The sequence below is a fragment of the Macrotis lagotis genome, chromosome 2 (assembly GCF_037893015.1).
Source record: "Macrotis lagotis isolate mMagLag1 chromosome 2, bilby.v1.9.chrom.fasta, whole genome shotgun sequence".
NCBI classification, from domain to species: Eukaryota; Metazoa; Chordata; class Mammalia; order Peramelemorphia; family Peramelidae; genus Macrotis; species Macrotis lagotis.
This window is the reverse complement of record NC_133659.1, coordinates 68,343,361-68,483,793: the sequence shown is the minus strand read 5'-3', so window position 1 is coordinate 68,483,793 and position 140,433 is coordinate 68,343,361. Positions and strand designations below refer to the sequence as shown.

Here is a 140,433-nt window from a genome sequence, read left to right as displayed (position 1 = left end):
CCAATGGAGAACAAAATCTATTTTTTGGAGTAAAGACATGGGAGAAAATTTTTTTTTAAATTATTAAAGAACTTTGCTTTCAAGAGTAATCAGGAGAATAAAAATGAGATCTCATCAACCAAATACCTGCAGTCAGATCAGAGACAAGAGCAAAAAGCCATTTGAGCTTCTATATTAAAGTTCTAATCTCTGGAGGCCAATTCAATCTGTAAGTTTCCAGGAAGCAGGGGCTTTGCAACTGAAATTTAGAGGGTGCTGTCAGCACTTGTCCTCCTCCAGCAGTAGAAAAAAACTAAAACTCCTAGTTAGCAGGAATAATTAAATAAAACAATAAGCTGCCAGATGGTATTTCTGCCTTCTCTCATGCCACTACCCAATGACCTCAACCCAAGTCAGCTCCTTTCCAGTCTAAACCTATCCCTAAAGTCAGTCCTACTGATAGTAACCATAGGAATTCAGGAGCCTCTTTCTTCCCTGTCCTGGAGTCTTGAGCAACAGGTCCAAGGTCTTCCCACTCCTTGATTACCCCCAGGGCCTATATTATGATATTTATCATGGGCACTATAATTGTTCATTATAACTAAGGGTGCCAGACTCCTCCTCAAGCCCACGCAATAATGTCTTCTACTTATCCAAATGGTCAAAAACCCTTCAAGACAAAAATAGAATTCATGAATCTATATGAGCTAAGGGATAGGACAACATTCCCAAACTGCTCTGACCATAACATACTTTCAAACTTGATATATGAGGAAGGAATTCATAAATAATGAATCAAGGAGACTATAGTTACAGAATATTCACAGAAAAAAAAAGGACAGGAAAAATTGCAGAAAGTGTATACAAATTGCCTTTGGCTGATGCAGTTGATTTGTTTTTATATTTTATATTTTTTAAAAAGGTCATGAGCCCAAACTTTAACCAGAGAAGACCTCTTTACCTTCCAGAGAATATCACAGTTCTATAGAACACTGGGGCAACACTTGGGTAGCTTTATCTTTGCACCTGAACTAAATGTAGAGGAACCTGAATATAAGAATGGTATCCAATAATTACCAGTTAATCTCTGTCTGGACCATTTTTCCATCCTTAAATTCCAGGTGAGTCTGAGCTCTCTTCCTAGAGAAGGGAATGAATAATGCAACATAACCAAGAGGAAGATTTGTAATTTAGTGCCATGTTATTAGAATTGCACACATAAACTAGTTCATAACATGAACAATGAAAAAGCACATTTTCACCACTAATCAGTCAAGCATTTATTCTATGTGCCAGATACTGGCTAAATTCTGGGTAAACATAAATACAAAAAGGCAAAATCAGTCTCTGACCTCAAGGAGTTCACATTCTAAAGGAGGGGGGAGAGACAACATGCAAATAATTATGTATATCCAAGATATAGACAATGGAAAACCCAAAACTAACTGACCAAGAGGTCTTGACCTAATGCAACTGAGTTTGCACAATTAAGTAATTGAATATTAACCCACACACCCCCTGTGATGATTGGGGTTCATTAGCATATCATGTGTCATATGATATGGGGGGATCATATTAGGGGCATGTCATGGAATGGGTGGACCTCTTAGATTGCAATTCAAACTCTGAGAGCCTATGGACATCCAAGAGGGAAGGGAAAGAGTTTATAAAGACTATAAATTACCTGATATTTCAAGGCCACCTCATGCCTCATGCCAGGTGAGGTAACTGTATCTTGCAAGGTTTATGAATAAAATCTACAATTTTCTATCATTCTAGCAGGTTTTTCTTTCATTCATTTATAAAAGTGACCTGGGATTTAAAGTCTGAGTGTCAGTTTTCCCATTCATAAAATGAGAATAATATTATTTTCTAGTTCACAGAGTTGCTATAAAAATCTAATCAGATAATGTTTGTAACACAATTTGTAAATTTTAAAATGCCATATAAATTTTAGCAACTTTCATTATTATTATTATTATTATTATTTAAATTAATAGGAGTATTAAAGTTCTAGGCTTTGTACCACACATAGATTTAGGCACCTCACTCAGTTAAGGGACTCAAAATTCACATAAAACCTTTTGGTAACCCCAAGTTGACTGTCTATCATCTACTCAATCCCTCTCCAAAATGAATGGTGAGAATGATGTCTCTTTAAAAGGCAATAAAATAAAATACCTGGATTTCTGAAGAAGAGAAATGTTCTGAAATTTTAAGATGACCAATGGGTAAAGATTACTTAATCCGACCTCTTGACTTTCTTCTAACCCCAGCTAAAATCTAACCAACTACGGGAAGCCTTCTCTAATCTCTCTTTTTATTCAAGTATCTTCTTTCCTCTATTGATTATCTCCAATTTATCTCATATATATGTCTTTTGAATACCTAGTTGTCTGCATGTTGACTTTTCCACTAGGATGAGAACTCTGACAGCAGAGACGATCTTTTACCTTTCCATATTTCTCCAGTGATCAGCGTAGTATCTGGCACAAAGTAGGTGCTTAATAAATGCATAGTTATTGTATATATTTTATATAATTGATTGACTTACTGATTCATGGAACTTATAATTCATTTTGAAAGACATGGTATTTACACCTGAAACAATGAGAATCAAACTTTGATATTTCACTATGCTCATGCTCCATCTATATTTCCTTCCATGACCTCGTCCTTGGACATCCATGCCTTCTCCTCCTTGGTGACTCTTGTCTATGTTTTCTCATACATCTTCCATAGGACACTTTCCTTCAGATCAACAATTCTTCACCTTTTTATGTTTCCATCATGAACCTATATGGCAGTCTGAGAAAGTCTGTTTTTCAGAATAATGTTTTTAAGAAAGGAAATGACATGTCATATAAGAAACCATTTATATTGAAATATAGGAGACAGGAAGACAATACTGAAATCGTCCAATTTGGTTGTGGGTCTAATAACAATAGTAATTTTGACAATGTTAAGTGTAAATGATATCTCAAGATGTCTGTAACAGTTGTAATAGGATGTGAAAATATCTGGGATTTCTATTGCTGGTCTGGGCAATAACACTATGGAATGTTTCCTATATTCATAAGTAAAGGAAATGATCATTTGAGTTAGAGTGTAGTGAAAATAAAGATGTATTTTTTGGTCAATCTAAAGTTCAAAGACCCCTGGAAATCAATCTACAGGTCCCGTCTGTGAATCCCAAGTTAACAAACTTCTGCTCTAGATCTTTAATATCTCATGGATCAGAGGGAATGAGAGGGAAAGGGGGAGAAGTTTGGGATGTTGGTCCTATTCGGTAATAAACATTAAGAGTCGAAAGGAAGTGGTCATCCTTGATGACATGTACTCCATTCAACACCCAAGTTGGGATAACTGTAGCTCTCTAACTCTCCAAGAGCTGGTTGCCCCTCTCTCCTTACCTCTGTCTCTTTGTGACTGGCAATGATTGACTCCTCAGTCTTGGTATTTGGATGGATTTATCCAGTCAAACTTCTAGGGCTATAGACCATACATGCCCTAGGAAGATGTTGTACTCTGACCCTTCTCCATAGTATTTCATTTGAGCATATTCACCCAAGTATGCCTAGTTTGTTTGGGGTTGTTTTCTATCATACTAGAAAAAATAAACACAAATGCATCAAAACATTCGGCACAGGCAATTCATTTCAAACCACAAAGCATTTCTTGACTAGGCAGCCACCCCATTTCATTAGGCAAGCCAGGACCCAAGACCAAGGACCCTATTCTTTCTCCCACTGGAAGCTAGCAGGCTACTATCCCAGTGTTGTTCTTCTAACAAAACCTCTCAACAGATCAATCCAATCAGTATGTCTCAGGAACCCAGGGCATCCCTGATTCTCTCTCTCTCTCTTCCTGGATTAATTAGTGTGACACCAAGTTCATTGAGTCATTCAGTCTTCTTCATCTTCGAGCCTCCTATTGTCTTCCCCACTGGAATGTAAACTCCTTGAGGGCAGGGACTAACTTTTTCCTTATATTTGTATTCCTTATGCTTAGCATATTACCTGGCTCTTAGGCAGTGCTTAATAAATCTCTCTCTCTCTGTCTCTCTCTGTCTCTCTGTATCTCTCTCTCTCTCTCTCTCTCTCTCTCTATCTCTCTCTCTATATATATATATATAGAGAGAGAGAGAGAAAGAGAGATAGATATATAGAGAGAGAGATAATTTTCTCTCACACTTCTGTCTGTCCATGTCTGTCTCTATCCTGTCTCTCTATCTCTCTTTGTCTTTGTCTTTCTCTATCCCTCTAATCTCTCTCCCCAGTTCCCCTGTCTCTGTCTCTTTTTTCTGATTCTTTTTCTTCTCTTCTTCTCTATCTCTCTGTGTCTGTCTGTATGTCTGTCTCTCTCTGTCACTCTTCTCTTCTTTGTCTCTGTACTTGTGTGTATTGTGTGTTGTGTCTTTGTGTCTCTCTGTGTCTCTCTCTCACTGTTTCTCTTCCTCTCTGTCTCTGCCTCTCTCTGCCTCTGTCTATCTCTGCCTGTATTTCTGTGTGTGTGTGTCTCTGCCTCTATCGCTATCTCTGAATCTATCTCTATCCTTCTGTCTCTCTAAATCTGTATCTATCTCTCTCTGACTCTGAATCTTTTCTATCTTTGTCTATCTCTGTCTCTGTCTGTCTCTCAGTCTGTCTCTCTCTGTCATTCTGACTTTGTCTCTGTCTCTATCTCTCTCTCTTCCCCACCCCTATCCCCCACCCATCAAGGGAGAAGGAGATTTTCTCAGACCAGGGCATAGATGACATTAACTAAGAAGGAAGAACGAATAGATGCCTCCAAACATATCAGTGAATCAATGCCTCTCTCTTCAGATTTAATTCTGCCATATTGTTTGGTAAATAGAGTCCTCACCTTGGAGTCAGAAAAATCCCATTTGAAATCCTGCCTTAGGAACTTACTAACTGTATGACTATGAGCAAGTCAAGTGACCTAGGTCTGCTTCAGTTTTCTCATCTATAAAAGAAGTATAAGACTAACACTCACCTCTCAACTAAGATAACAAATAGAACTGTTTAGAATACTTAATAAACAAAAGCTGTTATTTTTTAAACCTACCTTTTGTCATTTTTTATTGTCCTATCTCCAGTACCTTTGTAGATGTATCAAAGCCCAGTAGAATAACAAAGTAAAACACTTGGACCATCAATCTCTCATTTTTCATTCTCATCATATGACCTCCCTTCGTGGTCATACATGTTCTTGATGTTGTCTTTTATATTAATTCTTTTTGCAAGTCATTACTGGCACAAAAAAATACAATCCAATTAATAACTATGTACTAAATTAGAAGCCACTGATTATTTGTGCAAAAAAAAGTCCAGAGAAATCATTATAAGTATGCTTTTGGTGAAAAGTTCACAGGGGGAGAGGTTGGATCCTAAGGAAAGAATGGGTAAAATTTGGATTGATAAAAAAAGAATAAAAAATCACATTTAAGAAAGGGATGTTACTTTGGTCTGGAGTATCTTTGTATGATGTAAAATTTAAAGAATTGGTAAATCCAACTATTCCTGTGGCTCTTCTCTGTTGGATATTTGTGCTGCTTTGTATATGTAAATGTATAGAAAGATAGATAGATAGATAGATAGATAGATAGAGCTAGAAATAGAGAGATATATGTGTATATATATGTATAATTTGTGGGGGACATAATATATTTTTATTGCCACCTACATTGGTTGCTAATTCATTAGAATATATGTAAAGCAAAATAATTTATTCTGATATCAACAATGCTCAGTAGGAGGGTTGTGTGCAGGAAGGGGTTTGAAAAAGATTCATCAGAACCTGTGATCAGCATAAAAGCCATCAGAATACACAACAGTCACAAAAACCCACATATACTGACCAGAACCATGTTGGTTGTACATAATGCTAATATTTGGAGAAACAACAAAGGTACTAAAGGTCACTAACATCCATCATAACGTTTTAGGGCTGTGGGAGAGAGATATAATCAAGTATGGCAAAGGGCAAAGTATTATGTCTGAAAACAAAGACAGATAAAATAACCAACTACCAAATTTGACTTCATAAAACGAAAACCATGGCACTGACAGAGTAAAGAAATCACCCTAAAGCACTGGGGGGGGGGGGGCGGAGGAGAGAGGGAAGAAATAGAAAAAAAAACAAAGGAAACCTAGGTCAATAATTCCACAATCATTATTACTCTGGACAGAATTTGAACTTTGAGTCTTTCTGACTCCACGTCAGAAAGCTCTATAACACTTCACTATTTAGCTGCCTAGTAGACAGAGAAGCAATACATTGAAGATGCTGTAAATATATGCAAAAATGGTCAGCTACTATTCTCTATTTTCACTGATGAAGGAAGAAGACAGGGATTATTATGTACCTGTGATAAGTAGTGTGTGAATAGTTTCAAATATTATGCCATTATTCTCACAATCACTCTACATGGTAGGTACTATTATAATCATCATTTTATAGTTGAAGAAATTGAGACTGAAAGAGGTGAAATGACTTACCTAGAATCACATATGTGTCTGAGGTTGAGTCCAAACTCATTTCTTCCTGACTCCAGACCCAGCGCTCTATTCACTCTACCGCCCAACTTCCTCTATGCTGAAGAGGAAATAAATGAAAACAGGTTTAAATAAATGCATGAAAAATTTAGGTACAATTTAAATAATGTTCTTGGCATGAAAGATTAAGTTTATCTGTCAAACCAGGTTAGAGAAACTCCATCACTGGAAGTTTCTTACTAGAAAGAATATTAGAGAATTCTATATATTATGTATAAAAGTATAAATTCTATAGATATATATTATATATGTGTATATTATATACTATATATGTATTTATCAAATATATTTTTATATTTGCCATATTTACTATATATCATCTATTTTATATGTCAATATATATCTATATACTATGTGTATCATATATGTGTATACCTTATATATTCTATATATATTACATCTATATTCCAGAAGACAGGTTCTAGCCCCAACTACCATCTCAATCACTATTAGGGTTGCCTCAGTTTCCTCATCTGTTAAATGAGTAACATTGAACTAGATAATCTTGAAGGTCACTTGTTTCTAACAACCCATGAATTCTTAAAAAACAGGACTTTTTAACTGATTCTGCTACTTCTCTATGACTTTCCTTTCAAATAACTTCAGAGATTTTTAAAAAGGGGGGGGGGGAGAAGGGTTGGAAAGGATTTTTGAGTCTTCTATCTAATCCAGTATTCTCTTTTTAACATAAGAAAGCTGAAATCCAAAGGGATGGCATGATAGAATGGGGAACATAGAGTTTGGAGTCAGAAGGTCCAAGTTAGAAAACTAATGTTGCCACTTACTACCTGTATGACCATAGGTCAGTCAATGAACATCTCCGGGGCTCATTTTCTTCATTTGTTAAATGAGGGGTTTGGACTGGAGGATCTGTAAGGATGATCTCATTCAACTCTAAATCATCATCTTTTGATTCTCAGTGACTTGCTCAAGTCACAGTACTTTTTAATCTAAGGGCCAGGAATAAAAACTATATCTCACCAAGATCCTCTGCCCTTTTCCATCATCCAGGTCTTTACCAGTTAAATAGTTCTAGAATAAATTGGGTAAAGCTACAGCTGTAAATTGATGGTAGTTCTCTCACTGAGGAGGTAGAGGTTTTAGTCCCAGATCCGACATTAATTCCCTATGTGACTTTGGGCAAGTCCTTCTCTTCTCTTTGGGACTGTTTCCTTACCAGTAAAACAAAAGGGTTGAATTGATCGTTTCTAAGATGCTTTCTAGCTTGGACTCTCTAGGACTCAATGAGTTCTAATTCATTTCTATTATAACTGCCTCCTGCCCAAATGGATCCCAAGGTAAAACCAGTTGCCTAGAAGTTAGAAAAGATTAGATGGGGTCAATTTGTGGCATCTCACTCTGGCTCATCCTGTCCTCCAATGGCATTTTTCGTCCTGACAGCTTCAAGTTCGGCCACTGTGTCCTGTCTATAGGGAGTTTTCTGCCCTCCGGTTCTTTTGAGAAATCTGACAGGCCCAATAAAGGACCAGTGCTGATGGAAACGAGAGGTATCTGAATTCACAAGGCAACCCTGACGCTGTCTCTGCTGACACAATGGGGCCGGCAGTAATCACATTACACCCTCGTCTTTCATAATTACCCTCCTTCTCCAAGTGACAGAGCATCCCAGCAGTAGGAAAGAAACTATTTTTAAACTAATTCTGATTTGAAGAAATGAAAGGAGGGGAAAAGTGAGTGTCATTTTCCTGGGAATTGGCTCTAGTTTAGAAATCACCATGGGGCAGAAGCTGGGGGCAGAGGTTGACTAAAGACAAGAGTCATTTCATTGAACAATGTCTGCCTGTATTTCTGGAGACAGCCCCTCTCCATGCTACTTCTGCTCCCCTTACTTCCCTACAACTTTGATAATTCTGCTCAGTAATTTTTTTCTTCCCCACTTCACCCTTTCTCCTGAGCTCCTCCCGGTCCATGAACATCTCTTCCATCCCTCACTCAGATTCTAAAATCAATTCTTTGTCTAATATTATCCAATTATGCAGAGACCTTGGCATAGCAACTATTATGGGGGGAAATTGACTATTATTTGGGTAGCTGCCATCTCTTTATCTGTCTCTTCAGGCTTCTATTGTTTCTCTCACATTCTCTGTCTCTTTTTTTTTTACCCTCATCTTTTCAGTCTCCAATGTTTCTTTTGCAACCTCTGCATTTGCTCCCAGCAGTGTTTCTACTGCCCATAATTGCCTGTCCTTTTTGATGCTTCAAGTGTCCACATCAAGTTCTATCTTATTGATTGAATGATTCATTCATTAATTCATTCATTCAACAAATATCTATTTAATGTTCATAGCATACAAGGAAGTCTTCTAGATGTTCTAGGATGGGTAACACTCAGTCCCTGAACATAAAGTGCTTGGGGGAGAGGAGAAAGGTAAATACTAATGTAGCTTCTGAGGATCCCCTTCACATTTGAGAAACAAAAACAGCACTTTGTGATTCAGTATCCACTAAAAATCTTACCCCATGAGCCCCTACTGATGTAGTTTCATTAACTTGGCTAACTAGAGAACACTTTAGTTTGAAGTGAAAAGCATTTAATCAAACTGTATTAGTGATAAGAAACAGTTTTCTATACACACTGAAGTAAACCCTTCCACAAGTAGAATGTTCTACTAGAAAAAAAGAGAATAGAAACATGAAAGTTTTGTGACCAGAGAACATTCATATTGCACACACATAAGAGAAATATCTAAGGTCAAAGAACATGCACTAAAGGACATCCATGTGACTAAAGAATACAGTAAAAAAATTATTCTTAGGATGCTGTAGAGTCAACAAAATCTTCTATTATGCTACTCTTTGCTAAACTTCTCTGCTGGGCTACTGATGCTGTTGATTAGCAGCTGAAATGTGACTTCTTCACTGAGTTGCTGCTGCTCTTGGTTGCCACTAGTTATTCATCAGTTAATATAGGAAATTTTTCTAATTTTCTCTGGAAATTTTACTATATATAATTGTCATTTTGGTAAATTAATTATATTCTGCATTCCAACTCAATAGTCAAAGAAGTTATCTTCAGCTCTTTTGTTAAGCAAACCTTACTCAGCTGCACCCTGCTTCATGATGATGTTTATCCTTCATTTTGAAAGAAGACAATGACATCAGGGAGGTGATGCCATGAGAAGCACATGAATTGGATATGAGTGGGGGAGGGGAACTGTGCTAAGTCACCAGCCTCACTTTCTCCTCTAGAGTCATCTGGGTCCAGTAGCCAGATATGAATCACGATGAATGGAGATGGCCCTGGATGTGAGGTATTAAAGGTTAAGTGACTTGGCCAAGGTCACACAGCTAATTAGTGGCAAGTTTCTGAGGTTGGATTCAAACTCCTGTTCTCCTAACTCCAAGGTCAGTACTCTACCCAGTGTCACCTAACTAACCCTAGCATAGATAGCTAAAGAAACTTAATCATTTTAAGTCTGTCTTTTGAACACCTTTTCTCCCACAATTTGGGTTTCCTTAAGTCTAAGTTCTTATCTCAGTCAATCAGTAAACATAAAGTGAGCAACAACTATGTCTCAAGTACTCTGCTAAACACTGCAGGGTACCAAAAAAAAAAAAAAGATAAAACTCAGTCCCTGCTTTCAAAGAGCTCACAGTCTAATAAGGGAGACAATAAACCAGGAAATAAATCAATACAAACTTTATATAGTATACAATTAACAGAGAGAAGGCACTAGAATTAGGAGGGGTTAGTTTAAATTTAAAGGGAGCCAGGGAAGTGTGTAGATGGAGATAAGGAGGGAAAGTAGTCTCAGCATGGAGGCAATTATAGAAAATTATAGAGCTGAAAGATGGAGAGTATTATCTGGGTTTTATAATCCAAAATTTCTTCTAACTCCTACTATATTCCTGGACCACTAGCCTAGGTCCTTATTCAGTCATTCTCTAGAACTCACTTAGGAAAATTGCAAAGAGGCTGAGTAGATCTGATGTCGAGAGATTCCTTTCAACTCCTTTCTCCAACCCCTATGCCCGCCGCCCCCAAAACATACCCCACATTTCTATACAAATACTCAAGAACAAGACTAAAAGGTGATCTAATAAATCTGGTAGAGCTTCTGAACTGCAAGGGATCTCAGAGATCTTCTGCTATTAATAATCAGAATTATTATTATTACTATTGGTTTTGGAAGCTTAGCACATGAGAATTGCACAATTAGCCCAGAGCCAGGTCTGGAATCTGTAAGATTCATCTTTCTGAGTTCAAATCTGACTGAACCCCGGGACATTTAACCCTGTTTGTCTCAGTTTCCTTATCTACAAAATGAACTGGAGAAAGAAATGGCAAACCACACCAATATCTTTACAAAAAAAAAAAATTAAAATGTGATTACAAAGAATTGAATGTGATTTAAAACAACTGAATAACGGGGCGGGGGGAAGTACCCCATACAATGTCCAGTGTCTTGAAGTGCATATTTAATAAATGCTTGTTAAATTGAAGAAAAATGGAAAAAAATTAAAACTATGATGGTTTCTATAACATTTCCTCACCACCTTTGAAAAGTTTGTCATCAGAAAGGCATACCAAAGAAAAGGACACCACAAAGTCAGAGAAGGAAGATGCGGGGGGAAAAGAAATGGGGAATCAGTCTGAGCCCCATAAACTAGGGAGATCCTATGCTCCTTTTCCCATAGACCCTCTCTGTCTACCCAGAGCTGCCCATGCATCTCATTAACATTACATTAAGTCAGAATTAAAGAAGAATCTGTTATCCATCTCCTATAAATTACCTGGAGCTACCTCTCTGAGCCTGCTATGATAATTATATTGATAAGGAAGCAGAGATTGGAAGCAGTGAATCAATGGGAATGCACAGATTTCACCAGTATCAATCTATCGAATTACTGCAACTCTCTTATATTCTCATTTGTGAGGTCATTAGCCATCTGTCATACTCACAACTGTTAGTGTCCCATTGCTACTCTGTATATATTATCTCTCAATGCTACCTATTACTCAATTTTATATCTTCTCTCTCTCTCTACCTGTAGAATATGAGGTAGTTTATCTGTCCAGCTTAGTGCTAATTTCTATTGTTTCTATATTAACTTTTCTCTCTTTTTTCTTTCCCTCCATTCACCAACCACCACCCCTGCTCCCTCTATTATTTTATTTCTTTAGGTAACTTAATTCTCCTAACCCAGTCCCTGGATCAAAAATCCTTGAAAGAAAAGGATTTAGTAAGGGAACACCTGACTAATCCAGTGTCTCACAAAAAGTAGTTTCATTTGGTAGAGTAGCCATTCACAAATCTGAGATTCAGATTGACTTTGAAGACTTAAGTCTCCATACTGTTAATCATATCCTTTGTAATCAAGGCAGAAGAGATAAAGAGCAGATGGCTCCCTCCAAGGATGGGCTTATTAAAAACAAATACTCTTAATTTAGTTTCTGGCATCTGTTCACTCCTGTCCAGGGTGAAGACTGAAGCACCAACCAAAAATATATAGTGAACCTTGTGTTTGATGAGGGAGAGGGTTGAGTTACTTCATAAAAGTTCTAAGTAATTTTGATTTCTAAGTCACCCAGACCAGATTGAAAACTTCCTGAGAACAGGATCTATATCCTATATTTCATTTATTTAACCTTTATTAGTTCTCATAAAAGTTTAGCATAGCAAACAGTTGGTGCTCAATCAATGTTCTAAACTTACTGAATGACTGGATGTGGCAGGCATAATACTGAGATTTCATCTAACATTTCATCTAACATTTCATCTAATTGCAATGATGAGAAAAGATGAAAATAGACAATGATGGAAATCCCTCCATGGAAAAACATAAATTATCTGAGGACCTCTGAACTGGCCCAACAATTCTGAAAAGTCATTTAGAAGTATGTTTTTATAAAATGACTGAAATGCCCCTTACCCTTTGACCAAGAGATTCTACTCTTAGTCATATAGCTCCAAGGAATAAAGCCTTCATACATACCAAAACAACTATATCAATATTTTTTGTAGCAACAAAGAACTGGAAACAAAAAGTGAATGAAGAATGGCTAAACAGGTTGTGGTACATGAATATAATAACATATTGCTCTCCTTTGATGAATACAATGAATATAAAGATAAAGGGGAATATATATATATATATATATATATATATATATATATATGGATTGATACAAAGTGAAGCAAGCGGAACCCAGAAACAATATATGTAATAACTTTGATAATGTAAAAAGAAAGAACAAAGAGAACAAAACAAATAGAATTGAATGCCGTGAAATCACAATCACCAAGCTTGGCTTCAAAGACAAGATATAAGAAGGTACCTCAATAACTGCAGAAGTGGAAGAGCTCTAGAGTACTACAGAAATCAAACTTTTTTGACATCAAATCAATAAGTATTTATTAAGATCTCACTGGGTATCCCACTGGGGATACAAAGAAAGATAAAAAAAATCAGTTCCTGCTCTCAAGGACACATCTCTGAGCCCTTGCCTAAAAGTTTTTGAATCTTGATATACCCTCTGCCGCAGTTTGTGACTTAGTACTTTAAATCTTCTTTGACAAGAGCCAGAAAAACTATATATATGAAAAAGGCATAAAACATTATGGGAGTTTAGAAAAGGGAAAGATAGCTTCTTCTGGTAAAGGGTAGAATTAGGATTGTAAACTCAATATATGTCAAACAAAATGAGACATGGCAATAAAAAAAAGCAAGAAATGAATGAGATTTTATGTTATGCTAGTGTCAGCTGTATCTGGAATGAGGGAGGTGATTGTTCTACTGCATTCTGCCCTGATCAAACCACATGTGGACAACTGCATTCATTTTCTTGTACTGTATTCTAGGAAGTAGTATGACAAGCGGGAATATGTCCAGTGGTGGATCATCAGGATGGTGAAGAACTAGGCTCTATGAGGATTGATCAAAGAATTAAAAATATTTAGTTTGGGGGAGGGAGAAGGCTTAGGGGTAACAAAATTGCTGTCTCATTTCCATCACAACACTAGGAAGTAGGTAGGGCCCATGTTATTATCTTCATTTTTGAGATGGTGGTTTAATAAAACTAATTGACTTATTCGTGATTATATAGATAGCAAATAACAAAGCTGGAATTTGAATTCAGATGCTTTAATTCTAATTGTTTTAATTTATAATCATTACAGTGCATTGGAGGTAGTATGGAGTAAAGGATATATAGGCAGTCTCTGGGACAAGGAAATCTGGGTTCCAATCTTTTCTCACACATACTGGCTATCTGACTCTGGACAAGGCAAGGAATTTCAAAAGGATTTAGTTTAGGCAACTCTCAGGTCTCAGGACTCTTTGACACTAAAAAATTATCAAGGACCTCCTCCCTAAGCAACTTCTGTTTGTATGGATTATATCTATTGATTCTTACCAAAGTAGATGGAAATAAAACATTTTTGTATTATCATTATGAATGCAATCTAGACCTTGTCCCCTGAAAGAGGTCCCTGAATCACTCTAAGAACCCCTGCTCTAAAAATATGAACCAAAGGGAAAGTGCTGATGTTCATTAGTAGAAGGAATTTGCTCATTCCCTACAAAATGAAATCACAGGACCAGTCCCAACCTGATGTTAAATCCCAGCTACCTTATCTATTTTTTACCCTCTCAAGTACTTAATGCAATGACATCACATAGTAGTAGCTAATAAATGTTTTAATTGATTGAAATGAAGTGAACCAAAGATTAAAATCGGAGTGTATTTCTTTTAAAAAGTCAAAATCATATTTGGTTGGTAAATTAGTCCAGGAAAATCTAGCAATGAAAAAGAAAAGGCCTCCATGTTCTACAATTAGGAAAGTTGGTTTGAAGCATCCAATGACTGAAGGGCATCATAGAACCATGTTTTTCAAAAGGAGGTTAGCAGTCCCTCATTTCATAGAGGAAAATACTGTTAAATCTATAGACATAAAGTATCTACTTTATTATTTTCACTGAATCCCAGAATCCCAGAGGTGAAAGGGATCCTTTTTTTAATAAAGATTTTATTTATTTTGAGTTTTACAATGTTTCCCCTGATCTTACTTTCCTCCCCCCCACCCCACACAGAAGGCAATTTGTCAGTCTTTACATTGTTTCCATGGTATACATTGATCCAAATTGAATGTGATGAGAGAGAAATCATATCCTTAAGGAAGAAACATAAAGTATAAGAGATAGCAAGATCAGACAATAAAATATCAGTTTTTTCCCCCTAAATTAAAGGTAATAGTCCTTGGTCTTTGTTCAAACTCCACAGTTCTTTCTCTGGATAGAGATGGTATTCTCCATTGCAGACAGCCCCAAATTATCCCTGATTGTTGCACTGATGGAATGAGTGAGTCTATCAAGGTTGATCATCAACCCCATGTTGCTGTTAGGGTGTACAGTGTTTTTCTGGTTCTGCTCATCTCACTCAGCATCAGTTTATGCAAATCCCTCCAGGCTTCCCTGAATTCCCATCCCTTCTGGTTTCTAATAGAACAATAGTTTTTTATGACATACATATACCATAGTTTGCTAAGCCATTTCCCCAATTGAAGGATATTTACTTGATTTCCAATTCCTTGCCACCACAAACAGGACTGCTATGAATATTTTTGTACAAGTAATGTTTTTACTCTTTTTCATCATTTCTTCAGGGTATAGACCCAGTAATGGTATTGCTGGATCAAAGAGTATGCACATTTTTGATGCCCTTTGGGCATAATTCCAAATTTTTCTCCAGAAAGGTTGAATGAGTTCATAGCTCCACCAACAATGTAATAGTGTCCCAGATTTCCCACAACCCTTCCAATAATGATCATTATCCTTTCTGGTCATATTGGCCAGTCTGAGAGGTGTGAGGTGATATCTCAAAGAAGCTTTGATTTTCATTTCTCTAATAAGTGATGATTTAGAACAATTTTCATATGACTATGGATTGCTTTGATCTCCTCATCTGTAAATTGCCTATGCATATCCGTTGATCATTTGTCAATTGGGGAGTGGTTGTTTTTTTTAATTTGACTCAGTTCTCTGTATATTTTAGAAATGAGTCCTTTGTCAGAAACATTAGTTGTAAAGATTATTTCCCAATTTACTGCATTTCTTTTGATCTGGGTTACAGTAGTTTTGTCTGTACAAAAGCTTTTTCATTTAATGTAATCAAAATCATATAGTTTGTTTTTAGTGATGTTCTCCATCTCTTCCTTAGGCATAAACTGCTCCCCTTGGTGAAAGGGATCTTAAAGATCATTCTGGCTCAGATTCTACTTGAACAAGAATGCCTTCTTGTTATAATCTTCTGGTCAATGAATCATTTGAAAGACTTCATGAAGGGGTAGATAGAGCACTGGGCCTCGAATCAGGAGTACCTGAGTTCAAATTGGACCTCAGACACTTAATAATTGCCTAGCTGTGTGACCTTGAGCAAAATCACTTAACCCCATTGCCTAGCCAAAAAAAACAAACTAAAACACACTTCATGAAAGGGAGTATACACTACCTCTGATAGCTTCCATCTACATTTGAAGAACTCTTGTGTTAGGAAGGTTTTTTCTTATATTGAGACAAAATTTGTCCCTGAATTTTATTTCATTCTATCATCTCAACCTGGAGTTGCTGTGGCTACTCACAGATCCCATCCCACTGCCAATCAGAATAGAAACATTGACCTGGATATATGGAAGGAATGAATGCAATAAGCATTTATTAAGCCCTACTATGTTCCAGATAATTTAATCATTAGTGGTGCTCCAAAACCTACCTGAGTCAATCCATTCATCCTTAAGGAGCCTAGTTTCTTTCCCTCTTCCCCTCCCCCCCCCCATTAACTAAATTGGTTCCAGATTTAATGTGGATTCCAGCTCAACATTTTTTGGTTCGGAACTCCTAGATTGAAGTAATCTACCAGCCTTAGCTTTCCCAATAGATCAGACGACACGCATGTGCCACCATGCCCAGCTTCTCTCCAATTTTCTACCAATGCTCCTCTATTCTGTATTTTTCCCTTTTTTTAACTCTCTGGCTTAGGAATCAATTATCAGCTCTTATTTAGATGATTTCTCAGCCCTGAACTCTCTTCAGATATTTAGTTTCACATTTCCAATTGTCCATTGAACATCTAGAACTAGATTGCTCAGACATCTTAAATTTCTCACACATAAATCTGAACTCATTACCCTTACTTCTTTGAAACACTCTCATTTTTGTTGAGGGCCCCAACATCATTTCAGTCACTCCAGCTCATAACCTAGCTGTCATCCTTCACTTCTCATTCATACTCATGTCACATCTCCAGTCTTTTTCCAAGTCTTGTCATCTCCACCTTTACGATACCTTTCCTGTGCAAAAAGCAATCGAAAACCTCTTTGTGCTTTACCAGCTCCCACATCCTAGGGATCCAGCGGATCTGTCAAGGATCACATCCCTGCCTTCTCCCTCTCCAGCAATCATTTCTTAGAATTGATCTGCAAGCATTTAGCATTTAGGAAGCCATACTCAAGGATTAGACACTGTGCTAAGTTCAATAAAAATACAAAGAAAGACAAAAATAGGTCTCTCCTCTTAAGGAGCTTACTTTCTAATGGGGGAGAGAACATAGAAAAATGTATATATATTATATATATATATATACATATATATATATATATATATATATATGATATATACAATGTAAATGTAAGATAATCTCAAAGGGAAAATAACATGAATGGAGAACCAGGGAAGGGAAACCAGGAGATATCTCTTGCAAAACCGTGGGATTTGAATTGTGCTGAAGGAAAGCAGGAAAGCCAGGGGGTGGAAGTGAAAAGGGAGAACATTGCCATTATAGGGAGTGGACAACTAGAAGATAGAGGTGGGGATGGAGAACATTTCCAATATGGAGGTAAAGGGCAGCCAGGTTAAAAACCACAAAGTCAGAGAATGGATTAACATGTGCCAGGAACAAGAAATCCAGTTCATCTGGATATAGGGTAAATGAAGGGGAATAAAAGAACCCTGGAAAGGCTCCTGTAAATTTCAGGAAATCAAATGTCCTATTGCTATTCTATCATTATTCTGTTCCAACAGGGGCAGGATAGTGCTACCACACATTCCTCTGTTGACTCCCCCCACCCATAGTACCTTTTTGATTGAGGCCTTCCCATTGATCTCCAGGCTGATTTGGGAAACATTCCATGTAATTGATTGTGATAAGAGAAAACAAACAAGGCTGAGAAGCCAAGAAGGACTGGAAGCCAATAATCTCTCCAAGGCAGCACATTTCTTTGGGGAAAGAAACTTCCTAGTTTTTCCAGCAATGACAAGGGGAAAAGGACTTAGGGAGCTATAGATGTGTTCATGCAATAAGCAAAAGGAATAAGAAACAATGAGCAATATAATCTGGGCAGACAGATAACCAACTTGTTTACTTAGACCAATCTTAATCAGCATTAGAGTGAGTGTGGTCTTTATTGTGGGCTGAAATTTCAATCAAACTAGGAAAGACCCACTTCCTCCAGAATATAGCCTCCAGATACCTTCCAAAATGAAAGAAAGACACACTAATAGGCCTGTAGAGACAGAATAACAAATCTAAAGATAGATAATGGATAATAGATAACTAGATATAAGCTGATTGATTGCTATATAGATAGAAAAATAGACCCAGGAATAGATGATAAATTAATTAATTAATTAAAACTTACTATATGCCAAACACTATCCTCAGAATGGGAATAGAAATAAAAATAAGCAAGACAAGACATGCCCTCACTCAACTTCTACTCTAATGGAAGAAGACAACACAAAAGGGAACTGGAAAGAGAGTTCATGGCAGCATGATGTGGTCAAGACTAGCAAGTATTATGGAGTTCTAGTACCAGGTAGTAAAAAGCAAAAGCTCACCTCTCCTAACCCAGGGTAGTTTCAGAGGTTGACTCCCAGATTCCTCATTACTTCAGGGTGGAAGCTGTCTTTTGCTTCTTTTATTTCCCCAGCATTTACCAAGATGCAGACACAGAACAGGTGCTTAATACATCTTTATTGACTGATAGCTTAAATAGAGGTAACATGGTATGAAAATGATAAAAAAATGGCTTATACTAGTGAAAGTATACACTAAGGTAAATGAATGTTTGAATCTTTCTTGAATTATTGATAGCTAGCTATCATTTATATAGCACTTTATCGATTACAAAACGTTTTCTACATAACTTATTTTATACTAATAAAAATCCTAGAAGAGAGATGATTTGTATTTATTTTCCAGATGAGGAAACTGAGGCAGAAAGCTGATATTACTTGCCTAAGATCATATAACTAATAAATCTCTGAGGCCAGATTTAAACTCAGAACTTTCTGATTTCAGTTCCAGGGCATTATCCATTAACCCACTTGGCAGCCTCTATAAGAGTTTTGATAGGCTCTCCAAGAGAGTTGGAGTGATTATTTCATAGAATGAGGGAAATGGGAAAGTAAGGGATGCTAGGGCAACTAGGAGGCACAGTAGATTGAGTTCCTGGCCTGAAGAAATAAATCCAATTTCCTATACTTTCTTGCTGTGTGACCCTGGGAAAGTCATTTAACTTGTTTGCCTTAGTTTTCTAATCTGTAAAATGAGCTGGAGAAGGAAATGGCAAACTGATCCAATCTCTTTGCCAAGAAAACCTCAAATGAGGTCACAAAGAAGCAGACACAGCTTAAACAACAAACAACAAGGGATGCTTGGGTGTAAGAGAGGTATAGAAAGAGGTTATTTCACAAGTTGCTCTAGGGATGACCCTGATGAACATGATTAAGGCATTGGCATCTTTTTAATGATTTCTTAGTGTTACAAAGAGAGAGAGACCTGAGAATTCATTCCATTATAATGAGCATGATATTCTGCAATTCCCTTCAGAAATTGAGAGGAGTATAAAAGCAGGAGAGAATAATCCAAGGGGGATACTGCAGTAACTACTACCTTCTGACTTTCTATAATGACAGCAACCCTCAGGCTGAGGAAAAGCTTAAACTCTTTGAATCTAAAGTATAGGGAACAATCTCAGGGAGAATGAAATGAGGGTTAATAAAAGCATTATCAGGGCAGTTATCTAATTACTAATCATCTAATCTCTCCTTGCCTCAGTTCCATTGTCTCTGTATCTAGGGGGCTGGATTTGATGGTCTTTATGGCTTCTTATAGCTTTAATTCTGTGTTTCTGTGAGTATTAGGAGTAAGTGGAGGTAAAGAATATAGACAACTGCTCCCCTCCCCCCAACAGGATTGTTGCTGTTATTTGTCCTTTGTTCTCAAAGAAGACCAAAGCATCAGGGAGGTGATGCCATGACATGCTAGTGAGTTGGGGGGAAGCTGCACAGTCACTAGCCTCACTTTCTTCTCCAGAGTCATCTGGGTCCATAACCAGATATGGATGCAGTGGTTCTTAGCCTTCTTTCCCAGGTCACAGTTTGACTAGAGAGATGAGACAAAGAGACCAATAATGACCACTTCCAAGAAAGAAGGGAAAAAATTGTTTGGGAGGTAAGACCCCTAGTGTATCTCAGTGATTAAGGCAGATGAGAAAGAAAAGAAGCAAGAAGTCTCTTATGCATGATCTACCCTCCCCCCAAAAAAACCAACTCAATCTGGAAGGGAAAGACCTTCAGGATTTCTGGCCAAAACAGAAGCAATTGCTGTCTGATACAACTCTGAACCAATCAGAATCCAAACAATAACCAAATAGATTTACCCATTGTTGGCCAATCAAGAAGAGACAGAGTGACTTGTGGGCCTGTAAACCCCCACAAGATTAGAAAGATAATCTATGGCATGTCTATAGATTTTTGAGAACCTCAGGGAAAATGTCATCTTGTTCAGTCCTTTCCCATAATAGATGAGGAAACTGAGGCATAGGCATGCTCAATGGCTTGCCCAAGAACAACATAGGTAGTAAGGAGTAATATCAAAATATGCATCATTTAAGGCTTGGGTTTGAATCCCAAGTCTTCTAACATGCTATTGCACACTACTGACACAGGGATGCTAATGCCACTATTTAACAACCCTAGTTCCTCTGGATTATTTAGCTTAATACTCACACTATTGCTGTTCTAACTATAAGTTTTCTAGTATTCTCCTATTAAGTTGGCACTCCTGCCATCAAAGTTCTGGTAAATGAAAAACTGAATTTTTTTCCCCTTTGCCTCCTTATCACCTCCCCATGAGGACTTACCTTTGGTTCCACAATTGTTTTTTGGATTTTTTTCTGAGTATATGTGCTGCCAAAGAGAGTGGTTCCACAATTCTTTAGCCTTCAAATTCCCTGGCTCTATTTTCGGCATTGGTTTTCAAGAGCTCTCTCACTATTGTCAGGCAGGGTGACAGAACCAGACTATATAACTCTCATGGAGCCTATTTACATCATTGTGAATGTACTGTCTTCTCTGGTTCTTAATGACAAGTTAACTGACAAAGAATTTGATCCATTATTTCGTTCATTTATCTAAGACTTCTTGTAACAGTCCTCTGGGTAAGTAGCACAATGACCATATCCATGGAAAAATCAAAAGAAAATTCAGTTCACACTAATATAACCATGGATTAAATATAAGCATGATTATCTGGAATTGTATTATCCACCTCGTTGTTTATGCTAAAGGTAGCTTGAACTCAGCAGAACTGGCAAGAATCCTTTACTCACAAATTCCCTTGAAGTAACTGGGATTTGTTCTTTTTTAAAGTTTTATTGATGTGTTTTGCTTTTACATTACAGACATTTAAAGATTACTCACACTTCATGAGAGGTTTCTTGTAACACTGTAGAATAGTTAAGCAAAATTAATAACACAGTGATCTCATCTGAAAGTGCAACATTTAATATCCATGACACACACACCACCTATAAAAAATTAGCAGAAATCTATTTTCCAAAAGAATAATTTATACTCTCACATCAATATTATAAAAATGAACAATTATGAGAATTTTTAAATAAATTGACAAAGAATGAAGTGAGCAGGACCAGGAGAACAATTTATATAATGACACTGGAAAAACAAATAACTTTGAAAGCTGTAAGCTATGATCAATGTGATGACCATTCATGATTTCAGAGGACTGATGATGAAACATGGTATCCATTACAGAGAGGTGATGGATTTAGGGTACAAAATGAGACATAATATATTTTGTACACAATCATTGAGGGATTTTGTTTTGCTTCACTATGCATATTTGTTACAAGGAATATATTTGTTTGTTGGCTGTGTTTTTTTTTTCCAATGAGATGGGAGGGAGAGAAAATAGATTTCTGTTTATTTGTTTCTTAAATCAAATTTATGTTGAAGCAATATGGCTTTATGGATTCAGTGTTGGACTTAGATTCAGAGGCTATACTTCTTGAAGCTTACCATGGGTCCCTAAACTAGCCTTAACCTCTAGGTCCCCCAAGTAATTTCTGAGTTCTTTTCTAAGTCATAAATGGATTGCAATATTAATTGTGAATACTTCACTTTGCTACAGTAATCTGTAATCCCAAATCCTTTGTTTACTACTCTATAAAATATGCTGGGCATAGTCATGGCTACACCTTATGCTTATTTCAACACCTCATTGAGAACCAAAGGAAGTCACTGTATTGTCATTACAAAGCCCTTTCCCACAGGTACCAAAAAGGGTTTATGTCCTAGGTTGGAGCCACCTTCACACCATGAAACTGGACTCAAATACAGAATCCTTTGACCAAGTCCTTTGGAAAAAGCAAATGGTCACTTTAGGAGGTCACTTTTATGTTGCCTCTTGATGTCTAGCTGTTGGCCTTCTGGGCTATCTAGTAAGTATTTTCACTTTCTGACTTTGAAAATTCACAGGATTTTCTTTCTTTTTCTCCTTGGGTCTTTTCATCACTGCCTGGTATTGATGTGGTCAGGATTCACACCTCAGAGGCTTTCCTATTTGTTTTTTCTTCCAGATTCCTAACTTACTATGTAATCCTCTACAGGCTGGCTTTCAAGAAGTTCCCTCATATCCAGAAAAATGGGAGTTGATGGTGAAACAGTGGTGCTGAAGAACATGCTCCTTGGGGTTAACTTGATCCTACTGGGTTCTGTCCTCAAGCCCTCAGAGTGTCAGTTGGAGGTGACAACAGAAAGGGTCAAGAGACAGACAATGGAGGAAGAAGGGGCATTTGTCAACTACAGTGCATCCAGCAAAGAACACCCCATGGTCTTCAACCATGTATATAACATCAATGTGCCCCTGGACAGTCTCTGTTCCTCTGGCCTGGAGGCTTCAGCAGAGCAGGAAGTAAGTACAGAAGATGAGAGGATGACAGAATACATGGACCACACCTCAGACAGCGAGAGCCAGGTCACCTTCACCCATAGGATCAACCTTCCCAAACAGGCCTGCAAATGTTCCTCCTCTGCCCAGGTCATGCAAGAACTACTGAGTCGAATTGAAATGTTGGAAAGGGAAGTATCTATGCTTCGAGACCAATGCACCTCCAGCTGCTGCCAGGAAAATGCAGCCACAGGTAGTATCCGATGCCTGAGATCTCGGTGGGGAGCAAGAGGGTTCCATTAAGTCTGGAGAATGAATTAAGCACTAAGGAGGAAATCTTGCATTTCTTCATAGTGCCGGGGGAAATATGCTCTAGGTGTATCACATTCTGTTAATATATCTCTAAGATCTAAATGCAGCCCATCCCAGGGGATTCAGTTCAGGGAATTTCTCCATTGCTTAGTCCATTTGCAATACATTAACCTGATTTGGGGAGGATGAGTCAGGTAATGGTACATTGATTCAGCAGTTCAAGGTCTGTAGCAAGTAGGGTATTTGATGCCTGTCTTCATTCATCTTTGGTTTTCACATGCTGTTGGACTGATATCTAACCATGTTAACCTGGCAGACTAGAGAATTCAGGCACTGTGTTCATTCAATCTCAGGTTTTTCCCATCTGTAAAATGAGAGTCATCATGGGCTCACAGGAGATCTCCATTGAGAAGGGAATTGAAGTCCTCTCTCCTGTTCCAGCTCATTCCATCCTTTAAGACTCAGCTCAGGGGAAATACTCCATCCCCCCCACTAGTGCAGTCATTTTTCTGCCAGTGGAGCCTTCTTAGCTTTGACCCAAGAGACCTTCCCCTCTCTGATGATAAGTTCCTTTCCAAAGCTCACTTTCAGCTGTCCTCAAACAGAATGAATCTCTGCCCTGTCCAGGAGAAACTCCCTACTCTGGTAATAACAGGGAGAATTATTTTCTTATTTTGGTCCAAACTTTGATTGCTGATCAGATAACATAGAAGCTTTCTTGGGGATGAAAGTAGAAAGCAGAAAGGATAAAATTTTAATAGCATCTGAATGGCACACAAGTCCAGAGGGATTGTAGGCAAAGCTCTTCTTGAGATTCTATAGCTGGCTGGTGATTATTTTTTCAGTAGTGAAATATTTTGTGTTTTTTTATTGTTTTCCAACTCCCAAACTAAGAATCCAAATGAAGAATCAGAACTGTAGGAATGAATACATCCAATCCAAAATGTCTAATCCTATGCTTCTTAGTGATTCTTCATTCAACTCCTAATAAATAAAATCAGAAAAATTCAAAACTATTAAATACTAAATATGTACAAGAGGTATACTAAGGAAGGGTGGATAGGAGTTAGGATTGGAGTTAGGAAAAATGAGGTTTATGACTTGCCTCTGACAAGTTCTGTTGATATGATTGTCAATGAGATTTACCCACATAGATGGACAATCCCAGGTCATAAATTTCATTCTCACTACCCCCAAAATACTATTCACTATGCTAGGTGCTTGGAGTACAAAGACAGAAATGAAATACATCTTGTACTCAAGAAGTTCATAATCTGCTGGAAGAATACATGTACACATGTAAGCAAATACAATATCTTTGGAGGGGGGCAGAAAACATTAACAATTGGATGGATCTGCAAAGGTGCCAAGTTAGAGGCAATTCCTGAACTGAGGGATTCTAAAAGCCTTAAGAGAGAAGGAAGTAAATGAGGTATAAATGCTCACACAGAAAATTTAACCATCATTTCTCACAAGTGGGTTAAAGTTGACTCCAGCTAAAATTCCTCTAGCTCCAAATCTATAGCCTTCTAACTCTGGATCTTTATCATCATCATCCTCATTATCCCAGTTCACACTTATATGATTAAGTCAGTTCAGTTGGTTCTTCTCTTTCCTTATCAAAGAAGACCAAACTGGTACCACTGTGTTAGAGACAAATTACAGCATGCGCAACTGTAGCTCATCAGACCAATACAAGCTCAGAATGCTCTACCACAGGTCTGGCACAAATAGTCCATACGAACCCCTGAGATACTTGCTATAAACTTACATACCTCACATTTCCTTTGATCTGCTTTAATTCTACATTGCTTATAGAGCACAGCCCTCTCTGCTGAAGGGTATGCCATGCTGGGCAGTCCTGTGCCAGTTTCCCCCATGCATTAGATCAGGTACAAGTAAGGCTTATGAATCACTTCTTAAAGTGATATAGTCTGCCCAGTCAATATTTTCATCCACCAACTATATGATGATTAGCATAGGTACTGGGCTAAAAAAGAGCTGTATAGTGCAAGTATTACTGTCCTGATTTTCTAGTTTAGGACACTGAGTCTCAAAGAAGAAAAGGTCCTCATCCCCACAGGCAGAAAGTATTAGAGTGGAGAGATTGAAGTGCCCCCATCTCCCAACAAGCCAGGTCTTCTAGCTTCAAGTCCAATGGCTTTCCCATTCATCTGGCTGCTTCCTACAGTGAAAGGCATATGCCATCATAGCCAGCCATGAGTGCCATATGCAATGATAGCTATGCAAGGATGGAGAGACCAGAAGAGTAAAACATAGTCATGAGCATGGCTGCCATCACCTCCCAAAATAGAATGATAATTACCCTCATAGGGATTAATGCTTCCTGGTTATGGAGTGGGTAGAGGATCCTATCTCTGCCTCTCCTAGATAGCATTTCATTAGAGCAGTCACTATCTCCTTATAACCTGTTTCCTGATCATTCTAGGTCAACTGGATTACATCCCACACTGCAGTGGCCATGGAAATTTCAGCCTGGAGTCCTGTGGTTGCATCTGCAATGAAGGCTGGTTTGGAAAGAACTGTTCAGAGCCGTATTGCCCTATGGGCTGCTCCAGCAGGGGTGTCTGTGTAGAAGGCCAGTGTGTGTGTGACAGTGACTATAGTGGGGATGACTGCTCCGAGCTCCGGTGCCCAACAGACTGTAGCTCCCGAGGACTCTGTGTTGATGGCGAGTGTGTCTGTGAAGAGGCTTACACAGGAGAAGACTGCAGTGAGCTCAGATGTCCTGGAGACTGCTCAGGCAAGGGGAGATGCTCCAACGGCACTTGCTTCTGCCAGGAGGGCTATATGGGGGAAGACTGTGGCCAGCGCCAGTGCCTAAATGCCTGCAGTGGCCGAGGGCACTGCCACAATGGGCTCTGCTTCTGTGAAGAAGGGTACCAGGGGCCTGACTGCTCAGCAGGTAGGAAAGGGAGACTCAGAGAGGATAGGCTGGAATGGGAGAGAGGTCTGTAGGCTTCCTGAGGTGCCATTTTCAAAAATGATCTCTGTCTTTACTGGGGTGATGAAATGGGGGGGGGGTTCCCAGAAGAAGACATTCAAATCCAGTAAAAACTCACTCACTTTTCTTCTTCTTCTTCTTCTTCTTCTTCTTCTTCTTCTTCTTCTCCTCCTCCTCCTCCTCCTCCTCCTCCTCCTCCTCCTCCTCCTCCTCCTCCTCCTCCTCCTCCTCCTCCTCCTCCTCCTCCTCAAGGCAATTGGGGTTAAGTGGCTTTCCCAGAATCACATATTAAATGTCAAGTATTTGAAACCACAAACTCACATCCTCCTGTCTTCAGGATCAGTGCCACCTAGCTGCCTCTCTCACTTATTTTTTTTTTAGATTTTTCAAGGCAATGGGGTTAAGTGGATTGCCCAAGGCCACACAGCTAGGTAATTATTAAGTGCCTGAGGTCAGATTTGAACCCAGGTACTCCTGACTCCAAGGCCAGTGCTCTATCCACTGTGCCACCTAGCTGCCCCTCTCACTTATTTTCAATGGGAGAAAGTTGGTCACTATGTTGACAGGGCAGAGCAAACACTGAAAATGGTAGAAAGTAGAATAGGTTAAGAACAATGAAATAAAAGATCTCTGAAACCAGGGAACAAAGTCCATATTAGTAATAATGATAATATATGAAACCTTGTAATAACTATCCTTGGGAGACATTCAATGATTTATTTTTTAACAAGGCTCTTCCTGAATATGAGAGTTTTAAACTCTCTGTGTCTGAAACAGTGATCATGAGCATATATGGCATCATTAATTTATAAAATAATACCTTAATCTGTCAAGTTGAGGCGGGGTTGAAAAAAGCTGCCTTTACCACTGAATATAAGCAACTGCCCTTTAGTTTTAAAATCAAAGAGAATTGCTTAGAACAGTAGTCTCCAAAATTGGGCATCAAGTCCCTAGAGAGCCATGGTTTATCTCAGAAGGATATGTGACCTTCCAATTAGAGGAAGGGAATATGAGTTGCATCACACCCTCCCTTCAAGAACCAATCATGGGACTTGTCTCCAACACAACCACATATGCTCTTTGCCAAATACACCCCAAGACTCCTCTACTCCATTCCCTCCTACAGTTGTATAAACTCCCAGCTTTTTCCCTTTTTTATCCAAATGGCCCCTAAGATAGTTATAACTTAACACAGATCCTAGCAACTATACTTGCAATTAGAAATATTCTACTCTCTCTCCTACCTACATACTTACCAGGAAAAAAAAATAATATCATTCAGGGTTATTCAATCAAGAAAGTCTGGGGATTCCTGGCTTAGTCACTGAGAGTTTAAAGGATTTTGTAAAGGTCTTCCTGACTTCAAGTCCAACTCTGTTTTCCTCCATGCTGTCTCTTACTGTAAGTTTACATTAAGGAAAGAAAAAAAATATTTAGGAAAAAAAAAGTATGTTAAAGGTAGCCAGAACAGCTATTAGCAATTTGCTATTTGATACATAGTAGAAAAAGACAAAAGAAGAATCATGATTAATTTTTATCCAGATGTTGCTGTAATGAAGTGAGGGGACACCTAGTAGGGTATAAGTCTCCCATTGACCCGGAGAAGCCTGAGGTTGGGAGATATCTAGATATCTCTTAGATTCAGGAGTCCTGTGCTGTAGTGGATTAGAACTGGACTTCCCTACTGAATTCAATTTCAATATAGATAAAAGAGCCAAGTTGCCTAAGTAGAAGCTAAGTCAGAAATGGTGTAGGTCAAAGATCCCATGATTATCAGTAGTGAGATTGACCCATAAGTAGCATTTGTTCCATAATAAGAAGACCTAGCTTTAAAAAATAAAAACAACCCCTCCCTCACAATGTTAGGGCCTATTTATCATCAATAATCAGTAAGTTTGTGTGATAATAATCTCTGACTATTAATACTGTACCTCTCTAATTCTGACAAATTGCTGGTGACTTACTGGGGCTGATCTGATTGTTTCACAGTGGAAAAATTATCTTAATCATTTAGCCAGAGCTCAGCCTCCTCCTATAAAATCACTGATTACTGCTAACCCATTTTTTAAGCTTTCAAATTTAGATGAAACTACTGACCCCTGCCACCAAGTGCTCAGTCTGTAGTGACAGACTGAGATTGACTTTAGGAGATAGACTGAAACACTTGGCATTCTAATGTGGTGGGGGAAATGCCTGACTTGTGACCCAAAGCTATAACTAGCACAGAAGATAGTTCTTGGAACTTTGTCCCAGGACATTAATACCAGGGAAAAAGGGCCTTACTTCATCCCCCAAAAGGCATGCTTCTTTCCTATAACAAGCACCTCATGATAGGTCTTCCCTCTTCCTACATGCACAGAACGACCACCACTACCCTCCAAAGCCCCCAGGGTCTCATTCCTAGCCATGCCACTAGTAGATACCTTCCTTTCTAACCTCCAAAGAACTGGGCAACCCCTCTACCTGTAATTAGACTTCATTAATGCTTTGTCTCTGCCTAACCCCCTCCCCACCCTGAATTTTCTCTAGGCACAATCACGGCTTTGCCAATGATCCCTATTAACATAATGATAAGGGTTCTATTCCACATGTTATGAAAAGGGGATTTTCCATTCTTCATTCCTCAACATCACTTTATCCTATCCTATCACTATATGAAAAGGAAGCATCACAGAGAGGGGTGTCATTCCCTTTTTGCCTGCTCCATTCAGTAAATATCCTTCCCTGAAGGAGGGAAGTAAAAATAATAACCATCAATAGTATGTCCTTTAATAATGTTCCTTTTCTATCTCAGAGTTCAAATGAAGAGAGGATTTTGTGACTCTTAAAATATTATGTAAATGTGACTTAAAATTTTAAGGTTCTACCTCGGTTTATTAAGGGGTTTTACCTTCAAAGATTTCATTTATTTTCATGCCTTTGGTTGTTTTTCCTAATTCAATGAAATATTGATTTTAAAAGGATTCAAATAAACAAACAAATATTGTACCAGTGCTTTCATTAGAATGTTCACTAGAAAAGGAAATTCTAAAAAGGGCCTCATCAGTCTTGTCACTAAAACCACCAGGCTGCCAATGGAAGAGCAGAGGACCATAGAACAAAGCCATTTGGAGATCATGAATCCTTCTCCAATCAGAAAGCCCTATTGAAGCAAGGCCAGACTCAGCCTAGACTTTGTCTGAGTTCTAATGTCTCCAGCTATTGACAGCTTTTTGTTGGGACCTTGGGACTTGGTCAAAGACTTTATTCTCTATTCATTCAAGACTTCGACTAGCAAGAAAAGCTATACCCTTCTACAGTTATTCATTCCACTGTCCCCCTTGTAATTTAGGCATATTGCTTATCAGCATAAGAAATCAAATGGGAATTTAGGGGGGAGTTTTGCAGAAGGTGCAGATGACACATGAAGGCCAGCAGATGACACAGAACCTAAGACCAAATTTTTAACCCAAATTTTCAAATAAGATATGGTAAACATTCCACAAAAGAAAAAGCAAATTTTCAGACTTTTCTAATACAAAGGGAGGTTCAAAAATTTTTATGCAGATGCAATATGGAAGGAATAACTGTATATAAAATAATAGTTATGAGGAATGGCAACCCAAGTAATTTAATTACTCAATACCCTAAAATAAAATTGAAACTATTCACATCTCTCTTTTATCTTTGAACATCTAAAGGGGGTATAAGTTTAGATAAGGAGACCATCATCTGCCAGTGCAAATGATTTTAGGAATATGTGTGAATAGCCAAGCTCATGATGAATGTCTCATTTCACTGATATGGGCTAACAGACAGTTTCTCAATAGTTCATATAACCAAAATCAACAGGCATCTTAATGTATGACTTCTGCTTCACTAGGCACTGAGTCATGAAAAGAAAAAGCAAAAACAACCCTTACCCTCAAAGAGTTTCCATTCTAATGAAAGAGAATAGTACATAAATAGGTATAATCTCTGTTCATTCTAGATTAGAGTAAAGAAGCAAAGCTATCCCTTGTATAGAAAGAATGAGTCTGAGGAAAAGAAATTCAAATAATTTCATTACTCAGAATCCAAAAATAAAACTAAAAACATTCTCACCCCCTTCTACCTTAGGAAACTCAAAAGAGTCTGATGTTAGGTGAGAAGGCCCTCATTCTGCTGATGCAAACACAAAGGGGAAGGGAGGTGAAATCTTCTGATGTTAGGTGAGGAGGCCCTCATTCTGCTAATGCAAATGAAAAGTGGAAGAAGGTGAAATTTTCCAGAGAATGAAGGGGGGGGGGGGAATATCCACAGGGCCATTAGTTTAATTAAAACAATAACCCACCATTTCCATTTAGAAATTGCAATTCTTAATTCTGATCTTTTGAATACTGATTTTTCATCTTTGGCTTAATCTATGGGCTGCTGAAATTTGCAAGTCCACCCTAGTTAGATTCCTAATTCTTTTTTGTGTTTCTTTAATCATTTAGTGCCCAAAATGTTGAATAGAAAGGGATTCTGGTGTTAATTTCTCATTAGTATAGTACATGTATGCTTCAGGAGACATTAATCTTTAGACAGAAGTTGAGGGTGAGTGTGAGGGAGAAACCAGGACTAAAAATTAATAATCACAAAGCAAATGACCAATAATATCTCTTATTAATTTGAAATATGACCCTTTTAGGAATCTTGTGCTGCTGAAAAAGCAAGTAATTTGCCTACATCACACCCTCTGGTTGCCTGTAGGCATCACTTAAGCCTCCTCCATGATAAAATTAAAATAAAAAAAAAAACAAGGATAACTGGACCACAACTCAAAGTCCAGGAACCAAAGTAGATTATCAGTAGCTAGAGTGATCCAAGATCTAAATTTTCCAGATATAATCACCATCAATCAGTTTTAACCCAAGCTAGCACAACAACCTTGGGGAAGGGACTATGGACATGGGAACATAGAATGCAGAGAAGGCAGGAGCCTTGACCTCAGTCAGGTTACACTCTTCTTTATTCAAGGCAGACAAGCATAGATAGTAAATAAAAACACTATATGTCATGACAGATATGTGGAGACTAGAAGAATGAAGTTAGGTCTGGCATAGGGGAAGCAATTCCCTGACCTCCTCTTGTCTATGTATTGCCTCCTGGTAGTTGCCCCTCCTGAGGACCTGCGTGTAGCCGCGATCAGCGATAGGTCCGTTGAACTGGAATGGGACGGGTCGATGGCAGTGACAGAATATGTGATCTCTTACCAGCCAACAGTCCTGGGAGGCCTTCAGCTCCAGCAACGGGTGCCCGGGGATTGGAGTGCTATCACCATCAAGGAGCTGGAGCCAGGACTTACCTACAACATCAGTGTCTTTGCTGTCATTAGCGAAACCCTCAGCCTCCCTGCCATTGCCAAGGTGGCCACTCGTATGTATTGTATTATCTTCCTCTTCATTTTTCTTTGCAAAGGAATTTAATAATTATATGGATTCAAGAGTTCAATTCAGTTCATTTATGAAGATCCCATTCTGTTTAGGGGGCTTTGTTAGGCATAGATGATACCAAAGCACAAATAGAACCATTCCTGCCCACAAAGAACTTTTATATCATAATGAAGGAGGAATGTACAAAAGTTAGTAAATGTAAGGTAATCTGAAGACAGAAAGAGAACGCTGACAATTAGGATCAGAGGTGACACCTGAGCTGAGCCTTAAAGGCAATTGGCTATTCTAGGAACAGTGTGAATTACAGTCTTGGAGGAAATAACTAGTATAGAAACACACTGGTAGAAAATGGAATGTCAAATTTGAGGAACAGCAAATAGTCAAATATAGATGAGTATAGAGAACATAAAAAGGTATAATGTGAAATAGCCCTGGAAAGGTCATTTAGACCCAGATTATGGATGCTGGATTTAGAGTTTTGCACAGTTAAAAATCATAACTATGAATGTGAATGAAATGAACTCACCCACCAAATGGAAGCAGATAGCAGAATGAAATTGAAGAGGTTTTTACTTAATCCTAGGAGCAGTAGGAAGAGAAGATTTGATGGTAATGGTGAATGATGTAGCCAAGCTCCCCTAAACCTTAGAAAGATTATTCTGGCAGATGTGTAGAAGACAGATTGGAATGTTTGTGGTAAGAAGTATCATGGTCAAGCTTGAAGAAATAAGGGTAGAATGTTGGTACCATTCTTGTGGCAGACTATGATAAAGTAAAGAGATGATGTTGAGGAAACTAATGAACTAGAAAACCTAGAGTATTAGATGGGGGAAATCATTATGAATACCAATATCTCTGAGTGTGAAGACAGGAAGAGCAGAGAGGAAGACTGTACTCTTGAAAGGAGGCAGAATAATTTAGAGGCCAATCAAAGATAGCAACAACAATTTTGTATAGCACAATATAGATGGATGGAAGTAATCTCAAAAGAGCAGAGTTTGTTAAGTGAAGACAAGCAGAGAGACTGAAAGGGGAAGTAGGGATCAGAAAACATCTTGATTACTCCCTGATATTTGATTTGGATGGTGTAAGAAAAACTAACCAGCACTAGGGTTTGGATAAGGATTAAAAATATTTTTTCTCCTAATTCAAGGTGCATATTTTAAACCAGCCTCCTTCTGTGGGGAGGAATATCCAGAAGAGAAGCTTCATTAATGTAAAAGTACATAAGGAGGTTTCCAAAATCAGTCTGCTTAGATCATGGAATTCAAAAATTGAAAGCTGTTGGCAAACATTTTGTCTTTTATGCACCCAACAAATAGTCACTAAACATTTAATGTAAACAAAGACTATGCTAGATGATGATGCAGAATACCAGGGAGAAGGAAAAGATGTGGTCTTCATCCTCTTATAAATAACAGTCCAGTAGAGGATAAAAATGCCAATATGACATGCTAAATGATTGAGAGGAATGTGAAATGTTTGAGGAAGGAGGCAGGGGAAGTGGAAGAGACCATTCTGGGCATTGTGAATAACCTGAAGAAAGGTAAAAGCAAAAAAAAAATTCAGAGTATGTATGCTCAGAGAGCAGAAAGTCCATTTTACCCACTGTGTAATGGAGGGGAATAGTATGAAATAAGGCTGGAAAGGTCAAGTGTTTCTTGATTATAGAGAACATGAACACCTGTCAAAGAAGTTTGAACTTGAATCAGTAAGCAATAAGGAAGCTCTGAAGATTTTTTTAGCAGAGAAATAGATGTGTCCAGATTGCTGAGAAAATTATTTTAGAAGTAGCAAGAAAGATAAGTATTAGGAGAAAAGGAAAGATAGAGGTGGGGGGAGGCAATGAAAAAAGAAAGAGAGGGAGGGAAGGAGGAGCTTAATAAGCTTTTTAACAGTAAATTAGACAGGTGGTCATGACAACCTGTAAGAGAAAGAGGGGCCAGTGAATAGAGAACATAGGGTGTATGTGATAGATGTTACAGAAGTGGGAATGGATAACACTTAGTAATTGATTGGATATGTGAAGTGAGGGAAACAGAAGAATCAGAAGTAACCCAAGGTTTCAAACAAAGGCATGGTGGTGCCCATTAGAAAGAGAAGAAAACTAAAAGAGAAGCAATAAGACTGATTTCAGGCATGATAAATTTGAAATTCCCATGGGACAATCATATGAAGAGATTATGTTGGCAAGTGGAAATGTAGGTCTGGTGCTCAGGCTAAGAGGAAGAGATGGAGAGGTATCTAAACTGAATGTGTGGGAATGAGTGAAATTGCAAAAGAAGAGAGTGTAGAGAGTAAAAGTTAAGGACATATGTTTAAAGAACATTTCATCTTAAGGAATGAGAGAACAAGGATCTAATGAACTGGTTAAAGATATGGGAGGAAAAGTAGGAGAGTGTGGTGTGATGTCTCTGAAGCCAAGAGAGAAGAGAGTCCACTGGGAGGATGTTAGACAATGATGCTAGATATTGTAGAGAGGGCAAAAGGAGACAAGGGCCTCAAGAATCAGCCCCATCACTAACTACATAACCATGAAATTACTTTGTGCCTCTGAATCAACTTCTTCATCTGTAAAAGATGATCAATGGTGTCAAATTCAAATAGAAATGGGGCCAATAAATTGTACATAAGGATATCTCTGCAGGTCATATTTCAACTCAGAAAAGTAATTTCACATATTATATTTTTATTTATTTTGTTAAATATTTCCTAATTATATTTTAATCTGATTCAGACCACACTAAGGAATGTTGTGGGTCAGATATGGCCCATGATCTGAGTGTTTGACACCTAGTCTAGGTGACCTCCAATACACTTGCCCCTGTCTACCTCAATTTACCTAACTGTAAAATGGGAAGACTAACAGCACCTACCTTCCAGGCTTGGTGTGAAGAACAAAGAAGATAACATTTGTAAAGAGCTTAGCTTTGTACTTAGTAGATGCTTAATAAATGCTTATTTATAAGCACTTATTGATCTCCTACAATGGACCAGACATTATGCTAGTGCTAAGGATACTAAAAAAAAAAAAAGAAAGGGAACAGTCCTTGATTTCAAGAGTTTACTTTCAAGAAATATGAAATAGTTATAGGGAGAAAAGTCAAAGTAAATAGTTAAATATGGTATGTGTTACTATGTTTTATAAATGCATTAAGAGTTCAGAAATGGAGATCAAGTAGTGATGAAAAAATTTGTGGAGAAAATGGTATTTCTGAAAGAATTTGAAGGATATGAAAATTTTGGATAGGCAGAGGGGGAAGAGACTTTGAGGTCCAGAATCTCAGCATGTGAAGGGACCCCACAAATCAAGCCCACAGTTTAACCCATGCCTTTTCAAGATCACCTCTATAAAACTTTCCAAAGACTAATTATCCAAACTAAATTTGAGTCATCCCATTCCATTTTTGCATGGCTCTAATGGTTAGAAAGTGTTTCCTTATATCAAACTTTTATGTGCCTCTCATACATCTTCCACCCATTGCTCCTAATTCTGCTCTATGGGACCAAGTTGACTTGGAAATGTTGCCTGCTCCCCACTACCTTCAGGAAGGACTAAAATCTGAACTATCCAGACAAGAGAAAAAAAAATCAACCCAGAGTTCACAAACAGATTCAATAATTCATTAGGGTGACTAATAACCTTCAATGCTACAATAGAGGACGCCCCCAGATGGAGGCTGACTTTATGTGTACATCTGTCTATAATTATCTTTGTTTGTGTTTGACCTTTTACTAATTCCTCTGGTGCCCAAGAACCAGTTTAAAATCTCCTGCATGATAACATTACAAAGGTAGGTTACCATCTGCTGTTTTTCCCACCTTGCTCGTGGATGACTCACCATTCTGGGTACCCTGGCAGGACTCCCAAATGTTGTCCTTACAGATCTATAAGTGTATAAAGTGATGAAGTTTTCATCCTTTCCAGGGTTTGTTATGCCAACTCAGGGCATCCCCTTAAGCATGATCCCAGGTGACAGAGGCAAAAATTGTATAAATTCCACTGACAAGTCTTTAAAGGGTTAAGAATCAACTATGCTCCTTCTCAGGTGAGGCACAAGAGTAGGTACCCAAATGGAGAGAGGAAGATGCTGCCAGTTTTCCTAGGGGAAATATCCCAGGAGGAAACATCTAAAATGGGGGCAAGCACTCTGGAGAACACAGACAAGTAAGGGCTACCCTAGGTCAGGATGGGTAATTGGAATATCATTTTAAAGAATACATTGTCACATGGGTTAAGCCCAGAAAGAGGGAGGGAGCAATGAAGGAAAAAGCTACAGGGAAACTGAAGAAAGATTGAGGGATTCAAACGGGAAAGAGAATGTTAAAGGACAAAAAAAAAAAAAAACAACAGAAAAAAGAGGATTGAAAATAGGGAATCCATGAGATAGTGAAAGAACATGAAGAAGGAAAAGAACCCTGAACAAATTTGATTTTTGAAAATACTCTTAATTTAGTTTTAATGTTTATATTTTCCCCAACAGAAGCTGGTGCCACATAAAACACTAGAATATTCTCCTTTCTTCTTGTCTCATTCTTCTGAATAAAACAAAATACTCATTGGTAGTGCTAGAAAGCATGTGATTTCATAAAAAGAAATTACCCAGTCTTGTCTGGACTGTTAGCTTTACCTCTGTACCTTTAGACAACTCAACTCATATCTTAATGTTAATGTGTACCCTATGGGGACACACACATCCTATTCTGTGCCTCCTGAGAATATGAAGAGGCTCCTAAGAGGACTTTGGGAAAGCATTTGGAACTTCTTTGAGAAAAAGAACTATATAAAAACAGTTGAAAGAAGGGTTAAGTGTGACTTTTCTCCTAGAGTTAATTAAGTTATTTTATAGTAAAAAGTATAGGAAAATCATTTGTTAGAGTTCTATTCAATTATTCATATATTAATTAAGCTAATACCAAAGTCCATGAAGAGGAAGAGCTTTTAATTCAGTGTATGGATTCTCTGTCAGTATGATAACTTAAGATTTTCCTGTACATTCTGTGGAATGTATGGAGTGGAAGGAAGTATACCGAGAAGAGGTTGAAGTTAATGCTCTGTGACTGATCAGTGGGCTCATCAGGTTTACCCATGAAACCATCACTCACATTGCTGTATTCCAGATCTCTCCACCCCTCAAGGGCTACAGTTCAAGACTATCACAGAGACCACCGTGGAGGTGCAGTGGGAACCCTTCTCCTTCTCCTTCGATGGGTGGGAGATCAGCTTCATCCCAAAGGTAACAACCATTTGGTTAGATTGCTAGATACCCTTTTTCCTGACACTAACTCTTCATCTGAAATTGAGACAGTTGAATAGAGGTAGCTGCTACCTAAGGCAATAAAACCCAAAGAAGTTGAAAGTTAGAATAGCTAGCTAGTGGAAGAACCAAGAGTAATGTTTATGTTTCCTTCCTCCTGTTCCAGAGGCATTTCTATCATGTGAAGTTGTGCTTCTTTTGGCTGAATAAAATATGGTTCCAATGTTATATTTACATCGTCAAGATGGTATTGTGGAAGAAATATTGGACTTGGACCCAGAAGACTTGGGTTCTTATCCCAGTTCTGCTACTAAGTATTTGTGTGTCCATTTTCAAAAGTCATTTAACCTCTCTGAGCCTCAGTTTCCCTTTATGTAAAATGATAATTGTTTTACTGCCCACTAAGTAGTATATTTTTATTAAAGATTTTATTTATTTTGAGTTTTACAATTTTTCCCCTAATCTTACTTCCCTCCCCCCACCCCCCACAGAGAGCAATTTGTCTGTCTTTACATGTTTCCCAGTGGTACATTGATCCAAATTGAGTGTGATGAGAGAGAAATCATATCCTTAAAGAAGAAACATAAAGTATAAGAGATAGCAAGATCAGAAGATATCAGTTTTTTTCTAAATTAAAGGAAATAGTCCTTGGACTTTGTTCAAACTCCACAGTTCTTTATCTGGATACAGATGGTATTCTCCATTGCAGACAGCCCAAAATTGTCCCTGATTGTCGCACTGATGGAATGAGCAAGTCCATCAAGGTTGATCATCCCCCCATGTTGCTGTTAGGGTGTACAGTGTTTTTCTGGTTCTGCTCACCTCACTCAGCATCAGTTCATGTAAATCCTTCCAGGCTTCCCTGAATTCCTATTCCTCCTGGTTTCTAACAGAACAATAGTGTTCCATGACATACATATACCACAGTTTGCTAAGCCTTTCCCCAATTGAAGTACATTTACTTGATTTCCAATTCTTTGCCACCACAAACAGGGCTGCTATGAATATTTTTGTACAAGTGATGTTTTTACCTTTTTTCATCATCTCTTCAGGGTATAGACCCAGTACCCACTAAGTAGTATTACTGTGAGGAAAAAATTTTGTAGTCCTTAAAATGCTATATAAAGATAAATTGCTAGTAAATAGACCCCCACTGAGAAATGAAGGGGACAACAGTGAAATGTAAGAAGAACCTGTTTTGGGCTTTGGGGCACTAGATTTAAACTTGGTCCCTGATCAATAACATGACATTAATACATATGGTCAACCTAATTGAGAATAAAGGGAAGAAGACTGGAGATAGTCAAAAGAGTTGCTGCTCCTTTTCAAAGTTTCCAGGATTTAATAGATCTAATTATTAAAAAAAAAATTTTTACTTACGATAGTTCAGTTGGATTCCAGTGCCAATAACACTAAGGGACTCTTAGTGGGAAAGTATTAAACTTCCATGACATCATTCTCCAAAGGTTGCAGTTATAACCTTAATATCTCTAGATTCCTTCTTAATAACCCCTTAGAAGTTTATCATGAATTTATCTAAACTCTTCTTGAACCTTTTTATATTTTCTACCTGAACTATTTGGGGGTAATGAATTCCATAATTTTGCTACCCAGATAAAATATTTCTTTTAATAACCTCCAAGAGATGCCCTCTAGTTTTCAGTATTTGTTGACAAACCCTGAGATCCTAGAATTTCACATTTAGAAGTTACTGTAGTGGTCATCTAGGTTACTTATGCCCCCCAAATAATGTTGCGTACCCTATTGCCAACAAAAGATTACATAGTCTTTTCTTGAAGACTTCTAATGAGGGGGAACTTCCCCACCTGTGTTCAACCTATCTAGAGTTAAATTTAGATTAGGGTTATAGGCCTAACCTTTAGAGAATGATTACAGTTTTTGTAAATGTCAATCATATCCCCTTTCTCTTCTTCCTCTGTCCAAGCTTAGGGAGGATTTACAAAAAAAAAAATACTGTATGTCTTCCTCTGTTAGACTCAAAAGCTATTTCTAATGAATAATTGTACAAGTTTCCTGTTTTCACCTTTGAGTGCCTTTGAAACTCTTAGAATCATAGAATTTTAGAACTGGAAAGAACCCTAGAAACCATCTAGTACAGTAACCCCCTCATTTTTACAGACCTGAAAACTGAAGCCCAGAGAAGGTAAGGGACTGTCACACAACTAGTTAGTGACAGTGCCAAGACAAGAACCCAAATCTCCTGACTCCTAGTTCAATGTTCTTTCCACTGGGCCATACTGCCTCTCTCTAAGGTGGGTCAATGGCATGTCTACATCATGACCAATAATTAATTTATTATGAAACTTTGTTTTTTGAGAAATGAATTTTTAAATGAATGTATTAGTGTAATTGTAGTGATCAAAACTGACCCAAAAAGAGTAAAGAAAATGTACTTTTTCCCTTCTTGAAGAAGTAGAAGACTATGGATACACAATATTGACTATACTATTAGATGTGTTGGCTGATTTTGCCAAACTGCTTTTTCCCCCCCTCTTTTCTCTTTTATTTTTTGCTACAAGGAATAGCTTAATGTATGAAAGAGGGGAAGGGACATATAGGAAATGAAGAGAGTTTTGAAAACAAAAAATAATCAACTTTAAAAATTTAAGGAATAAAGAAGGGGGAAAAAAGCAATGGGCAATTTGCTGCATACCTTCCTATAGAAGGAAGTGAGAAAATTGTCTTTTGCAAAGAGAGGGAAATTATATCCCCACCCCCTGCAACTGCCACACAGAGACAAAATTCTGTGCCAGGTTCCTCCATGCCCAGCCCTAAACAAAAAAGGTGGGATCAAAGCAAAATCAAGTGGTTTTGAAGAATAAACTTTCTCTTGTTCACTTGGTAATCTTTTCATTTCCCCCTTGGAAGTCTTCAGTCATATAGGTTTTTTTAAAAGTAGCTGTACAAGTTGCATCAAAGGCCAAGATCTCCTACTATATCCAGACCAATACCAAAAGTCCTGTTTCCTATACTATTAGATAATTCTGGAAAGGAAGTGAGAAGTATTCCATTGTATATCATTCCCTTCACTTTAATCAATATAAGAATGCCATATCATCATTCACTTGATGTCATGGTCTTCGATAACAAATGACAACAGTCATCTGGAATGTTTTCTGTGTTTGGTTCTGGGGATGACTGGCTTGAAAAGAAGTCACGTGCATGAGGGGTGGCTAGGTGGCGTAGTGGATAAAACACCGGCCTTGGAGTCAGGAGTACCTGGGTTCAAATCCGGTCTCAGACATTTAATAATTACCTAGCTGTGTGGCCTTGGGCAAGCCACTTAACCCCATTTGCCTTGCAAAAAAACCTTAAAAAAAAAGAAGTCATGTGCATGGAAGGTGTTATAGATAGCTGCAATGGCAATGCAAGACTCAGTCTCTAGTTTTGCATAATCAAGTGTGTTGAGAGGGAAGTATGGAATGATGAGTGAGTGTATATATGCAGGCTGATTGAGTTGATGTAGAATGATGTGAGTGGGAGGAGCAAAAATAATGTAATGTTATTGCAAGACAATGAGATTGCTTTGGGAAGATATCTTGGGATTCTCAGAAAGTTGTGAATGAGTCTTGGTTCATATACCCTGAAGGATGGATTTTTTTCCCCTGAGTGAGCATTTATATAATTAACTTGTAAGTGGGTGTAAAGAATAAACCCTGGGGCTCAGTGAAGATTCACATTTTCCTCTGATACTGGGAACCCCGAGAACACATGCAGTTGTGGGTCTCACTGTCTTCCCATGTAACCATATCAGCAAGCAAGAAGCAATAAGGAAAGAGCCCTAACAGATATAATCTAAAAAAAATGAGGCTCTGGTTCCCAAGAACCTTCACCGTTAAAAGTGGCATAAGACACAGAAAAGTGGACAGGACACTTTGGGATGCACAACTATAGAAGGTTAATTTGTAATACTTCTGTTGCCATCAATATCAAAGTGGATGGACTGATAAATGGAGAAAAAGGGGAATAGGTAGGGTAATGTTTTCACTATAACTAGCAAAGGACATAGGAAAAGCCTACTGGACAAAGAGGAGAAAATCCAGTCCCATATATTCTTTTTTGCCTCCTCTGTCTTTTCTTCTACTCCCTTTCCCCTCTATCTTAATCTTTGTTCTTACCCTGCTCCCATTTTGTATTAACACATTGGAGTAAATCATGTCACTAAGCTCTAACTCATCCAGCTGAAGGGGAAACAAGACATTGACAGATTCACATCTGATTTAACTCTAAGAGAAAATCCAGATATAACAAAATAATAGTTCCTGCCTGTAAAAAAAATATGAATGTCTTTCTTATTTTGAAATATGTCTGTATGTTTGTGTAGATGTACAGACACACATACACACACACACACACACACACACACACACAGAGAGAGCAATCTCCTCTAAATAGTCAAGGACAAGCTCTTCATGATTAAGGATAGAATGCTTGATGGATACTAACCAACATTATCATTTTGACCATGGCAAGTTGATTCTGTATCACATCATGACTAATTTTCATTGACAAACTCAACTGACTCATGAAGAGGCAAAGAAATATTTTTAATTGGAAGTGCATTTATTAAAACTTCAACAAGTTATAGTCAGTTTATATCACACTTGAAACCTGATGGGAATGAGCACTGGTTCCAGCACTACAATTATCTACATGATTAGACTGGAGATCAGCAGACATTGATCTACCATATTCTGAACTCATACAAACCTTCTCTCCTAGTGATGCTTCTTTTTCTTTCCTCCTTGCATCTCCCAGAACAATGAAGGGGGAGTGATTGCCCAACTCCCCAGTGATGTCACATCCTTCAACCAGACAGGGCTAAAGCCAGGGGAGGAGTACATCGTTAATGTTGTAGCTCTCAAAGATCAAGCACGGAGCCCCCCAACATCAGCCAGCATCTCAACTCGTAAGTTACTCCTACCCTGCCCCCTCCCCTCTGAAAACATAGGAGATGACCCTAAGAATATCAATATAGACTATTCTGTTTATAACAGGAACCTGGTGCCTACCTAAAGGACTTAGGCAAAATTCTACAGAGACTAAGGAAAGTTGTAGGTTGGACATAAAGAGTACACAAGAGTTAAAGGCAGGAAGATCTGGGTTCAAACCCCTCTCTCAAACCCTCTCTACATGGTAATATAACTTTTAGAGTTGCATAGAACTCTGTAAAACTTGAGGAAGCAGGACAATTTGCCGCAATAGTTTCCTCATGGAAAGCTACCTCTTTGAGTGAAATCAAAGGTTCTGTCCAAAAACAACACAAAACTAAAGACAAATTCCTTCCTTGACTTCTTGACTAGACTCCATTTGTATCCTGCTCATCCCCAAAAACAGGAAACTTGAAGACTAGGAGATAAAATTTTTCTGGTTATCTTCTTAGTCATCAAAGAACTTACTCGCTCACACTTGTCCTCTCTATAAAAAGGAGGAAATGGGACTTGGAGTAAAATTAAGCAGGCACTTACTATCAGAACCAACTCAGTGGGAACTTAGTTGATGTTGGAAATGAAATTAAATTATTCTTTCACTGATATAGGTTCATCCCAACCCATTTGTTATATTGGCAGTTTGGTGAATTGCCCATTTAGCTACTTTAAATGACTCATCTTAGAGGGGGAAAAGTCACTTACCATGCATGTGGCATTCCCCAAAATTATCTAAGGGTTAAAAATATCCTCTGATGGTAACTATTTTGTCCCCATTTTATAAAGGAAACCAAGACACAGGTTAAATTCCCTGTCCAGTTAGAAGCAGAATATATATAATAAAATCCAACTTTTCTGCTTCCAACATTAGAGGCTCTGACCTTTTCAAACACTCTTGAAAAATTAGTTGTGCACATTCTTCAACCTTGCAAAGGTGAGCTCATCAAAGGAGTTTAAACTACTGAACCAGCTCCATTTTCCGATTTGATGCCTAGTTCTTCACCCTTAGAGAAAGAACTAACTGGGTCATAAAATGGCATTAGACCAATAGTATATGTAAGTGGGTAACCCTTACAATATAGTTCCAAATCAAAGAAATTTTAAGTCCTGAATCTGACATTCAGACTTAGCCCAGGGTTTTTCTAGCCTTAAAGGAATCTAGATAACATCCCAATACCCAAGAAACCTAATGTGTTCCATGGTCTAGACCCTAAAACCAGAAACATGATAAGATTGGAGCAATGTTGGTTTTGTCCAAAGGTTATTTGTAGTGTTTGTGCTGATTAGCAGTAATCAGTTTAAATAGGAAAACCTAAGTTAGTCATTATTCCTGATCCACAATCAGGTTACACCCCAAGTCAATTTATTTGTGGCTCCACTGTTCCAGCATTGGATTGAAGATGTTTTCCCATGAACTTTAGTGAATCAGGTTCTTTGTCTTAAGAACCCCATTAATTATCCCCTTCTAGTCTTGGATCCCAGCGTGTACTCTTTCTGCATGAGGTAACTAAATGGCTTATTATGGTTTTGCCTAAAGGCACACCTGACCTAGCTGAACCTTGTTTTACCACCAATGATTTAGGCCATGTATAGGTCACTTTTAGCTAATACTCCAGAGTCTTCATGTTTCAAAATCCATCTTTATGCTTGGCATTAAAATTGCTTTAGAAGCTGAAAGAAACTATAGACCAAATAACAACAACAAAAAGCATGTTAGATGTACAAAGAAATCCAAAAGACATTCCTTGCTCTCAAGGAGCATGTAGTCTGATGGAAAGAATTTTCTCTGGCTTCCTTCAAGGCTCAGCTAAAATCAAATCTTTCATAGGAAGATGTCCATAAGCTCTCTTAATTATAATGCTTTCCTATTTATCTTATATAGAGATATGATATAGATATAGATTAGATAGATAGATAGACAGACAGACAGATATGGTTTGTACCTAATTATTTGTTAGCTGTCTTCCTCCATGAGATTGTGAACCCAAGAGTAGATTATATTTTTTCTTTCTTTGCATCCATTTTCCATTGAGCCCTATAAATAATAGACCCTTAAATATTTACTGAGTGAGAAGATATATAATAGCTATGTACATTGAGTCTTATTGGCCCTTTCTTTAAAAGAATTTTAAGACCTTAGAGGATGGAGCCAGATCTTATCTTGGTCTTACTCCAAGACCACTTTTGTGCCAATTCTTTAACCAGCCTTGGTTTAGAAGTCCCCTAAGAATGCTTTTCAAATAACTATTTCTGCTCATTTTAAATTTGGCTAAGTTGAAAGTCACTGAAAGAAAGAGACAAGGAAAGGAAAAAAGAAAGAAAGAAAAAGAGAAAGAAAGAAAAGGAGAGAAGGAAGAAAAAAGGAAGAGGAAAAGGAAAAAAAGTGGGGAGAGAGAGAAGAAGGAAGGAAGGAAGGAAGGAAGGAAGGAAGGAAGGAAGGAAGGAAGGAAGGAAGGAAGGAAGGAAAGAAGGAAGGAAAGAAAGAAGGAAGGTAGGTAGGTAGTGGGGAAATGGAAACCATCCAGGTTTACTTTCTGAGAATTTAGTTGGAGACATGAGATCAAATCAGTTTATTTTTCCTGGGTTACAGTGTGACATCTCTGCAAAGAGATCAGGTCAAGTTCATGTAAGGATGGTCACCACAATGTCAGGATCTGAGGGGTACCTGAAGTGATAACTAACCCTCCACCAACCCAGTCTGATATCTTTTAAGAAATGTTTTGTTTCCCTTTACAACATTCTGACCTGTACCAAGCACCCCCTGCAAAGAAAGGAACCCTTTATCAACCATTCAGGTGGCCTTTTTTCAATATAAACCATTCTGTGAATGCAAATGACAAGTCCACCTGCTGAGAAAGCTCTCTGTGAAACATGATCCCATTCTAATAAGGTCAGCTGTTAAAATAAGATTTTGTGGTTTTAAGGGGTTGAAGGACAAAATTTTCATGTAATAATTTAGGTCTTAATGTCATCATTTTTCTTCCCAAGGATCTCTTGTTTACAGTCACTTAAAACTCATGTCACAGTCCATAGAGTATGAACTTGAAAGGCAGAGGATCTGGGTTGAAATCTTTTTTCCTATACTTGCTCCCCATGTGACCTAGACTCTGCTTTTTCATCTATCAAATTGAATGACCTCTGAAGTTCTTTCTGCATCTAAAGCTGTAATCCTTGTGAAATACATTGATGATTAGTAGAAATTTCCCACTCCCTTAACACACCCCCCCTTTCATAAGTGGAGGAAATGAGGCAAAAAAGGGCAAAATAACCCAAAGACATTCCCACAATTCTTCAAGGGTTGCAAAGGACTTTTACTAAGTACATGTGGGAAGAAATCCTAGATCCCTTGCTTCCAGGGCTAGAGAAGAATGTAATATTTTTTAAAACTCTACTATCAATGCCTAAATATGACCTACTTGGGGTCAAGGAATTCACTTCAGTAGGATACAGGATTTGCAGTCCTTCTGGAAAGGGTGTTTAGTAAATATTTAGTAGCTCACTGGGGTGGGGGGGGATGTATAGGTGATCTGCTTTTGAGTTTAATCTGCATTCTTAATATTTTCTTCATCATTTTCTTGAATCTAAACAATCAACAAAACAGTAAATCAAGTTCTGTTTTGTAGCATTTGCCAATTTTGGAGAATTAAATGCTCTCACTGAAAATTTAGCAATCTGTTCTCGTGGCTCTAACACACCCCTGTCTATAGGACACATTTCATTCTATAGTGAAGCTAAGTAAATCAGTCTACTTCTGAGTTAGCCTAGGGCAGGCCAAACAATAAATCTCAGGTTAATTAGAAAATGCTAGTCTCTCTTTACCTCTCTTCCTTTCCTATCCTGCCATCCGCTCTCCCCCAGCACCCACCCCTGCTAATCCAATTTGACCAGAGCAGGAAACCCTGGAACTGAATGACTGGTGCCAATCTAGAACCAATGGGTTATTCTAGGGTAAGTCTATATCAAGATGTAGTCTTGACCTGACCTGATCCAGACATCTACAGACATCTTGATACTGCCCTATATAGAAATGGTACCAAGGTCATGGAAAAGCCTATTATGTGGCTGGGGTGCCTTTCTGATCTAATAATATCCTCAAATAATTGAAAAATGGAGACAGTTCAGGCTTTGGAGAAGTAAAGTTACAGAATAGGAAATTCTTTCACTGGATACTATTTTCCAGTAGAGAATATTCATATCAGCAAATGCAAAGATCCATTATGGTCTCTTGCCTTCTTGTTTTTAGTCCTCATGTCTCCTGAGGGTCTCATATAGATGAACCAACAGGTCAGACCTAGTCTGAGCTGAAGTACCCCTGGGCAGTCAATCTAAAAATCATGGTTATATGGATTGGGCTGATTGCTTAATAAGTATTTCCTCCAGGCTACTGGAGATGATGAGAGCTAGGCAAAAGTTCACATAGATGTAGACATTTCATGGTCCTTTTTTCTTTACTGCTTTGATGGAGACAGAATTGGCTATCTAAGGTAAACAGATGCCCTTTCTTTCCTAATACCAGGATATCCAAAACAACTGTATGGAGAGATAGGTTTCAAAGTCAGAAAGACTTCAAAATCCTGCTCAAAATACTATCTTGTGATCCAAGTTATTTGACCTTTCTTAAAATACTTCCTCTATAAAATGAGGGGATTGGACAACTTCTAAGATTCCTTCCAATTCAAATTTTATGATGCTATGAATGCAAATATAACAATCTAATAGAAAGAAACTAAGTTTAGAGAAAGCTAAGTTCTCATGTCAGGTTAATCACTATCTCACTATAAGCTCTCAAGACCTAATCCTCTCTGTACCTCACTTTCCCCATAGGCAGAATAAGGGTGAAAAGAGATAACTGACTTGAAGGTGCTATACCAGTAATGTTCTTTTATCAAAATTGTATTCCCCATCCATTTTTATTCCATCATTTTGTTTCTCACCTAGTCATTGATGGACCCACACAGCTCTTAGTTCGAGATGTCTCAGACACTGTGGCCTTCGTGGAGTGGACCCCACCTCGAGCCAAAGTTGATTTCATTCTCCTGAAATATGGGCTACTCGATGGAGAGGGTGGGAGGACCACCTTCAGGCTACAGCCTCCTCTGAGTCAGTATTCTGTACAAGCCCTAAGACCTGGCTCCCACTATGAAGTCTCTGTCAGCGCCATTCGAGGGACCAATGAAAGTACTTCCACCACCACTCACTTCACAACAGGTATGGCAACAGGTGGGGAGAGAATTGAGGTAGAAAGGAAAAAAAAAGACTGCTTGGGGAGCCAGCTCACCTGAAAAAAAAATGAATTAGTAGGTCTTTCCTGAAGTACAGATGCAAGCTTGACATCAACAAGCAGAAAATTAGGAATAACAGATCAATAGATCCAGAGTTGGAAGGAACCTCAATGAATATCTAGACAAACCCCCTCATTGTCCAGGGAGATTAAATGATTTGCCAAATAAGACATGAATAGAAAGCATCATAGGCAGATATGAACCCAGATCTTTTGGCTACAAATTCAGTGTCAGTCAGTAAATGACTATTAAGAACCTACAGTATGACAGACACTGGATATGATGAGTGCTGGTGATTTAAAAAAAAAGGTCAAATACAGTCCTTTCCATCAAGGGTTTTACAATCCAATGGGAGAGATAACATGCACATAAATATGTACAAATGAGCTAATTGGAGGATGAAATAGGAAATAATAAAAGGAAGGAACTAGAATTTAAAGAGGTTGGTTGTCATCTTATGGATATCAGTTAAGACTTAAAGGAAGTCAAGGAAAGTAATACAGAGAGAAGTAAGAGTATTTTAGCTAAGTGATCTTCCTACTATTCTAAGATTGCAGAGCCTCCTATAAAGAAGAGGCAAGGTATAAGTAGCATAGCAGCAGCAGCAGCAGCAGCAGCAGCAGTAGTAGTAGTAGTAGTAGTAGTAGTAGTAGTAGTAGTAGTAGTAGTAGTAGAAGGAGGAGGAGGAGGAGGAGGAGTTGTAGTAGCAGCAGCAACAAAAGCAGTAGTGGTGGTAGTGGTAGTAGTGAGGGTGGTAGTAGTAGTAGGAGGAGTAGTAAGAGTAGTAGTAATAATAATAATGAGTTGAATTTTAATAGTGCTTTCAAGCTTCCAAAGTACTTTACAAATATTATCTCATTTGAACTTCACAGAAATGTTTCGAGGTACTCAACATCCCTGTATTATAGTCAAGGAAATTGAGACTCTCAGAGTTTAAGTGATTTCTCTAGGATCATACAGCTAAGGTGTCTGAGGCAGTATTTGAACCCAGCACTTCCTGACTCAAGCCAGCATATTGTCTACTATACCATGCTGCCCTTAGCAGAAAAAGCCTTGTACAATAGGAGTCAGGACACCTGGGTCCAACACTTGATCTGCCATTCTTTGAAAGGAGAGTGGATAGATTCTAGTGATTAAGGTTCTATTGGACTTGGAGTTCAAATCCTACCCCAGATACTTAATAGTTCTCTGATTTGAGGCAAGTCATTTAACCTTGATCTGCTTCAGGTTTGCATGGTACAGATGATCCTGAGTTCTAGAAGGCTGGACCAGCAGAAAATGAGCCTTATAAGCTCAAACAAGCAAGAGGGACTTCATTGCTATGAGTCATCAGAATAGGATTTCAGCATAGGTCATAGGACTGTAGGTTTTGAGCTAGAAGACACCATAGAGACCATTAAGTTTCATATAGATGACAAATCTATTTTGATAAACATGGGGAGGGGTTGAAGCAGATGACCTCAACATTCCCTTCCAGTCCTCCATCTATAATCCTATGAATACATCATGCAGACGACCTTTCCTCTCTGATTCTTGAGTATCAGCCTTGGCTCCCACCTGCCTTGCCCCACATGGGCAACCCAAGTCCTCATGATCATTTCTTTATTGCACAAAGGCATTTCTTGAAAGGCAGGGGTTTTTTTTTGTTTTTTTTGTTTTTTTGGTGTGCTGTTTTCAGATAAGGGGTTGGAGTAGCAATAAAGCCAGAGAGAACTCTCCACCAAGCAATCTCATATAAAGGAAGATTCTTGATGTTTAGCCCAAAAAGATGGGGATGGGATTGGCTGGTGGCCCAGACAAATTCCAATCAGGAGCAATTACATTCTGCTACCTGGAAACTCTTCCGGCAGCCTCCATTCAACACAGCAAGGGTTTCTGTTGCCAGTTAGACTGCCGACTGGCAGCTGGTAAGCATCTGCCACTCCATTCCCTCGGCAAGGCCATTCTCCCACTCCTGCAGGGGTCATGTGGAGAGAAAGGGCAGCACAGTGAGGAGAGAAGTCATTCTGTGGACAGACAGCATCACAAGGCTTCTGGTTAGTTAGCAGGAGCCAGTCATGTTAAGAGGAGGTAAGGGCCAAGAGCCCTCAGTCATTTCCTCATTCCATTTAAATTCAGATTAGTCAGAGTGCTTTCCCAGGTGATGCTTTGGATGCTGTAAGGACATCAACTTGTAGGCGGTTAAAGCAGAGGCATTGGGTTCTAGGAGTAACATTGGATCTACCAGGACTGTAAGAGCTATTGTTTAGAGGAAAGGAGACCCTTCTGTGTATTTGTGTGTGTGTGTGTGTGTGTGTGTGTGTGTGTGACAGAGAGACAGACAGAGACAGAGATACAGAGATAAATACAGAGACATGGGATAGGGTGGAGGAGAATCAGAGACAAAGAGACAAGAGACAGAGATAAGCAAATTGATAAGAAACTGAGGGAGAAAGATACAATGACAGACAAAAAGAGACAGAGAGTAAAAGAATGCCAGGGACAGGAACACACTAAAGGCAGCCAGTGGTAGAGTGGACAGAATACAACATAGAGCACCTCATAAACACCTGAGTTCAAATGCTACCTCAGACATTTACTCCCTATGATACTCTCAGCAAGTCATTTAATTTAAATGTTTCATTCATCAGTAAAATGTGGATTGTCATAGCAGCTAACTCATGGATTGGTTGGGTGGATCAAATAAGTAAATATGTGTAAAGCATCTTGCGAACCATAAAGGTGTTATGTAAATGTTCCTATTGCTTTTTACAATTTGTTTATTGTATCATTTTATCACTAAACCCATAATCACATCATCATCATCATCATTAATATTATTGGAATTCAACCTTTTCTGATGACAGCTGATGCCTCTAGACTGCAAATAATGACCATGATTTTTGCCCTTGGGCACTCATTTGGGATAGACTTCATTATTAAAAACAAGGCTTCTTTCTTATTCAGAATTTCCTAGAATAGCCTTCCTCCTATCCCCTCTAAAGAACCATACCAAATAATAATTCTTTTTAAAGAAAAAGAGTAAAAGAATTAGCAAAAACAATCATTCATTCAAAAAACCTCAAGTATGAATACTACACCCATGAACTTTCCTTCTCTGCAAAGAAATAAGGAGGAATTCTCTTCTCATTTCTCTTCTTTGGGGTCATGCTTGCTACTTTAATTTTTCAACATTCACTTTTTTATGGTTTTGAAGTAATATTTTCTATTGATAATGTACTTTTTTCTTTTTTCTTTTATTTTCCATTTATGTATAAAAACAATTTTAACTTTTTCCCTAATTTTCAGTTCCATATTCTCTTCCTCTCTCTCTGTCTCTCTCTGTCTCTCTGTCTCTCTCTGTCTCTCTCTGTCTCTCTCTCTCTCTCTCTTTTCTCCTACCCCCTCATTGAGAAGGCAAGGAATTTAATAAAGGTTATATGTGTGCAGTCATGAAAAACATTTCCCTTAGTTATATTGTGAAAGAAAAACACAAGCAAAAAAAATTAACTAAAAAGTATTCAATCTGCATTAAGATTCTATCATTTCTTTCTCTGGAAGTGGATAGCATTTTTCATCATAAACCTTCAGAACTGTCTTGGTTCTTTATATTGTTGAGAATAGTTAAGTCATTCATGATTGATCATTATACTATATTGCTATTATTGTATACAATGTTCTCCTGGTTCTGCTCACTTCACTTCCCATTACCTTCTATACATCTTTTCAGGTTTTTTTTTCTGAAACCATTTTGCTCATCATTTCTCATATCATAATTATATTTCATCACCATATTATATCACAACATGTTCAGTCATTCCACAATTGTTGGGCATCCCTTCAGTTTCCTAAATTTCCTATTCTTTGCTACTACAAAAAAAAGAGCTGCTATAAATATTTTGATTCTTTTCCTTTTTCTTTCATCTCTTTGGAACACAAACCTATTGCTAAGTGAAGAACTACTGTTTTATAGCCCTTTAGACATAGTTCCAAATTGTTCTGCAGAATGGTTGGATCAATTTACAACTCCACTTATTTACATTGTTGTAGTCATTATGGTTATTGTTGTCTTGGCTCTTGAGTACTTCACTTTGCATCAGTTCATTTTAGTCTTTCCATGCTTCTCTGTGTTCATCATATTTATCATCTCTTACAACATAGTAATATTCCATTACATTCACTGACAAAGCTTAGCTTTGCTGTTCTATCAGGTTATTTTTTTCAAGACTCCTCACTTTAAGAAACCAAACACAAGTCCTAGAGCTTCCTAAATTAGAGAAGGAACAATAATTAATATTTACATAACTCTTGAAGGTTTGCAAAGCATTGTTCACATATTATTTCATTTGAAATGAAAGGACCTTAAGAAATCAACTTTACCAGATGATCTCTTCATACCTTTATCTGCTCTACTACATCATAAAATAATTGATTTAAGATGGAAGGGGATCTTAGAGACAGGAGTGAGCTGGTAATTGTGAACCGCCAAAACCAGTTTGGTTTAACAATCAAAGAGTTCAGGGAGCTCCAAAATCACTCCACACATTTTAGCTTAATCTGCATTATAACCAGTTCCTTGATCTTTTTTTTACATGCCAGGCAACATAATAATGAATCAAGTCCTAATATATATGTTTGCCAGTTTCCATGCACACACTGAAAAGTTAACAGTTGGCTCGGAAAAGCAACTTAGAGTTGTTATCAGCTCACCTCTGCTTAAAAGCCATCTCCTCCATCACATTTAAAGATCAGTAAAATGAGTTCCAGAAAGATTCAAGAGGCTTGTTCTTAAGGAAGAAGTCCTGAAGTGAAAACTCAAACCCTTATCCATTGACCTCAGATCAGGCAGTCTCTTCACTGTTGGGAAAAAATGGCATCCCTTAGAAGCAATCAACAAACTTTTAACAAGTACATACCATATGCTAGGTACTGTGCTAAGCACAGAAACAAAATCCCTGTCCTCAAGAAGCTTACAAGACATCCATGGAAAGAAGTCCTTGTATAACCTCCCAAATCATTCTAAATGGATATTTTGGGTGAGTTCTTATTGTCAAGAGGTTTTATTATTTTTTATTCTTATATGGAACCAAAATCTGCCTCTCTAACTTCTCTACAAGATTTACCTATTAATTAATTAATTATGGGCCAAGCAAAACAAACCTAAACTCTCTTCTACATGGTAACTCTGCAAATATTGAAAGAAAGTTATCATGTTGCCTTTCTAATCTTTCTTGCAGATTAGTCACCACCACTCTCTTTATCGTGTAATACAGTCTATGGTTCTCTCCCCCTCTTGGTTTCCCTTTCCAGGTTAGTTCCAACCTGCCAACATCCTTCTGTAAAGGGATCCCCAAAATCACACGTAGAATTCCAGATGTGACCAAAAAGTCATAGTCCCATGAAAAAAAAGTGGTGTTAACTATGGTTGTTTTGCTGTTTTGCAGAAATTGATGCACCCAAGAATTTACGAGTGGGTTCCCGTTCAGCAACAAGCCTTGACCTTGAATGGGACAACAGTGAGGCTGAGGTGCAAGAATATAAGGTGGTATACAGCACTCTGGCGGGTGAGCAGTACCATGAACTGATGGCTCCTAAGAATTCCGGCCCTACCACCAGAGCCACCCTCAGCAGTGAGTAATGTTTTCCCTGCTTCTGAAACTCTTTAACCACTAAGGACATCACTAGGATCTGTACTTGTTATTAGTTCCCTGAAGATTCTTTAAAATGAGTTAGTTCTTCCTGTGTAAATCATACACTCAAGTCAACCCAGGGCTTTCATTGCCATAAAAGAATGAGTAAGAAGAATGCCAGAATTTATATTGAGCTTATTGCATAATTTGTCCATTTGATTGGGAACAAGTAGTACCTCAGTAAAGATGCATTCATTATCTAGAGACACTTTTTGTTGGGGAGTGGGGTTCCATCAATATGTTTCCTATACTATTTGGGCATTTTTGTGTCTGATGACAATCACTATTTACTCTCTTTTTACAGTATTTGTTGGGGAAGAAGTAATTGGTGTGGTGGATATGGAATGAAAACCTGAACAAGAGGGGTTATAAACAATGGAAAGTATATCCAGATGACTAGAGCATAGATTTAGAGCCAGAAGAAACCTCAAAGTGCTAGTCCAACTAGTCCATAAAGTCCAACCCTTTCATTTTACAAATGAGGAAATGGTGGTTCCTAGTTCCTCTTTTCACAGTAAGAAAGCAAGGACAGCTGAACTGTGGGGAAAGCAAGGCAGTAGCTATGTAGCTATACCCTTCAAAACAATCCCCATCTTTTAAAGGTAGCTATATAGCAGAGAGACCTGAATTCATATCTGACCTCAGACATTTATTAAATATGAGACTTGGGCAAATCACTTAATCTCTGTTGACTTCAGTTTCCTCAAATGTAAAATAGAAATAACAGTACCTCACCTCTCTTGCAAGACTGTTTTGAGGAAAAAGTACCTGGGGAAAAAGTAGGTACCATATAAGTGCTTATACCTTTTCCTTCTCCCACCCCTACCACTTCCCCCACCTACCCATTCTGAAGTTGCTTAAAGACCATAGAAAAAATTAAGATGAAATAGAAAATCTATATTGGGGTGTCTGACCTTCAATACAACTGTTGCTAAGTGACTACATTAAAAAGAAAGATAAGGAATCAGGGAAGAATATTGTATTGTGGCTCCATGTATCTTTTGCTCTTGGGTGGCTTTCCTCAGGCATCTCTGTGTTACTCTACAATGTATATACAACTAAAGGAAACTTCTGTGTTAGGATCTACTGCTAAGATTATAGGCATAAAAAACAGGACTCAGTAGTGAATTTGTGTTGCCAAATCCATGCCATGGTTTTTTCTGATAGTATCCACTATATGTGCTTTTTTGTGTATCTTGGACCTCTAAGGCAGTCTGGTGAAACCTATGGATCCCTTTTCAGGAGAATGTGTTTAAATGCATAAAATGTATTACGTAGAATTACAATGGAAACCAAATATTAGGGAAGATAAGGATGTAGGATTTTGTTTTGTTTCCCTTTCCAAGTTCATGAACACACTAAAGATGCCTTGGGAATCCTTGGATCCCAAATTAAGAAGTTCTACTCTAACTCATTCCTTATTCTTTCAGGAATATTTGCATCAGAGGCTGTGATAATTCTGACCAGCACTCTCCACTAAGTGCTTGTGTAGCTTAGTCTAGTGCTTACTCTGATAAAGGGAAAGATTGAATGCAAAAGAAAAAGGGGGCAGGAGAGGATGAGATGTATAGATAGTATCATGAATTTGGAAAGACTGAGAGATAGTAGAGAAATGAAGGAGCTTGTATAGTCTGATCCAAGAGATCAGGAAGAGTCAGACATTTCTGAATGACTGAACACCAATAACGTAATCTGACCAGTCTGTTCTGTATTTCCCAAAGATAAATACAGATCAATGAAGCCCTGACAAGGGACCTCTGCTCACCTGAAAAGGCACAGATAAGTACTGCTCTCTAGACCTTGGCCAAAAGAGTATATTCCAAGGGAGATAAACCAACTCACTCAACTAGACAATGGGAAGTAGGACCCCAGCCTTGCCATTGAAGAGTCCCCATGTCACACAAATCTACAAACACACCCCAATAGGAAAGTCTGCCAATGTTTTCTGTCCATAATAACCAGTCTACCTTAAGCTGAGGCAAGTGGTCAAAAATGCAGTTCACCAACATCAAGGAATTCCTGCCTCTATGGTGGACATAGGAAGGAACAGAAAGTGGAGTGAGAAAGGATAAGGGGAATAAGTTGATGGGAATTTGTCCCAACTCCTTAAATAAAACTACTTCTTTCTTTTTTCCCCTGTCTTTATATGCTTTCTCTGTGCCATCATCACCTAACAGCTACTCATCCATAAGTATGCTTGAACTGTTACTTGGGTTGGACCAGTTTATTAAGTTTTCTTCCTGCATCTCTAGGACTCTGTCTTTTGTCAACCAAGCATCATGAACAGATAAATGCAATGTGTGAGAGTGAAGATGAAAGGAGAATACCCACTTCATGGAATGTCCCATCTATAGCTTGTCACAAAATAGAAAAAAATTAAGCATTGTAGGTAGGAATGGGGGAAAGGGACTAATGAGGAATTAGAAAAAAATTAAACATTGTAGCTAGGAATGGGGAAAAGGACTAATGAGGAATTATGTACTTGTCTCATCTGCCTTGGATGCATTATTGAACTGGTATGAGAGAGTAGAAAAAGCACTCACTTTGGAGTCAGAGATCCCGGGTTTAAATACTGAAATTGCCTTTTACTCCCTATGTAAAATGGGCAACTAACTTAGCCTCTTTGATCCTTAGTTTATTAAACTATAAAAAAGAGGAAATTGGACTTGGTGAGCTCTAAGTGACCTTCCAAATAAAGATTTTCAATCAAAAGATAATCCTCTGTAGCAAATCTAGGTCTTCCTCATTCCAATGGTCTTCATCATGCTACTCTTCCTCAGTAGAGCTTCCATTTCCTGTTGGATTAAAAAAATATGGTATTTTTTTAAAAAGGAAGCATGAAATTCTCCAAAGAACACTGAACTGAGAGCCAGAAGACCTGAAACCTAGTTCCAGTTCTTCCATAAATGCATCCTTTGACCTTGGTCAAATCACATCTCTTCTGCAGACCTTGGATTCCATAATTATAAAATGAAGCATTTGTCTTTTGAGTTCTCTTCCAACTTTGTTATCCTATGACATCATATTGAATGGCAGAAAGCATGCAGTTGCATTGTTTCATGGGACAGACACTTTGAATGGCAGAAGGGAACTACAGGTTGCCAATAGACTTGCAGAGATTGATTTAGCTGGACTATATACCTTGGCGTCTTCCAAAAGCATTTGCTGTCTTGGTAGACAAGACAGCAGTGAGTGCATAAAATAAACAGGAATAGTATAATCAAAGCCATTTTCCTTTGAGTTGAAATCTCCCCATGACCTTGCCAAATGAGGTCAGTTAAAGTAAATATAATAAATGTTTTCCCCAGACAGACATACTCCTGAAGAAAAGAAAGAAGGCCAAAAGATATGCTGACCAAGCAAGTTAAAGGGGGTAAATTAAACACAGAGGGAACAGACTAGCTGCCTTAAGTGGCTTTTGTGGATAGTTGGAGACATTCAGAAAAAAGTAAGTTAAACAAGAGATTCTGAGAATTAGCGCTGGAGGAAATATGTTTTAAAAGCAATTCATTATTGCATTGGAGCCTCATGATGATTTGGCAATGAATGAGATTTCAAGGATTGACTTTGAGAAAAGGGATGTTTAAGTCCAATAATGAATGACATAAGAAAGTGGACAAACAATCCTCTAGTTATCAACTCCCAATTCTGAGAAGCAAAGTTCTTTGCAAACTTAAAACTATCATGAAATGAATTATTATTATTATTATTATTATTAATCTGCATATTCCTTTTAAAATCTACCTCCATGTGAAATACAGCAAATAACTGGTCTATTGACTGGTTTAGGAATGAAACAGCATAGTACATCAAAAAGATTACTGACTCTAAAGTCAAAAAACTAGCTTTGACTCTTTCTTCTGAGAGTCTCTGTGACCCTAGATAAGTCATCAGGTCTCAATTGCCTTATCAGCAAAATGTTGTTGTACTATATTTTTGAAGAGGACCAATGACAACATTGACTTACTCATAAAGTGGATTTAGTGAGGCAGAGTTGCACAAAGTTGTCTGCCTCACTCTGTCTTCCAGAGTCATCCAAGTCTATGGAGTTATACTGAATGGCCTCTTTCTTTTTTAATATTTTATTTTTTTCCAGTTATATGCAATAGTAGTTTCTACCAATCATTTTTGTAAGGTTTTGAATTTTTTAATTTTCCCTCACCCCCCACAGAAGGTAGTCTGATAATCTTTACATTGTTTCCATTCTATACATTGATCAAAATTCAATGTGTTGAGAGAGAAATCATATCCTTGAGGAGAAAATAAAATATTATAGATAACAAAATTATGTAGTACATAAGACACATTTTTAAAAAAAATTGAAGGTAATAGACTTTGGTCTATGTTTAAACTCCACAGTTCTTTCTCTGGATATAGATAGCATTCTCCATTTCAGGTACTCTAAAATTGTCCCTGATTATTGCACTGATGAAATGAGCAAGTCCATTAAGGTTGATCATTACACATTAGGGTGTACAATGTTCTTCTAGTTCTATTCATCTTGCTCAGCATCAGTTCATGCAAGTCTTTCCAAGCTTATCTGAAATCCCATCCCTCTTGGTTTCTAATAGAACAACAGTGTTCCATAAGGTACATATACCACAATTTGTTCAGCCATTCCCCAATTGATGAACATTCACTCGATTTCCAATTCTTTGTCACCACAAATAGGGCTACTATGAATATTTTTGTACAAGTGATGTTTTTACCCTTTTTCATGATCTCTTCAGAGTATAGACCCAGTAGAGGTATTGCTGGTTCAAAGGGTATGCACATTTTTATTACCCTTTTGGGCATAATTCCAAATTGCTCTCCAGAAAGGTTGGATGAGTTGACAGCTCCACCAACAATGTATTAATGTCCCAGATTTCCCACATCCCTTCCAACATTGAACACTGTCCTTTCTGATACCTCAGAGATGTCTAATTTGCATTTCTCTAATCAGTAATGATTTAGAGCAATTTTACTGAATGGCTTCTGAGGTCCCTTCCAGCTCTAAGCTATGAAACTATGAATAAAATAGTGGAAATAAAATAATAATATACATATATATATTTATGTGTATGTTGTTTATATACACACACACACACACACACACACACACACACACACACACATGCATACACATATATAGGTATATTTGTTTTATAAAATGCTTTCCTCCAAACCAATCTAGTAAGGTATGTAGTACTATTATTTCATATTTTAAAAGTGAACCTCTTTCATTGTCTATGTTTTGTGTCTGTCCAAGATATATATATATATATGTATGTATGTATGTCTAAATATACAAATATGTGTGTATATATATATGTCTACATACACATATATAAATATATATATATATATATATACACTGATGAATAATATCTATAGGATGTTCATCTGCACACAATGCAGCTTCTGAGATTGAGATGCAACAAAATATGGATCCATTGATTCTCTGCCACTTTGCAATTTGGACCTGGCAGCAGGAAGAAAACAGATTCCTTACCAGTCATCACTATACCATACATCCATGAACCACCGGTTACAGCAAAAAAGAAGTTTTCTGATAAACAAAAAGAGAAATTTTGAATATTTTGGATAATTTCACTTAACTTGGCAGAATACTTTCTGGGGTGTACACATAGATGATGAGGTTGCAACACATTATGCCAGAGCTATCTCGGTGTTTTGGAGGTTCTGAAGGAAAGTGTGTGAGAGAGAAGTAGTATGGGTGCCTAACAAACTGACAGTCTACTGGTCACATTGTTGTATGCCTGTGAAACCAGGATAGTATACCAGGAAACTGAATTGCTTCCATTTGAATTGTCTTAGGAAGAATCTGAAGATCACCTAGCAAGATAAGGTACTGGATACTGAGATCCTTTCTCCAACTACACTGATGGGTTAGCCATGTAATTTAAATGTCAAATATATGTTTGCCTAAAAGAGAATTTGTTCAAATTAAGAGACCACATGGAGATAAAAAGAAACAATACTAGGAAATACTCCAAGTCTCTCAAGAACTTTTGAATCTGTTATGACACACGGGAGACACTAGCACAGGACTGCCCAGCTTGTCATGCCTGCATCAAAGAAGATTTATGCTCTGTGAGCAAAGCAGAATCACAGTAGCTCAAAAGAAACATGAGATGTGCATATTTATAGACATACACTCCAAATGTTCACATGGATTATTTGGACTCAACTTGTGGTAGAACTTCCCAAGCTCATATTAGTCTGATCAGCCACAGTCAAATACTTTGTACTTTGACCCTAACATAAGGCTGTCATTTTGGTGTTCTTTGAGAACAAAGGACAACAATCGCCCAATATTCTGGACAATAGACATTCTTTACCCTCTTAAGTTATCTTGTTTGGATGGTTGGATCAAATTATTTTGAATAATAATGCATTTAACTTATAAGGTGGCCTCAGAATTGAATAAGAGGAAGAGAACACTGGCTTGCCTTTGAAAATAGCAAAGTTCTAATGACCTCTGAGCTTGTCCTTGAGCCAATGCAGCTTCTTATCTTTTTTAATACCAATATTCTTTTATCAATGCATCATTCTCTTAATGAACCCAAAACAAAAATCTGTCTTCTTCATGCCAATATTCTTTCTGGGATGTTATCAAGTATGGAATACTATAGTTTCCAAAGAAGTATAACTAAGGATCATCCAAATTTCTCACAATGGAGAAATTCATAGTGGATGTGAACAGGATACAATATATTAACAACATAGAATTATGCAGGGGAAGTTATGTAAAATATGTTATGCAAGAAATCTATGAGCTAAGAAAGATAGAATCATGTTATCAAGAGTATATAAAAAATAAAAATTGTTTGACATCCCTTACTCAAATAGTAGTCTCTCAATGTCAAAGACAAAGCCCTGATTCCAAGTTTAGCAATCTCTCCACTAGGCTACCAGCTGCCCCCAGAATATTGGGTGGGTCCCCTATAGAGAATTTGGGTAATTTAGGATGGACAGACATAAAGAGGTTTTGAAGGAAGACATACTTGGACAGATGAGGGCACCCATTCATCTGGTGGATTGGGGTCTTGTTTAAGATGGGGAAAAAGGTATTTTTCATACATGCTCTAAGGACCCTGGAATCTTTTCTTTGGTCTCAAAGATATGAATTGTCTCCTCACTCCAGCCCCATGAGAGTGCTAGCTCCTTGTGCTCACTTTGAGAAATGTCTTACATTTCTGTTTGGATTCTCATCTCTTAGCACCATACTTTGAACAAGGTAACCACTTAAATGCTTTTTCATTCATTTATTCATGGAGAGACTGAGCCTCAGAGAGGTTGAGTGATTTACCCATGATCACAGAGCTAGTAAAAACCTGAATGATCAAATCTTCCTGATCCTGGTCCAGCTACAAATTTCTACTCCCAACACAGTACATTTATAATGGAGGAGATTGTATTATCCCTACTGGGGAGGTGGGTTTGTTTTTGTTTTTGAGGCTTCTTGTAATTAGCTCTAGGAGTTCACTGTTGAGGAGTTTTATAAAGGCAAATAGCTTAAGTGATTTACAAAGGGATTAGAGCCTGGGTAGAAAGTTCTCAGCCAGTCTACTTACTAGGATAAGAATTACTGGGATTATCAATTCTCTTGCTGCTGAGCATGGAAGGGGGGTGGAGGGTGGAGGGAGGATGGAAAGGGCAGAGCTTAGAAAGAGAATGGGAGAACTGTAAGAAGTTTGCTCCTGGGATGGGTTTGTTTTTGAAGGGGTTATATTTCTCTCTGCAAAGAAAGAGGCCTTTCGCCCCCAAGGTAAGTGCTGATCCAGCTTTGGGAGCCTCTGGATTCCTTCAGAAGGAAATGTTAGCTCCCACTAAAGGTTATGAATGAAATCAATGGTGCAATCTCTGTGTTCTGATTATCTCTCACTAAACACCCTCATAGGAAAGGCCTGAACTATGATCCTTAATGTTCTGACCTTGACTTTGGTTTGTTGTTCATATACCCTTTGTTCTAACAGTCAGAAAGTCTTAAAGTTACATAGGCATCTTTACTTTCAATCCTCAGAAGAAGCTGAGTAGCCAAGGTCACTTTGCAGAGTCCTCTCCCTCCTGAATCCAGACCCTTTCTAAATGACAAATTCCTTCTGTCTCAAAATCTTTAAATCACTCTTGGTTGACCCATTCCCCATCTCTCCCCATACACCTGGTCTTCTGCAACATGAGGACCAAAGAGAGCATAAAGCCCCAATAGCTTCCCACTCATAGACTATGCCAAGACTCCAGAATTTGCTCCTGAATGGCAGTTTCCCTGAATGCAATATTTTTTTCTTTTCATGGGTGTTTTTTTTTAAATTTTTAAAAATAACTTTTTAGCTTTTTTAACTTTGGCACAAAAATGTGTCTAGCCATTATACATCCCTTTGTGACACAAAAGTGCTAGACATTCTTCAAATAGAACTTGGCAGCATTAATAGTTAACAGGACCTGGTCAATCTACCATTGCAGCCAGGCTACTTCTTAAGAAGTACAGCTAATTAACAGATACTGTCCCAAATCTCTAGGGAAGGAAGGAAGGAAGGAAGGAAGGAAGGAAGGAAGGAAGGAAGGAAGGAAGGAAGGAAGGAAGGAAGGAAGGAAGGGAGGGAGGGAGGGAGGGAGGGAGGGAGGAAGGAAGGAAGGAAGGAAGGAAGGAAGGAAGGAAGGAAGGAAGGAAGGAAGGAAGGAAAGGAGGGAGGAAGGGAGGAGGGGAGGAGGGATATAATGCCTGTCTTGGAATTTGATCAGGGTTCTAATTTCACTGATCTGAATTCTTGTACAATAGAAATAGTGGGCTACCTTTCATGGGGCATAATAATTAGCTATTGTAGTCATTGTCGTTGTTTCCCCCATAGGTAGGGATGAATTGCTCTGGCCTTGCCACACTTTGTCATCTAATTAGCTTTGAGACAATAGTTCACACTGTGAGCCTAGGATCCTTCATATTGAAAAATTAAGTGTCAATCAATAAATTGCTTTATTATTATTAATAATCAATATATCATTATCAACAAATAAGCATTTATTAAGCACCTACAATGTGCCAGAAACTGGCAAAAGAACTGAGGACACAAAAAGAGGCAAAAGATCCCTGTCTTCAAGGAGTTTAAATTCTAATGGAGGAAGTAATATACAAACAAATGTATATAAACAAGTTATACACAGGATAAATTGGAGTTAATTTATGAGGAAAGACATTGGAATTAGGAATTATTTTTATTGGGACTTAAAAAAAGTCAGGAAAGTCAGTAGCTGGAGGTGAGGAAAGAGTGTTTCAGGTTTAGGAGATAGCCAGAACCAAGAGATGGGGTGCCTTATATGTACAACAGTCAGGAGGCTGAGTGGGTGTCAGTAAGAAGACTGGAAGGTAGGATGGGGCATATTTATGAAGAGCTTTGAATGAAAAAAAAGGAAAGAAAAAGAAGAAAGAAAGAAAAAAAAACAAGAAAGCAAGAAAGAAAGAAAGAAAGAAAGGCATCTTGAGACTAGATCTTACCTAGATCCTGAGACTAGAAGAAACCAGTGGAACTTATAGGTTAGACAGATGAAGTGGTTGGACTTGTATTTTAGGGAAATCATTTTCACAATTGAATTAAGGAGGAACTGAAAGGGGAAAAGACTGGAGGCAGGCAGATGCATTGGCAGATGATTGTAATAATCTAGTGGTGAGGCAATGAGCTCCTGATCTAGAGGGCTGACCATCTCAGAGGAGAGAATGGGGAGTATCAGACAGATGTTGCAAAGAAGAAATCAACAGGACTGGCAACAACTTGAATGTGGAGAGTCAGAGAGAGTGAGGATTCCATGGCGACTCCTAGGTTGTGAGCCTGAAGGACTGGGAGGATGCTACTAACTTCAAAAGTAATGAGTAAGATGAGAGAGAAGAAGGTTTTGAGTTGTTTTGGGTAGAATGAGTTTAAGATGTCTATTGCTCATCCAGTTTAAGATGTCTAAAGGGCAGTTGGAATTGTAAGATTAGAAGTCACCAGAGAGATTGGGGCAGGAAACATAGATTTGAGAAATATCAGTAAAGATAAATCTGAAGAGATCACCAAGTGAAGTAATAGAGAAGAATTAAAGATGAAGGCCCAGGACATTCCTGAGAGCCATCTACAATTGGGAGGAGAAGCCAGCAAAGAAGACAGAGAAAGAGTGACCAGAAAGGCAAGAGGAAAACCAGGTAAGAGTGATGTCCTAAAAACCTAGGAAAAAGACAGTATCAAGGAGGAAATGGTGATTAACAGTGTCAAAGGTTACAGAAAGTTCAAGGAATATGAAGACTGAGTGGACTTCTCCTAAACCTGAGTGGTTAGCAGTCTTCCATCTACTAGGAAGGACTTAGGGAGAATGCGAAAGATCCAATCCCTGCCTTCAAGGACTTCAGAATTTACAATATTATTCCAAGTAAAATGTAACCTCTTTTGACATAAGGCTCTATTTTGTCTTTTTTTATCCTTGCCCATAAGTACTTATTGGATAGGGATAGATGATCTGAAAACATTGACTGAGCAGGTACAGAATGAGAGGTCATGAATAACTCACTCATAGTCCAATCTACAGTATCTCTATTTTAGAAAAGGCTCATGCAACCCAGTAAGAATTGCCAGCAAGTTTAACATCTAGGACACTGTACCTTCTCTACATACACTCAGCATTAAAAGATACTCCTGGGAAGGTTCTGCTAGCTCAGTTTCCCTTACCTTGGGAAGAGGAGCTTTATTCCAAGGTTCCTTAGCTTCCAGGGGAAGGCCATTAAATAGGAGTCATCTTTGGTCTTCCTCTCTGGGCCTACCCTGTTTGCCTCAGTTCCTCACCTGTAAAATAAGCTGGAGCAGGAAATGGCTCTAATTTCTTTGCCAAGAAAGTCCCAAATGGGATCATGAAGAGTCTGACACTACTGAAAATGACTGAACACACACACACACACACACACACACACACACACACACACAAACACACAAATACATTCTCAAAGTCTTTGTAGGAGATGGGTTCATTGGTAGATAGCTCAAGGTACAAAAGCAATAGACAGAGCTCCTCACAGAAAAGGAGGTTTTTCCATGAAGGAACCCAATTCTCTACAAGGAATCCAGCTGGCAAATCAAGTCAGACCAAGGCACTTAATGTTCCTTCACTTCACCCTGTCTGCACTCCTATGATGTGCCAGTTGCAAAAACACCAAACTGTCTATAACAGCCTCAACGCCCTGTGGGCTATTCAGGGGAGGGAAGGGGGAGCCTGAGGTCCCAAGCTGAGACCTCCTTTGGCCTTTTTCTGAATGAAGTAACACTGACCCCAAGTGGCCACTTGAATGAAGAACCTAGTGGACACTTGGAGAGGGTCTGTATTTTTGATGCATTGGAAAGAAGGTTGTCAGACTCCAAGGACAGTGAGAGATCATAAAAGAGATGGAAGAAACCATCAAATCCTTTACCCCATGAAGGGGAAAGACTTCAAAGAGGGGGACTGGAAGAAAGGGGCTAGGAAAGGACCAGGTAGGAATTTTTCAGCTTCTACTTGGCTTCTTCAACAAGCCACACTTGTTTACAATAAAGGATTGAAGACTGGATGTTCCAGTAGGACTGGGAATGATGAGACCTGTTTTTCATTAATTTCATTGGCAAGGAGAACATTCCATCTGAGAAAGGTCCTTAAAAAAAGATGGGTTTGTTGAGCCAGTCTCTTCCTTAAAATCTGCACAGAGTTGGCTCAATCGACTGCTTTTCTTGATGTTTGGACACTATCCACACCCAAAGAGCAGGGAGATGTCCTCAGAAGTCAGAATGTGCCAAGAAACTCAGAAGTTCATCGATGGGATGAATGGGAGCTAGAGATCCTTAGCCCATTAGAAAACAGCAGGCAGGGTCTTTAGTATAGGCAAAGTAGGTGGTCTTTGACATAGTATGATCATTATGACTCCAGGAATTGCCCTCTGTTTCCAAATATCTCTCACCCCTTGGTGTCACAGCATTTTAAATTCCATCAGTAATGACCAGTTGTTTTTTGACTAAGCCCTTTCTTACCCTAAAGCAGCCTTCTTTGAGAAGATAAACATTCTGGTAGAGGTAATATTGGTGCCTCTAGTTTAAACATTAATTAACCAGATCATTTTTCTGTGTGATACAAGGAGGGGATGGGGAGGACCAAGAGCAGCATGGCCTTTAGGAAGAATGAGAGCAAGATGCCTTGGAGTCCTGAAAACAATCCATGCTTAAGTCATAATTTTACCTAATGTTTTGTCTAGCTATAGGTCTTGGCTTGTTTCCAAAATTCATTCTCAGAAAAGTTCCAACCCCACATAAGTTTACTTTACACTTGAGTTTTCCACTAATCTTGCTAAATTAAGAGGGTTCCTGTGAGGTGAGAGAAATAGGGTTCATTTCTTGACAAGGCTCCCTGAACCCAAACAGTCTTTTAAACCTCTTTTCATTAACATGTTATGTCCATGCTTTTGCTGACCTTTAGCCAAGATCTGAACCTTGTCACTCCAATTGAAGAGAATTAGCAATGTAGAAACTATGTATTCTCAACCCAAGGAAATGGTAGTGATTCTAGTTCTACTATGGCCCTTTCTGCTTAAGTGGGAAATCATTAACAATTAGTCTAAACTGCTGACCCTTCTCTTTGCTAGTCACTGTTTCCTTTCTAGATCCTTCTATTTTGATCCTGTTGATTCAAAGGAAGTCATCCTGAGGGTAAAAAAATGGTCACTTTTCAACTCACCATTTGTCCCATTACCCCAAAGCACAATTGGTTATCTTCATGTAGCTAGCTATGATCACAGTCATGGAAAGCAATGGTCAGTCTGTTGAGTGAAAGAGTCCTTCATTCTCTGAATTTCTCTGATACTTATAGGCAGTTTCACATAATTTGGAACTTAGATGTTCTTCAATTTTATGTGTGTGTGTATGTATGTATGTATGTGTTATTCTATATAGATTATAAATTCCTTGAGGGCAGACATCATGTTTTATGTTGAAAATCTTGTCTTTAGGCAGGCATAGTGGCATACACCTGTAATTTTAGTTAGTGGAGATGTAAACCTCTTCTCCCTTTATAAAAGTAGCACTTTGTTTCTTGAGGAAATGCTCAGGAAACTCCGTACATCTGGAATTTTTCCTAAAATACTGGTGAAACATAACTGTACAATTATAGGTAAACAAAAATAAATGTTAAAACATTCTATAAAGTTATCCATTATTATCAGTTATCTATGTGGACATCTATTATTCCCTACAAGAATTAAGAGAAAGGAAGGAAAGGGAACATAGAAGGCAATCTATTGGTTCACTGGTACTTGAATCTGGGATGATCAATTTTATAACCAAGAAGGAATTCATACACTAGGCTGGATGATATCTGTAATACCATCCAATGCTAGAAGTCGTATAGTTTTATTACATGACCTTTGGGTTATTGGCTCCTTCCTTCATAAGGGTAAAGATATAGTAGTAGCCAGCTATGAAACTCTACCTTTGACCACAATAAGCTGGAGTCCAATCAATTCATCAAACAAAAATTGCTGAACATTAGTGGAGTCTGCCAGTTCCATCCCCTTGCTCCTCACTAGATCTGGCCATCAATCTCTGGCCTCTCTACTCAGTCTATTTCCCAACTGCATTTGTTTCCCATCACCTTCTCAGAAGGGCAGAAATTGGAGAGGGCAATAGTATGGTCTTTATTCAACTCAGAGACTTCTTGCTGAAGTAGATAGGGGACTACAAGTGGCTTCTTAAACCAATATAATCAATACTTTGTTGGCTAATTCCCACTCCCTCCAAGACTTGGGAAAGGTCCAGAGCTAGCACAGTGGGGAGGAGAGAGAGATGATGGGATTGGTTAAACACTTCCTATGTGACATTGTACAAAGTACTGGTTTTGAAAATACAGTCAAGACTAATTCCTGTCCTCGAGAAAGTTTCATTCTAACAGGAGAAGAAAATACATAAATGAGAAAATAAAAAAATTGGAGGAGGAAAATTGGGGAAATGTTGAGATGACAAGCAAGTGACATTGTGACAGATTGCTAGCAAGAAAACATTTATCAGTGTCTGGGATCCCAGGAGTGGAGGTCATGGCTGCTTGGGGGATGCAGAGATAGGAAGAAGGATAGGAATGATGATGAGGAAGTGACCCAACAAATCAAGCAGGGAAGGTTCTTAGAACCAGGCAATTGCAGAAGAGCAATTGGATCAAAGTGGCAGAACAATACACTCAGGTATACTTGGATGGAGAATACCTTCATGTGAACCCTTTTGGCCATGAAGGTAATACTATTATTGGCCTCCTGTAGGTTTATTCCAGGATGATGGTTTAGTCTGCTGTGTGTATCCAACTACAGAGTCTCTTTTGGGGGAGAGAGGGAGACAAAAATATGTTTCTTTTGCAATTTCAGTTGCATGGATTCATCCTGAGTCTTCCCATCCTCACCTGCATAATAAGATTGTCAGTCTGGCAATCACTGATGGCTAAATGGTCAATTTTTCCTTTTATTCAAGCTGAAGACATTTAAAAGTGAAATATTTTTACAATGCTTACTCTGGATTTAGCAGTTAATAAAGCAACATTTTTATTACATTGGATTCTCCTTTTAACAATAATGGGCCAAAGATGATGCCATATAACCTAATGGAGAGCAAAATGTATTTTGTGGAGCAAGGTAGTGGGAACAAAGGAATTTAAGAAATTACAGACCTTGAACAACTCTGCTTTCAAAAGTAATCAGTAAGACAAAAGTGAGGTCCCATCACTGAATTATGTACATAGAGTCCGATCAAAGATGAGCAGTTAAAAGGGTATTTGAGTTTCTAAATTCAGATTTAGTCCAGACCACGTGTGCTAAGGAGCACAGAATTGTGTATCTGGAAGGTTGGGGTTCACTATTTAGCAAGATGAATGATCTATATTAATCATCTGTTAGTGTCTAGACCTTCAATTTTTCCATCTGTAAAGTTTAGATGGGGTATGAATAGATCCATCTCACCCTCCAATGGCTTCTATCCCCACTGGAGTCTAGAGTAAATGGTAGCCTTCAAAGTTGTTAGAACTCCAAAGTCCTTGGCTTTATACCAAATCCAGTTTGGTACAACACTTGACACAGAAGATCTCTTAATTTGGATTAAGAAGTATTATATCTGGGGCGGCTAGGTGGTGTAGTGGATAAAGCACTGGCCTTGGAGTCAGGAGTACCTGGGTTCAAATCTGATCTCAGACACTTAATAATTACCTAGCTGTGTGGCCTTGGGCAAGCCACTTAGCCCCATTTGCCCTGCAAAAACAAACCTAAAAAAAAAAAGAAGTATTATATCAATTATCTAATTGTTTTTAACGTCTTAGTGATTCATTTGTTTCAAGCCCTTCCCACACAACCCAGTGTGAGCTTTGAGGGAAAAGGGTACCTTTGAATTTAAGAAATTACCTAGAACTTTCAGAAAAAAACCCATATTTTCTCCCCTTGCATGTGGAATACTGAATATAATATCAGTTTTTTAAAAATATATATTGATTAGTTTTGTGGGACTTTTTTCTTCATCCTTTTGATCCTTTTTTAAGGTATACTTCTTAGAAATGCAGAGTAAGAGAAAAGAATTCATTGGGATATACAGGTGATATTAAAACAAAATATGTCCATTAACCTCAATTTTAAGAGGTTTTAAGAGGTGTATTATATGCAATTCTCAACCTAAATTCATAAATCTAGAATTTGAGAGGATCTTTACAGTCATATAATCCAATCCCCTCATTTTTGCAGAGAAGAAATTGATAATTAATTTGCCCAATGCTACATAGGTGGTAGTGGCAAGACTGAAATTCATACTAAGATTCAACATTCTTGCCTCTATATCATGCTGCCCTTGCATATGAATGGTCCCCAGGAATTGCTGATTCAGCTAGGGGACCATGTGACTACTGACACCCTTTTTTCTTCCATTTTCCCACCCCACTGGTTTTTCTCTTTTTTCCTTTCTCCCCTTCATTCTTTTTTTTGTTTTTGTTTTTTGCAAGGCAATGGGGTTAAATGACTTGCCCAAGGTCACATAGCTAGATAATTATTAATTGTCTGAGGTCAAATTTGTACTCAGTTCTTACTGACACCAGGGCCAGTGTTCTATCCCCTGCACCACCTAGCGGCCCCTTCCCTTCACTCTTAACAGAATATTTCCCATTCTAACCTTTAGAGCTAATTCCATAAAATAGTAACTATAAATTTTAGAACTCAAAAAGTATCTGAGAGATCCTCTGTTTCAACAACTTCATAGTGTAGATGAGGAAACTGAAGCCTGGATTCAATGAGTCAGTTATTAAGTAAGCATTTCTTAAGTAACCACTAAGATCAAGCACTGGGAGAAACAAAGAAGGCAAAAGATCTGAATTCAAATTCAGCTTCAGACACTTGGTACTTTCTAGCTGTGTGATTTTGGACAAGTCATTTAATCCATTGCCTTGCAACAAAAGCAATAAAATAAAATAAAAAATAAATGATAGAAGAGCATTTAGGAATAATATACAATCTGTCAAGGAACTGTATTAAATGCTAAAGATGCAAATAGAAAGACTCCCTGCTCTCAGGGACCTTATCTTATAATTGGAGGAGATAAAATAAAAGAAAATTTAGTCAATGGGAAAACAGAAATACTTGGAAATCTTCAGGGTACAGATGGATAATAATGTCCAGGCATCCTTAGGCTACATAAGGAGACCAAATGAGAGGGACTAAGCACTGAGCAGGTGATAAGGTTCAGTATCCCTCCATCCCATTGGAGGGAAGAGAATACCTTCTCATTCAAGTTGTGTTCACAGTCAAGCATCCTGCACCCAGTGGGGGATGCATCCCTAGTGGTACCAAGTCTCCAACCTTCCAGTCTTCCTAGATGTATTCTGAGATGGTCCAGGGCCAGCAGTGTGTGAAAGGGGAAGGGAAGGTGAGAAGGGTACCCCTGGTGATTCTGGAGTCTAAGTCCCTCATCTCTATTATTACCTTTATGATCTTGAATAGATTCATTAACTTCCCTATTCCTCAGTTCTCTCATTTATTAAATGTGGGGATTTGACTAAATAACCACGGAGATCCCTTTCATTTGGATAAAAGGATGGTCTAGAAGACTGGCAGGTGATAGAATCTATTCCCCAAACAAGAAATTGTCTGAGTCATCTTTAAGAAAGGGAGCAGGGGTGGCTAGGTTGCACAGTGGATAGAGCACTGGCCCTGGAGTCAGGAGTACCTGGGTTCAAATCTGATCTCAGACACTTAATAATTACCTAGCTGTGTGGCCTCGGGCAAGCCACTTAACCCCACTGCCTTGCAAAAATAATAAAAAATTTTAAAAAATAATAAAAAAGAAAGGGAGCAGTCATTCATAGGCTGCTTTTTGATGGACTGAGATGGGACTAAAGGAGATTGGGGTAAAGATATAAATAGACCACCAGGGAGTCCAATGGGATCTTACAAAAGAGTGTTCTTTGGGGACTGATCTGTGGGGAGTCCTAGGATGTGCAAGGGATGCACATTTTCTTTTTCAGCAGAATTGTGTTTTATCTGCTGGCAAAGAGCAACAATTCACTAGTAGCACAGGCAGAAAGCCACCAAAAAATCAAAAGAAACCAGCAAGCACAAACCTATAACCTATGCCTACGTTCCCATCCCCTAGACAGAAAGCCCAGAAAGAGAGCATTCTAAATTCTTCTCGGCAGTTTTCTAAGAGAAGATGATTCTGTTGTAAATTATTGAACATTTCATTTAAGCTTCATAAATAAGAAAACTCAGATGAAAATGTTATATGTAAGATCAGTTTGGTAACATATAATTCCTTTCTCCCTTGCTCTCTTTGTCACCCTTCATCTCTGTCTCACAATTCCTTCTTTATTATAGGCAATTGAAGGTCTCAATCTGTTGCCTGAGAGAACTAGTTTATGTCTCAAAGGTAATCTAATTTCTGCAGCCAAGGGGCTTGCCTAGCATATAGACAGGAGACAATTAGACTCCATGTGTGCATCTTAGGGTGCTAGACTTACTAGTTGCAAAACAATTATAAAAAAGGGAACAGTCCAAGCCCAGAGACATGTACTTCACTGAGACCCAGACACTATAAATCATGGGTTTGAGCAGGAACTCAATGATTCAGGCTTCAATGAGCCAAAACCATGGGGAGGATTGGCATATGTGCCATATATACACCAGTGCATTTGATACGCATCTTCAGATGGTAATTTTCCAATGGGTGCTTGACACCCCTGCATACAAATGAATGTCCATAATGAAGGCAATATGGTACTGAAAGAAGCACTGAACTGAAAGATCCAGATCCTAAGCCCAACTTCATTCTTTATTAGTTGTGAGTTTGTTTGTGTGTGTGTGTGTGTGTGTGTTTGAGAGAGAGAGAGAGAGAGAGAGAGAGAGAAATCTATACTTGAAAGAGTATGTATCTGTATGTGTCTGTGTGTATGTGTGTGAGAGAGAGAAAGAGAAATCTATACTTGAAAGAGTATGTATCTGTATGTGTTTGTGTGTGTGTTTGTGTGTGTGTGTGAAAGAGAGCGAAAGAGAGAGAGAGAGAGAGAGAGAGAGAGAGAGAGAGAGAGAGAGATTTTGAGTAGGTCATTTGATCTCTCTATGTCTCAATTTCCTTCTCTACTAAATGGCTATAAGAACTATCCTCCCTACCTACTTTACTAATGGCATCCTACCAAACAAGAGATTACCTTGTAATGATTATTACATATGTTTCAAGGAAATAGTTCTCCTGGAAGATGCCCTGTTGTCAGTTCACACCAAAAGTCTCAGACTGAACTGTCTTACTCAACATTCAAGGGAGTTTGCTTTCAAGACTCATCTTAGATCCCTTACCTAGACTCCTTTATCCACTCCATTTCTTCAGACTATTCACAGACCAAGCAAGGGATTCCTTGTTTGATCCTATTCCATGTACTACTGAAGAGTTGGAGGACACTAGGAAGAAATTGTGCCCCCCTCAAAAAAAGAATTGCTGATTATAACAAATCATAGATAAGTTAGAAGTTCTTCACTTTTTCCTGTAGGTGACTAATACTACTGCAGAGGTCCCTAGGTAATAGCTAATATCCTTCCTGAGTACATTTCAAAAATAAGATGATTGTAACAAGAAGAGGAATTCAAGATGGAGAAAGGAAAAAAATAACTCCTGCATAGATAGTCATGTGCAAAAACAGACCTATTTGTTTCAATCCAGTTCAGTAAAGATTCATTAATGTGTGTCTGACATGATACAAGTCCTTTGGGATAAAAAAAAGGAAAAATGAAGCAGTCCCTGTCCTCAGAAAGGGGTAAAGTGGACTATGAAAATAATTAAATGAATATCTATATGTAGACCAAATACTTTCAAAAGGGGAAAATGTTAACAAACTTCAACAATCAGGAAAGGGTGCATGTAGGAGCTTCATCCCTCTTTGAAGGAAGGAATCCAGTGATTTTGTGACACAGAATGAAAAAAGAATGCATTCCAGACATGGGGCACCACTTTAATAAAGGCAAAAAGACAAGATATAGAATATCATGTAAAGAGAACAGTTATCAGACTGTATGTCTAGAAAAGAGAATGCATGAAGGTGAGTGATTTGAAATAAAATGGGAATTATAGGCAGGAATCAGATTGCCAAGGGTCTTGAATGATGGACTATTAGAAATAGGTAACCATTGAAGAGCTTTGACTAGAAAGTGACATGTTCACACCAATATTCTAGGACTAAACATTTGCCAGCTTCTTGGAAGATGGATTACAAAGAAGAAAGATGGAAAACTGATTAGAAGGACATTGTAATAGTCCTGGGGAAAGATGATGAGGTCCAAGCTAGGACAGAAATTGTATGAGTGCAAAGAAGAGAATAGAGATTATGTAGGGAGGACTGACAAGATTTGCCAACTGAAAAATTAGGAAATATTAGAAGAGAAAGAGGAGTTAAGAATGACTAAAAGGTGATGACTGGAAGAGCAAAGGATAATGGCAGTCTAGCTATAGAGCAGGGAGGACCTTGCAATCTACTGAGGCTAATCCCCTCATTTTATGGATGGGGAACATGATGCCCAGGGAGGCATCACTTTGGGCTAGGTGACTTGCCCAGCAACATAGGCAGCATTCATCAGAAGTGGTATTTCAACTGAGGTCCGTAGACTCAAGGCAATATTCTTTCCCTGCACTGTGATTGATGGTATTATCAATAAATATGGGAATAGCTAGAGAGTTGCTCTTGGGGGAAATATATTGAATCCTACATTTGAGACATGTTGACTTTGAGATGCCTCCAGAATTTTCAGGTAAAAATAAGCAGCAGGAAATTGTGAATACAAAACTGGAATTCAGGAGAGATGAGGATTGGCTATATGATAACTGAACCCACGGTTGTTGATGAGATCACCAAATGAGAAAGTATAGGTAGAAAAGATGGGAAGATACCTAAGATAACCAACCTTTTATGGGCACTTCTCAAGAAATGTAACTTTCCCTTCCTGTGTCTGGTGATAGATCTCGTGCCAGGAACTGAATATGGTGTTGGGATATCAGCAATCATGGGCAGTCAACAGAGTGTGCCAGCCACCATGAACGCCAGGACTGGTAAGTCAGGAGAGTCACAAAAGTATTGCCACAAAAGAATCAATTTGTATAGATTGATAGATGAGTTCTATTGCCAGTTCATAAAACCATAAGCCCAATCCAATAATTTGCTGCCTGAATCCAGAGACATGTGAAGGATTGTCTTATAAAAGAGTCAATCAGAAAGCAATGCCCCCAAATGTCCATTTCCACTCAGGGCTGGGTGTGGGGAGGGGCATTGTGAAAAAAAGGAATAACCCAAGGGAGGATTTGAACGTGTTGATCATATGAAATGATGTTGTGGTCTATCAGCCAGGGTGAAGTCCCAACTCTGTTCCTCAAAGATCTGGTCAATGTTTACCAGGTTCTAAAGGAGTCATTCGATCCAACAAGATTTTGTAAAACCCCATTTATGTGCCAAACATTATACTAGTGCTTCAAAGGTAAAAAGGAGATAGCCCCTGCCCTCAAGGAATCTGCATTTCTAAGGGAGAAAAGCAGAAGTCACAAACAAAAATGAAAGAAAAAGTGAAGATATTTCAAATAAGTTTGAATGTGCAGGGAAACCAGTGTTGGATTGGAGTTATCCTTGTCCCATCATGCAAAGCTTCAGTTTAGTGAGTCTGATGGTGAGCTGACAGATTCCTGAATTCCTATCAATGGAACAGTTCTGGAATCATCACTGAGGTTCAGGTCAACATCAAGACAATCTGAAAGAATTACATAATCTAAACTACAGAATGAAATTCTATACCATCCTACATCTAGAGACTTCATTCAGAGACCAGCCTAATCCAGGGCCACCCAGGGACTCGAGTTTATACAATTAGGTTAGGGATAAGGCTCCTAGATTAGCCTCTGGCCCCTTTTGGGGGCTATTAAAGCCCTGGTGGATCCAGAACACATTGAGATGTCCCAGGGAAGCTCCGGCCCAGGACAACTGAGCCTGCATCAGTCCAGTCCTATATCCCTATGATCTGCCTAGACTTCAAGCCAATAGAACTGAAATTGGGGGGCCTGATGGGGAGACTGGAGTGAATTCACCCAAATAGTCACTTTTCTATTTGATATTAGCACGGCTTTTATATTGGGCCACTTTCTCAGAGACAGAGACAGATAGGAAGAGGAAGACAGAAAGAAAATGAATGGGAACAGGGGGAATTTATCACATTCTAAAAAAGACTGAGAATCTGTAAGCAGCCTCCTCCCAGGAGTGGATATATTCCAGGGGTGTCTGAGCTAATAATACCTTTCAGTTGATTGTCCATCTGTTTGCAAGCAGCTGGCCATCTTTCAAAATGCAAGGTGCTAACAAAGTGTGAGATCATTGTCAGCAGTGACAGGCTAATCCTTGTGGCTGGCAGCCCTATCTGATTACGTTGAGCCCCCAGGGACACCTAGCCTAAATTCAGGCCCTGCTCGGAGTTGGGCTGTGCTCCTTAGGGCTACTTTTCCATGAGCTGCATCTCCTGAATATGATGAAGATCTTACCTTTTTCCCATAGATCTGGACAGTCCCCGTGACCTCATGGTGACAGCCTCCTCAGAGACCTCTATCTCCCTCATCTGGACCAAGGCCAGTGGTCCAATTGACCACTACAGAATCACCTTCACACCTGCATCTGGAATGTCCTCAGAGATCACTGTGCCCAAAGACAGAACCTCATACACACTTACAGACTTGGAGCCTGGAACTGAATACATCATATCAGTTACTGCAGAGAGGGGCAGGCAACAGAGCTTGGAATCCACTGTGGATGCCTTCACAGGTACTGGGATGGCAGAAACATCTAACTCAATTCAGGTTTGACTTCTAATGATTCAGGACTGAGCCCATGAAAATCACTAGTCTTAGGGTTGGGAGAGGTAGTGAGATCTCCAGCCCCTGCCTACACACTGCTACCATCCCAGAGAACTGGAATCTCTCTTGATTTTAGAAATTCTATCATGCTTTCCCAGTTGAAATAGACTGAATCTACATATTAATACTTGTTTCACAATAAGAAAGGGAAGGAAAGACCAATAGGAAAATAAAAAGGGAGGAGAGAAAGATGAAGGAAAAGGAGAAAAAGAGGAGAGAGAAACAGAGACCAAGTCAAAATCAGAGACAGAGACAAACAGAGAGAGAGAGAGAGAGAGAGAGAGAGAGAGAGAGAGAGAGTCAGATGGAGAGAAAGAGAGACAGAGAGATGAGAGACAGAGGGAGAAACCAAGAGAGAGGAATCAGAGACAGAGAGGGAGAGACAAGAGAGAGACAAGGAGAGACAGAGACAGAAATAGAGACAGAGGGAGTTAGAGAAAGAACAGAAAGACAAAAATAGAGATAGAAAGAGAAAGAGAAAAACAGAGACAGACAGAAAGAGATATAGACAGAGGGAGTCAGAGAGACAGAGAAAAAAGACAGGGAGAGTAAGAGGCGATAGAGACAGACAGAGAGAGAGAGACAGAGAGACAGAGAGGCAGAGACAGAGACGGGGGGGAGGGAGGGAGGGAGGAGAGAGAAAGGGAAAAAAACCAAGCCTTTTGGAGGTAGTTTCCATGAAAGACATAAAAGAGATGAAGGAAAAAGAAGGTAAGGGAGAAGGGGAAGAGAAGAGGAAAGGAAGAAATAGGAAAGGGGGGGAAAAGAGAGGAGAAAATGAGAAAGGGGGGGGGGAGGCACAAGGAGGAAAGAGGAAAAGTAGAGAATACCAGAACACATGGCAAGAAGAGAAAAGCATCAAGAAAAGTTCATATTAAGTATCATCCCCAAGAGGCTAGCTAGTACTGTTTCACTCCTTTCCAGTAGATTTTCATGTCATCTCAAGTACTCAAGTCTTCTCTCCTATACTGCCCTGGCTAAAGCAAGAAGATACACAGAAAGGGAGCCTTGGCCCAGTCTTCTCCCAATCCCATCTGGGCACCTTCCTTGACTAAATATACCTTTCCCTAGAACAGTATTGGAAATAGCCAATGCTAAATACTATCATTTGCAGAGGAGTAAAATCAGATTCCTGGAATCACTCCTGGCTGTGAACCTATGCCCATTCCTCTATGGGAAAAAGCAGTTTTGAGGAGTATGTGTGGGGGCTGATAAACTCTTAGTCCCTATCTATAAGGCTTTTCTAGAATTCCAGAACACTTCAGTCCGTAGGCAGTAGGCTGAAGAATAATCTGCTGTGTTGCTGGTGCATTAGTCATCAATTTTCCTTTTGGTTTATAGGTTTCCGTCCCATCACCCATCTGCACTTCTCTCATGTCACTTCCTCCAGTGTAAACATCACCTGGAGTGACCCATCCCCTCCAGCTGACAGGCTCATCCTGAACTACAATCCCCGAGATAAGGAAGAAGAGGCTTTGGAAGTCTCATTGGATTCTACCAAAAGACATGCCATTCTGATGGGTCTACAACCAGCCACTGAGTATATTGTGAACCTGGTGGCTGTTCATGGGATAGTGACCTCTGAGCCTATTGTGGGTTCCATCACCACAGGTAAAATCAAATGAAAAAAGGGGAAGGAGAAGAGTAGAAGTAAGCCAAAAGTCAAAAACAAGGATAAATTTAGAGAAGTGAATTTGCTCTGGGCTTATGCTTTGAAATCTCTCTATGGTCACTAGTCAATTTGTTCATACCAAACCAAAGATGGCAATGAAAGAGCTACAACTATCAATCAAACAAACATTTATTAGAGCTAAACTAGATGTTAAGGATGCAGTCAAAAACATGTCCCTACCCTAAAGGAATTTACATTCTACTAAACATTGGCAGAGTATAAGATTTTGTAGAAGTAAGAAAAGACTGCTCATTTAACTCCCAATTCAAAGATTTCTATTCTGTGAATGTTAAAGGTTCTATAATCTAGTCATATTTTGTTGAAGTTGACCTTCCAACAACTTCCCTTTTGTTCCCTTGACCACTATCCTAAACCAACCTAACTTCATACAATTTGGCTGCCTCCCATTCAATACACTCCCCTGTCAGGTTACTTACTACCTAGGTACCCTTGACCAAATTATTGAGCATCTCCAGGACTCAGTTTCCTCATCTGTAACAAAAGGGGGCTAGAAGATCTCCAAATCCCCTTTAGACTCTAGCTTCTATGATTCCATGATCTAGTATATAGCTTTCCTCATATCTTCAAAGTCTTAGGTAAGGCTTACCTTAAGTGATCCTTTAGACCAGGGGGTGGGAACATCCAGCCTATGGACCATTAAGATCTGGGAAATGATTTGGTCTGGTGCTGTCAAGGCAATGCAAGTGGGATTCAAAATTCAATAAATCTTGGAGCTTTTTAGGGGAAAATTTAATTAAATGTTTGACAAATATAGCAGGATAATTTTCAAGTTTTGGTCCATCACAGACAAAAGGTTCCCTACCCCTGCTTTTGACCAATGTCTGCCTATGATGGCAGAAATGGCATTCTTGCCATTGAATCCTTGTCTATGTTACTGTTCAAATGTTTTCCCCTGTTAGAATGTGAACTCCTTGAAAACAGGAAGTGTTTTGCTTCTATTTCCACTTAGTATAGTTCTTTGAACGGTGTAAGCACTTAAATGGTTTTTTTAATTAATTCATTCATTCATACCACAAACATTATACTGGACAGGAAAGAAAAGGGACTTGGTTTTGTTGTTATTGTTGCTTTTCCAATTCTGTGCCTTTTTCTCCCTCTCACTCTGATCCTGCAGGGATTGATCCTCCTAAAGATATAGTAATAAGCAATGTTACCAAGGACTCTGTGACTGTCTCCTGGAGCCCACCCATTGCATCTTTTGACTACTATCGAGTATCCTATAGACCCACACAAGGTAAGTTTGTGGTGATTAATTTATTTAGCTAATAAAAATTAATGTATGGCACAGGGAAAAGAAGATTCAACGTGTCTCTGCTATTTACTTCATATGTGACCTCGGGTCAAGTCACTAAACTCTCTTGAGTCTCAGCTTCCTCATCTGCAAAATAAAAAGTTTGCACTAGATGACCTCTGATGACTTTCTCAGTTCTAATTCTATGAACTATGAACTTAAATGGTCTTTGGAGCTGAGGAAGCATCTTTATAAAAGAGTAATTACAAACCAGAAGGCAAAAGACCCAGCCCTGCCTGGTTTTTTTCCCTTTTCCATAGTAATTTTCTGATGTTCCATTATATTAAATAGTTTGATGATTTAATTCAATGCAATTCAAGTAGAAAAAACAGTGGGATCCTATTAAGATCTTGCCTACTTCCCACTCCACTTATAGAACAAAATGCAATGTAGTTCATTAAAAATCTGGGGGGGAAATTAGTTGTTAACCAGCAGTTCTAATCCCTATTGTGTGACACTGAGGAGTGGTTTGTCCTGCTAAGAGTAAATAGTATGAACCAGAATTAAAACTTTAGATAGGAGGCTGGACTAGGTGATTTCATCTGCCTCATCTTTATAATTTATCATTTATAATTCCATGGTGGGCAGTTTAGAGGTGATAAAAGACTTCAAAAATCCATTTCAAAAGTTCCCTAGTTCTTTGGGTTTATGGTTCCTCATATAGATATAAGATTCTATAATTCAGTAAAAGTTAATTTGCTTTAGCAAAAATGGAGGCGTCTAGAACTAGAACTCCAAGGGATGTCTTAAGGAATATCAGAGGTGCCTTTATACTAGAATAATTGGCATGGTTCCCATCTAGCCTCTGCCACATTGGACAAGTTGTAAATCAAAGGAAGCTGGCATCAGGATCTGCACATTCATTATAATCAGCTCTTGCCAAAATCTGATTTATGAAGAGATACAGTGAATAATCATACCCATGATGGGGGAAAAGGAGAGTTTGGCAAAAGATCCCCTCCCACAAAATGCCAGGATAATCTTTGCAGCCATACCTTTAGAAGCTGACCTGGTACATAGAGGGAAATGAGAAGATGCCTTGAAAGTTGCCATCTTATAGACAAACCCTGCGTCCTCATTTTTTCCCAAATTGAGTTGAAGGAACCTCGAAGCTCACTAAATCCTTGATTCTTAACTTCCTTGCATACAAGCAATCGTTTGGATTTCCATTCATGCTGTACGTTAAGCTTCCTGAAACATGGAAGGCATGGCTAAAATTTAACAGTGAGTTTTTCTTCACAGTGGGGAGACTAGATAGCTCAGTGGTACCCAACACAGTCAACGAATTCACAGTCACCAACCTGTATCCGGCTACAGAATATGAAATCAGCCTGAACAGTGTCCGAGGTCGGGAGGAGAGCGAACGCATCTGCACTCTTGTGCATACGGGTAAGATGTCTCTCAGCCCAGGAATGGATTTTCCCTCCCAATGATGTTCCACATGCAGCAATAGAATGGAATGAAAAGAATGTTTGGCCAGGATAAAGGAGAACTGGGCTCTAGTGCTAGCTTCACCATGAAACTTGGGAAGAGTGATTCAACTTGTCTACAATCTCAGTTTCCTCAACTGTAAAATGGGCAAATAGTATATACCATGCATAGCTTTTGTAAAGATTAAAGAAGTTCACACATAGTAAAGCAGTTTAGAAACTATAAAGTATTCTAGAAATGTGGGTTTGAGAATCCTCAGTAATAGAAAGTAGGAGAAGCAAGTAGTGAAGTTCTTTTTCCCAAAATAGAATCCTGGATCAGCTATGAATGACTCTATTTTTGAGGAGGCAGGAGAGGGCTGGAACCAGCTTGTAGTTTATTAAATTTTCAGTGTGAGCATTTATACCTCAGAAATAAGCAGATGCTGCAAATCATATCTTGTTTTATTATTTTGTTAATTATTTTGACTTAAGAAAATGATGGAGAAGATGTTAATAATGCTGATTGAACTTAAAAATGTGTCATAAAGGAGCAGCTAGGGGACAAAGTGGACAGAGCCCTGTCCCTGGAGTCAGGAGGACCTGAGTTCAAATCCGACCTCAGACATGTGATGCTATCTAATTGTGTGACCTTGAGCAAGTCTCTTAACCCTGCCAAAAAAAAAAGACTGTCAAGCTTTTTTAAAGATCCAGTTAAACACTCAACTTACCTCCCTTCAGAGGTCACTAGGAGATTCATAATTTCTTAAAAACTGAGTTCTCTGTAAAATTGCAGTACTGTCTCTGTAAAGTTGCAGTACCAGTTACTCACTACCTAGGGGGTCCTGGAATTAATTTTTAAATAAGTTTTTTTGATGATATAAATAGGATTGGACCTGGAGTCAAGAACATCTGGATTTCAATCTGGTCTCAATCAATTACTGTGTGGCCCTGACAAATTCACTTCACCTCTCTAGGTCTCATTTTCTCCTTTATAAAATGAGAGGCCTGGATATGGTGTCTTCTAAGATCCCTTGTAAGTCTATGATCCTCTATCTTTTGCCTTCATGTTGAAATCTTTTCCCTAGGTTGTCTCCTCCTTTGTGACAAAGGAAAGCAATTCAGCAAAGCAGCCTATACAGAAAGTCTGTTTGATGTTGTCTATAATATTCTGTCGCAGTAAACCAACCCCCCATCTCTGCCCCAAGGCAAGAGATCTATTTCATTATCTCTTCTCCAGCACCTTCACTGATTTTCCCATTACTCAGAGTTAAAAGTGTCAAAAATTTCAGGGGGCATATACACCCAGCCTTAGCTTCTGATGTGGAAAGTGCTCTCTCACAAAGCGTGAAGCATATGGAACCTTTCTAAGCTTCACTGAGGGAAGGAAGTTGCTGTATAAACACTGAATCATCCCCAGACAGGTGAGAATCCGTCCTATTTTTACAGTACTACAGAGAAGGAAATTCCAGTCTCCAATGGCAACTCACTCCAGTATTAACCATCTGTGTTGGGAAAGCCCCCAATAAACTGTGACCTACATCCCTCAAAGGGTACTTGTGTTTGTTCTTGTCCACGTATGGTATGGTGGAAAGAGCATGAGACTCAGAGCTGGGAGAGATCTTGGTTCAAATCCTGTCTCTGGTGTCTATCAGTTGTGGTCTAGTCATTTTATGGGTCTCAGTATCCTATTCAATAATAGAAGGAGGTTGGATCAAATAACCTTTGAGGTCCATTTCAACTCTCTTATTTGCAGAATAAATATGCGGCTAAGTCTCCGTTAGTGCAAATAACCTCATTTGAGTCAATTTAATGCCGCATGTTTCTTTTGTGCTAGAACCAATGAATATAATTATAACTTCAAATAGTACTAATTTGAATACATGAACTACTTCAGAAGATTTATTGTTTGCCCTAATTATTTGTCTGACTGGGTCTTGTGGGGATCAATGTATGCAAAATGCTTTGCAACCCTTAAAGAATTCCATAAATATTGTCGTTGATATTATTATTATTATTATTATGGTTATGGTTATTTTTCATGGAAGGAGAAAGCAATGAGTATTTTTTTAAAATTACTGCTTAATGAGTAAGTCTACAATTTCCTCTTCAGCCTTAGTCTACTTCACTACCCCTCCCATTACCCCAGCAAGCACTTCCTAATTCACAGAGAACTCAATCATCCTAGCCCTGATTAGGACAATATTATCCAATGGAAATAACATTAGAGATAGAAATTCTGAGCTTGAGTCCTAATCATATGACTACTATTCCTACTACTGCTAATAATTATATCTTGCATTTATATATGTTAAGATTTATAAAACACTTTTATATATTTTCCTCATTTGAGGTAAATCCTATTATTATCTGCATTTTACATACAGGGAAACTGAGACTCACAGATAGGAAGACACTTACTAGTCACACAGCTAGTCCAAGGGAGGTTCTGGACACATGCCTTTCTCATGCCTGATCCAACTACTCTATCTACTAACTACATCACTAGCTGAGTTCCCTTCACATTAATGCTAACATTGTACAGCACTTTAAACATTTAATTTTCATTTTAATATAAAAATTAATAAATAACATTACATTTAATAAATTATTAATTAGTTAGATAGATTACATTTAAACATGAAACATTTGCAAAGCACTTTATATGTTACCTCTTCTGGTCCTTGTAACAACCCTAAGATATAACTATTATTATTATTATTACCCTTAGTTTACAGATAGAGAAGCTGATGCTCATAATAATTAAGTAACTTGCCCAGAGTCATACAACTAGTAAGAATCTGAAGGAGTATTTAAATTTAGATCTTCCAGGGTCCAGGGTCCAGTTTCCTAACTTCCTATTTGTACCCAAGTTAACTTGGACAGGTTAGTCACACTAAATCTCTATTTCCTACTTTAACCAAATTAGCATAATTCTGACACTACTGACCTCACAGGTTGAGGATCAAATTAGATGTTCATAAAATACTTTGTAATATTTATACAGTATAGCTCTCTGTAAGTACCTTTCATAGCATTTTATAATATGATGTGCTATATATATTTATATATCATGTACCTTACATTATTGATTATCTCATATTCTTACATACTGTGCATCCCATATTATGTTTAGTGTGGAGTCTTGCTATAAGCAATCCAAGACACACTTAATATTAAGCAGATGGTATAGAGGAACTAGACCATTAGAGGACTTGAGTTTAAATTCTGCCATTGATACTTTACCTCTGTGACTCTGGACAAGTGACTGAACCTCCTTCAGCTTTTGCCCCATCATCTGTAATTGAGAAAGCTGGGCTAGCTGGTCTCCAGCTCTATGGCCCTATGTGCAGAAATCTGTTCTGAAGAACTGTAGGAACAGCCTAAGGCAATCAGTCCAGTCTAGATTATCTTTCTTCCCACCTTCACTGTAGTCACAGGGAATGGGAAAGGCATGGCCCTCCATCAATAGTTAACTTCAATATTAGGGAATTTCCTTACACCCACCGACCATCACCACCACCAAGCCAGAGACAGTGCTCTTCAAGATGAATGAAAATGATCAGCTGCCTAAACTTCTCATTGCTACTTCTCACATTGTCAACAGTCTAGGAAAAACATCTGGAAGTCAATGAAAAGATTTTTATAGGAATACTGAAGTCTTCTCCCCAAAGGAATTTCTAACCCTCCCCTTAGACTGGACCCCCTTCCTGTTAGAAACCTATCTGTACTTTCAGGTAATTCCACTTCTCATATCCAACTCATTTGCCACTAGATTTTGATGACTCTGGAAGGGAGAGTGAGGCCGATGACTTTGTGTAACTCTGCCCTACTTAAATCGAACTTTCACTCAAGTCAATATGTCTCCCCATAATGTCATTAATCCTTTTCAAAAATTGAGGCAGAACTACAATAATACAAGACCTGCTAAATTAGACACCAAGACCTGCTAAAAAAGACTGAGCTTAAAAAAAGCCAAGGTCTTCCACTTCATTCCAGGCCATCTTTAGTCATTCTGATTGAAATCTTGCCACTGAACCCAAATGACTCCAGAGGAGAAAGAGGCTGGTGACTTTGCCCAGCCCTGGGTCACTTAAATCTGACTCAATTACAGGTCATGGCATCACCTCCTTTATATCATCGTCCTCTTCAAGCAGGAAGGACTAGCAATAACAGTTCCTTGTTGTGTCTTTAAACCAAAAGGCAAAGAGAGCACAGATTTAGAGCTGACAGAGACTGTGGAGATGATTGAGTCTAAGAATCGGTACCCAATGAGCCATGTAAAGCTGCTTCAACCTGCCTGAGAATCTTAGAAATCTAGGCCCTCTGCCAACAGGAAAAATTTTGAAAATTCCTAGCACCAAAAGCAAAGGGGCGGGGGGGAATCTCTGGTCAGTCAAAAGCTTATTGTCTATTTGTATACTTTTTAAAGTTTAAATACTTCCAATGTTCATTGGCTCTCATCAAAGAAAGTAAATTGGCCAATGATTCATACCACAATTCCTCCTCACTCTCATCTTCCATGGTTCTGGCCTGTAGCCTCCCATGAATCCTCAGTAGACTCTACCTAACACTGTAGAATTTCTTTGAGACTAGAGATTCTTAACTTTTGAGGGGTCAGGGACATCTTTGGCAGTCTGGTGAGATCTATGGACCTCTTGCCAAAATATTTTTTAATAATTGAAGGAAATTCAAAATTTAGAGGTTAGTGAAAATCATTAATAATCAAGAATAATAATAATAATAATAATAATAGATTGAATGAAATTGAACTGTAAATTTTCCCATTCCTGTTCATGAAACATCCTGAAATCTATCCATAGATCTTTAATTCATGGAACCCATGTTAAGAATACCTGCTCTTGGTCTTTTATAATTCTGTTGGCATCACTGCATCCCTCAGATGGGCATTCCCATCTGTTTAAACCATCAAGGCATATCTAAATGGAACTATCCTCATCATCATCACTGACACTACCACCATTATTGTGGCTATTAATTATGAAGAACAGGTGCCCCTAAAGCAGATGCTCAATGATAACCAATCAGAAATGGCCATTAACACTGACTCCCTTCACTATGGTTCAGGTATTCCTAATCTGGAAGCTCATAATTTTCTTTTTTGGTGCATAAGGTCTATGGTTTTTAAATTTGTTGACAATGGGTCCCTCTCCAGGATATTTATCACTTTTTGTCTCCAGAAGGTAACTTGAGTATTTACATAGATTAGTATGCATATAGTGAGACACATATCTCTAAAATCTTAGTTAGGGGTACTCAGTTTTTGTTTAATGAGAAAATTATCTCTACCAATGCAAAATTTCTTAGGATAATACCCAGTTAATGTGTCAGAGTCAGGTACCTGAACTCAGGTATTCCAGGATACAAGGCCTGTTCTCTATCCATCACACCAATCTGGTCAAATGCAAATATAAACTGGGTGGGGGTGCCACTAAACCTTACATAAAGATGCCTGAGAGGTTATATATTAACTTATTATACCACAAATGGATATAACCTATATTTGATTGTATTTTTAGACTTATTTTGTTGAATATTTCCCACTTACATTTTAATCTGCACTGTATATTCTGCACAGAATCCTTGGTGGATATAGCTTGGAATGTTTTACAACTCTGGTGTTATCCCATACTATTTCTAACTCTATCTAGCTTGACTGTAATTACCACTCTTAATCTCACCTGGGTGTCATTTAAAGTAACCAGTGATACAACGTTCATGTATACAAATCTCTTAAAATTTCCTGAGTTCTTGGGCAATCTGAAATTCTAGTTGTATCTAGGGTATGAGACTCTCAAGTAGAGAATAGAGAAAGATCAATCATAGATGTTGGTGCCAAAAAAAGTATGGGTTGTTTGAAATTAATTTAATTCAACAGACAGTTAGTTATAAAGTACCTACAGTGCAGTGCACTAGAAACTGGAGTTGCAAAAATGGAATAGGAACAGGTCTCTGCTTTTAAGGAATTGACAATCCGGTAGGAGAAAGTAGACAAAAGCACAAATGACTATAATAGTTAGAATATAAATAAGGAAGCATAACGAAAAACTTCTTGACAATTGGATCTGTCCAAAATCAGAGAGAGCTTTTTCAGTAGCTAATAATAATGGTAACAGCTGCTAGAGAGATAGTGTGGGTAAGAAGGAAAGGCTTGCATTAGGAGTTAGAGGATTCATGTGCCATTCCCAGTTCAGACACTTGCTACCTGTGTGACCTTAGGCAAATCATGATCTAAGCCTCGTTATCCTCATCTGGAAAAATCTGATGGTAGTTTAGGTCCCTTTCAGTTTTATAATCTATGATATTATTGTGTTATTAATTTGCAAAGTGTTTTCCTGTATGTATACAGACTATAAAAACATAGAAAGAATTATAGAGGGGAGAAACAGAAATGAGAGAGAGAGAGAGAGAGAGAGAGAGAGAGAGAGAATCTTATTTGAAGAAGTGATTTCCCCATCATCACAGGTCTTCTAGCAGAGATTGGATTGTCATTTGTCAAAAATGCTGATATAGGTTAGACTGGGGATGACCTTAGAGCTCTCTTCAAATTCTGGTATTCTGAGAAATGTACAGGAGAGCTCCAAAGAGAAGAGTTTGAGATATGAAGAAGAGATGATTTCTAGCTTTAGGGGGTGAGAGGAAGGGAGAAGAGAGAGGAGAATGATGGGTAAAGAAAGATTTCATGAAAGAAATGACACTTGAGCTGAGCTTTGAAAGAAGTAAAGAAGTTGAAAAAAGCAGAGATGGAGGATGCCTGGAGGCATGCGTGCATAGCATGTTATATTCAGGTGAGTGGATGAGAACAACTTATTACAATGGTCATAAAGACGGCTGAAGTGGTACTGTGGAGTACTTAGAGTTTGGTCAGTCAACTCTGCATCCCAGGTCCTCCCAGCTCTCCTGCCTTTACTCTTGCCACTAGATTTTGATGACTCTGGAAGGAAGAGTGAGGCTGATGACTTTGTGCAACTCTGCCCTACTTAAATCCAATTTTCACTCAAGTCAGTGTTTCCCCGTGATGTCAATAATCCTTTTCAAAAAAGAAGGCAGAACTACAATAGAATGATATATAAAGGCAAGGTGATACAAGGCACTTCTTACTTAACCTCTGTTGAGAACAGGGCTTCCCCCTCTAAGGATTAGTTGAGAATTAGAAGTATACCTTGAGGTGAGCAAACTTCATCAACCCAATAAGAGAAATATTGACTTCTCCCAAGTTCTCTTCCATGTCTAGGGAACAAATATCCAGCAGCAGGGAGGACCTTTTGAGCACACAAAACAGGTAATGACCTTTGCAGTGAAATCAGAATGGTGCTGGGAAAGTCTTCTTGACCTGCAATAATTTCTGGCCCCAGGTACCATTCAGGCTGTGGGCACTTCTGCCCTGAAAGGTTCATTCCTTTGGATTGGAAGCATGACTTTCACCAGACATTACTTTTTTAAACCCATTAAAATGCAAATAGACCAGGACCAGTAAATTGAATCACTAACACCTTTAATATGAGTGAGTTGATCTGATTGCTCTTCTTCCTAACAAGATAAAACTTAGTCTAACCATTTCACAAGTACCTCTTTTATCTTTACAAGAATTATAAACGCTAGGAAGGTGAGTTGCCTTGCATTCCTTTGGTATTCCCCCTTCAGTATTTAAAACCACTCTATGTGTTCATATATTGAACAGCTGGCTTAATAAATGCTGGCTGATTGGTTCAAGTAATAAACCAGAAAAGTAATAAATAAAGGATCTAAGAGGAGAGGGTGTGACAGAAGGAGAGAACCAGGAGGTTTCAGTTGAAAGAGCATCGGATTCAGGGTCAAGAAACTTGGGTATTCTAACTCAAATGAGCTATATGACTTGGAGTGAGTCATTATCTCTCCAAACAGTCCTATTTGTAAAATGGGATAGACAGTGGTCCATATTGTTTTTATAGTCTCTTCCAAGTCTAACATCCTTTGACTCTGGGTACTAGAGAGGTCAGAGGATGAGAAAGAAAAGCTTTCCCTGATTTATGATTGAACCTAGGACTATGGAATTAGGACAATGATTCAAATTATAGTATTGCCATTTTCTTAAATGTGTAGCCTCAGCAAGATACTTGAAGTGTCTCTGTATGTCTCTTCATCTGTAAAACAAAGGGGTTGAACTAGGTGATCTCTACTATCCCTTCCAACCCCAAATCTGTGATCTGGGGATAATAGAATCCTGCCAGGTAAAGGTCCAATGTTCTTCACCCTCCCCTCTCCACCTTGCCCCTTACCCCCTCATCTGACACTCCCTCTTCCCTTATAGCCATGGACAATCCTGTAGATCTGATTGCCACCAACATCACCCCAACAGAAGCCCTGCTACAGTGGAAAGCACCTGTCGGGGAAGTGGAGAACTATGTCCTTGTACTAACACACTTTACAGGTAGGTTCCTCCAAACTTGGGTGAGTGGGCAGGATGTGTAGGCACTGGAATTGAGTTAGGGGAATGGGGAAGGATGTAGGATAACTCTACTGCTCAGAGATGAAGCCAGAAGGTGGTGATGATAAATCTGAGAACAAGAGGAGGAAGAAACCTTTCTCTACTCCCCCCAAACATGGAAAAACATATTAAAAGGCATCCAAAGGCATAAAGGCAGTGACTGATCAGTCTGTCACCAAGCAGTTACTAAGCCAGAACCAGAGACTATGTTTATAAAGAAAGACAAAAAAAAATGGTCCCTACTCTTAAAGAGCTCATATTCTGATGGGGTGACAGCATGCAAATAACAATGTATATAAAAGATATATTCAGTGTAAATTGAAAGTGATCTCAGGAGCAAGGTCTGGGAAAGACCACAGATAACACTGAACCCAAAGTCAAAGGACCTGCATTCAAATCTTCCCTTTGTCACTTACTACCTGTGTGTGTGTGTGACCTGCGGCAAGTCTTTGAACCACCATGGTGCACATTTTCCTTATCTATAGTGAAGGGTTTAGACTAGAGGATCTTTAATGCCCCTTCTAGCAACATTGCTTTGGTTTCAAGAGGGACCTTTCCTAGGGATTCCTTACTCAGTTCATATCCATATGCATCAAATTTCAGTTGCTGGGGAAACAATCCTAGTGGATGGAATCAATGAAGACTACCACCTTGTGGACCTGCTTCCCAATACTCACTACACAATCACCATGTATGCCACCAATGGTCCTCTCACCAGCAGCACCATCAACACTAACTTTACCACCCGTAAGTACCCAATCACTGACCTAATGTTCCAAAGGGTGTTTTTCTGTGTTAAAGATGATATGTTCCAGGCGGCTAGGTGGCACAGTGGATAAAGCACTGGCCCTGGAGTCAGGAGTACCTGGGTTCAAATCTGGTCCCAGACAATAAATTACCTAGCTGTGTGGCCTTGGGCAAGCCACCTAACCCCATTTGCCTTGCAAAAACATAAAAAAAAAGATGATATGTTCCGATATGTTAGACTAAAAGCTTTCAGACCATGCATCTTAGGGTAGTATTATGAAGGGGAAAAAAAATCAAAGGCAGGTGGGTGGAATCATGGATACAGCCATGAATGGGAAGTCAGGAAAGACTGAGTTCAAATCCAACATTTACAAGGTGTGAGGTTGAATAAATGAATGAAAAAAAAAGATTATTAAATGCTTACTACTATATATACAAAGCTTTGTGCTGAATACTAGGAATAAAAATAGAAAGAGCAAGGCATTTCCTGCTTTCAAGGGACTTACATTCTGGGACATTTTTTAGCTTCAAGTTAGATAGAATAAACTCATGGTTTATAGGGAACAGTAGCAAAGCAGAAGGTAAAGAAATGCCTCTTTACCTTCATTTTCAGTAATAAAATCTTTTCATTTTCTTATATTAGACCATTTGATAGTGACAAGGACTTAGGTAGAAAAAATTTACTTTACTTTGTTGTGTTATGGATTGTTGTTGTACAACCTTCGTTTTTAAAAAGAGGACCTGAGCCAGCTAGGTGGCATGGTAGATAGAGCACTGGTCCTGGAGTCGAGACAACCTGAGGTCAAATCTAGCCTCAGACACTTAATAATTATCTAGCTGTGTGACCTTGGGCAAGTCACTTAACCCCAATGCCTTGCAAAAAAAAAAGGACCAGTGACATCATAGTGTGTTGACTTGCCCCCAATTGGATTTTTTAAAAAGAAAGATTTTATTTATTTTGTATTTTACAATTTTCCCCCATTCTTGCTTCCCTCCCCCCCCCCACCCCTCACAGAAGGCATTCTGTTAGTGTTTACATTGGTTCCATGTTATATATTGATCTCAGTTGAATGTGATGACAGAGAAATCATATCCTTAAGGAGAAAAATAAAGTATGAGATAGTAAAATTACATAATAATATAACACTTTTTTTTCTAATTTGACAGTAATAGTCTTTGGTCTTTGTTCAAAGTTCATAATTCTTTCCCTGGATACAGATGGTATTCTCCATTGCAGATAGCTCAAAATTGTTCCTGGTTGTTGCACTGAAGGGATGAGCAAGTCCATCAGGGTTGATCATCACCCCCACCCCAATTGGATTTTAAGTGAGGCAGAGCTGCACAGTGATCAGCCTCACTCTCTCAATTGTAGATAGCTGTGGCTGCCATACCTGGAGTAGTAACTGTCAGACTGCATTTAATCAGTTATCCCTGGGCAAGTCTCAACCTCAGTTTCATTATCTGCAAAATGAGAATAATAATGATAGCACTCACCTCACAGGGTTTTGTGAAGATTAGAATGGGATAATGTACAAAACTCACATCTGAAAGCACTGTACAAAGCAGGGCAGGAATTCATTTTTCCTACCAAGGATATTTATAATATCATTCACAGGCTATATTTGGTCAAACATTTAATTAATTCACCCCTACAAAGCACTAGATTTATTGAATTTCGAGTCCCACCTGAGGTTGCCTTGATTACACCAGGTCAATATGGTCTGCAGACTGGAAGTTTCCTGTCCCTGCTTTAGATGTGTGATGGCAGAGATGACATTCATGCAGCTGAACTCTTGTCCATAGTCCTGTTCAAATGTTTTTTTCTCCTGTTAGAATGTGTGCTTCCTGAGAATAGGGATTGTCCTACTTCTTTGAAATGAATTGATGTGGGGACAAAGGAAGAGCCTTTATTTAGAATGCAAATATTGAGGTAAACATTCAGAGGTCTTGGACATCTTGGTTCTAAGATTTTTTTAAAAAAAAAAAAGAATTTTGTAAAGATTTGAGGGCTGGGCATAATTGGTTTTGTTCATTCATCCATCCACTGACTGTTTCTTAGACATCTATGATGTAAGTTCCTTGGATCTGGTTACCCTATGACTTGTTTTTATGCAGGATTGTGCTAGCAATTAAGAGAGATCTGACGGTAATTAAGACACAAATCTGGCTCTAACTGAGCTAACAGTTTTCATTTTTGTCTTCCCAAAGCTTAACAAAGTTCCTCTCACACAGTGGGTACCAAATAAATATTAGCTGAGTTGAATAGAATCTAGCAATGAGGCTCTATCACACAAATAGCACATCCCATACAATCCATGTCATAAATATAGAGAAGTGACAATAAGAAGTGGCTTCAAGCCCCCTAAAAGAGCCAAAGCATTGACTGAGTGTCACTTGGTAAAGACAGTGTTCCAGTTTCAAGCCTCTGATGTGTTCCTTGGCTTTTGATTTAGTACAAGTCTCAGAGACTAGAGGCACTAGGGTCAGATGCTAGGGGACTTTCTCTAACAGAGGGGGATGATGAGGCACTGAAGGATAGAAACTAGTCCAATAATCTACTGGGTTACAACAAAGTGACTGCAAATTGCCACTTACATACCTGTGTGAGTCATGGGGGCAGTGAAAGTGAGCTTCGGTTCTCAGCAAACCAGAAGAAAATCTATCTTAGGCTGTTTCCTGCCATGACAGGGCTTCTACATCTAGATGTGATAGAAAGGATCAGGCTGGGAAGCCAGAAGAATTTGATGGCTGTCAGAGGCCTGGAAGTAAGTAGGGTGGACAGTGTGAGCGTACCACAAAATCTTGGGTAGGCATCAGGTCAGGGATCAGAAGGTCTGCACCAGCAAAGAAGGCCAAGCAGGTCTCAGGAGTCCTTACGTGGGCCTTGGCAGCACTAACCCAATGGTTCTCTATAGTGCCACCTCCTCTTCAGAATCCATGCCCACCAATTTGGTTTCCTCACCAACTTGACCCATTGGAGCATCCTGTGGTCTTTATCAGAAAATAACTAGAACCATGCTCTGCCCCCACCCCGAGAAAGAATCTTTTATCTGGGGCCCCACTAACTGTTCTCAATAACCAATACAGGTTGGCCCCTTTCGTTACTGGGTTCTACAGCACTGCAAAAATTCCACAGTTGGTCTCCCTGCCTTTATTCTCCCCACTCCAATCCATCCTCCCCACATCTACCAAAGTAAATTTTCCTTAATCATAAGCCCAAACTTAAAACTACCTTACTCAGTAAAGTCCAATGATTTCCTCTTGCCTCTAGGCTTTTCATTCTGTCCAAGATCAAATAAAGTCTCTTCTATTTGGTATTTAAAAGTTTTCACATCACATCCAGGACCATCTCCCGTCATTTTGTTTCATATCTGGCCATTGGACTCAGATGACTTTAGAAGAGAAAATGAGACTGGTGACTTTGCACAGCACCCCCTCACACAAATCCAATTCATGGGCATGTCATGACATCTCCTCCCTGATTTCATGGTCTTCTTCTAGAACAAAGGACAAACAATGATAAAAATTTTTCATTATCTTCCTCTAAGCTACCTTTCCAGCCTCAGCATACATGACTAGAGAAGTAAATAGAATGAGAATTCTAGCCAGGAAGACCTGAGTACTAGATTAGTGTCAGATGCTTACTAGCTGTATAGCCCTGGGAAAGTCATTTAACTTCCTTGGTCTCAGTTTTCTCCAATGTAAAGAATAAAGATGGTCTCTACGGTACCATCCACCTCTAAATCTATGATCTTGTGAACTCTTTGATCCAACCAGACTTTGCTTTTTAGCTGCTTCTTGGGCATTCCATCTCCAATTTTTGTTCTGTCTGTCCCCAAGACCTAGAAAAGATTCCCTCTTTATCACCAGCTTTTAAAACCCCTTGTTTCTTTCAAGAACCATATTTTCCAATTCATCTGCCCATGATTAGTATTTTTCCTCCCTAAACTACATAGTATTTTGGGGGTGTATTTTACATATATACTTAACATCTCCATTAGAATTTAAGCTTCCTGAAAACAAAACTGCTTAAATTTTGTAAGTCATTGTAGCCACAATCCCTAGCCTTGTGCCTAGAAATGCAGATTGATTGGTTGATTGAAGTGGACAAATCAAAACCCAGGAAAAGTGAGAAGAGGATCCAAGTAAAACCAAGAACTTGGGTACCCAAAAACTAACAGGGCAACTGTCTTTCCCTGCATCAAACAGAAGAATCCAAGTGAAAAAATGACATAAACTATACAGCTCTTTAGTAATGCAAAGTATTATTATAATGATCATGGAGAGGGTGGGCGAGACACAAAGACCAAGGTACAAAGAGATTTTGTAATGATGATGAAGGACAGGAAACAACAAAATCAATGTCAACAAGCATTTATTAAGAGCTTACTTTGTGCTAAGCACTGAAAATACAAATGCAAGAAACACAATACCTGGCCTCAAGGAGCTTACATTCTTTTTCATTTTTTTGGAGGGGGGTTACATTTAAGTTCCAAGCTGTCTCCCTTCCTCCATCCCAACCCCAAGCTAGAGAATGCTAACATTTGTTTCACACATACACAAACACAAATACATACACATATAAACACATACACACACACACATGCACTCACACAGGCATGTAAAACTATACAATCTAGAATTCATTATAGAAGTTCTTTGACTAGGGGTTATAGTATTTTCATTCATAAGTTCTTTGTAGCTGATTTAAATATTCTAATGGAGGAACAGAACACAAAAGAGAGATGATGGTAGAAGGTATGGGGGGGTAGAAATACCTGCATAGTACTATGTGAAAGTCCAGAAAACAGGAAGAAGAGCCAGAAAAGGACTGAAGATATGACTGGCCTAGGGACTTTCCTTAAAATGAAAGACCTTGACATGAATGTGCTGAAGCCCACATACACTGGCTTGGGAGAATTGATTGTATTTTCAATATGAGACTTTATACCTTCAAAATCCCCATACATTGCAAATTAAAGCTTGATTTTTGTTTTGTTAATTATTTTGACTTAAGAAAGTGATGGAGAATATGCCACTACTGCACATAAAACTCAGAAGTGTATCATGTGTGTTTTTTAAGAGTTATTTGTTAAGCATTTACCAGTAAACCATTACATTTATCTAATGTCTTAGATAGACACCCTCTCTCCCCATTAAAGAACAGGGTCAGAGAATGAGCAGAATTCAGCCTATAAGTATAAGCCAAGTAGACAAATGGACATGATGAAGTCATGTGACCTAGTTGTTCCTAAGGAGTCTCTCTCTCTCTCTCTCTCTCTCTCTCTCTCTCTCTCTCTCTCTCTCTCTCTCTCTCTCTCTCTAGTTCTGGATCCCCCCACAAACCTGACTGCCAGTGAGGTCACCAGACAAAGTGCCCTGATTTCCTGGCAGCCTCCCATGGCAGACATTGAGAACTACATCTTGACCTATAAATCCAGTGATGGAAGCCGAAAGGTGAGTTGTAGATAAAAGGAAAGGTTAAGTCCAAATATGCCAATCACTTGAGAATGAAGGGTCAAGGAGAAAACATCTACCAGAGGGAAAGGGCTAGGCATCTGACCATTTTTCACCAATATGCTCTACCCAAGGTGAGCTACATGACACATACAAAAAAGTTATGGGATTTAGAGCTTTAAAGAGCCTCAGGGATCCTCTAGTCAAACCCCTTTATCTTACATACAGGAAGGCTCCTGAGTTTTCTTATTATTGTCAAAAAGTCTATGTCTACACAGCACACAACAAAGAGGAGATTTGTCAAACTTGAGGTAAATATCTTCTATATAGATAGTTCTACATAATTCAGATCCTCAAATAGAAAACTAGAGAATGGGTAGAGCCATCCCAAAGAGTCTAAGGGATTCAGAAACTGTTTAACCTGGGTAGAAATGTAACATATCTGAATCCACCACCCCAAGACAGAGTAGAACTACATTCCCTTATCTTTTATGACACCAACTTCCTCATATCTCTTTGAACCATGATTTCTTTTTCCCCTTTTTTTGTTGTTGTCCTGCATAGGAGCTGATTGTGGATGCAGAAGACACTTGGATCCGCCTAGAGGGACTATCAGAGAATTCTGACTACACAGTGCTCTTGCAGTCAGCCCAGGATACTGTTCACAGTGTGATCACCTCTGCTAGCTTCACCACAGGTGAGTAAGTGATTGGGACTTTCACAATTCACTCTCACACATAATTCCCCTAATAGTAACATGGTCCCTCATCATCTCAGGTGAACCCTGGCCCTCAGTGGGGCCCCTAAAGGAAACCAAGCTGCTTTTTTTCCTAGCAAGGAACTTAACTCTTCCACTTTTGCATTCCCTTCTTCAAGAGCCCTTTTCTACAAACATACTCACTTTAAAGACATTGTAAGCTGCAAAAGACTTCCTCTGTGGCCACTAACTTCAAGGAAGAAGACCAAGTTCAAAGTTGATATCCTTTTCCAATTTAACTTCAAAGGACTTTTCTAACAAATACCATCCTTTGCACCTTGGTCCGCCATCCTTGCCTTCATGGATTTTTCATCCTCTCTTCTCTCCATCTCAAGGGGCAGTCAAAGTTGAAACATTTCCCATCAGTTAATGGATGAGTTAGTGAATGAATAATAATAATGAGCTAACATTTACTTAGTTTTATAATTTACAAAGTTCCTTCCACACACTATCTCACTTTATCTTTACAATAATCCTGTTAGGTGCAATTATTATTCCCATGTTTAGATGAGGAAACTGAGACAAACAGAAGTTAAGTAACTTGTATAGGGTAATACAACTAGTAAGTAACTGAGACAGGATTTGAATTCAGGGTTTCCTGTCCATCTCATCATCTAAGTTCCTTGCAAATAACATAATAAAATTTCATATACATATATATATAATATGTATACATATAAATCATATCATATACAATAAAAACAAATTTATTAAGCATTTACTATAGTGAGTATGTTGTTGAGTTCCAGAGATAGAAATACAAAAAGTAAGATATCCTTTACCTTCAAACAAGGGAATACAACTCAGAGCTTGGGGATAGATAGCCTGAGACAAACCTTTTTTGTCTAGGAAACCATGGGGATGGTGAGGTAGGCCATAGTTGATGCCAGTGTCTACCAGCTCCAGAGCTGATTGTTAACTTTTCAGTGTAAGCATTTACTCTTTGAAAATCAACAAATGATATATATTATGGGCTTATTTGTTGGTTTCTTGTTAAGAAAACAAAAGAGAAAATGTTAAGAAATGTTAAGAAAGCAGATTATATGCAAAAGTATGTAGTACATACTTCTTTTTTGGAGAATCGCATACCCTTGGCCACAGGACAACTGACTGACATATTCTTTCCAGAAATGGTAGTGTTGATTTGCTTATTTTATTCAGAGTTAGAAATGGAAAATAGGGGAAGGAGAAGAAAAGGAAGCATCCCACAGAAACATAGCTTGAAGATGGCCAGAGAACAGCAGAATTCTGGAAATTTGGTTGATTTCTAAAAGAAGGTCCTGTCCTGATCTCCAGGACATAGATTATCATGACAATGTCCAGTTCTTAGTACTGTCCCAGTTACATAGGATTTGTGTGTGTGCATGTGCACATGCATTTCAGAGGACAGCTAAGATAAATAGCTCTAGTATTTAGATTCTTATGTGCCTATGTGTATGTGCCTGTATTAACACCATCCTTCTTGTTGAGGTAGACTCTGGCCTTAAGTTGCCTTCTTCATCTTATTGGAGAAAGTTGATTAAAAACCTGCACAAACACATCTGTTTTATCATATTTGACCTAGAGCAAGAATTAGGTCATGAAGTAGAGGTTGGACACCAGAGCAGTATCCTCACCAAATCAGCATTAAGTGCCCTGACCCTCTTAAGGTGCTGAAGTCAAGGATAAGCCTTCAAATCCTTTCAAATAGCTTTTAAAATCTTGAAAATAGATATCCTGCCTAGGCTCTGGGTTCAAGATCTTCCCTGCCTTGTTTCACTACAAGCATCCTTTGAAGTGCTCATTCCAAGAGACTTTTGGAGATTTCCAACTAGAGACCCAGATTATAAAGAGTAAATTGGAAGAGATACTCGAGGCAGAGCAACCATTTAGTTGTTAAAAAGCAAAAATGAAAAGCAGTAAGTTCCTGAATCAAGGTAGAGATGTGCAAAGGAAAAAAGGGGTGGAGAAACCAGAGTTGTCATGGAGGTAAGATCAGTTAGCTGCATTTAACCACTGATTAAAGTGATGTAAGAAGGAAGAGTCAAAAATGGCGTTAGCATGGTTCTAGTCATTCACATGCCTCCCACTCTTAGTTCTTTTCTTTATCTTCTCTTTCCTTGAAAATTGTTGTTGTTCAATCATTTTTTAATCATGTTTGACTCTTTGTGATGCCATTTGAGATTTTCTTGTCAAAGATACCAAAGTAGTTTGCCATTTCCTTCTTCAGCTCACTTTACAAATGAGTAAACTGAGGCAGAGGTGTGACTTGCCCACAGTAAACTGCTAAGTGCCTGAGTCTATATTTAAATTCAGGAAGGTAAATCTTCCAGAGCCCAATGAAATCTAGCACTCTATTCCCTGTGCCATCTAGCTGCTTAAGACAATTGTAACAACTAATTGATCTGCCTGCCCCATTCGCCCTCCAAACAGCTACCAAAGTAGTTTTCCTACACTGAGTCTCATCATGTTATTATCTCTAGGATCAGATATTCTCTTTCCTTTTTTATTCTTCTTTTCCCTTTTCTTTGTATTTAGAATCCTTCATAATCTAACTCCAATCTCCCTTTCTAGTCGGGTTCCTGATCACTTCGCTGCATATACTCTGTGACCTTCTTCCATTGCACTCCATCTCCATGGTTCTCCCCACCCCCCATGCCTGGAACTCCCCTCCCATCTCATCCTCTTAGAGTCCATAGTGTTTTTCAAGTTTCAACTCAAGCAACAGTTTTTACATGAAGCCTTCCTTGATCCTCATGGATTCTAGTTCTTCTCAGCTCCCTCCTCCCTCCATCAAAATAACTTGTAATCAATTTTTGTATATATTCAGGGTAAACTTCTTGTGACTTCCTTATTAGAATGATGACTCCTTGAGATCAGGGACTTTGATCTCTAAGGATTAACAAAGTACCTCATTTATAGTATAGAAGGTGCCTAATAAATGCTTATTAATTAATTGATTGATTTAGGGGGGCTTAGAAAGGCTTAGAAGTCTCTTCTAGTTCTGAGATTTTGAAATTCTGTGACTTGAATTTTTTAATGAAGTGAATCATGACTTAAAGAGAATTATTTCCCTTAAAAATAAAAAAGACATAGATGGCAAGTACATGAAAGAAACTCTCTATTTGCATATTTATTAGACACAAACTTATAATTTCATCCCGAAAATGCACAAATTTCATTGCTAGCTCTATGCAGTATGAGCCTTTAATTCACGTCTTGGTAATGCTAAAGCTAGTTGTCGTGAGCATTATGATAATATCACAGTATGTTTCTGTCTTTTGTGACATCTTGCATCTAGAGAGAGTTTGCAACCTGCCAACTGAAAAAAAAAAGCCAGGAACCACTTAGCTGCTCCTTCTAAGATTGAAGCCTAGGCCCTTACCAGTTGGAAATACACTAATATCTGAAGTAGGGCTAAAGCCAGGATGGGGTGATTAAGATTTTTTCCCCATAAATGTTGAAATTTAGAGAGTGCTGATAATCTTTATAGTCTTTCAGGAGGAAAGGGGAAAAAATGAACTTAATAATCATTCAAAGCAGGTTCCCTCCTTTAGATATAAACTCCTTCCCAACCCAACCCTATGATGTCCCTTCCCTACCTTAACAGTTGCATCTTAGTGTCTTGGGGTCATCACACCCCCACCATCACTCAACAGAGTGAACATTTTCTGCTGCTTGCCCTCTGTTCCCCTCCCCCCAAAAAAATTGATACTGTAAGTGATGGTCATTTACACCATAGTATGAATGAGTTTCAGCTATTTTTTCTGAGATCTTGCTTTGATAGAGGTCAGAGAAGGAGAATATAGAATCACTGAATCCCTGAGGCAAAGCTGGGGAAAACATCAAGACAGGAGAAGGATAGAAAAGAGCAAAATCTGCGAAGTTATCACCTTCTTTCACCACCTTGCCTAGGGCTAGCATTGGACACGTGGTGACCTCAGAACTATGGGTCTGGGTGGTAAAGAAGGTCAGAGATTTTTGAGAGATAGATAATGGAGCTGATTTTAATGGACATCGCCTGCACATCCTAATGCCTTCTAAAACACTGACAAAGAAAAAGGATGTCTTCTAAAAAGAAGTCTAAAATTGGACCCCAAGAGGGAGAAGGAACCAACATCCAGCAGGTACTACACCCATTCCTAACACACACAAAAAAATAAGACAATTGTTTTAAGCACTCTTTGTAGCTAGTTTAAGAAATCTGGGGGGGGGGCGGATTTCCCCAAAAAGAAAAAGGGAAAAAAAATTACAAAAAAACTTCGTTTGATCGAGAAGTCTTCCTTTTTTGTGTTCCTGCCATACAATGTACAACTATTTCATTCCTTCCATCATGTTAATAGCTGCCTGTCCTGATGTCTCTGGTGTTTGCACAAGACTCAGGGGGGAATTATATACAAGTTGTATAGAAGAGGAAAAAAATATAGATACATTATTTATAATTTACTGTCGCCTGAAATTTCATCCAAGGTCTACTTGTCTTTAAAAGACATGAATATAAATGAGGAAACAAATATTCCCCACAGAGCAACAGAGCTTGGTGAAATGATCATCTTCAAGGCAGTTCCTTTTGTCTGATTTAATGCTATAAGAAGCAAACAAGGCTTTCACTAAAACCTGTCTTTGGAGACTCTGGAGATAATAAAAAATGGGTTATCATGACCTTGGGGTTAAATGAAGACATGTGGTAATTGATGTGTCCATAGATGGACTAGTGTCTCTCTAGCCACCTTCACATAAGGGGCTCTTCTGGTCCTTGGTCTACTGGTGCTTGCAGTAATATCCCAGATGCTCCAACGTAATGCCCAGGAGGCCCCCTTTAGCAATGGATTCTGTTTTTTATAGCTGTGAACAATTAGGAAAGTGGGAAGCTCTGGGTCCTAGGTGGAAAATATCTTGAAAATTCATGTTGCTAGCAGAAATATTCTAGTTAGAAAAAAGTGGTTGTGGAGAATGACCCCTCAGGGTAGATGATCATTCATCTCTGTTCGTAGGGAAAGAAAAGACGAATTTTTTGGTTGAAAAAGCAAAGGGAAGAGAAGCATAATAGGAGTTGAGTGGGTGAGGGGTGATCTCTGCCCTAATGTTCATCAAGATAAAGCATTTTTCCCCTCAGCACACTCAGAGGAGAGGAAGACCTCTCCCACCCTGTTCTCTGTCTGAACCAGGGTCCTCAACTATAAAATTGGAATCATCATATTTGGTTTAAGAAGCAAATGAGAGGGGAAGCCTCTCAGAGGATAGAGCACTGGCCCTGATGAGGACCTGAGTTCAAGTCCAGCCTCAAACACTTAATAATTGTGTACCTATGTGGCCTTGAGCAAGTCATTTAACCCCATTGCCTTAAATAAAATAAAATAATAAAATAAAATAGAGAAGAAAATGAGATAACAGTACCTAGCACTGTAATTCCTCTTTCCTCTTACCTATGACCAGATCAATGTGCTTCACATTTTCCCTTGCTTCCTCTTTTGCTCTCTTCTTAAGATCTCAGGAAGCTCCAAGGACATTAGAACAGAGGATAGAGCACTGGATCTGGAATCTAGAGGTTCTGAGTTCAATTCCTGCCTCAGACATTTATTAGCTATGTGATCCCTAGACAAGGTGCCTAATGTCTGATTGCCCCAGTTTCTTCAACTATAAAATGAAGATCATAATAGCATATTCTTTTCAGGGTTGTAAGAATCAAATGAGATATTCTTTGAAAAGCACTTTGCGAACCTAGCACCTTATAAATATTATTATTAACTACATCATTAATTAGTAAGCACTATTAAAGTATTAGTAGTGAACTTTTATTATAATAAGTGTGCAATTTAGTAGTAAAGCATTAGGTACTATCTAAATTCTATGATTATTAATTACAGTATTAATTAAATGACATTGGTAAGTGCTATATAAATGCTTACTGAAGTTATTAATCACATTACTTATAGACTACAGTATATTATCAAACACTATAAATGTTAGTTATCATTATTATTAATTACATTACTTCTGTAATCTGAGTTAAAATGATAGAAATGTAGCTAACAGTTATAGATCACTTTAAATTTATAAAACGTTTTTCAAATAAGATCCCATCTGATCTTTACAAACAACTCTGTGAATAGGAACCTATTATTATATCTATTTTAAAGATGAGAAAATTGACTGGAAAGTTAAATGATTTGCCAGGGTAATAACGTTAGAAAGACCTGAGGCAGTATTTGAATCTAGGTGTTCCTGACAATAGATCCACGGTGTCTTGAGTGAGATTAATCAGTTAATGAGGGCAATCATCACCTCTACCTTTATTAATGGATATGATTATTAATTTGCCTAATCTCATAAGTGGAATAAAGGGCTATTTACTCCCTCCTTTGTTCTCTGCTCTGATTCACTGCTATCTTCTGGATGTTCTACACAAATCCATTTCTGAGCAGTTCTTCCAGTGAATGCACCAATACTATCAATAATTCAGCCACCTTGTGAATGTTTCCCAAGCCAGGAGACAACTAGAGGTTGTTTCTGACTTAACTCCTATACTAATTATATTTTGAGCTGAAATATTTCCTTTCCAAAAGTTTTCCTAGCTAAAACTTTGACTGCATCAAAAGGGGGAAACTCCTTTTAATTTTCCAATGAATCTGATAGCTTTCCTTTTATGCATAATTATTAGGATTGACTGTAGATCTTGAGAGTGGATTCCAGTATGCAATAGTCACAATTATACTGGTCCTGCAGACAGAAGACTTGTGTTTCAGGGTATTTTCTAGTGGGAGCTGCTGCTTCTGTCCACATTATTTCCTTCATAAATTGAAATTCCTGAAAGCAAAGCACAACATAAAAGGGGAAAAAAAGGATAATAGGACAAGATCCGTAAAAGCAATAACAGAGAAGCTGATTAGAAGAGAGAGCTCAAAATTTATACTTCAGAAACTTTAATTCCATGAAGAACACTAAGAAGGAATAAGCGAGGATATAGACCATGAATTGAACTTTAAAATTTCAGGATAAACAAGAAAGAAAGAGAATTAACGAAGAGAATAAAGCAAAGAAATTCTTAGGAAAAGGAACAAGGGAAAAAAAATTTAAAAAAGAAGTCGAAGAGGAGGGAAGAAGGGGAAATTTTGAACTGATCACTTAGAAGAAAAAAAGAAGGGCAAAAGAGGGAATAAGAAATAGATAACTAAATTAAAGAACAAGAAAACAACAATTTAAGTAAAACCACAGAACTGTGGAAAGTATTAAAAATCTAGTCTAGGATAAATCCATGGTGCTATGTGGCACCACAGTATACAGAGCTCTGGGATCTGGAATCAGGAAAAACCTGAGTTCAAATCCATTCTCGGATGCTTCCTAGCAATATGGCCTTGGGTAAATTACTTAATCTTTGTTTGCCTCAGTTTTCTCATCTGTAAAACAGGATAACAAGTGAACCTATTTCCCAGGGTTATCATGAGGATCAAATGAGATGTTTGTAAAGTAACATAGTCTCTGGTAAGTGTTATAAAAATCTTAGTTATCATCATTATCTTTATTATTGTCATTAGTATTACTATATGGAATTTAAAGGGACGTAAAACAAAAAGTTATTCTTTAAAAAAGACTAAAAATGATAAAATTATAGTCAACATGCATAAAAAGAAGACATTGAAAAATCAAACAAATGGGGGGAAATGGTTGATGAAATCATAGCAATTGCAGAAGAAATGAGAGGAATCCTCAAAACCTATTATCCATAATCATATGCCAACATAATTGAGAATTCAAAAGAAATACAAATTTATCTAAAAATTATAAAATGCCAAATTAACCAGATGCCAAATAGAGATATTAAATAATCCAGAATTTAAAAATTAAATTGAATCAGCTTTAGAGACTACCAAAAGAAAATCCAGATCCAGATCAATTTATAAGTGAATTTGATCTAATTTTTAAAGAACAATTAATTCCTATACTATACAAATTGCTTCCAAAAATTAAGATAGAAACTTTTCTAACAAACTCCTTTATTAGATAAATATAGTTGTGATACCTAAATCAGTAAGAATGCACTTTGTCAAAGGCCTTTTCTGCATATATTGATACAATTAAATGACATTATATGTTTTTGGCTTTAATAAAATGTTAATTATTTTCTTATTGTTTAACTATCCTTGTATTCTTTCTAGTATAAATTCAATTTGATAATAGTTAATTATCCTTCTATAACTTGCTATTTCTTTTTGCCAGGATTTTGTTTGATTATTTTTGAATTGATATTCATTAATAGTATTGATTTAAAGTTCCTTTCCTATTTGCAGATGATATGACTTACATTAAAATTCTAAGGGAATCAGGGAACTGAGATAATTTAACAATTTCAACACTGTTGCATACCACAAAACGTAGCTATAAAAAAGACCTCTTCTTTGTTTCTGTCTCTCATATGTCCTAACTATGTAACAATGGGCAAGTAACTTAATTTCTCTGAGTCTCAGTTTCTTCATCCATAAAAATGGGGATAGTATTATTGTACCACCTACTTTTTAGACTAATAAAGAAACCATTTTATATACCTTGAGGTACTATATAAATGGAAATTCTTATCATTCAGTTAATTGACAAAGTATCCCTTTCTATCCATGTCGACAAGTTGAAGATGTGTGGACTAAATTACCTAAAATGATTTGGAGCTAGTTAAATGATCATACTCAAGAGATCATTGATGAAGCAATGTTGACTTAGAGAGAAGTCTTAAGGGGTAATAAATAGCCTAGAGATCAATTCTTGGTCCTATATTGTTCAACATTTTCATCAATGACTTGAACAAAGTCATAAAAGACATAGCTATCATATTTGCGGATAACATGAAACTGGGAAAAATAGTTGTATTGAATAACAGAGGCAGGATTTAAATAGATCTCAAAAGGCTAGAATTATGGGTCAAATTTAATAAAATAAAATCTAAAGGAATGCTGGCATAGATAGAGTACTAGGACTGGAGTCAGGAAAATCTGAGTTCAAATCTGGTCATAGACACGTACTAGTTGTATGATCCAAGGCAAGTCACTTCACCCTGTTTGCCTTGGTTTTCTCATCTGTAAAATGAGCTAAGAAGGAAATGTAAAACCATTTCAGTATTTTTGCTAAGAAAATCCCAGATGAGTTCACAAAGAGTCAAACAAAAGACTAAACAGCAACAAATATATAGAGATATATAAATACAGATATAGATTATCTTATATACTGGAATTCAAAAAATCAACTTCACAAGCAAAAACATGAGAGACTTATGATGAGGCAACATAATTACAAAAAGAATCTGGGGGTTTAGTGGAATACAACTTAATGCAAGCCATAGTATGATGTAATAGTCAAAGAAAACTAGCATTCAGAGTAAAGAAAGTGATAATTCTACTTCACTCTGATCACACCATACCTGAATTCTATGTTTATTTTTTCCCAAACCACATTTTAGGAATGACGCTAATAAACTGCAATTTGTCCAAAGGAGGGTATCAGAAATGATGAGAGTCTCAAGATCACATTATATGGGGGAAGAAGGAATTGATAATTTTTACTCTGAAAAAGGGAAGGCTATTTTTGTAAAGAAGGGTCATGTGGAAGTTAGATTAATCCTGTTCTGTTTGGTCTGAGAGAAATAGAGTAAAAACAATAGGTGAAGATTTTCAGACTTGTAATCAGACAAAACATTCTAACTTCTAGAACTGCTTCAAAAGGTAATGGTTTTCCCTCTCTAGAGGTCTTCCTACTGATCTAATGACTACTTGTCAGGATACTTTTGAGAGATTCTTCCTGTAGATGTTTGATGTGATGACCTTTGGCTCAAATTCTGAGATTCTACGATTCAGCATTATTATAAACTATATTGATTGGAATTAATCATTTTACAAGGGAAAAACAGCCTTCTGGTTATATTTAAACTCTTTAATCCTCATGATGAAAAAAATTCAAGTTATGATCACAACTTGAAACATTTTCATCATGAGGATCAGTGCCATCAGTTACTCATGAGAGTCCACACTCCTACTCTCTAATTTCTTCCTCTCCCTGAAGCTATATTTGTTAGTTATTCCAAACAATAGAGAGCTAAGACTCTAGGAAAGATTTATTGACATAATTAGTTGGTCTCACTGAAAAACAATTGGCAGTTCTGATCCTTTTTAAATAATGTGTAACTTGACCTGAAGGTTTCAAAAATAATTTTAATAAATTTTAGCAATATCCTTTGTGAAGAATTTTTATTAAAAAACTGTTTTTATTTGATTATTTTAAAATATTTGAATAGAAAACCAGTGTGGTCTCTTTTAAAAATCAAGTTGTAAAATGGAGAAACTATTCACCCAGGGTGAAGAAACTCTGAATTAATGATAAAGAGTGCAATGAATGGGTAATTATGTGCTATCATTTTGTGAAAGATCATTAAAAATATATGTCAGAAAAGTAACAGATTTAACACCTGGGATGGCATTGGCAGAAAGATATTCAGATATTCAGACCTAATGGTGATCATATATTAACAGGGAGTTGTGGGACTGATAGAGTGCTCCACTTGGAGCCTGGAATCCTGCCTCTAACACTTATTAACTTAGCTGTTTAGCCACTGGCAAGTCAAATAACCTCTCTCAACCTCAGTTTCCTCATGTGTAAAATGGCAGTAATAATAGCATCTACCTTACAGGGTTGTTGGCAAGATCAAATGAGAAAATAAATGAAAAGCGCTTTGTAAACTGTAAAGTTCTAAATAAATATTAGCTATTATAATTGAGAGGCAATGTGGCATAGTAGCTAAAGAGCTTAGCCTGAAAACAAAGTAGAAAGAGGTTCAAGTTCCACCTTCACATTTAATGGCTGTGTGACCCTGTTGCTCAATTTCTAAATGTTCTAGGAAACTGTTGAAGACTGCAAATTCAAGGGTTGGTGTTGATTGATAAAAGTTCTCAAGACCAGAGTTCAATCACCCATCTGCCAACTGGCAAGACTCCCTAGTGCAGCCTGAACTAGATTACTATATAGTTGGGAAATATTTAACAAAATTACTAGAAATGCAACAGAACATAGATAATGTTTATTTATGGTTTCCTAAATCATTCAGCAAGAATTCTCATGTACCTTTTAGTGCTCTCCTTCCCCTATTTGACTTGGACATTACTTCCCTAAACCAAGGAAATCAAACTTCCTAAGCCCTTTGATTATCTTCTTTGAATAGTAACCTAGCATTGATGAGAACAAGAACCTGTGATAGTGCCCTGGGGTAGCCTGAAGATAAGATTAAAATGACAACCTTTTCCCCAAGGATAAGTGAAAGTGAATTCTGACATGAATGAAGACTGGAATTTCTAATTTGCAATTAGGAGTTGACATTTCTTTTAATCTTTGCTTTCATATGGAAATTAAGTTGTTTATAAGAAGAAATAATTTTTTATGCTTTCTTAATTTAAAAATTGTATTTCTCAACGAAAATCTCAAGAGAATGAATGGATCATCAGTTATATTCAATACTCTCAGTTCACCTTATTCAGCCAGGCCTAAACTATTCTCAGTATCTACCCCCCATTTAATGCAGTTGTTCCAAGTGCCAACATATCCCAAAATGGGATTAAGATTAGCCTTGTATCATTGAGCCAATTTTAGTAACAAAAACATCACAGTTATCAAGCATTTATTTATAGCTTATTTATAGCTAAATAGATTTTACTAAACAACAACAATTTTGCAGAATCACAGAATGTGAAAATGGGTGGATAACTCAGCAGACACCGACACTTACCCATTCCCTCCAACTCCAACTCCCTTCTCCAGCACACCCAAGAAGTGTTTATCTAGCCTTTGCCCAGAAATTTCCAAGGAGGAGGAACCCACTGTGGGAACTCATAACACGAATTAATTCTAATGATTGGAAAGCACTTCTGATATCAAATCTAAATTTGTTCCTACAGCTTCTATCCATGACTCCTATTTCTATGCTCTAGGACAGACAGAACAAATCTAAAACTTCTTAAGCTTGATAGTCCTTCAAACTCTTGAAAATAGCCATCATGTTTCCCACATACCCTGTCTTCTCCTCACTAAAGCCTCTTTTGCTGTAAACTCAATGAACCTACTTACCCTTCTTCTAATCTTTAATATTAATATTACTACTGAAATCAATTAAAAATCTATCAGGAATATTAGGATAACCCATTGAGGTTGTTGCAGGGTCTGCCTTCTGTGATATAAATAAGACTGTCCTTTTTGTGACTTATCCATATCTATTCTTTATTGGGTTACTTATTATATACAGTAACCTTTTTTAATTTGAACTTCAGCATACCTAAAGTGTGCTGATTTTGCTATCACATAAAATTCTGTGATGAACCTATTTTTGATATCTATTAATGATCCTTAGATCCTTTTTGATATCTATAAATGATCCTTAGAATGTTGACATCTCTTTCAATAAGATATTTGTTATTTGTATTATTGCAATAGCTCTATTTGTTAAGCTATTCAAAGACACAGAACCCCATTGTCTCCCCAAATATTTTATTTTTTTAATTAAATTTAATTAAATGTCCTAATTTGATGTAGAAAACTTTTAATATATATTTAAATTGAACTCCAAATTTTTCCCTCCTTCCTACCCTGCCTCATCCCTTGAGAAGGCAAGCAATTTTATATAGATTATACATGTAAAGTTATGCAAAACACATTCCCATATTAGCTATGTTACAAAAGAAAATACAGATGAGAAAAGTGAGGAAGGAGGAAGGAAGGGAGGAAGGAAGGAAGGAAGGAAGGAAGGAAGGAAGGAAGGAAGGAAGGAAGGAAGGAAGGAAGGAAGGAAGGAAGGAAAAAATAAAAATAGTATGTTTTGATCTTCATTTGAACTCTATCAGTTCTTTTTCTGAATATGAGTAGCAGTTTTCATCTTGATACTTTTGAAATTGTCCTGAAACTTTGAAAAGATCAGAATAACTAAGTCAACCATAATTCATTGCATGATATTACTGTTTTACTGTGTATAGTGATCTCCTGGTTCTACTCACTTCACTTTGCATTAGTCATAGAAGTTTTTCCCAAAACCATCCTGACCCTCATTTCTTAGAGCACAATAGTATTTCATAATAATCACATACCACAACATTTTTAGGCTATTCATGAATTGATAGGCATACTCTCAATTTCTAATTCTTTGCTAGGGGCAGCTAAGTGGGGCAGTGGATAGTGCACTGGCCTTGGAATCAGGAGGATGGAAGTTCAAATCCAGTCTGAGATACCTTCACTAACTAGCTATGTGACCTTGGGCAAGTCACTTAACCCTCATTGCCTCGAATCCAGGGCCATCTCCAGTCATCTTGATTTATATCTGGCCACTGGACCCAGATGACTAGAGGAGAAAGTGAGACTGGTAACTTGGCACAGTACTCCCTCACTCAAATCCAATTCATGTTGCTGTCATGGTATCACCTCTCTGATATCATGATCTTCTTTGAGAATGAATCATCAATTCTTTGCCACCACAAAAAAGCTACTATAAATATTTTTTGCACATATTGATCTTTCCCCCTTTTTCTTTGTTCTCTTTGGGCACCCTAGTAGTGGTGGTATTGATGAGTCAAAGAAGGTGCACAATTTTATAGCCCTTTGGTCATAGTTTTAAATTGTTTTCCAAAATGGCTGCATCCATTCACAATTCAACCAACAGAGCATTAGGATCCCAATTTTTCCACATCCCCTGCAACATTTGGCATTTTCCTTTTCTGTTATAACAGACAAACTGATAGAAGTGAGGTGAAGCCTCTGAGTTGTTTGAATCTGCATTTCTCATATCAATAGTGATTTAGAGCATTTTTCATATGACTATTGATAGCTTTGAGTTCTTCTTCTGAAAACTGCCTGTAGAACCACATTCTTTTAGCCAAGTCAAGCTATTTATTAGCAAAGAATTAGCATTGCAGTTATCTCTTAAACTAAATTATGGCACAAACTTCCAAATATTATATGCATAAAACAGCTAAATTTCGTGTTGCTCAAATAAGAGTCTTTCTTTATAACCTAGTGCTGTACATAACTTATGGCCTTTGCTTCTAAATCTTTCAGTGTCCCTCTAGTTAGATACAAGCTGCCTGCTAAGCATTATATTGTGCCCTGAAGCTAAACTCTTTAGCTCCAATTTTAACTAATTAGCAATTGTTCTCTAAATTGGGCTGTTTCCACCCAATCTGGGAGATGAGTAGTAAATTACTTCCTCTCCTTCTTTCAATTCTCTTAAAATAAAACTAAACAGTAAAATAGTCATTTGACTGTTTGGTCCACTGAAGAAACTTTTTGAACCAGAATTCCACCTCGAGGGCTTAGTAACTGGCTTGAGCTACATCTGGTTCTTTAATTACATGCATGTAGAAATTCATCTCAGTTCAGCATCTATTTGTTAATCACCAATGTTCAAGGTACTGTCCTATAAGGGATTGGGATACAGGTATAAAACAGTCTCTCACAGAGATTGCCCTCTATTGTATAACTATGTCTTCCAGAGCCATAAAGTAATTTATAATATTTAAGTCAATTTATTTATTTATTTACCACCTAAAAAGTGCTATACATTGGGATTACAAAGTAAAGTGAAAACAGTCCCTGTCCTCAAGGAGTTTGCAATCTAGGTTTATAATCTAATCTTTAAAGTTTTATAAACTTTCACACACATGTAAATTGGGGCTCAAATTATTATGGTGATGGTGAATGAGAAATGATCTCTTGTGTGTGTGTGTGAATGTGTGTGTTTTAACACATACTTTATGTAGTATGAACATCTGAATTACTAGATTTATAGAGGAATAGAGTTCAGACTTGGAACTGAAATGATCTCTGCTGCCAGCTGTACCCAAAATATTAAACTTTTACTAGGGGTTGAGGGTGGGGGGGTCTGACACACCACCTGCACCTTCTCTCCTTAATCATTGCACTATTTGTCAGCTTCATGCTTGTTGCTGCCATACTTGCTCCACATCTACTTCCTGTTCCATAGGAATGAGAAGATGACATGGGATAGGACTAGATGATAATCTGATTAATTCATGGTACTGGTATCATATGGAAGCTTCTCAGAAGCAATCCTCTGATTTCCAAACCAATTATGCATTCTAGGTAACAAGGACCTTTTGAAGGAAATAAATAATTATTTTATATCTCCATTTTAACTTGCGTAGAATAAATTCCCTAAGAATTTCATGGCTGTCAGTGTAGTATATTAGAGATGCCAGTGTTCTCTAACTTAACAGCTAAATCCTGGAGGATTTATTCAATTGTCTGAGACGAATAAATTGGTGACTGGTCCAGGGTCACACAGCTAATAAGTGTGAAATGAGGATTTGAATCCAGTTTTCCTGATCCCAAGCTGAGAATATCACCCACTATTCTGTTGTTGATTTAAGTAAGGTTGATGTGTAGCAGTAAGACCCTCCCCTTTCATTTAATAGAAGTTTGGTTTTGAAAGAGTAATAAAAGAACATTTCTAAAAGGAGAGTGACAAATTTGTATATGAAAAACAATTTTAATCTACTTATAAAGAAACAGCTTAGACTTACGGGTCATTAGAAAGACAAGATAGAGAACTATACAAGGGCAGAGAAATTACTGAGACTTCAGGACATTGTGACCTCTCAGCTCATTTGCATGTGACTGTTTTTAGAGTTTGGTTCTAAGTTACAAAATAGTAAATCAAATAACAGTACAACATGGGAAGATTTAAAAATAACTCAATTTCATACCTAATAGAAAGGTGATTTTCATGAATTTTATTTAAAAAAGGAAAAGATGAGTCACTGACCGCATGGAGGCTCTGTTTTAAAGACATTAGAGAAAATGAAGAAACCATCAGGAGAGCCAAGGAAAAAGAAAGGCTTCAATATCTGTTCTCCCAGACTACTGAGTGGAAGAGAGAGAAATGGTTTTTTTAATAGATTAGCCAGGAAAAGTGGTTTCTAGAAAGCTCATTGGAAGACAGCTGAACTTGGAATAGATGATACTTCTGAGAAATGTCTACTTGTTCTCTCTTGCCCTATTTGGTACAAGAAGGGGAGACAAAGAAAAAGAGACAGTCTTTGAATCCATTTTGTTTCAAGAAGAAGTTTAGAGCTGATTGAACAAAACAAGAGAACTGTTAAGTGGAAAGGTAGTTGGACTTTTCTTTACTGTCCAGAAAGTCAGTTGTGTAATTTTACTCTGAACTTTGATTTTCTGTAAGAGGATGAGAGATAATCAAACAATGCAGAATTCTGTTGAGTGAGGAGCTGACTGAGCCTGTCTGCTTTACTCAGAGAGTTGACTTGGGGAATCTTGCATTTCTCTGACTTAAGGGAACTCCTTGTCACTATTTGTCAGCTGCTTAACAGGTTCTCAGAGCCCTGTTTAAAGACAGCTGTGAGTTAAAAGAGTGTTTTACTATTTTATCACCTCAAAAGAAAAAGGAGACTTTGCCCAGCAGGCAAGTAATGAAGACTAGGAGGGAAGCAACTAGTAGAGCACTGGCTTTGAGTGGTGCAGATTATTGCTAAAGGAGCCAAGGACATCAAATAAATAAATAAATTGTGAGATGTGCTTGACATAAGTCATTCTCCACTCGTGTACTCCCATTATGTTCCCACTCTTCTCTACAGGAGAAGAGTGTGACCCAAGTTTGTGTGTAGATTGCTGTTTCTATTATTCCTGTATTTTCATTATATCGAGTAATTGTGATGATTCTTCTTGCCTTTGCCTCATTGTTAAGTAAATGTTTCACTTTTAAAATCTAAAGCTGTCATGGTAACTGATTTTATGTAAATATAAATTCTAAATGGACATTGGTTTATGCTCAGGAGCGATAATGGCAAACAGTAAGAGTATATCCACACGTACAAACATATACACAATAAGATTACTCCCTAGTACCCTACGTAAATTTGAGTCATCATTATACATGATAATGGTCCTTCTCTAGGAAATCCAGATCTGCCCATTTGAAGGCAGGTTGGGTAAACAAATCAACCTAGAGCAAAAGAAAGGAACTGCATTATAGCCAGATTATACTTCTATATGAATTAAATAAATTAATAAATTATAAATGAGACAGGCTTAAAAAATCTCTGGAGGCAATGTGGTACAGTGGTCAGTTTCTATGACAACTATCAATGCCATCCAGTAAGATCCCCATTGCTATTTAATTGGCTATCCATAGTTAATTAGCTTTTAGTTAGGTTAATTTACTAAATATATATGCACAAATAATTGTTATAGAAATATCACCCCAAAAGCCTAGGATGCACTCTCCCACCAATACAAAGAGAACCAATGTGGAAATTAGGTACAGACATGCCATGTCAAGGCATCTACCTAGTAACCACCCATATCAATGGGTAGCCCATGCCCTTTGTGAAATTCCTGAGTTATCTCTTTTGAGTTCAAAGAGTAAATGCCTTTATAGAGTCCCTACTGTCGTTTTTATGCCCCCAAAAGCTCATATTTCCTGAAGCAATGTAACAAGATTATCCTCTCTCAGCTCCAGACTTGTCCATTCTCTCTAATGACATGAAGAGAAGGTTGAAAAATATCCTCTCAGGGGCGGCTAGATGGCACAGTGGATAGAGCACTGGCCTTGGAGTCAGGAGTACCTGAGTTCAAATCTGGCCTCAGTCACTTAATAATTGCCTAGCTGTGTGGCCTTGGGCAAGCCACTTAACCCCATTGCCTTGCAAAAACTAAAAAAAAAAAAAAAAAAAAAAATGATCCTCTCTCTGGACTAAACCACCCTGCCCTCTGGTAGAGTTATTCTCTCTCTCTCGCTCACTCGCTCGCTTTCTGGCTCTTTGTTTCTCTGTCCCTCTCTGTCTTTCTCTCTGGGTCTGTCTGTGTCTCTGATTTGTCTCCTTGTCTCTGTATCTATCTCATTCTCTCTCTGTGTCTGTGTCTCTCATTTCTCTATTTCTGTCTCTGTCTCTGTCTCTCCCTGTATGTATGTATATATATATTTAAATATATATATATATGATATACCATACTGGAGGCTTAACTGATATGTTACAAGACTCTTCTTCTTATATACATGGACCTATAGGCTCATCTCAATTTTTTCAGCCAATTCTAAAATATTTCCAACATACCATCTTCGGATTTCATCCAATGGTCGGAAGTTTTTCAATCTTCCCAAATATGCATATATGCATTCATCATGAAATCACATTCTAGATCATAATAACAAGTATACACTAATATGATCACAGATTTTTTAAAGCTAAATGGGACCTTAGAAACAATCAAGTCTAACCCCATCATTTTACAAGGGAGAAAACCGAGGGGCAGAAAGGTTAAGTAATTTGCCAAAGGCCATGCAGGCAATAAACAAAAGAATAAGAATCTGAATCCAGATCCCATTATTCTAAATCCAATATACTTCTACGATGTTACTGTACTTCCTATTTATTTACTACATATTATGCTATCTCTCTTTTATATATATATATACATATACAAATGTGTATACATTTGCTGTATAGAAATGCATATATCCATTTATAGATACACATGTGAGAGTTATGTATTAAAGCATAAAACCTTATTAAGACTATTGAAATGCCTATATCATGTAGCTTTACTATAAGAATATTTCCAACTTTCCCCTAAAAGATTACCAACCCTTTATTAATTCATAACACCCTGCTCCCTAGAAGGTTAAGAATGATGAAAAAAAGAATGATGCTTAGAAGCCTCGGGTTCTTTTGAAAGGTGACTGACAAATTGGTTGTCTGAAACACTTCTAATTTATTTTGACCCATATATAAGTGACTATAATCAGCAGTTATAAAACTACAAATCATATCTTGAATGAACTGAAATTACTTTTCTCACAGTGTAATTCGGGTATTTGCCTTAGTACAATAACTTCTAGGTAAGTATTTTGGTGTCTGTATGTAAACATGTGTATATGCATGTATGTGTAAAGATATATTTTCCCTCCTTCAAAAAGTCATTTTGGCTTTCTCTGCTGGAAGGTACTGCTACAAATGGTTAAAAAAATGACAATTCTTAGGAAATCTTTCTTTCTCCATGTCCAGGGGGTCGGGTGTTCCCTCATCCTCAGGACTGTGCCCAGCATTTGATGAATGGAGATACCCTCAGTGGGGTTTATACCATTTCCATAAATGGGGACCTGAGCCAGAAGGTCCAGGTATACTGCGATATGACAACTGACAGGGGTGGCTGGATTGTAAGTAACTGTATTTATGAGATTTCTCAGAGCTTCCCAAAATTCATAGCATTCCATGATTCACTTTTTTTCTTTTACCATATCCTCTTATCCATCACCACAATTCATTTTTCCCATTTCTTCATTTTCCTGGAAACCCTGTTTAATAGCTGAGACACAATCAATGTGTTAAGCAAGAAAGATTAAAGCTAGAAGAGTCTTGAGAAGGAACCGGTAATTGGGGAGACAAATCAGGATTTTCCACCTTTCCTCCTATTGCTTTCCCAAGTATTAATTCAGGAGGAAGAAGAAAAAGAAGGGAAGGCAAGAAAAGGAAGCTCCAAAAGAGTGTTTGACACTGAAGGTCCCAGAAAATTCCCTAACATTCTTGGTGAGAGCCATCATGAGAGTAGTGATGAGGATGGAGATGTTGACAGGAGCAGGTCTTGAACTCTGAATGCCCTTGAATGAGAAAAGAAAGTAAAATGAGCTTAAGTCCAGATTCTCAGCAACCTCTTAAGATGGCTCTTCTGTGGGGCCTAGCTATAACAGGGAAATAAAACAGGGTGAAGTGTTTTTGAAGTTCTGTATGCCAAATAGGTTGAAGGATCTCCTCTTCTTCTCAATCCTCCATGTGAAATCAGATGTTGGAAGCCAGACAGAGGCATGTGGAATCATTCAGGACCAGGACCTCTGCATCCCTTACCTATTTACATCTCTATTCTCATCATTCCTTTTTTTTAATTTTATTTATTTAAGGCAACGGGGTTAAGTGGCTTGCCCAAGGTCACACGGCTAGGCAGTTATGAAGTGTCTGAGGTAGGATTTGAACACAGATCCTCCTGACTCCAGGGCTGGTGATCTATCCACTATGCCACCTAGCTGCCCCTATTCCCATCACTCTTACACTGATTCTCACCAAGAATATTTGGAAATTTTCAGGGATTTGGGGTATTCAAGATTTCAAATTCCAAAAGGTCTCATTTTCTGGACCTCCTAATAATGCCAGGTGGCCTTGAGAGTAAAATGAATGACTCTCCATTAATGTTTGACACAATGTAGCTTCTCTCAGAATGAATGCTTTCAAGGTACTCCCTCCTCACATCACATATTAAAATTCCAAGTTGCGGGGTGGTTAGGTGGCGCAGTGGATAAAGCACCAGCCCTGGAGTCAGGAGTACCTGGGTTCAAATCTGACCTCAGACACTTAATAATGATCTAGCCGTGTGGCCTTGGGCAAGCCACTTAACCCCATTGCCTTGCAAAAAACCTAAAAAAAAAATTCCAAGTTTCTTTCCAGTCCCTTATCCAGAGACCTTCCCTGTTCATCCCCATGTCTTAGTGTATTTCTTCCTGCCATCATTTTTGGTCTATTTTGACTCTCCTTGGAATATACCTCTCCCTATTTATGTTGATTCACCTCAGCTCCTTGAAACTTGAAGGCAGGGATGACTTTGTTTTAATCAGTACTTCCCAAATACCTAATATAGTGTCTTGCACAGAGCAGGTTCTTAACAATTATTGATTAGGCTGAATTTTTTTTTAGAAAGTGGAATGCTTCTAATGCTTCTGGGCAGTGAGGAGTGAGGGATAAAAAGTTCTATAACTCAACTTTCTTCCCAAGCCATCCCACATTCCCCACCACTGACTGCTCACATACAGAGTTAGGCTTTTCAGATTGCTAAGAATGGGTCGTTTTTTGAAGAGTTAAATAGCACCTCTGTTCCTAACAGCTGCTCTTGGGAGACATTCCCTTTTATATCTCTGACATATGTGTGCCTCCTTCGTAAAGCATAATTGGAAATTGAAGTCGAAGCTGATTTATTGGAGGATAAATGAAATTAGCACTTAAACAGCTTGGAAAGTGGATGATTTGCAGTTACTTTGCCTCCAATATGATGGTGTCAGTCACTAGCTGATGAGAGTTATTCCCTTTCTTTTGGTGAAAAACTCCAACTTAACTATCAAGGAAAACATAGGGCCAGGACCATCTCTTCTAACCATTCTGAAGGATTTATGTCTACCTCTGTTGCTTTCTATATTCAAAGAGTGAACATAATTGCCAACATCACACCCAATCCTATAACGAAGGTGTAGACATAGAAAGGGGAGAAAAGTCCAATACTAGTACATTGTTTTGTTAGAGAGAGATAAAGAGACAGAGACAAAGTCACACACACACACACACACAGAGAGAGAGAGAGAGAGAGAGAGAGAGAGAGAGAGAGAGAGAGAACCAAAGTCTCACTGAGGTTTGCCTGTTCCCCATCCTTAGCACCCATTCTCATTTCTCCCCCTTGCCTTTTTAGGTGTTCCAGAGACGGCAGAATGGTCTGACAGATTTTTTCCGGAAATGGGCAGATTATCGTGTTGGTTTCGGGAACTTAGAGGATGAGTTTTGGCTGGGTATTGACCCTCTGATTTTCTTTTCTATACTACTTTGACATCTTATCCATTTCTTACCTTTCTGTCCATCTTGGGTTATGAAGAACCCTCTACCTGCTTACCTGCCTTGTCTCCGTATGTCTGTTCAGAAAGCTGACAGCTCCCAAATTATTCTCATTGCCCTTCACTCTGTTTGGCTTCTCTATTGATCTGTTTTTATCTATTGTGGTATTTCCCCCCTTTGTGTTGTCTCTTCCTAGCCTCATTAATAGTCTGTTATGTTGATGGGATTTGACATGAGGGAACTACAAAGGGAGAGAGCTACCCATCTGGGGTAAAAGGCTGAGTGAATTAACAGGGGAGGTCTTTCATCTCCAAGAAGCAAGGCACCAGCCAGCCTTAGGTCACAAGAGAAATGAGTCCAGTCACTTTGCTTAGTTCCACAGAGAAATGTTATTGCCCGCTTCGGGAAGGAAATGGGAAAATTAAGAAAGCATTAGAGGTGACTGGCAATTTCCTGGAGGTCCAGGACTGGCAGGAGGTATGGATGGATCAGAATGGAGCTGTGTACAAACAGAATCTATGAGGTCAGTTCTCGATGCCAAATTAGAATCTGCTCATATATGAAATTTAACAGAAGTCAGACAAGGAGCCTAGAGGAAATTCAACAAACCCTGTCTCTCTTTTTTAGTTAGATAATGGAAAGTGCATTGAATTTGGAGTACAAGAAGCTAAGTGTGAATACTGTTTCTGCTACTTGCTCCCCATAAGCCTTAGAAAAATCACTTTATCTCTCAAGGACAAAATGATCTCTATGGACTCACAGTTCTAAATCTATGACCTTATGACAATTGTTATGGGAATGATGGAATGGCAAGCAAACAACTAAAAAGTATTTATTGGACATTTATGATATGTCCAACACAATCACTATAGAGAAGATAATAAGGCAAAACAAAATGAAGAACTATTTATCAAGGAGTCAAACGAAAAGAAAATAAAAGTGAGTCTTTGCCATCATGCAGTCTACAGTCTAGGTAGGAGAACAAGACAAATACACATAAAACATTGAGAATGTGATTTAATTCCAAACAATATGGTGCTGATTGCAGCAGTTCAGCAGGAATTCAATTCAGCAAACATTTATCAAAAAACCAATATGTATAAGGTATTGCATTAGTCATGGGATAGGTAAAAATGAAAATGAAATTTTCCCTGTCCTCAGAGCTTTTATTCTATTGGAGAGATCAGGCCTAGGAGAAGTGGGAGTGGAAAGGAAGTGATGTCTGGATGCCCCTCCTCTATCCCTCATTGTATCATCTTCTCTTCATTCAACACCAGTTTCATGGACACAGATTCATTCTCCCTTCTGTTTCCCAAGCTGTTCTGGACCAGGTCTCACTCAAATTCTTTGCTCTTCTCTGCAGGGCTGGATAACATGCACAAGATCACATCCCAAGGGCGATATGAGTTGCGGATAGACATGCGAGACGGCCAAGAAGCAGCTTATGCCTATTATGACAAGTTCTCTATTGGGGACAGCAGAAGCCTCTACAAGCTCCGCATAGGAGACTACAATGGCACTGCTGGTACTTTCTTGCCCCCATCCAGAACCCAAGGGCCATAGGGACCTGGCAAAGCTGGTGGGTTTATGAGGCTCATGCATAATTCCACATACAAGAGATTAACTCTCTTCCTGGCCCAAAACAGTAGAGTTTACTAAGAGTGTGGAGCTGGAGTGACACGAGAGCTTATATTCTAGTCCTGATTCTGTCTTTAACTGGCTATATGGCCTTGAACAATTCTTTTCACATCATTGTGTTTATTTTCTTATCTCTAAAATGGGGGAAGATAGTATCCCCCCCAGCCCTAAAGAGTCATAAAGATAAATTGAAATGACATAAGTAGAAGTGCTTTATAAAGCAAAAAGTTCTGTATGAATTCAAGATATTTTCCCATCATTCAGTTTAATCAATAAATGGCTCATTGTCCTATATTAGAATGAATAATTATTTGGAAGGAACTTTCCCAGTGACATGACATGTAACTATAAAAGCTTCATTCCAAATAAGCAGTGATGTATGCCAGGGTCCCTGTTCTTGAAGAAGTCTTACTTGTACAAATTAAGCTCCCCAGTTCAGGGAGGCAAATAAATCAATTAATCAAAGATAATGATCAATGCCCTCACTGGGAGTCAGATATAATACTAAGTGTAATGGCACACTTTATTGTAAAGTTTCACTTCAGTTTTCACTCCTTTGCTTGAGGCACATGCATACCTAGGTTTTTGGTGGTATTTCTGCTGGTAGCTTTCTTTTGTTATTTAGTTTTCAGTCTTGTCTGACTCTATGTGATCCCTTTTGGAGTATTCTTGGCAAAGATAATAGAGCAGTTTGTCATTTCTTTCTCTAATTCATCTTTCTCATGAGGAATCTGAGGTGAAATGGGTTAAGTGACTTGGCCAGGTCCACCAATAAGCATCTGAGGTCAGATTTGAACTCAGGAAGAAGAGTCTTCCTCTTTCGAGGTCTGGTGCTCTTTCCACTTGTGCTACCTAGCTGCCCCCAGATAATAAACCTTTATTATTATGCTATTAACTTTATCTAAACAGACTCTGATCTGTTCCCAGTATTTTGTTAGGAGCATCAAATGAGATAATAAATGTAAAGGTGTTTTGCAAACCTTAGAGAGCTATATAAATGAGAGAGCTATCAGTATAAATCCACATTTCATTGCCAATTATACTTATCTTGAAAAATTGCCACAAACTGGGCAACGTATGAGCTTTAATAATATTATTAATCACAACCTGCATTTATAAGGCACTTCCCAAGATGCCTGGTCACCTCATTAGATCCTCACTACAACCCTCTGAGGTCTATAATAGAGAATTCAATCTTTAAATCCTGAGACTGGACTTAAGAAACTCTTGATTTGAAAACTCCCTCCATTAAAGCAAAAAAGCTGTCACTTAGAGTCTTAGAGAGCTGTCTAGGAGTGCTAACCTTTTGGTCACATTATTTATTGTATTGGGCAAATAGAGGAATTGACCTCAATTCTTTCTGACTGAGGTCAGCCCTCTATCCACTTTACCATACTTCTTTTTAAGATACCACTTATTATCCCCATTTTACAGTTGGGAAATCTGAGGTAAACTGACTCACCACAGGGAATAAATAGGAGAGACAGAATTCAGATGAATTCGAGAACTCCAGATCCTATAATGCTCTTTCCTTTGTAATGTCATCCTTAACATTCAGATGTTGAAATGAAGGTTATTAAGCCAGGAATTAACAGGAGCCACCCAAACTCGCTTTTTTCCAATACTCAAGATTAATCCTATGCCTATACATAAACTATCCCTGAGCCTCATTTCTCTAAAAGGAATAAGATACAAATCTTCCCAATTACTCAAAACAGCATATGAGGGGATACATAAATCTAATTTGAACCAGTTTTACAGTTCTTGGTTTCACTGACCTTCTCTGTCTCCAACCTTGTTAAATACACAGGTGACTTTCTATTGGTCTTTCCTGCTTAATCATACCTCATATAGAGATAGCTATGATCAGTTATCAATCATTTCTGCTGGCTATCGTCTAATCTATTTGAAGTAATTTCCCACTTCTAGTCTTATGCTAGAAGGCGCTTTCATGAAAAAAAAAAGTTACTTGATCCATTGCCTATGTTCAGGCAACCCTAGACAAATGGTGGTCTATCTTCAGCCTAGAGGCAGGAAGATTTCATTGTCTTCCTCTCTTACAACTTTCAGAATCAAATACTTGCTCCAACTCCATTCTCATTTAACTTGCCTTGTTGCTCAATCTAATTTTTGGATTGACTCTTGCCACTTATAGGTTTATAAACATTTTCACTGGCTTTCACCCTATTTATCAGCCTCTTCTAGTTCCCCCACTCTGAGTTTATTCTTTCTTACTGTTCTCCTCAGCACAAGGCTAAAAAAATGTTATCTTCATCCAGGACTCTAATAGGCACCAATATAAAATTATAAATCCATTTGTCAACAAGGGTTGATTGAATATTATTAGTCACAACAAAAGAAGAGTGAGGAGGTAGAGTCCATATGGTCTATTCTATTTTTAAGGATATAAAATAGGATTGGATAGTAAAAAAAAAATTCAGATAAAAGCAATGTAACATAGTTGACAGTGAAAGTAGCATGTCTGACTATGACAGACATTTCAAGAACTTTCAGTGACTTCATTCTGTCCCACAAATGTGCATAAAATAAGTAGACAATGAGTGTTAAATTATGCAGTTATGACTATAGAAATCTAGAGAAAGGAGTCATTAATGGGAGGTGGGGCATTTGGGGAAGCCTTTGCAAAACTGATGAGCATTGAATTGATTTCCAATGAATGGGATAGATTAGAAAAATCAGAGAGGATTGTGAATGGCATTTCAGGAGAGGCAAACATCTCGAGTAAAGGCCAAAAATAATGATTATGACGTATAGTGTCATAATCTAGTCAGGGAACCCATCTGATCAAAGTAGATTTTAGGAGCTGGAAAACAGTGAGAAATTCAAATAGATTAGATAAACACAACATAGGTAAGATCATTCTAGACCTAGAAGGGACTTAAGAAATCATATTCATTTTATAAATGCAGAAACTAAGACTTGAAGAATTAATGTGATTTGTCCAACGTCACACAGATTATTATATAATAGAGCCTAGATTCAGTCCTAGGTCCTCTGCCTCCAGATTATCTTTTTCTATACCATGTTGCCTTTATAAGATCCGATTCAAGAAAGACCTTGAAAGCTAGACAATAGAATTTGGACTTGATCAGTTGACACTAGACATCAACTGTAGATTCTGAAACAAGAAAAAGAGAATAAAATGTTCTTCTTTGTGAAAAGTCTAGAAACACTAGTCCAGAGGGATTGGAATAAAAGAGACTAGTGTGGTTAAAGTTCACTGTTAAAAGGTATTACAACTGGGTGGCTAGATGGTGCAATGGACAGAGCACAGGCCCTGGAGTCAGGAGTACCTGAGTTCGAATGTGACCTCACACACTTAATGATTACCTAGCTATGTGGCCTTGGGAATGCCACTTAACCACGTTTGCCTTGCAAAAAGCTAAAAAAAAGGGGGGGGGGGAAGATAGGACAATCATTGCAAATAAAAGGCAACAAGAATCTATAGTATAGTAGGTTGAAATGAAGAAATTACAACTATTGGTGACTTTGGATATCAGGAATGAAGAGGTGGACTAAAGATGATTCCAAACTTTCAATCCTAGGAGATGGGAAGATATGCAGAAATAGAAATATGGAAAGGAGAGTCAAGTTGCATTGGGGAGATATGGCCAATACTATTTGAGACATATTGAATTTGAGTTGATTGGGGAACAATCAAGCAAAAATATCTTATATACTATGCAAAATTTTGGACTAATGTGCTAGTGCATGGTTGAAACTAGAAAGATGAATTTGGGAATCATCCAGATAGGAGGATTAATTAAAGCTATGGGAATCGGAGCCATAGGAACCCTCCCTCTAAAGAAAAAGAACAGAGAGTTTAGGACCAAATTTTGGGTAGAAGATGAAAGGGGAATTAACAGAGAACATAGGAAGGGAGCAGAGACATTGAAAGATTGTTAGAAAAACACAGTATCATAAAAGCTGAGAGGAGACATTTACAGGGAAGAGTGGGTGGGTGATAAACAAATGCCAGAAAGAGTTTAAAGAAAATGAGCATTGAGAAAAAATCATTGAATTTGGCAAGGAGCTCTCACCTTTGTGAGAGCAATTTCTGTAGAGTGATAAGGACAAAAATCAGATTATAGCAAGTTAAAAATGGGGTAAAGAGGTTAGGAAGTGAAGGCATTCACCATAGACTGCATTTGAGAAGCATGTTGCCCTCAGTTGATCAAAAATAAGTTGGGGTTCAAATCCTCAAATCTAAACTGACTGAGATAGACGCCATGAGATATTCAGTGAAGTGATGCAACTAATCCCAGGAGAGTTATCAAAAGCCCCAAGAAGAGCTCTGTTATTTGAAAGGAACAAAATTGTTAGTGTTACTTAAGGTAGAGGATATTTAATCATGTTTGAAGGTTAAAGTATCAAACCTAGGTTACTCCCTTGCTATAAAACCTTTAATTTCCCCCTAGGATAAGTCACAAATTCTTCAGTTGCCTATGAAGGTCATCTGTAAACTGGTTCCAACTTATCTTTCTCATCTTAGCTCATATTATTTTCTTTCGCTAACTCTATATTCCTAAGAGACTGGACTTCTAGCTATTCTCTGTGCATAGCACCCCATCTCCAAACTTTGGGAGTTGGATAAGCTACACATCATCACTGTGATGCATTTTTCTCCATTGAGCAGTCTTCATCTTCCTTACAAGGTTTTTCTAGAACCCAAAGGCTCAGCCCAGGAGTCATCTAATTCCCAATCCCACTCCCAGTTATTAGAGCCCCCCCCCCTTGCTTATCTATGGGACATTTTCTTTATCCACCCACATCTGAGTAGAAAAGAAGCTCCTTGAGAACAATGACCTTTTCATTTTTATCCTGATATCTATCCCCAAAACTGAGTCTGTGTAGGCATTTAATATATCTTTGTTGTACCAAGCATAAAGGAATATAAAGGGACCTGTGAAGTGGGAACGATGGAAAATGCTAGAGATGGAGAGTAGAACTGAAGTAATAGAGGAAGAGGGATGGGATTTGGATCATCAGAAAAAAGAGACAACTTTTCCACTGAACCGCAAAGAAGTATAAGATAAAACACAGAGAAAGTACTCTGTTAAAGCTGAAGAGACTACAGTTCACACCAGATGCTCTCTGTCTCCTCTGTGAAGCAGGATATGAATCATCTACTGACAAGGGAATATAGGAGCAAAGGATTAAAAATATGAGGAGAAAGAATTACAAGAACCAAACTGAAGGTATTTAGTAAGAATCTGTAATAGACCAGGTAATAATAGGAAGACATATATACACAAATACATATATATATAATGCATATATTTACATATATAAATATATGTGTCTGTGTGGGTGCATATATATGTGTGTGTGTGTGAATATATGTATATATTTATATATCTCATTTTAAAACTTGCAAAACACTTTAGAAATATTATCATCTTGTCCATAATAATCCTAGTAAAAAGGTGCTATTATCATCACCAATTAGAAGATTGAAGTTGAGAGAAGTTAAGTCAGTTCCTCAGGATCACAAAGTATCCAAGGGAGGATTTGAATTCAAGTCTTCTTGACCTCAAGTTTGACTCTAAATAGATATGTACTAGAATATGGACAATGAAAGCAATCCAATGTTGGAGATCAGTATAGGAGCCTGGGTGAAAGGCCAGCATATGAGGGACTCCAGGTTGCTTAAGAAGTAGCATTGAAGCATCTTACATCATGAGGTGTAGATGAAAGAGTTCATTTTAGCCAGTGGGTAACTAATGGACTCTGTAAAATGAGAATGGTTGAGTGGCTGAATTTCTTTGTGAGAGAGGAGAATAAATTTTCAAGGATAAGTATTCATTAAATCTCACTTCTTTTTGCAGGGGATTCGCTTACTTATCACCAGGGGCGGCCCTTCTCCACTGAGGACAGAGACAATGATGTTGCTGTTACCAATTGTGCCATGTCCTACAAGGGAGCTTGGTGGTATAAGAATTGCCATCGAACCAATCTAAATGGAAAGTATGGAGAATCCAGGCACAGTCAGGTAAGTTCAAATATTGAGAGAAGGGGGTATTTTGTTTTGCTTTTTATTAAAAAGCATTCACTCTTTTTAAACCATTTCATTCATCCAAGCAACTAAATATTGGTTTTTTACTTTATTTAATAGTCTGAGTCCCTTTGCCGTGTAGTTAACAGGAGCACATAATTCTGAATATTCTTGGCTTGTAAATGATCACAGAGAATTCTATATCAAGTCAAGATTACAGTGTAAATAATAGAATGAAAGGAAGCCAGAGTAGGAAAAAAGGAAGGGTTTCAACTTCATTTTAGATGTGACAAAACCACTAATTTCTCTGTAGATTTCAAGAGGTCCCCAGGGAAAGGAAAGAAGTATGATTCAGGGGGAAGGAGAATTGAATTTGGTCCTATGTTGGAAGCAAAACCCAAACTCTGAAACAATAAGATTCTCAGAAATCCCCTTGGATCTCCCAGATTCACAAGGTCATAGATTAGTTGCCAGGGTCCCACAAGAGCACTCAAAAAAAGAGACTGTAATCAAAATTGGAAGGACCTTTTGATTATCTCTTTGCAGCAAATGAAAGTCTGCTCTTCAACATGTAAGGTTAGTTGACTGGAACCAGTTACAGAAAATCTACACTTGTTCTAATCTGTCTCTCCTAGTCATGTCCTTTCCCTTATATGTCATGATTCTCCCAGAAGCATCTCTCTTGTATATTCCACACTATAATGCCTTGATGTCAAAATAATTGGATCTGCAGATGCAGATGCACCAGACTCCCATAACACTTGGGGGGGAAAACCGACTGTTACAAGCACTAAAAGCCAAAAAAAAGTGACTCCTAGCAACTAGAGTTAAAGTATCCCCATCTCAGGCCAGAAACTCAGAGTTCCATGTCTGTTCAAAATGATAAAATGAGGAACTTGACTGGAATGAAATGTACATCAGCTTTTCTATGATTGGAAAGCCTGCTAAACCCAAATTCGGAGCTCCTTTGTGCCTTTGCATCTCCTTATTGCTCTCAGGAAGGGATTGACTTGTGAGAATAATGGTAAAATAAAGAAAGAATATGACAGCTTTATCATTCTCTAAACAGGGGATCAACTGGTATCACTGGAAAGGCCATGAGTTCTCCATCCCCTTTGTGGAAATGAAGATGCGGCCTTATAACCACCAATCTATGGTTGGAAGGAAACGACGGTCCCTATAGATGTGAGCAGAGGAAAGCCCATAAACAACCGATCTTTTCTGTCATTTGTTTATATTTTGTAATATGAAATGAGTTGGGGGGGAATAATGATTTGCTATTGCAACCTACTAAGAGTATATAAAGGAAATTGGAATGAAGCAGGAAGGCAATACAGAAGAAAAGCCAGAGCCACGGCATCCTGCTCTCCCAGGTGATGAAATTTCAAGGTCCTGACCTTTCATCCCAGGTCTGTCTCCTTTTTGAACCATCCCAGCTCCTCACTAAAGGAGACAGAGGAAAATTTTTATAAAAGACCAACTTTGGGCTAAGTCCAGTAACCCTTATTATTTTAGTGGGTTAGGAATTTCACTTCCTCCCCCTTGTCTTCTCTCTGAGATGCCCTTCATCTTCTGAACCTGAGAGTTGTGGTTTTTGATGGTCTCTGAAATAGGGCCTCAACTCAACCCATCGGCTGATATATTAGTTAACTGTAATATCAGTATGCCCTAAGTAGGAGGCCAACAGATGAGACAGCTCTTAAACAATTTTTCTAGCAACCTGTTGGCCTTTCACTATTCTAGTGACCTAGGCTCCCTTTAAATGATTGTAAATTCCTAACTTCTGCCCTCTTATTATTCTTACCCAAGAGATGTTCTTTCTTTTAAGATTTCCCAGGGAGCCCCACTTCTCTTTTTTATTTCTTTTTTATTATATTTATTCCCACTTCTCTTTTATCTACTAACAATTGTAATTCCCAAATGTTCTTGTCATCCCCACTTCCAGACACTGATTGAGAATACGTAACATTTAAAATCCCTGACACTGGTGTTCAAAGACCATGTCATAATGCACTATATATCTCCCTCAAGTCAACCAATCAACAATTCTCTATGGAATAACTAATTACACACTCAGCATCATGCTGTAAGCCTCGGGCAACATGGCAAAAATCTAAGACATGGTCCCTACCTTCAAGAAGATTCCATTCCTCAGAGCAAATACAGAAAACATGTCCCTGTGTTTCCTCAATGTCTGATCTCCCTTTTTTTGAGGAATTACCAACTACCACAATCCTGTACTCAGTCAATTTCACTAAACTATGGGCAAATCAGTTAAAGTCAAAGTAATCCTGCTGAAGAACTAGGCAGCTATTCCATCAGCCAGCATGTGGTGACAGTGGTAGATTCTTGGTCCCAGTGGAGATGGAATGACCCCATTAGTCACTGAGCTCAAGAAAAACTTCCCTCCACCTTCCTTTATTATTTACCTAGGATAGGAAAAATGAAAAGTGCCAGACTAAATTACATCTAGAAATCCAAAGGTGAAGAGGAGAGAGCTGTGCCTACCTCCCATTTTATTAGATGCTGTATCTTCACTATCACTATTTGATTTCTTTTTTTTTTCCAAGCCTAAGAGGACAGGAGTTACAGTGGCTGTTTTGGAAGCTTTTCCTACTTTCAGAGTAGATTTCAACCACACACTTTACCAACTGCCAAAATCTTTGTGCAATTCCCCAGTTCCCTCTTTCCCTTCTTTTTGTCAGTTCATAGTGACAGTCCATTGATCACCTCCATTTTCTGCAAACCTAAGATTTGATCCAGACCAGAGACTTTGGGACCCTTACCCAACATTAACCATTTGAGTCTGAGGATTAGTAATTTGCTCATGACCACCTCCATTTTCTGCAAACCTAAGACTTGATCCAGACCAGAGACTTTAGGACCCTTACCCAACATTAACTATTTGAGTCTGAGGATTAGTAATTTGCTCATGAGCAATCAAACACAAACTTGACTACATTTAAAAAGAAACATTAATCCCATGGGGCTAGCTAATGTGTCTCCCAACATCTGTCTTCTTTAAGGGGGAAGCAAAACTGTTGTTTGGATTCAGTGAGGTGGCAATCTAAGCACTGGGCCCCTTTAACGTGCCCCTTAAGACCTTGGCATGCCTAACACTGAAAATGAGGCTAGTACTTTTCATCTTGAATTCAGCATAGACTCCACAGTAAGTTCGTATAAATTAAAAAACAAAGTATTCAATACATAAATATACATATACATATATCCACATGCACATATATACATATAGAGAGACATATATGTATACACTCATATATCGAGCCTCTTCAGAAAGAGACTATAGTGACCATTCAGCTCATATATATTCATTGTATAGTTTAATAAACAGGTCCAGAGATGTTAAATGATTTTCCAAAGCTTAGATATCTGATTGGATGCAGAACCAGAATTATGACCTGGATCAAAACTTCCCAAGATGGTGAATATTCCATTATCCCAATCTACCTGTTCTGTTAAGTTAGATGATATGTGGACCAAAACAGTAGAAAGAACTACAGAGGCTCACAGGCTAGAATTTGGCATAGGAAAGATGACCCATTTTAGAAGAATTAGAAAATTGAAAAGATGCTCCCCTTACAAAAAAGTAAAAATCAAGAGTCACAGGTGAATCTGAGTCAAAAACAGAGAAATAGGGCTTCAGGAAAGATCCTTACAAATAAGGCACAAATCCACTTAATGTTAATTAGCAGGAAAATAAGGGAACTTTAAGTCTTCGTATATTTCTTAAGGTCATGTTCATTATGGACCTGGGTGATAGAGTAAAGGTTGAAATGGTGGAAAAGATATGACTTCTTTGACCCCAACCAATATGTATTAGGAATGTACACTAAAGTCAAGAAAGTTCCTGAAAACAGAACCTTGCTACTCAATTGAACTGATCTACCTAATAATGAATGAAAAAAATGGCATGAATGGGCACAGCTAGGTAGCATAGTGCATAGAGCACCAGCCCTGGAGTCAGAAGGACCTGAATTCAAATTCAGACTTGAACATTTCATAATTACTTAGCTTTTGACCTTGGGTAAGTCACTCAGCCCCATTGCCTTGCAAAAAAAAATGACCTGAACAATACCACACTGTAATATAAAAAAATCATTTGACAATTTTCCATTGAGTAATTCTAAAACTCCCATAGTATTCCTTGAAATGGAGCCATCGTTTAAGCTTCCTTTAAAGCACTTGATCATCCCTTCCCACCAATATATAAATGTTTAGTAGGGTGTTGTAAGACATGCTGACCGCCTCATCACCTGTTTTCATAAATACATGGTCGTCTTAACACAAGCTCATCAACTGTCCAAATGCCTTTTCTCCTGCTTTTCAGTATAAGGAATTCCAACTATTTACAAAGGATACAGAAGACATGATCATTGGCTGATGTTAGAGTTGCAATGGACCTTAGTGGTCCACCCCCCTCATCTTATAAATGAAAAAATTGAGACTTAGAGAGGTTATGTGGCTGACCCCAGATCTCACAGGTAGAAAGCAATAGACATGGGGATTTAACCCTGATCTTGCTATCCTGTCTTGTCCACCCACCAATATGATAACCCCACAGAAATGTATGGCTCTGATTTTGGAGAAAGAGTTCTGAAACAGATTTAACCAATACAAAAAAACAGCAATAAATATTTAATCTTTTAATCAAATAGAGATTGAATAGTTAGGAAAATAGTACTGCCAATTTAATCATTCCAATATTCTCATTCCAAGAAAGTGGTAGAATGAAGATGGCAGGCAGATACAGTGCTGAAAAAAAATTACTATAAAAAGGAGAAATCAAAGCTTGAGAAACAATGGGATTTCTCCTCTAGACTCTAAGACTGATGTACTTCTTGGATACAGCCATAAGTTGAAATTGCCATTATTCAGTTTTCCATTTAGATCCTTGAAGAACACTAATGGGGCTGGCGAATTCCAACCAAACTAGAAAGAGACAGATTTTGAAAGTTTAACAAAACCTCCTTCATGAGCAACAAAATGGGGCTTAAGACCTAGAGAAAGAACAAAGCACTCTGAAGCATATAAGAAGCTAAATGGTACAATGAAAAAGAGCACTGTCTCTAGCATCAAGAAGCCCTGGGTTCAAATACTGCCGCTGCTACCTGAGTGACACACACAAAATGAGTCATTTAATCTTTCTAGGCCTCAGATTTCTTATCTGTAAAATGAGAAAGTTCTCTCACTAAACCTCTGAAGTACTGTCTGGTTCTAGATCTAGAATGCTAGGAATCAGTGCACTAACATACCTAAGAACCAAGTAGGAAGAGTTATTAAACTTTAATGCCTCATTCCACTTGGAAACTAACAGGTTCCATCCAAATTTATAGTCTAAAAGGCAGGCATACCCTGCAGAAGCACATGAACAATTACCTCCATGGCACTGGACACAAAACCAACTAATCTTGGTCCCATTTTTACATTTCAAATCCAGTCCATGAAAAGAGTAATGACTTCATGCACAAGAACCCTGCCCTTTGGGACAAGTCTGTTTTAAGATTTCAATAGATTTTAGCGAACAGTTCTAAAATGGAAATGTTTTAATCACTCCCACTGTGTAATGCAGCCAGGTCTTTGTTCTCTCCATCCTTCTGAGAAAAAAAAAATAATTGAGATATGAAGTCAAATGTACCAGAAGCCCCTAATTAGCCTCTAATAGCGATTTCAGGGGAAAGAAGATAGAATTCTTATCCTAAAAATGAGCTTCTCTGACACTGGAGAACTTCTTAGGCTATATTTATATATTGTAGACAACTTAGTTTTTCATTCCCTTTGACTTATGTCCACTTCCATTTCCCAGCAACATTTTGGTGGACCTTCTTTGGAATTTTGATACAATACCCTCAAACACTAAAAATTCCAGCTCAATTTGAATAAACCTTTTCTTCACCTCTTAAGTATTGGGGCTAGAGCTAATGATCTCAAAGATCTTCTCCAGCTCTCACATTCTATGACCCTCTATCACTCCTTGCCTTAGTTTAACTGAGCTGCATGACCAGCTTCAGAATCTCAAGGGATTGAACTGGTCTTGAGTGATTCAGGGATTATTCTGCTTTTCACTCAAGGTTCCTAATACCCCAATCCCCAAATCCAACCTCTTTTGACCCATAATGCCATTAATTGTAATATTTCTTGATTTTTAGGAATTGAACACTGATGGTACCCATAGTTTCATGGATGAAACTATTTTACGGTATTCTGTAGGGAACTATACCAGTTAGCAAATATGGCAAAAAAAGTTGGGGCTCATTAAAATGATTAACAGCTATATAGTAATTTAAGGTTTATACAATTCCTTCACTAATAACTCATCTGACTGAATATAGACATCCAGGGGGAGCAGGTAGTGTAAGTATTATTATTTCAGTATTTAGAGATGAAAATATGGAGACAAAGGAAAGTTGTGTCTCACCCAAGGTGAAGAAGATAAAACCTTGAAACCAAGGATTTTGACTCAAAGTTCAATGATTTTTTTTCTTTTTTATTGATTTTTCCACTATATTACTCTCATCCTGCTTATTAGATCAACAGTTAGCCCTTGATCTATTTAAGTACCCCTGATGCTGAATCTGAAGAAAGCAGTGTTGCAGAGTAGATAGGGTTGGCCTAAAAGTCATGAAGACTAAAGTTCAAACTCTATCTTTGACACATGCTGGTTGTGTGACCTGGGACAAGTCACAACGTCTCAGTGCTCTAGAAAATTCTTAAGACTCTCTAAGACCATAAATTCTAGAGAACAGACCTCTCTGCACTGGAAGAGACAATTTCCTGACCTGGCAGCTCTCCATACCAATGGAATCACGAGTGCAGTTTCAATCTCTTGTCTGGAACTGTCCTAGATTCCAGAAGAACCTTTCAGCAATATTATGGGAATAACATGACTATGTTACAGAATTCTGGTGGCCATCATTTAAGGTATTTAGTAAGATATTAAAGGGTCCTTTTGCATATATTTCAGTGCCTCCATTCATTCATTCATTCATTCATAACCATTTATTAATAGTTACTGTGTACAAAGGGAGTTAGTGTGGCACAGCAGATGGATGATTAACCTTGGAATCAAGGAGACATAGGTTCAAGGTTTTCCTCTTATGCTCACTGGATATATGACTGTAGGCAAGTTACTTAACATCTCAGTGCCCCAAGTAACTCTCTAAGAATTTTAGTTAAGGTTGAGTTACTAATGTGTATCCGTGGAGGGAGTTTCCATACCAGGAGTTATTCAAACCAATGAAAGAAATTATTAATAGGGGTGGGAGATAGAACTCCATGCTAGGCACTAGAAGAGATTTAAGACTATTGTATTTTACTCATATTGTAGAGTCCCCATGGCCATATTATAAGAGCTCCATGTTCAGATTTCTAGCTATATTTTTTCCTACATTTATTTCCTCTACAATCCAGCCTCATATAGATGTAAATGAGATCCCCATCAATACTTACTGATGTGTCTTAGCATTGCTCTACCCATACAAGCCCAATGAAATTTTAAAAAAATAACTCTTCTCCAAAAAAAAAAGAAAAATTCACTATGCTTCAAACAAAGGCATTAGTGTAGCTATAGTCCAATTTCAGGAAATAGCTATGGTTCACTCTAATTTCATCCACAATGGATTTGCTTACATGATTCTTTCTTTTCCCTGTCTTTATTTGTTCTTCAAACATTTAAAGAACAGTCAAAAGATGAGAAGCTCGTGAATAGATGTGAAGTAAAGCTGTCTTTCCACAGACAGCTATATATTAAAATTGCTCTGCAAGGATAGTGGCATACATCCATCAACTGTGATACTTTTCCCTTCCTTGAGAGTCAAGATCATGGAAGTTCTAATGACAGAGAGGGCAACTAACTCACCACTTTTGCTTTCAGGTGTGAAATGGGAGGAGTAGGGGATAGCTAGGTGGCACAGTGGATAGAACACCAGCTCTGGAATGAGGAGGACCTGAGTTCAAATCTAACCTCAGACACAGGGTCACTGGGCAAGTCACTTAATCCCAATTGCTTCCAAAAAAAAAGAAAAGAAGAAAAATAAATGAAAGGCATAATGAATTTGAAATCAGAGACCCTGATTTTGAATTCTGACTCTGCCACTTTTGAACTATGTGACCTTGCACGAATCCCTCCATCCATTTAATTCCTGTTAAACCAGATGATCCTTTACTGAATCAATTATTCTTCTCGTTCTTTTAATTAATGAATCAGCCTTATGTGATATAGTAATGCCCCACAGATGGGACTGTCCGATGTGCAGAATTCAATTGGCAGAGCTGAGGAGAGTATCACCCACAGTGTTTATCTCGAGATTCTACTTCAGAATACCTTGTCATCTCCATTTTTCTTTCTGTGGGGAAAGGAAAAAAAGAAATAACTATTCTCAGGTTCAACCAGTCTTGTCTGTTACCTCACCTTTCCCTTACTGATTGATTGACACAAAATTCGGTCTTATCTCTAGTGTTTCCAATCAGCTTCTCTAAAATTCCCCACCCCTAAGGGATATGTAATTTCATCATATCTGTCCCATCTAACTGTCCATGTGTCCTTGAGTAGTCTGAGTTGAGTTGGAACAATGTCATATTTTCTCTAGACATAAAATACTCCCTCCAGGTTATTATAGTTTATTGCATAACCTCTGAATAACACTGCACTTGTTCCTTTGACAGACTCTGCCTCTTCACTTAAGATAATTGAAACAGTTCTTGATTGTCTAGGTTTTGACGTTGGTATTGACTTATGACCCACTAGGTTTCCATTTCAGATAAATTTAACCCTCAATGGATGCTAAGAAAGTTTTCGTGGGTTCTCCCCCACACTTTAGTATTAACAAGTTGAATCCATGTTTGCAAAGAAGTAGCAGGGTAATACAATTGGAGGGATGATCTTGGAGTTAGAAAGTCTTGCGTTCAAGCTTGATCACTAACACATAACTGATTGTGTCACCTGGACAATGCATTTAACATCTCTGCATCCAAGCAATTCTCTAAGATTAGAAGATGAAGAAGAGATATGAACCTGCACAGGCAGAAGGAAGTTCCTCCCTAGGATTTCTCTATCCCTCTGAATTCACAGGACTGGTTCAAAAAGAAAAAAATCAAAATTTACAGTCAAATGGAAATTCCAGTAAATGGCTCTTTCTGAGGAGAAACACACACACACACACACACACACACACACACACACACACACACACACACACACACATTTAAATATATATATGGATGCCTACACAGATCTAGAGACATAGATGCATATCCAAAAAAAAGGTGATTGACAATGCAAATCACTGATTGAACAACTCCCAGAGTCAATCTTTGACATGATTTTGCTTTCTAGCTTTGAGAACTGTTTATTAGTCTTTTGTTATTTTAGAGATATCTGATAGAAAGGACACAAGGTTCTAGGAATTCTTTATGAAAATTCATGGATTCATAAAACTTTATGACTAGAAATAAAATTAGAGAAATCAGTTATTATAGGTTAAAGCCCTTCATTCTACATATAAGAAAAACAAAGTTCAGAGAGAGAAAATTACTTGTCCAATGCCGTATAGTGATAAAGTAAAGAACAGATTCTCTAGCTCCCAAATTAGCCTTTTCTGAAGCAAAGACTATAATCTCTTGGCATAGATTGAATCAAGTGGCCACCAACTTAGCACTCTTCAATGCTATCTCAAAGGGCCTTCTACTATCATTTCCTTTCCATCTTTCTGTTAAACGAAGGGTATTCCACCAGCAAGCCTGGTAGTCTAGTCTCATGAATACTTTTTATATACCCTGACAATCACTCCTAAGGATTAAGAAAATGTCCAAGTCTACACTTGGTAAGGATAGGGTCAGGAGAGAGGGCAGAGAATCATAAAGAATTCAGAGGGACTGGATACAGACAACATCTCTGTCCTCTTAGGAAATTAACTGCCTAATATGCCATAAAAAGGACTTCCCATTTTAAAAAGTGGAGCCCTAATAAGGAATGCAGGCTGTGGGGAAGTTTTCTTAATTCTATTAGACAGAGTCCATTTTCCTTTCATCTCCCACTTAATCCTTTTCACTGATGTTCTTGGTGGGGAAGGTCCAGCTCAGAAGTAGTATCTTCATCCTCAGCTCATGTGGGTCTAATTTGGGAAACAGTGACTATGAACTATGAAAGATTGTATCCCTTTGCCCTTTATAAACTATAAAAAAAAATTTATTCTCCCAAAGGAAGTGAAAGGAGGATAAAACTAGGGCTACCTCGGAACCAATCATACCATTGAAAGATTCCATTTTTTTCAGTATGAAGTCTAACTGAAGAAATGAAGTAATGCTTCATTTCTTCCCTTCTCCCACTCCCCCTAGCTCTCCCTTACCTGGAGTCACTCCTTCCTCTTCCCAGCAGTCAAGCCCATCCTTAGAGACCAGACCACTCTTAGGAATAAAGGCTTCAAAATTTAAGTGGTGAATTCTCTAATTAACCTTTAAGCATTCACATTATGTCATTCAAATGACTTAAAAAACCCATGGTGTTATATCTAGGAGTGAGTCATTTGTCCTGAGTCCAGAGCAATCAAAACTTATACTGTTCTTTACTTTACTGCCCAGGAAGATAAACACCAAGACACCAGGGTCCAAGCCCCTTTCACTTTGAGTTTATGATTTTAATTTTTATCAAGAAACAACAATAACCAAAACAACTTACTGACTTTATAGCTGCAATATACTGAGACAGACTTTACTGAAAAGAAAGAAGGGTAGGAAGGAACAAAAAAGAGGAGATACAAACTCCCCAAATCAATGGATATATTGATGAACTAAAATTTAAGAGGAGAACAAAAAAGGAGGAAAAGAAAAATCAGCCTCTCAACCCTTCCATGGAAATGTAGCTCAGAGAACGGGATCTACGCTTGTTAACCATTGTTAACTAGTATTTTTAGTCCTGATTGCTCCTAGCCTCTGTATAGTTCCTTTTTTAATGCATTTTCTATACGTTAATAAAAGATTCTGAAGGACTGATTTGTGTCTTATGGATTAGATGGGAAAGGGTGGGCAGTCATTCCCTATATGGGTTTGACCCACATGGGGACCAAGTAATTCTACACATTGTCTCACTGTTTGCTGCCTTATAATCTCTAACTGCCAAAATTCATTCTGTATGAATCTTCAATCTGTTTTTCCATTGGCATTGTTCTTCCTCTTCTTCACCACCTCACCACATACACATTCACATGATTCTCCACTACTTTTGTGGTCAACGTTCTCTGTTTCTGCGCTTTTGGGATAATTTTCTTTTGAATTTTGTTGTTAATATTTTTTTAATTCACCAGCATTACCCACACTGATGAATAAGTTGGACCTCCTACCATCAGCTAAGCTGTTGACTTGAAATAGGTGGGATGTTGTAGGCTGACACTATATACCACACACAATTCTCCCTCCTTGCCCAGACCTAGCAACAAGAAACAGAAGACTGATCACCAGGATTCGAGTGCCATCTATAGGTAATGACAGAGAATACTCTGACCTACCCATCTTCCTTTACTTGGTTCAAAGGTCCTAGAATTTAAGAATTTATAGATAAACTAATCCAACACCTTCATTTTATAGCTGAGGAAACTGAGGGTCAATTAGATTAAGTGACTCTCCCAAAGTCATACAAATATTGTTAGAGGAAAATTTGAACCCTGATCTCTTATATCAGTCAGTGATTTTCCACTGAATAATGTTTCCTCTTTGATGCTAACCCTTTTATTGCCTTGCTTTGGCACTAACCAAATGAACTCAATTCCTTAGATCATAGATTCCAGATCCAGGGGTTTCCTCTCTGAAAACTTACTGTGTGAGCTTGAACCTCAAGCCCTCAATCTTATGTGAAAGTTAGAAAACACCTTTCCCTCCCTAACTTGTAAAAACTTATTCTTTTTTCTCCTCATATATATGTGTGTGTGTGTGTGTGTGTGTGTGTGTGTGTGTGTGTGTGTGTGTGTGTGTTTCATACTTAAATGTTTCCCTTGGGAAACTTAAGGGAAATTTTACCTCTCTGTGTACAGAGACACTGACATATAAACATGGAGAGAAAGATATAGAGACATAGGGTACTGAGTACTATCTGCAAATATATATATATACATATATATATGTATATAAGCTAAGTACTAACTGAGATTACATAATAGGCATTATTTTAAACTCCAGAGATTCAAACAAAGCAACTAAAATATTCCCAACCCTCAAGGAGCTTCTACTCTAATGAAACAAAAAAGACTTAGGGAACTGGAAGGGGAAGAACATCATATGTGATATCACACTTGAAGATGTCCTGGAGGAACAGTGGAATCTCCCCAGACCCAATCAAGCAAGAGAAGACCAAAGTTGTCATGTCAAAACCCAGAATGGCTCTAAAACCAGAAGCAATCCTCATGTGAGAAAGAAGCATGGGGATGATGGCCAGAGGAAATCACATATGGGTGACAGAATTGGAAGTATCCTTAGGATGGAATTGACCCATAATTCACCTTAACCTCCAAGAGTTCTATTTATAACCCAGCCAAAAAATAATAATCTCAAGGCCAGGAGAGCTTAAGATCAAAAAGAACATGTATGCCAGATAGCCATGAGTTTTCTATGACCAACATGCAAAGCTCTCAGCAGGTTAAATAATCCTAAAACTCAAAGCTAAGAGGACCATATTTTTCTGTCACTTCTCCTTGTTAAGAAAGAGAAATGGATGGTCTGCCATGAGGAAGGCACAGTTGTTAATAAACCACAAATGAGGAATTTATTATTCCTGGGCCCTCCCAGATCTCTTAACAGTGTGGAGGCATGTAGAGGAGAAAAGGGAAAGGAACAGATGTTCCAAGGATGGATGTTACCTTCCCCCCAAAAAAGCAACTAGAATAGCAGAAAGGAACACTTAGACTTCCTTGCCTTCCTTTTGATTCCATTGCCTTCTCAAACCCTCTACCTCACAATCTATCCCAATTGAACCAATTTCTAAGGCATTCAAATAAAAAGTCTTTTACAAATCAGCCATGTTCTTTGGGTCTGATTTGGGTGAGCTAATCTAGAAAACCAGTTCTAATTAGTTCCTTTAGCATATGATTCAAAGAGGAAAGAAAGGAGAATGCTTAGATGAAATGAAGAGAAACCTGAGTCCCCACCATATGAAATTTGTAAGGGTGAGGAGAGAGGAAATATATATGTTGGCATGTAACAGGGTCTCCGTGTCAAAACCCAGGTTCACTCCGGGAGCAGAAGCAATCCTCCCAATAAAAAGAAGGGAGAATCTAAGAGAATTCATAGTGTTAAAAGAGAATCTCAGTGAATATTGTTTATCCTTGAGAGAGCTAAATGCTAACTTTCTGTTCTTACTTATGTCTGGGTAATTTGCCCATTGCATAACACCTCTGGGTGCATTTACAAGCCATCTGAACACAGATTTAATTGTTGCTGCATTGTGGGAGTCAAGAACCACCGTGGGTAAAATTAAAAGTGGTTTATTAAGCAAGAAAAATGTTCCCAGCATTAGTAGTCAGTGCAACTACCGAAAAATCTAAACAAAGTGACTGTCTCTTTGCAAGATTGCTATAAATGGGTGACCCGTAATGACCACTCACAAATTCAAACAGTGATTTCTATTGTCAATCAGTAATAGGAAACTACTGTTACCCAGCAGCTTAATATTGAAGGTGGCCTATTATATTATGTCAGAAGACATTGGTTCAAATCTCAGTCCTGCCCTAAAGTCACCTGGCTGACCTTGGACAAGTCAGCCTCTCAGACACACAGATTCCTCATCAATGAAATAAGGATTAGACATCATTCAAGGTCCCTTCCAAGCCTAATTCTATGAACTAATCTAAATTCCTAAGAAAAAGTATAAAACAATTGCCACAGAAGTAAAATCACCCTTTTCCTTTTTTCTGAATTTATCATCATCAGCACTATCATTGATCACATGATTTGTGAAGCATTTTAAACATAGAAGGCACTACGCAAATACTAGAAAAGCAAAGAGGTCTGAGTTGTCTCTACTTAGTTCTATGATTTTTTTAAAAACTCACTTAAAAATCTTAAGAATCTTAATTTTTTCCCTATTATAAAGGGGGAGTAGACTTCACTATGATACTGTCCCTGACCCCAAGAGATTTATTCTTTCTTGTTCCCTTACCTTACTTTCCCATTGATCCTCTATCCCCTTTTTCACTCATCAGAACACTCACATTAAAGTTTCTAAAAATGTAATATGAAAAATCCCTCATTTTAGAAGACAGATAGATAGCACATGGGGAAAGTGCTAAACTTGGATTTAGGAAGGCCTGAGTTCAGATCCTGTCTCAGAAACTTAGCTAGCTCTGTGACCCCAGGCAAGTCACTTAACCTATCTCAGTGAGTTCATCAGTAAAAAATGAGGATTAATAATAATAATAATAATAACAAACATTAAATTTCTTCATAAAATGCTAATATTAGTTGTATTATCTTCTTATTAGGTATTATGTATGGAATAGAGGAAAGAGGTGAATACTAATAGAGTAATATAATTTTATTAATATTATTATTGCTATTAAATTATTAATAGCACTGATGATTAAGCCTAAAGATTAATAATAGTAAAATAGAATTTCCTATAGTACTAAACCCTTGTTTCAAATATTATTTCATTTGAACCTCACAACAACCCTGTGAGATTGGTGCTGTTTTTATACCTATTTAACAGTAAAGGAAACAGAGACAAGAAAAGAAAGATTAAATGATTTGCCCAGGGGCTGCCTCATGACTGGCACCAAACATCATGGAAAGGTCCAAGCTAAAGTAGATTAATAAGCTAGGATATTGCATGTCATGTCATAATGGCAATAACCACAATAATGTCACTTCATATATCTAATAACGTCCTCTGGCTCAATGTTACCAGGGTGTCGTCTTCTTATTCAATTAGTTCCTTTAAGTTCTGTTCAACATATATTTATTATGCACCTACTAGATGCAAGACAATGGAGAACAAAGACAAACTGACAATCCCTGCTCTTAAAAAGTTTATGGTCCGGATGGCTAGGTGGTGCAATGGGGGCGGCTAGGTGGCGCAGTGGATAGAGCACTGGCCCTGGAGTCAGGAGTACCTGAGTTCAAGTCCAGCCTCAGACACTTAATAATTGCCTAGCTGTGTGGCCTTGGGCAAGCCACTTAACCTCACTGCCTAGCAAAAACTAAAAAAAAAAAAAAATTAGAAAAATGTTTATGGTCTAATAAAGGGGGGAAAAGCATGTTTACAAAGAAGGATGGTTGAATGCAAAAAATATATCAGCAAAGGAGAAATCATACCAAAATATTATGAGAAAACTTGAGTTCTGAGATATGACTTTCAAAAGAAGCAATAGGTGGGGCATTCATCTAAAGGGAGGCAGGTAAACAGAAAATAATTAAATGAAGTGAATAATTTGAATAGTAGAGATGTGGAAGGAAGCATTGTAGATGGCCTACCTAGATACAATGATTCAAGAGAGTCAATAATGATATTAAGTAGCAATGCATTCACTAGTTACATTGCCACATAGACTGTGATGAGAATGTTTTTCAAAATCATCCCACCCAGTTTTAGGTTTGATATTATTGGTACAGACATGTCTCAATCAACCCATGAATTTAGTGCAAAAAAAAATCCATCAAACCGAAGTAATATTGCACAAGAATTGTGTTTGGAGAAGTCTCTTGGCCACACCTCAGGAACCCATATAAATGAATAAGCTAGTTAGAACCAGAATTATTAAATATTTAGAACTAACATCTCTCAGAAGAAAAATGCTTAGGGAGAAGGAGAGGTCTAAACTCTACCTACAATCTGGGTCTCCTCCCAGATTTTGATCAAAGGACCTAGTGAACTTTGAAGATTCATTATGATTTTGATGAACTTCCCATCTTCCCATCAATGTACCATCCACAGACCAAGATCAACATTACAGCAGGTTCTGCATCAGAAACCGTGTAGATTCACCATACTTAAGATGAATGCCTTAAGAACAACACAATGGGAGAAGAGGAATTTCACAACCAAAAGTTGTGAATTCCTCAGGGTCAAGGGTGAGGGGGTGGCAGGTGAGGCAGAACTGAGTCTCACCCCTGATTGTGAAAGACTGAATGCATACCTGGCACACCCTTTTGGTATGCACTAGATGTATGGCTCAACCCTTGCAAGTAGAGGTGAGGCCTGCCTCACCTGCTGCCCTTCACTGCATGTTCCTGCTTTAGCATATATGCTCTCTATGACTGAACTCACTTTCCCCTAGATCTAATATGTATTTGTATTTGTGCAAGAGTGTGTCATA

At 38.1% G+C, this 140,433-nt stretch overlaps 1 protein-coding gene across 2 annotated transcripts; it reads left to right on the top strand.

Moving 5' to 3' along the window:
• The first annotated feature begins 22,493 nt into the window (after window positions 1-22,493).
• On the top strand, window positions 22,494-135,112 carry TNR (tenascin R). Of its 2 annotated transcripts, XM_074222094.1 has the most exons (21): window positions 22,494-23,005; window positions 25,514-25,990; window positions 31,145-31,408; window positions 36,547-36,662; window positions 41,463-41,613; window positions 46,571-46,840; window positions 52,338-52,523; window positions 73,079-73,168; window positions 74,652-74,915; window positions 76,349-76,618; window positions 77,815-77,934; window positions 79,234-79,380; window positions 87,712-87,831; window positions 88,492-88,635; window positions 93,962-94,092; window positions 94,657-94,789; window positions 113,884-114,035; window positions 116,324-116,420; window positions 117,827-117,988; window positions 123,951-124,114; window positions 125,187-135,112. In XM_074222094.1, exons 1-21 carry the CDS (start codon window positions 22,507-22,509, stop codon window positions 125,298-125,300), a joined length of 4,071 nt encoding a protein of 1,356 aa, XP_074078195.1. In that variant the 5' UTR covers window positions 22,494-22,506; the 3' UTR covers window positions 125,301-135,112. The 2 variants fall into 2 exon arrangements, with proteins under 2 accessions (XP_074078195.1, XP_074078196.1); XM_074222095.1 differs by lacking the exon at window positions 22,494-23,005 and having other exon boundaries at window positions 25,849-25,990; window positions 31,249-31,408.
• Window positions 135,113-140,433: the final 5,321 nt, after the last annotated feature.

What these genes read in the sequence shown, in the direction of transcription:
- TNR (XM_074222094.1), top strand. Translation starts at nt 22,507, where the DNA reads ATGGGAGTTGATGGTGAAACAGTGGTGCTGAAGAACATGCTCCTTGGG. An exon ending in CTCTGCTAGCTTCACCACAG is followed by an intron (nt 94,790 to 113,883) that starts GTGAGTAAGTGA and finishes CTCCATGTCCAG; the next exon opens with GGGGTCGGGTGTTCCCTCAT. An exon ending in AGAGGATGAGTTTTGGCTGG is followed by an intron (nt 116,421 to 117,826) that starts GTATTGACCCTC and finishes TCTTCTCTGCAG; the next exon opens with GGCTGGATAACATGCACAAG.